Source organism: Myxocyprinus asiaticus, chromosome 32 (assembly GCF_019703515.2).
Source record: "Myxocyprinus asiaticus isolate MX2 ecotype Aquarium Trade chromosome 32, UBuf_Myxa_2, whole genome shotgun sequence".
NCBI classification, from domain to species: domain Eukaryota; kingdom Metazoa; phylum Chordata; class Actinopteri; order Cypriniformes; family Catostomidae; genus Myxocyprinus; species Myxocyprinus asiaticus.
In genome coordinates, this window is record NC_059375.1 from 8,918,962 (window position 1) to 9,063,140 (window position 144,179).

Sequence of the window (144,179 nt, forward strand, 5' to 3'; positions counted from 1 at the left end):
AGGTGTTGCCACATACAGAGAAAAAGAAATCATACAGCTGGCACTTTAATGTGTCCCTTTTGCAAAATCCTGAATTCCAACAAATGTTAAAGGCTGAAATCAGTGTTTATATGGAGACTAACTGGTCCTCAGTATCCTCTGTGGGCATGGCTTGGGAGGCACTTAAGGCGGTTCTTAGGGGTCGGATCATACATTATGCCTCATTCACCAAAAAATCCAAAGCACGAGAACTCGTGGAGTTGGAAGGGAATATTAAAAGTGCAGAAGCAGAGCTCAAGCGCCGAATGTCGTCTGATGGCCTCAGAGAATTGACCCGCTTGAAATACAGATATAATACTATTTTGTCACGAAAGGTGGAGTTTTGGCTATTCAGGGCAAGACAGTCATACTTTGAATCAGGGGATAAAACAGGGAAGCTTTTGGCTAGATATACAAAGTAGAGAGAGTCTTTTTCTACCATTCCCTCAGTGAAATCTGCTGGTGGTGAAACATTTACCTCAGCCATTGATATTAATAATGCTTTTAAAGTATTCTATCTTGATCTCTATAGTTCCACATCTTAGTCTACTGATGAAGATATTAGAAACTTAATATCTTCATCAGTGGAACTGAGCAAAAAAATTATCTTGATTCTTAGATAACCATGGAGGAGCTTGGCGAGGAAATTAAGGCCTTGCCTACAGGCAAGTCTCTGGGGACAGTCGGCTTTGCCGCTGAATTTTGTAGATCTTATGCTACAGAACTGGCTCCACTTTTGTTAGAAGTTTATACATAATCATTAAAGAATGGAAAGCTTCCGCCAACCATGACACAAGCCCGGATCAGTCTGATTCTTAAAAAGGACAAAGATCCAAGCGAATATAAGAGTTACCGTCCAATTTCCCTGATCCAATTAGACATTAAAATATTGTCAAAAATGATCAGACTCTGGTCACTGGCATCTCACTTGATGCCGAAAAGGCGTTTGATATGGTAGAATGGGATTATCTTTTTAAGATTTTGGAAATATACAGGTTCGGGAGTATATTTATTTGATGGATTAAGTTACTTTATATACACCCGGTAGCGGTGGTACAAACAAATGGATTAATTTCAGATTATTTTACTCTGGATAGGGGCACCTGGCAGGGTTGCCCTCTTTCCCCATTATTGTTCTGTCTTGCCCTGGAACCATTAGCAGCTGCGATAAGAAAGGAAGATGATTTTCCAGGGGTGCTGGCAAGAGGTATGGCACATAAGCTTTTGCTTTACACAGATTATATTTTATTATTCGTCTCCGACCCCACTAGATCTATGCCTTGCCTCCACAGAATTATGAATTCCTTTTCTAATTTCTCAGGATACAGAGTCAATTGGTCTAAATCCGAAGCTTTGGCTCTGACAGCTTACTGGCCAGTAACAGCTTTTCAGCTGGGTGTCTTCCAGTGGCCCAAACAGGGCATTTAGTATTTGGGCATTTTATTTCCAGCAAATTTGTGTGATTTAGTTTGAGTTCATTTTGACCCCTTAATAAAAACGATTTCGAGCGATGTGGGCAGATCTATGATTGGGAAGGTTAATGTTATTAAAATGAATTGTATTCCAAAATTCAACTACCTGCTACAATCTCTCCCTGTAGACGTCCCCCTCTCTTATTTCAAGAAAATTGTTAGCATAGTGAAGTCCTTCATTTGGAATGGTAAACGTCCCAGATTACATTTCAATAAATTACACAGGCTGATTGACAAAGGTGGGCTAGGCCTACCCAAGATTTTGCTATATTATTATGCATTCGGTCTCAGATATTTGGCTCACTGGTCACTTCCACCTGAGAGAGCCCCTCCCTGGTTTTGTATTGAACAGGAAGTTCTTGCCTCTATTTCGCCATTGCAAAGCCTTTCTATTAAACTAACCGGAGAAGTTAAGTTACACCCCGTTTTCTCGCATTTACACTTGGTATGGACAAAAGTGTCCAGAGTGTTTAATTGGACATTTATTTAAATGTTGCCTCGAGCATATGGCTGAACCCAAAATTATATTAATAAGTCCCCTTTCTGCTGGTCGGAGTGGATTGTGAGGGAGGTTAATACGCTCGGTGACCTATATAAGAGTAGAGTGTTGAGATCCTTTGAAAATATGGTTCAACATTTTAAGATTCCCAGATCTCAGTTCCTTAGGTATTTACAGCTGCGCCACCTGCTCTGTACTATTTTTGGGAGTAGCATACACCCCCCTAAAGCGGCAGATACTCTGGGAGTGGTGACTACTGCTTTTGGAAAATGTCATGAGGCATCAGTGTATTACTCCCTGTTAATTCAGAGTCTGGGGGACGGAGCTTCAACTTCTCTCAAGAGATTATGGGAGAAAGATTTAAACTTGATATTGGAGGAGAGAATGTGGGCTAGGATTCTAAAAAATGTCAAGTCTACATCTAGAGATGCAAGGGTGCGCCTGATGCAATTTAAGATTTTACATCGATTCTATTGGACCCCCTCTAGAGTGTATAGGCTTGGTCTTAAAGACACACCCACCTGCTGGTGATGCCAATCAGAAGATGGGGACACAACCCATGTTTTTTGGTGGTGTGTTAAGATCCAAGAATTTTGGTTGAGGGTTCAGAGCTTTATGTGTGGGTGGGGTGGTGGCATTCGAGGCGGTAATATATAGAAGGCTGGAAAAATGGGATTTGTTTAACAGGAAGTGGGGTAGATATCTGGCTTTTTTTGGAGGGTTCTTGGGGAGGGGTAGTGGAGAGGGATTTGTAGTTTTAAATGTATACAGTTGCAATCTAAATTATTCAACCCCCCTGACCAGCAATACATTCTGGTGATGTGAATTAAAACACATCAACTAAAACCTCAGTAAACAAAGTAAGTTTTTTAATACACATTTGAGTGATTTTGAAAACAAAGAGTTCACTTTACCCAAATGTTAAAATAAAAAATCACTCATTCTCTCCACAAATGTCATGTCAAAAATATTCAACCCCCAGTCAATCATTTGTGGAGCATCCTTTATCCTTAATAACAGCAAATAAATGTTTCAGGTAAGTGTTCTCAGGCTTCGGACACCTCTCTATTAGAATTTTTACACATTTCTCATGAGCAAAAGCTTCCAGCTCATTGACATTCTTTGGTTTCTGTGCTGCCACTGCTTCCTTGAAATTCCAGCAAAGGTTTGCAATGGGATTTTAATGATGGACTGAAAGGGCCATTTAAGGACATTCCACGACCTATCCCTGAACCAGATTTTGGAAAACTTGGATGTATCCTTGGTGTTATTGTCTTGCTGGAAAGTCCAGTGATCACCGAGCTTCAATTTACACACTGAAGGCATCACATTTTTCATGCCAAAATGGCCTGATACCTGAAAGAATCCATGGTGTCAGTCACATAGTCAGGATAGTCGTTTTCTGCAGCCGCAAAACACCCCCATAACAGGACTGACCCACCTCCATGCTTGACTGTGGGGATGATGTCGTTCTTGTCATCACCTTGTCATCTTACTCCAGATGTACTGCTGACCCATGGGTCTAAAACTCATTTTCAGTTTAGTGTCATATGTCTATAAAATCTTCTTCCAGGACTCCACAGGTCTTTCCTAATTATTTCTTGAATATTCAAGTCAACATTTCCCTTGGTGAATTTTTGCTTTCTTCCACACCCCAAGAAGGTTGCTGTTGTACCATATTTAAAAAAAATTATGAATGGTGCTGCCAACTTTGTCTATTGGAAATTGAATTGCCTTGGAAATGTACTTTTAGCCATGACCTTTCTTGTGTAATGAAATAACAGCTTATTTTTAATTGCATTTTTGGCATAAAATACATTTTTGCTTACAACGCTAAATTTACATTTTAAAACTTAAATAAGTGCCATTGCAGATTGATGACTTAATTTTGTTTTAAAACAATTACTTGTGTAGCCTTACATATTTAAGAAACAGCTACATGCAATAGGGGTTGAATAATTATGACATGGCTGTATTTCTAAAAAAATCCTGCTATTTAGAAATATTAGGTTATATATTCACACTATGACTTTGAATGTGTCACTCAACTGATATAGATGTAAAGTTTAAAAATTATGGGTCATCAGAAAAGCTTACCTTTGTAACTCCTTACTGTCTTGGGGGGGTTGAATAATTTCGATTGCAACTGTATGTGCATTCTTATTGTTTTTTGAAAGTATACTTTTTTGTAATTTTTTTTTTTTTTTTTTAAGTTCTAATTATCTATGACCATTGTAGTGCAGGTTTGTGGTGGGGGGAGGGGCTTAATGTATATAATTTCATTCTGTATTTTATGTTATGTTTATTTATTTTGTGAATGGAATCAATCAAAATTGTTAATAACAAAAAGAAATAGGTCCATCTTTAGAGGAACGTGCTCCCTGCATATATTTCAGTTGTTTAGCCCATTCATATAACTTTCCTATCTGACAAGAATCATAAAACGTTCTTATCTGCATTTTAATAACAATATTTTCACTGCCAAATGTACCAAAAACAGGGCGAGGTCTTGCAAAGGTCACCTGGACACATGCCTGTAAGCACGAAGAAGTCCTCGGGACCTCATCATGGTCAGTGGTCAGTTCACGCTTTTTCCATAGGGGGTCCTGGACTGGTGCTAAGCTTCCTCTTGCAGTATTGGCCAAGTATAGGTCTCTGCAAAACAATAATGGGTGTTTTCGAACCGGGATGGGTGTTTCTAAACTATACAGTGAAAATACTTAATCTCAATGTGGTAATCAGTGGGCGTTTCCAAACTAGGATGGGCGTTTCTAAACTATCCAATGAAATTAGGGAATCTCAGATGGTTTGAAAACGCCCACTGATTGGGAAAAAAAAACCTTTTTTGTTCTGCAGAGACATACAGTTAAGTCTCCTATAGGGCTGCGCATCTTTGGAGGCCCCTGCCCCAGTCAATAATCTAGCCCTATAACACATATAATATTCACAATTAACATATTTTTTTAAGGTTTCACATTTCATGATTTTATATATATATATATATATATATATATATTATCCTTTACCAGTAATCACAAACGACTGTGATTGGTGGATCCTGGCCAGCGTTGCCAAAAATAACTGCGAGCGACTACATGACATGACGTGCTGCCTTAGTTGCGGTTTGAAGCTTCGAACAGTAACTTACAACTGAATAAAGATCCCGCGAAACTTTAATTGCCATTTAATTGAAGACACGCACTGAATGGTTAAAACTGCAGAATCATTATTGAAACCCACCGTACGTCAACTAAGCCCCGCCTCTTACCAGGATGAACCGTTTGAATGATTCGATTCGCTAAAATGAATCGGATCAGCAGGGGTCGCTGTAGCTGCTCCTGTCCTCCAGCAATATTGCCATCTGACTCTGGCCTGGTTACACGCTGAAGCTCAATGATGGCGGATAGTGCGAGTGAGAGCGACACGGACGGAGCCACACATCAGTGCTCCTTATCCTCCTCCTCCTCCTCCTCCTCCATCCTCATCTCTCCCTTCCGTCTGGAGGAGTTGACGAACCGCCTGGCCTCCTTACAACAGGAGAACAAGGTCTTAAAGATCGAGCTCGAGACGTTTAAACTGAAGTGTAAAGCGCTACAGGAGGAGAATAGAGACTTGCGCAAAGCCAGTGTCACCATAGTGAGTCATTCATTAACTGTTTCACTATTAAATACTAAATTTGCAAATGTATATGGAAGTTAACACTGATAAAAATGAGATAGTGGTCATTTAGGTGCAGTTCACTATGTTATGGAACACAATTTGGCTGTTGTGATTCATTTAGCTTATTGAGTGCTAACGTGCTAATGATAATGTCTTTACTGTCCCCTATTTCCCGTTATGTCTGTTGTTTTGTTTTTCAGTTTAATTCACTATAGGTGCACGTATTAGTCCCCTTTCAGTAAATATGTTAAAGCTACTGTTGTGTTTTGAGTCTAGGAAACTGTCAGTTAAATGTTCCTAGTAACAGTTTATTTATGATAGTAAACTTTCTCTGGACATATCAGCCTCATTTTGAGGGAAAAAACTGTGATATTTCGTTTATATGAACCTCTTATTTAACTTCACTTGTAGCTGACAGAAGTTATATAAAGGATACGATTCATGAATCGATTCATCCAATTGAAATCCCATAATATAATACATAATATAGCCATGTAGCTGTGGTTTATTGCACATTAGTCATATGGCCTCTTAGCAGTGTTGGCCATAATATATAAGTCAGTTTAGATTTAATCATTATATGAAGTTTATTCATAAAATAATGCAGCCATACTTTTGGACATATGGTGCATGTGGAGTCTTTCCTCATCTTGCAGTTCCCATTCTCTCTGGCATACGGTCTGCAGATTCTCTGTTTAGAATCGCTTCATATTTAGAAATTATATACCTTCACTTCCTTATATGTCATGCATGTAGGTTTTAGAGTGTATTGTGAACTAGAGCCCGACTGATATGTGATTTTTGAGACCGATACCGATTTTAGAGGGGGGAAATTCACTGATTACCGATATGGTGGCCGATATAGTTCATTTTTGAGCTTGAATGAAAACAGACCTTTTCTGTCTGGCACTGATATGACTATAAAAAGGTACTCAGAAGGCTGCTTTCTTAAATATTTTTATCAAAGAATATTTGACATTATACATTGTCAACAAATTCTAGAAATGAACACTGAGAAAATAAAGAATAAATAAAAATACAATAAATAACTAAAACATCAGTACTGTATGTTTAGCATCAGTCAATTGCTGACCATTTCTATAAAGAATTCAAATAAAAATAAAATACATAGCTAAATAAACATCAGTAGTACTGTTTCGTGTCAGACAAATGCTGACTATTTTAATACTACCAGTCAATTAGGGGCAGGTTGTAAAACAAGAAGCACAGCTTCTCTGCATTTACACCTGCCAGGGAGCTCCTCTTTTCCTCATAAATGTTTCCTATCGTGCTAAGAATCCTCTCACTGGGGACAGAGGAGGGTGGAGGAGTCAGGAACCGCATGGCCAATAGACACAGCTTCAGATAGCGGCCACTGTTCTGCTTCCACCATTGCAGAGGGTCACCTGATGATAATAAAAATAAGATTACTTTTCTGGATATAAAACATTGATGTTTATTCTAGAAAAAAAGCTCAAAGTGTTTTTACAAACCTGTTTTCCAATCCAAAGCAGACCTCCAGGTGGCTGTGCCTGTTGGCTCCACAGCATTTCATCATATAGGCTGTCAAACAGACTCTGAGACTGCTCCTCCCCTGTGGTATTCTCTTCCCTGCTGGTGGCTGCAGTGCTGCTGCTTGCTTCGGTGCTGCTGCTTACTTTTTCTGCCTCTTCCTGGAGCCAGGTTTTGGCCATGCTTATTGTTGTGCCTGACAGAGGGCTCTGCTTGTAGCGAGGATCCAATATGCAGGCCAAAACCACTTCTCTTCTTTCCTCCATGGCTGCAAATCTCCTCTTCAGGCTCTCCAGCATTGTCTTTCTGAGGGTTTGGATTCCCCTTCTAGAGTGATCTATTCTATTGGAGTCAAAGTGTCAATGACTTTGCCCACTATGTCCCATTCATCACCAGTTGGGCATGTAAAATGCCCGTACTCCGCAGAGTAAAGTGTGAGCACTCGTTTCTGCTCCTGCATTCTTTTGAGCATGTTTAATGTCGAATTCCATCTTGTTGGGGTGGCCTGAAGGATGGCATGACCAGGGAGGCCAACTTCCTCCTGGATTGTTTTAAGTATCTGCTTGGCAGAGATAGAGTGACCAAAGTGAGTGGCACACGTCTTCAGCTTGGCAGTGACATCCAGAATAGCCCTCTGTGATGCAAGGCCATCCTGTATTACCAGTTGGAGCATGTGGGTGCTACAGCTGAGGCCTGGCATGTCCACTATCTTCATCACTTTTACCATGTTGGCACCGCTGTGACGTAGTACCAGCAGTACGCGGTTGCTGTCGATGGCCCACTCCTCCAGCATCTCTAAAAACAGGCTGCCTACATATTCACCAGTGTGGGATCCTGACATCGCCTTTACATAAAGGACGATTTGCACTCTTTTCCACTCTTTGTTGATAAAATGAGCGGTCAAGCTCATCAGCGCCTCGGTGGTCCCTGACCATCAGTCTGTTGTGAATGCAATGTCTCCATTTTCAACAGAGAAGCTGTTTGATTTTTTTACACCACTTTGCCATGCACTTCAAGCAGCTTCTCTGTACGGTAAAACTTCTCTGATTTTAAGGTGTACCTGGGCTCTGCAACAGCTATAAGCTTCTTAAAATCAACACATGAAACAATGGAGTATGGTTGTATATCTGTGACAATCATCTCCATCACCAACTTGTCCAGATTCTTAGCTCTTGGATCTGAAGGGCCCCTTTAGTTAAGTTGTCAAACATCTGTGGCAGTCTGTCCTGCACTGTTGCTGCTGGTGGTAGGGGTCTTCTTTGTGCCTCTCGCTGTTCCTCAACCTCTGTATAGAGATCTTTGTGGCTCACTTTCAGGTGAGACCACAAATTGGTGGTATTCTTTTAACTGGATGTGCTAGATCCCTGGCTTATCTTTGCTTTGAAGGTAATGCAGACAGCTACAGGTGAAATTGGTTTGTCTGGATAAATTATAACCAAGAGCAAACCTTTGATTTATCCTTCTTCATGCTTTCAGAGACTAGTGTGCAGACAGACAAGTTCTACACCAATCAGCCACAACATTAAAACCACCTGCCTAATATTGGTTAGGTCTCCCTCGTGCCACCAAAACAGCGCCAACCCGCATCTCAGAATAGCATTCTGAGATTATATTCTTCTCACCACAATTGCACAGAGCGGTTATGAGTTACCGTAGACTTTGTCAGTTCGAACCAGTCTGGCCATTCTCTGTTAACCTCTCTCATCAACAAAGCATTTCCATCCGCAGAACTGCCCCTCACTGGATATTTTTTTGTTTTTGGCACCATTCAGAGTAAATTCTAGAGACTGTTGCGTGTGAAAATCCCAGGAGATCAGCAGTTACAGAAATACTCAAACCAGCCCATCTGGCACCAACAATCATGCCACGGTCCAAATCACTGAGATCACATTTTTTCCCCATTCTGAAGGTTGATGTGAACATTAACTGAAGCTCCTGACCCATATCTGCATGATTTTATGCACTGCACTGCTGCCATACGATTGGCTGATTAGATAATCGCATGGATGATTGTTGGTGGCAGATGGGCTGGTTTGAGTATTTCTGTATCTGCTGATCTCCTGGGATTTTCACACGCAACAGTCTCTAGAATTTACTCTGAATGGTGCCAAAACCAAAAAAAAACATCCAGTGAGGGGCAGTTCTGCAGTTGGAAACGCCTTGTTGATGAGAGGTCAACAGAGAATGGCCAGACTGGTTCGAACTGACAAAGTCTATGGTAACTCAGATAACCGCTCTGTATAATTGTGGTGAGAAGAATAGCATCTCCGAATGCTATTCTGAGATAAGGGTTGGCGCTGTTTTGGCGGTACGAGGGGGACCTAGACAATATTAGGCAGGTGATTTTAATGTTGTAGCTGATCGGTGTATGGTACAATACAACATCAGCCTCAGGCCTCTCTTTAGGTTGTTGCATTTGAATCAAAAAACAAACTGTATGCTTCTATTTTGCCCCTCTGCATTAATTAGTCAGAGAGGCCACTTTCTTACATGCTTGTAATTAGTTGAGAAGTTGGTCATCTAAGGGCAACCCTGAATCTTTGTAATGGATGCACCTAGTCTGCGATTAGTTGTGTAAAGTGTGCACCAACACAAGTTATGGCAGAAAACATGAAACTGTGGCTATGTCTACATTAATCTGGATAAATGAGAAAACAACATTTTCTTTTTCGAAATGCTCTGGGTCCACACTGCCGTTTTCAAATGTTTTCCAAAAGTTACTCGTCCACACTGAAACATCTGATAATGCTTATCTTTCTGCACATGCAAGAAAAAAACAATATAAGAAGCATAGCCATTTCCACATTCGGTCTGAAACACAGTTGTCCTTGTGTTCCGCCGCCAGACAGCAATTCCGAGTAAACTTCCCATCGTCTTTGAAGGAATGCAGTGTTAAGGCTGTACAAAGTAAAATTTATCTTTAACAACGCTATAAAAGTGCACAACAACAGCACTACAAAATGGACCGCCGTTTTGATTGTTTGGGCTTGAATTGATCACATGACTTGGTCGCATGAAAACAAATACGTCATCATTTTTTAATATCACCGTTTTTGCAGTCCACACTACAATGCAAAGAAAACGTTTAAAAATGTATGTTTGGGAGAGCTTTTTCAAAAGCACAGTTTTCGTTGGATAAAAATAATGTCTAAGTGTGGATGGAAGGCCAAAAAGTAGCTAAATTATTGTGTTTTCAAACGAAAATGTATCAGTGTGGATGTGGCCTGTGAGTCTTTAAATGTGCGCAATGTGACAACATTCTGTCAAGTAGTGTGTGCTTGGCCTAACTTTTTTTTTTCTATCTTTTCAGCAAGCAAGGGCAGAACAAGAAGAGGAGTTCATCAGTAACACCCTGTTCAAGAAGATTCAGGCCCTGCAGAAAGAGAAAGTAACACTAGCAGTCCACTATGAGAAGGAAGAGGAATTCCTCACCAATGAACTCTCACGAAAACTTATGCAAGTAAGTACTTGGCCGTCTTTTTGTATGGGTCTTGGATTTGTTCTCTATTGTACTCTGGTACGGATGGCCACTGACATTTGTTGCTTTTCCATCATAAGGCGTACCGGATCTCGTTGCGTAACCGTGCAGTTCCGTATCGATCTGGGCTCGTTGACACAGTTCGGTTATATTTTTCCTCTGTGGTGGGATACACAGTGTTTTGTCCTGAGTACGGGTAGTTAAATGTGCTAACTGTTTGTAATCGTACCGTACCAAACCTTGCTCAAATGAAAATACGACTGGAAACTTTACTCACCGTTGCCACTTTTTGTTTACATTTCATTATTGCAATGTTCAAGAACACCCATTCCACAGCAAATGTGGGAGTGTTCTAAGGCTTTGAAGAAGATGGTTCCCACCTTTGTGTGCAGTGCTCAGTCACTGAGGGGGAGTGTAGGAAATGTTGTTCAGGGTCTGCTCTATCAACTGCCGTGACCATCCTCTCTGGGATCGTTAAAAAATAAACCCAGTGATCTGGCACACAACCAAATCCACTTGCCAGTTTTTGGATGCCACCTCATCGCTTGGCACATAACCCTCTCTGACCCCACCTACCCTGGACCAAGCTTCCTCAAAAAGCACGTTCCAGTTCCTCCATGCTCTTGAGCTTCATCCAACTTTAAGACAGTGATTCAAGCTTTTTTAGGGAACTGTTCTAGCTGTGCAGTTTTTAAGGAAGTTCTTCTGGCTTAGGGTGTCAGTGGTTTTCTGTATATTCTCAACTTCTTGAGGAACATAAGATGCAGTGGAAGAGAAGGGAGTATGTGATTTGAACAGTATCGCAGATGGAAAAATGTTGACTCATAGGTTGCTTTTTTGTTAGAAATGCTGTCGAAGTAAGCACTTAGATTCAACAAGTACTCTACAGTACTAGGTTTGGGAATCAAGAACTAGTTCTTATAGATAAAATTACTAGTGGTCAACCAATATGCGTTTTTTTTTAATGGCCGATGCCAACATCCAGAGAGCAGGGTGGCCGATAGGCCTTTATATTGCAGATATATCACACAATTTAATGTAGTAAGGGTTTTCCTGGGTCAAAAATGGTCTTCGGTAATGGCTGACGTAGGCCTGTCGTAATTATTAAATAACCGTCTGGTCGCGGTTATTTGATCTAACCTCGGTTATTTGAGACAACTGCGATTTTTGGGCATTCAAATTCCAATCACATTTTAATTCCCAAATAAGGGAATTTTTAAGTGAAGATGAACGGCGCATTTGTTTGTCTTTTAGTCATGTCACTGAGCCGCACCGCGGAGGTCAACAAGCTCCTGTCCTGAAGAGCGCGTGAAGCACTCTGATGCGCACACAGTCAGCAGAGGCTCACGCCAAACTCCCGTGGAAATATAAATGAACAAGTATAAACTTTGATTGATTGTGAACGCAAAGCGCTCCGGTTTCACTTTAAACGAACGTGAAATGGCAAATGTTCCTTGTTCATACACGCTGTGTTTTTGACACGCAGTGTCAAAGAGGAGGAAATGCACACTTACTCTATTTCTGTGGAGTGATAAAATTATGAAACGAAATCTCAAAGGTTTTGCTTCATGACAAATAAGGGCTCGTGGGTTTAATCAGAGCATTAAAATAATGTGTGAAAGTGAAGAAATTAGGAAAGAAATATTTTACTGTTGCATAATATAATATAAATATAATAAAATATATATATACAATTTATATTCATTTAAAAAATGATAAAATGAGTAAAAAAAAAAAAAAAAAAAAAAAGTTTAAATGTAAAATTGACCAAAACTAAAGTTGACCAAAAAGAGACATATTTTTTTTTTTTTTTTTTTTTAAGTATTTAGACATATTTTGAAATTTAAAACATTATTTTTCAAATGTAAAACATTATTTTTCATAAGTTTTTAAAGCCTTAAAAGGAGATCATAGTTTATTCCTATTTTATTTTTTGATTTATATATTTGAAGTTAAATATGTAAAAATGACTTCTTAAGGTGTATGAAGCACACATTCAGAAAATAAGTACACCTTAAAAAAAAAAAGACAATTTATATGACAATTAATTGTCACGGCCCTAAACAGACTATTAATAGTCATAATCGCAATTATTTGTTTGACAATTAATCATTAGCCAAATGTCATAATCGTGACAGCCCTAGACTGATGTAAACGGTCATCCACGTGCTCGAAGTTTATTACGTAATTGCATTTAATTCATATATAACATAACTACTTAATTGCATTTCATATTTACATCAGATATAAATAGTTATTTTCCACCATCTAAGTAAATGGAACCTTTTGAATACAGCGCAGATTTTTTTACTTTAAGGTGCAATGTGAAATCAAACAAAAATGTATTTAATAATCATCTTATATAATTATTTATTTTTAGAAAGACTAGCTACATTGACCTAACCATGGAGATGAGGAGCCCTCCATGTTCTTACCTATGCTTATGGCGTTGCACTGTAAATATAAGGGCAAGTACATAGAGGGGTTTAAAGTCTGGACCTCCAAGACTTATTGAAAAATTATGGACAAAGTTTTTCTTCTGTCTTTAATATGTTCTGTTTGAAGGATGTTTGAAATTAGGAAATAAACTGGCCTTGTTTGCCTTCAGATATTCCTAAAGATCAGGCTGCTTGGATTATTAGGAGGCTAATGAAAGGAAAACAAGGAAACAAACATTTTCACTAGCACAGTCCTAACTCAGTAAAGTGTTCTACTCATAAGGAAAGTCAGAATATTATAACTTGTTGAATTTATTTATAAAAATGTGTTTTGCTGAAAAATATTTAGCTTATAAAAAGTAGTAGCCTAAACACTTATAAACTAACTACAACTGCCACTGTTGTAATAAAAAAAAGTCTTAACAGATTAGCATATTTTATTTGAAACTGTAAAATTTGTCAAAATACCACAGTTAGCCTACTGTTACTGCTATAAAATCATGATATTTTTTTTAGTAAGGGTGTATTTGGAAAAACCTCGAGCAGAGCGGATCCCTTGCGCAAGTAAGCGAGTCACTCTACACTCGCACGAAAACCAGGTTTCAGTCGCGCTGCATAAATGCGCGTTTCAGATTAGAAGTGTATTTGTTTTTTTCTTTTGTTTTTTTTTTCATATAAAATCTTTTTGTTTAAACATTGGCCACTAACACTTACTTAGTTTTCTCATTTTAAACCATGACTTGAACTACACATAAAGAACCAATATTGGCATTATATTCATGCTGTTTAGCCAGAGGGGAACTGGCCCCCACAGTGAGCCTGGATTCCCCCAAGGTTATTTTTCTCCATTAACTCCATAAATATTTCTCCAAATGAATGAATATCATTAATTTTGTTTCGGCGGCCGCTCAAGCTAAATTTATTGCTGCCGAAACAAAACTGTCAATGCAGGAAAACCCTGAGTAAATAACGTATACATAAAATTGCTAAAATGTTTACTTTTATTTAGCACTATATTTATTCAGAATTAAAAAAATAAATAAAATGTAATTTAAAATATATATAAAAAAAAAAAATTTAAAAAAAAATTAAAGATGTTTTAAATGGTGGATAGCACTTTCTTCTGGTTTCAGTTTAGTCATGGAATTTTAGTCATTTGTTTGCACAAAGAAATTAATGTATTAGGAAGAAGGAAATAACAATAGTAGTCCAGCAACCATAGATGGCATGCGCATTAGCAATCAAATTTTACTTCTAGCGCACGTCAAGTGCTTTTACTTTGAAGTTGCTCTCTCGTGCTTGTGCGGATCCAATGTGCAGCAATCTCCTCACAGCTTTCAGTTAACACTGCCCGGATCGCCTGCATGGAGTGTCAAGGACTGACCATCATGCAACATTCTTGAGTCAGGGGAACACAGTTTTGATCCAGAGTGATAGAATGTGCACTTCAGAGAAAGATTTATGAGCGCTCCACATGAAGAAATGCTGAATTTGCTCAAGTTTTGTAAGGTTTGTGAATTAAATCTCTTTGAATGATAAAACTGCATACTCCAGTTCAAACAAAGGCTGGGCATAGAAATGCATTTCCTCTTTGACTTCAAACTTTTCAAACATGTTTTTTTAAGGTCTGGTCTGGTTTGTGTGCAGCTATGTTGTGTTCTGTTGTTACTATCGCTGTGGCGGAGCTTTTACTATTGTGTGGCTGTATATTCTGTTTTTCTTGTGCACTCTCATGAACGCACACAGGACCGCTATGGTTGGTGAAGACTTTTACAAAATAATCAATTAGATTTCAGTTTCTCCCCATACCTAATCGTATGCCTTCAGAACAAGGCATGAGTCACATTCAATAATTTATTAGACTTCTAAATTATACTTTTGCATCCTTTTTGAAGTGTGAAGTGGTGGTCACCATAAACTGCCACTGTATGACATCACTGAGCACAACTTTTTTTATTTTTTTATTTCTCCCTTTGTCATATGGGATTAGAACAACAAGGGTGAGCAAACAATGACTGAATTTTTATTTTGGGGTGAACTATCCCTTCAAGTGGAATCAAAACCAGAAAAGTTTAATTTCTTCCATAATACAAAATATGAAGCATGAGCAGCTTTGCTATGGCATAGGCCATTTCCAGGGGTTGTAAATATGTGGGTTTTTTTTTTTTAGTTACAACACGAGAAAGCCGAACTGGAGCAGCACTTGGAACAGGAGCAGGAGTTTCAAGTGAACAAACTGATGAAGAAGATCAAGAAGCTGGAGAATGACACAATCTCCAAACAGCTCACATTAGAACAGGTAATTTTTAAAAACAACAGTAACAACTCTTGTTCAATGAGTTCCATTCAACAGATTCAGATTTGCTTTTACTTAAACAATTGTGTTCTTTTAGCTCAGTCGTGAAAAGATCGACTTGGAAAACACTTTAGAGCAAGAACAAGAAGCTCTAGTGAATCGGCTATGGAAGCGCATGGACAAACTGGAGGCGGAAAAAAGGCCAGTGCTGTTCTGTTCTCAGTAGCTGCTTCGTTGGGTAACACAGAAATATAAACACTGCCTTGTAACCAAGAAAGTTTTTGGATCTGACCACTTTGAATATTTAAAGTGCCCTAAAACATCTACTGAAAACCTGCTAATGTCAGCGTTTAATAGATCTGTAATGTCTGTATATTCTCTTGCCAGACGTAAGGCCCTGATATACTTCTGGAGAAGATCTTCTTCGTTGAGGGGTAAAAAGAAGTTCTAAATAGTTGAGCAACTGTATATTATTTGCGAACATTTGGACACCCACCACACCGCTGTGGGAGGTGTATAGAGGAGCATTTAAATATTAGGATGCTACATGTAAAACCTTAAAAATGTGTTATCAATGACTTTATGCCTCATTCTATAAGTATAATTCACATGAGGTCAGTAAAAGAAGCTGTTTTAACCACTCGCTGATGTTTTGAACTGATATGCAGTAGAAAATGTTTAATTTGTATTGTTTAGACTCTAAATTCATGACGCTTCTGTGCTAATGCGGCCATAATATGCACCGATTACACTCTGTAATTTATGATGACACTAATACTACTGCAAATTTGGGTGTATAAAAGTTATTGTTCAGAATACAGACAAAAGATGGTGGCATAACTTTAAGCAGATGTGTGAATGGCTTTTGCTGCAAATGGCACATGAGTGAATTGGCACTCGAGTATTTGAGTAGATTTGATTACATTTGTAGACTAATTAAACAAAAAAAGTTGCATGATATGGCCTTCGCGCCTGTGTGTTTGTGTTAAATACTGACTGAAAAACAAATTATTAGGTGGAGCTTCAGGTCACACCTACCAATGACATGGACCAATGTCAGTAAGAAGGTGTTTAGCAGCCGGTTAGATGTTTTCCTAAAAGTTTCCCCAGGCGAGCTGCTTGAACCACGAAACGAACGCAAAAACACCTTCTTATTGGTCAGATTTAGTTTTAAATGATGTCAAGCCCGTTCGTTCTTCAATTTCGAATGAAGTATATTGGGGCCTTTAAACTAATAGTTCACCTAAAAATGTCCGTATGACTTTCTTCTGAGGAACACATATTTTTAGATGTTAGAAAGTCATAGGGGCTTGGAACATGATGACAATTTTGGTTTTTAGGTGAACTATCCCTTTAATTTAGTGGTTGCAGAAACTGAATGTTTATAATGACATGCATTTTTTCCCATTCATCTTTAAAAATGTTAATCCAAAGGATCTTTACGAATCTGTTTTGTTCCTCCCCAGCAGAATTCTACAGGAGAAGCTTGACCAGCCTGTCTCTGCCCCACCATCCCCCAGGGACATCTCCATGGAGATCGAATCACCTGAGAACATGATGCGACACATTAGATTCCTCAAGAGTGAGGTGGAGAAACTGAAGAAAAACCTGCGCACCGCAGAGCTACAGCGTGAGTGGCTGTGCTACACTAGATTAGTTCTTTGTTGAAAAATCAACATTGATCCCATGTTCTCAAAACACATTTCTGGTCTTATTGTGCTTGATTCATCAGCACATGTTATTCCAAAGGAAATAAATGTCTTTAGAATCTTTCATGAAAATGTAGTAACTTGATCTGTCTCTGAAACTACTTTCCTTTTCATTTTAAATCACTTCATCAATGTAGCCAATTGACAAATAGCTGTTTAGGCATTGTTTAAGGCTACAGTTGTAGGTATTTCTTACATTTTGTCAAATCTTGCTGTATTTTAATGCTGTTTAACATAAATGCAATAACTATTAAGACCGTAATGGGAAATAATGATAGATTTGAAAAAGAGTTACAATTGATATATGTAGAGATTCTCTTGAGGGTGAACTTGACCTCCCTCCACGTCTGTCAAAAGAGCTGCTTCAAAAGTGGGTGGTGTTGGTGTTTCAGGAGGGGAATAGTCATCCATAGTTAACTCCAAACTCTCATTCAGGTCTGACTTTATTTCAGTATTTCACAATCCAATCAATCCCCATTGGAAAAGTCAAGCCCCATTAGACATTCTTTTCTCATTGAATATTCTGTTTTGCACAAGAATGTGTCGTATTATGGAATAAAGAGGCTTGCGAATACCATTTAATAACTTGAAGATGCAGGTGTACTGTAAAACTATCTACCGCATACAAACCAGGAATCCCGTTTTCACTCATTGTAGCCAGTTGAATTTTTTTGTTTTTGTTTGATTGTTTCCATGGCAGTTAGAGGGCAGTATGTAAAGAAACAACAATGACTTCATCACTCAGATAAAATCCCAGGAAGACTCAATGCAGAGGCTTTAACATCTGAAAGGTTTTGTTGATTCAACACATTGATTGCTATAACAGCAGCACATAAAAGGACTTAACCTTAAGCATTAAAGAGATTACATTTCTTGCAGAAGGTTGTGTGTGTGTTTTCTGTCAACATTTTCCATACCAGCACATTTGGTTAGCGTTAGGGTAAGTGCAGTACAATTCGACTGTTTGCTTCATTTGCGCTTGCGGGGCATAGCGATTAATTGGAGCACCCCCCCTTAGATCCGGCCCTGGTATAACCTCTGTCTTAATGGCAGAGCTTGCTCCACTTGCCCCTATATTTTTGTGGGAGCAAGCGGGTATGGGAAGAAACTAGGGCTGCAACAACTAATCGATAATTATCGATAATGAAAATCATCGACAACGAATTTCATTATCGATTAGTTGGATATATTCAGCCAGCACATAGAAGCTCCGCCAGTGATGTCACTTTACAGCCCAGTGAAAATGTGTTGCATGATGAAACTCGTTTGAAAAATGGAGACAAATTGAAGTGGAAAAGATGTCCAGCGCACAAGAGCTCTTTGTAAACACTTCAAAGAAGATTATAGTAAGCATTTTCTATGTTTAATAATGTATAAAAGTTATGAATTCAAAATCAGGCACGTATTTCTGGGTATTTCGCAAAACTGTTTGTTTTTACCACATGCGAGCGTGTGCATCCGCATTAATCAAACCGATCGCAATGGAGATTGTGTGTCGTTTTTTTGAAGTGTTTTAGATCATTTCTCATCATGTAACTGAATGTAATACAATGAGCACCAGGATGAGACTTTTCAGCACGAGTGAATCTGCACTGCGTTTGCAGATGATTGTACTATGTTAAACTGTATACGCTGATCAGCCACAACATTAAAACCACCTGCCTAATATTGTGTAGGTCCCCCTCGTGCCACCAAAACAGCGCCAACCCACATCCAAAAACAAAAAATATCTGGTGAGGGGCAGTTCTGCGGACGGAAACACCTTGTTGATGAGAGAGTTCAACAGAGAATGGCCAGACAGGTTCGAACTGACAGAAAGGCTATGGTAACTCAGGTGGTTTTAATTTTGTGGCTGATTGGTGTATAACTGAATATAATTATTAATAATGCTAAGTGTCCTAATTTGATAGTGCCAAATGTAATGTCTGATTTCACCAGTAAATGTATACTATAGCAAATATTATTTTACTGGATACGCATGCACTACCCTTAAAAATTTATTTTTGAAAAGAATACTTTAGAAATAATAGTAATCAGTGACAATATTAATTTAAAATACTTGATGTAATCAGTGACAAACATATGTATCTAACATAATTATGTATTTTTCAGCTGGGCAGAATTATTAATATTTCTATTCTGGTGTAACCATTGGCCCCTGCTGGGCTGATTTTTGTTTTTGTCCCACTCCATCCCTGATGGATCATTTTACTCTTTAATAAACAGTACTTTAAGTTTTACAAGTTAAGGAAAGGAACTATTTTGCATATGTCCTGAAAGTAATAATAATACAAATCTAACATTACTATTCAGGCTTTGTTCAAAGTTTTGTGAGAGTATAGAATCGTTCAGTACAGTAAACCAAACCAAATCCTTACACCCTTTATCCTTTCTGTTTATTAAAAAATAACATTTTAGGGGCCTAGGTAGCTCAGCGAGTATTGCCGCTGACTACCACCCCTGGAGTCGCAAGTTCGAATCCAGGGCATGCCGAGTGTCTCCAGCCAGGTCTCCTAAGCAGCCAAATTGGCCAGGTTGCTAGGGAGGGTAGAGTCACATGGAGTAACCTCCTCGTGGTCGCGATTAGGGGTTCTTGCTCTCAGTGGGGCGCGTGGTAAGTTGTACGTGGATCGCGGAGAGTAGCGTGAGCCTCTGTGCTGTGAGTCTCCGCGGTGTCATGCACAGCGAGCCACGTGATAAGATGCGTGGATTGACAGTCTCAGAAGCGGAGGCAACTGAGACTTGTCCTCTGCCATCCGGATTGAGGTGAGTAACCACGCCACCACGTGGACCTACTAAGTAGTGGGAATTGGGCATTCCAAATTGGGAGAAAAGGGGATAAAAAAAAAATAAATACAAAAAACATTTTAATAAAATACAGGACATATCATTATTTCTCAGATGAATCTAAGAAATAATCAAAGATTAATCAATTGTCAAATTAATCATTAGTTGCAGCCCTAGAAGAAACGTATAGGAACAAGATAGTCCTGTAGTACAGAGAAGAACCGCAAGAACTGAGGGTGTCATTTGGGACAGTGCCTATAATGTAAATAGCAGATATTAATTCACACAAGCAGGCATGTTCAAACAACTCCTCGCATAATGACTGAAATAATTTCACAGTCATGAGTTCGTGTGATCTTCACTGTGATCTTCACTCCAACCTTCTCCCAGATCTTTGTAATGTGTTTTTCTTATTTCCAAAAAACTAAAACGCCGATATTTACAGTACCTTGGAAATATGAACCGGCAGTCTGTTCAAGACTGATATACATTAACCAAACATTCATGTGTGTTGTGTTTGTCACATGCATTTAGTCATACTGTCCTTAAAGGGGTCATGGAGTGCGATGATTTTATTTATTTTTTTTAAATTGTATTATCTTCCCTGAGGTCCAATGATAGTTTTTTTGCACCAAAAGAGTCACAACTAAGTAATATTTGATCATTTTCAACCCTGTTTTTGGCCCTTTGTCTGAAATGCTCTGTTTTGGCCTAAGCGCCTCCTTAAAACTTCAATGTAAACGCCCAATGTTATGATTGGCTAACATCATGCAGCCCCTCAAATTCAGCATACTCAATCGGAAGAGAATGAACAAGCCCCTCAACATTATAAAACATATTTGCAGGGTTTGGACATAACCCAACACATTGCATCCAGATATATTAAACCGTTCATCTCAAGCACAACTGTTATCACTCGGCACCATAAACTATCAAACTGTCATGACATTTGAAATATTCATAAATGAAACGGTTTGCTTACATTTTGGATCATGTCCAAGTGTTTTTAACTGTCCCATTCTTCAATAACAGTTCATTTGCAAAGCTTTTAATTCGTATTATCACAAGCAATCCACACTGACATGAGCTGAAAAAAAATAAAATAAATAAACACACACATCATAGTCCAAAGCACAGTGAAATGACACACACGCATACTGTAGGTGCACTAAGGTGCACATTGCCGGAAACACATTGAAACGGTCAAAGACGTCCATCTAGTCTATGTTTACATACACCAACAATTAAAAATAGCGCAGATGGGCGAAAGAATGTGTCCATTACGTGTTTGTGCTCAAAACAACAAGAGGCAGCAGCTGAATAAAAGAGAATTGCTTCTCCCTTTTAGAGTTGTAACTTAACACTGCATCTTTTAAAAGCGGCGAGATACATGGCAGTGGTCAAAGAGTCTGTGTAGTTTATTTTCATATACAAAATAATTCAAAATAGTCCAGATTTGTCCCCTTTGGTGTTCAGGATTATTTAGCCACACAAGGCCTGCTCTCTTGACTTGAACTGCACACCAGTGGGCGGGGCCAAGGTGATAACGCATGTTGTGGGATGTATAAATACAAATGTGCAACAGACAGATTTCAAAACGAGACATTTTAGCAGGGTGGCAACTATAAATGCTCTTTTTATACTGGGGAGGAAGTTTTGAGTTCTGAAATTTACAGTTAACACTTATATGTCTAAATATCAAGGAAAATTTGACTCCATTTCATGACCCCTTTAATTGGTCGACTAATGACCATGCAAGTGAGCCAATGTACTGTTACCAAATGATTTAACCATAAAGGTAACTGTGCTCATTAAGATTATTGTGTGTCTACAGATACAGAGAATAGGGCTCAGTACATAGAAGAAGAGCGGCATATGCGTGAGGAGAACATCCGGCTGCAGAGGAAGCTTCAGAGGGAAGTAGAGCGCAGAGAGGCCCTGTGCCGGCAGCTGTCTGAGAGTGAGTCCAGCCTGGAGATGGATGACGAGAGGTACACACAAACCTGAATGGCACATGCTACCATCACATGAAACACCTACTGCTCCATTTCATCATTTCCCCAGACTAGGGGTGAATCATGCTGGCCGACTAGTTATGCAACAATCGTATGACTAGTTTATCTAAAGAATTTTCATTTTGTTTTTTTTTCTTTTGTATTTTTACATGTTGTTTTTAGCATGCTGACAACATGCTGTGCTGTCCCTGTTCCATAGTTTGCACTGTAAAACCCTCTCGTCTTTTAATTCATCCACTTTAAAGCACCGGCACAACAGTTTTTTTTTTTTTTTTTAAGCCCACCACAAATGTTGAGTCAAGTTAAAAATAGTAAAAATAGTCTCAAGACCCCTGTATTCTGTTTTATTACATTACGCCTTCAATCAGGGTCGGGTGAACCTGAAACCTAATTATACAGGATTTCTTTAAGGTCGATTTAGTTGGTTTATCATTCAGACAACCCACCAACTAGTAGATTCTGAAAATATGTAGTTTTGCACATCTTTTCACCATATAAACAATATGTAGCTGCACCAGTGTTTTTTCTACATAATTTTTTTTTTTTTTCTGCAGGGTTGCACAAACCCTTTTTACAAAGCTGAATTTTTAATTGAGCTGTCAAAATTAATGCATTAACGCATGCGATTTAATTTAAAATGTTTAATGCGGTAATTTTTCTTGAACACAATTATCACATTTACCAGTTTTACATTAGATTCTGACATTTTATTCCACACCATGTGGGTTCTAAACGATCTGTCCGGGGACAGTATTACACTGACGTACACATCAAAAACAAACACACAGTGATTCTGCGTCAGTTATCAAGTGATGGGGAAAGGACCTCTGTCAGTTGTACAAAACAAACCCAGATGGGACTTGTGAAAGAAATAAAGTACTTTGCAGCCTCTGTTGTGCAAAATTTAATTACCACAAAAGAATGTCAAGTCTTGACTCTCACCAAAACACCAATACAGATGAAGTATATTATCATTAAGTGGGCAGTGCCAACGCTAAAAGCAAAAAAAGATGTGTGCTGCACTTTTCATTAGGAGTTTAAACCACCACTTGACAATTGCTGTAGCAAAGTGGCCACAGTCTTCTGGCCTAATAATATTACGGAGGTTTAGAGTTTGAGATTTAATACGCATTGCAATGAATACGCAACCTATGGGGAGACTAGTTCTTTCAATTTGTCAACCTCTCGCTTAGACTTTGGAAAACGTTTAATGTTACTTGAATTGGTGCTATTTTAGTGCATTTCTATCTTTATACTGTGAAAGGCTTTGTTTGGAAAATGTTAGTAAGAATTATTGTTACATATTGTTTTTGTTTTCTTTCCTAAGAAGAAAATAAATGCATTTTGTCGGGAAAAGTATATATAGAGTCAAATTTCAGTACTTTCAAAATCTGAGGTAAACACTACATTTACAGTTTGTCAACTCTACAACAGTCAAGCAAGTCTTTCAATCCAAAATACTTACAAACCAACGACTTGTTTCCGACAGGAAAGAATGTGCTATCCGTGTTTTTTCTTAGCTACAACTTTCACAGTTGTATTGAAAAATACTTTTACAGTTAACTGTTATAAATGTTAGGGTAAGGGTGTTGATTAGGGATGGGCACGAGTACTCGGACGTGGCAGCAATGATCGATCATGAAAACAATGATCGATGGAGATCATGCATGATGTGACTTTTCACTTAATTTGAAATTCAGTGACAATTACCTGACAACTAAACAAGTGTTTTAAAGGGGGAGTTTATTTTTAATTTTGAGATTGTTGTGACGTTGAGGGGTACATTGATTTTCAGAGATGTCTCTGTGTAATTAACCGTGTTTTGAACACCTGTCTCCGCAAAACATTTGCTAAACACATTTTATTATCCTTTAATGTAAGAACTTTGACTCGTTAATGGATATTATAAAAAAAAGTGAATGTATGTCACTGACTGTAAACCTCCTTGCCCTGGTTGAAGAAATATTTGTGTGACGTAACACACCTGCATCTCGACGAAATGGGAGTTGAAAATTTCCGCACGAGTTTCCAAGTTAGAAGTCTGACATAAAGTGTCATTCCGTTGCACTTTCCCCAGTTGAAAGGTAGAAATTCCGACTCTCAGAGTTGAATGGAACGCTTCATGAATCAACATGGCAACAACAATACGGAGCACCGCGGCTTTCCCCACAGGAGCGAACGCTTGGGGAGACGCACGCACGCCCACACACCCCCCCCACACCAGGCGTGTGGCAGTGGACTCAACACGCTGTGAGTGTTTCAAACAGCTAGACAGAGCGCAGCTAAATGGAACAGAATGCAGCGTCTTCAAAACTGAACTTCAACTTAACATGTATATTAAAGATGCGATGGTTATGGCATCTCCTGTTAAGCCAACCGCGATTTGAAAATGGACTGTTCAGACAGTCACTAAAAAACTGGTGCGTGCTTACTTGGGCAGTGAATCTTCACATAATGACAAAATACGATGCATTATATTTTGATTATGCAATCTTTTGTACATTTTGTAACAGATTATTTTATAACGGCCTATAATAATGAATAGACGATACACTGGAACAACAAGATGTAATGCAGCAGCCAAAGACGTTTGTCAGACATGTTAATATATATACAGTTATGTGCATGTCATTGCCCCTCGAGTACTCGATGAGTACTTAGTCCGACTACTCGAGTAGACAAAATGTCCAAAATGCCCATCCCTAGTGTTGATGTGTAGATGTGAATAGTCTTGTAATTGATGTTGGTGCAGGGCAGGTGTTTTCTCTTTCCCTCATCAGTTTTGACCAGAATGTCGGGGCTATCTAGCCTTTTGACATGGTTGAATTGCTCTATAGCGCTTTAAGTGTGGTTTCACATATAGTACGTTTTAAGTGAACCAAACCCAGTTCGGTTAAAGTGAACCAGAAAGGGAACCAGCCGCAAATGACCTCAGTGCTTTTGGTGTTCACAATGTGTAAGTGGACTTAAGAGGACCCAGTTTCTTTTTTGGTCCTCTTCACATTATTGTGGTCTCAGACCCCTTGTTGTTCACACTACAGCTCAGACCCCATTGCAGCAAGGGCTGTCACGATTATGAAATTTGGCTGACAATAATTTTTCATAAATAATTGCGACTATTATAAGCAATTGTCATACAAATTGTCATACTACTTAAGGTTCACATATGCTTATTACATATGCCTACACCTTTAGTAATTTATTGATGTTTAACTTGAAATCATATAATAAAAGAGGGCTAAATGATTACTTTTAAGGCTTTAAAGAATATTGAATTTTTCATTAAATTATTGCACAGGGATAGAATTACAAAAATTAATATTTTATGTTACATAATTTATGTACAAGCCCTTATTTCGCATGAAGGAATATGTTTCTTTATTTACAGTTGAAGTCATAAGTTTACATACACTTAGGTTTAAGTCATTAAAATAAAAAATTTTAACCACTCCATAGACTTCATATTAGCAAACTATAGTTCTGGCAAGTCGTTTAGGACATCTACTTTGTGCATGACATGAGTAATATTTCCAACAATTGTTTACAGACAGATTGTTTCACTTTTAATTGACTATATCACAATTCCAGTGGGTCAGAAGTTTACATACACTGTTAACTGTTCCTTTAAGCAGCTTGGAAATTTCCAGAAAATGATGTCAAGCCTATCTTAGCTTCTGATAGGCTAATTGGAGGTGTACCTGTGGATGTATTTTAAGGTCTACCTTCAAACTCGGTGCCTATTTGCTTGACATCATGGGAAAATCAAAAGAAATCAGCCAAGACCTCAGAGAAAAAAAAAATCTGGACCTCCACAAGTCTGGTTCATCCTGGGAGCAATTTCCAAATGCCTGAAGGTACCACGTTCATCTGTACAAACAATAGTACTCAAGTATAAACGCCATAGGACCAAGCAGCCATCATACTGCTCAGCAAGGAGACGCATTCTGTCTCCTAGAGATAAACGTAGTTTGGCGCGAAAAGTGCAAATCAATCCCAGAATAACAGCAAAGGACCTTGTGAAGATTCTGGAGGAAACAGGTAGACAAGTATCTATATACACAGTAAAACGAGTCCTATATCAAAATAACCTGAAATGCTGCTCAGCAAGGAAGAAGCCACTGCTCCAAAACCGCCATTAAAAAAGCCAGACTACAGTTTGCAGGTGCACATGGGGACCAAGATCTTACCTTTTGGAGAAATGTCCTCTGGTCTGATGAAAAAAAATTGAGCTGTTTGGCTATAATGACCATCCTTATGTTTGAAAGAAAAAGGGTGAGGCTTGCAAACCGAAGAACACCATCCCAACCGTGAAGCATTGGGGTGGCAGCATCATGTTGTGGTGGTGCGTTGCTGCAGGAGGGACTGGTGCACTTCACAAAATAGATTGCATCATGAGGAAGGAAAATGATGTGGATATATTGAAGCAACATCTCAAGACATCAGCCAGGAAGTTAAAAGCTCAGTCAGGCAAATGGGTCTTCCAAATGGATAATGACCCCAAGCATACCTCAAGTTGTGGCAAAATGGCTTAAGAACAACAAAGTCAAGGTATTGGAGTGGCCATCACAAAGCCCTGACCTCAATCCGATAGAACGTTTGTGGGCAGAACTGAAAAAGTGTGTGCGAGCAAGGAGGCCTACAAACCTGACTCGGTTAACCCAGTTCTGTCTGGAGGAATGGGCCAAAATTCCAGCAATTTGTTGTGAGAAGTTTGTGGAAGGCTACCCAAAACATTTGACCCAAGATAAACAATTTAAAGGCAATGCTCCAAATACTAACAAAGTGTATGTAAACTTCTGACCCACTGGGAATGTGATGAAAGAAATAAAAGCTGAAATAAATCATTCTCTCTTCTATTATTCTGACATTTAACATTCTTAAAATAGTGATCCTAACTGACCTAAGACAGGGAATGTTTTCTATGATTAAATGTCAGGAATTGTGAAAAACTGAGTTTAAATGTATTTGGCTAAGGTGTATGTAAACTTCTGACTTTAACTGTATCATCTCGAGAGTAATGGAGCAAGCAAGCGTCTCCTCCTGCGTGTCATTTACATTGTGTGTATGAGCCAAGATCATTTGCAATTGTGCAAATAAAATTAAAGTGAAACTATAAAAATCCTCACTTGTATTTTCGTGGGAGTTTGGCACGAACCTCCGTAGATGGTAGGTCCATCAGAGCACTTTAAAGTGGTTCATTTTAATGTACTGCTCTGCTCTGAATGCTGCCTGTCCATTCATTTCAGGTGCTCAAATAATACAACAATAACTAAATATAAGACATGACAACACTTCATGGTAATCATGGTATATCTATATTCACTTTAAATTCACATGTGGACAGTAAATTATGACTGGAATCTGAAGTATGTAATGCAGCTATGTATGGCAAGCCACAAGATACTTATGTCATAAAATGCAAAGCGGACTGGTACCTCTTCGCTTTCAAATCACTCAAATCAATCAAACCACAAAAGGACCCACAAATGAACCATACTCGGACCACCTCCTGAGGTGATCTGAGTACGGTTCACTTTTGGGTTCTTTTAGGGGGGCCTGAGACCACTTGGGTTGTTCACATATACAGGTGCATCTCAATAAATTAGAATGTCGTGGAAAAGTTCATTTATTTCAGTAATTCAACTCAAATTGTGAAACTCGTGTATTAAATAAATTCAATGCACACAGACTGAAGTAGTTTAAGTCTTTGGTTCTTTTAATTGTGATGATTTTGGCTCACATTTAACAAAAACCCACCAATTCACTATCTCAAAAAATTAGAATATGGTGACATGCCAATCAGCTAATCAACTCAAAATACCTGCAAAGGTTTCCTGAGCCTTCAAAATGGTCTCTCAGTTTGGTTCACTAGGCTGCACAATCATGGGGAAGACTGCTGATCTGACAGTTGTGCAGAAGACAATCATTGACACCCTTCACAAGGAGGGTAAGCCACAAACATTCATTGCCAAAGAAGCTGGCTGTTCACAGAGTGCTGTATCCAAGCATGTTAACAGAAAGTTGAGTGGAAGGAAAAAGTGTGGAAGAAAAAGATGCACAACCAACCGAGAGAACCGCAGCCTTATGAGGATTGTCAAGCAAAATCGATTTAAGAATTTGGGTGAACTTCACAAGGAATGGACTGAGGCTGGGGTCAAGGCATCAAGAGCCACCACACACAGACGTGTCAAGGAATTTGGCTACAGTTGTTGTATTCCTCTTGTTAAGCCACTCCTGAACCACAGACAACGTCAGAGGCGTCTTACCTGGGCTAAGGAGAAGAAGAACTGGACTGTTGCCCAGTGGTCCAAAGTCCTTTTTTCAGATGAGAGCAAGTTTTGTATTTCATTTGGTCCTAGAGTCTGGAGGAAGGGTGGAGAAGCTCATAACCCAAGTTGCTTGAAGTCCAGTGTTAAGTTTCCACAGTCTGTGATGATTTGGGGTGCAATGTCATCTGCTGGTGTTGGTCCATTGTGTTTTTTGAAAACCAAAGTCACTGCACCCGTTTACCAAGAAATTTTGGAGCACTTCATGCTTCCTTCTGCTGACCAGCTTTTTAAAGATGCTGATTTCATTTTCCAGCAGGATTTGGCACCTGCCCACACTGCCAAAAGCACCAAAAGTTGGTTAAATGACCATGGTGTTGGTGTGCTTGACTGGCCAGCAAACTCACCAGACCTGAACCCCATAGAGAATCTATGGGGTATTGTCAAGAGGAAAATGAGAAACAAGAGACCAAAAAATGCAGATGAGCTGAAGGCCACTGTGAAAGAAACCTGGGCTTCCATACCACCTCAGCAGTGCCACAAACTGATCACCTCCATGCCACGCCGAATTGAGGCAGTAATTAAAGCAAAAGGAGCCCCTACCAAGTATTGAGTACATATACAGTAAATTAACATACTTTCCAGAAGGCCAACAATTCACTAAAAATGTTTTTTTTTATTGGTCTTATGATGTATTCTAATTTTTTGAGATAGTGAATTGGTGGGTTTTTGTTAAATGTGAGCCAAAATCATCACAATTAAAAGAACCAAAGACTTAAACTACTTCAGTCTGTGTGCATTGAATTTATTTAATACACGAGTTTCACAATTTGAGTTGAATTACTGAAATAAATGAACTTTTCCACGACATTCTAATTTATTGAGACGCACCTGTACACATTATACCGCTCTGAGAGCACTTGGAGTGCTCAAACGAACTAGGTGTGAGAACGCCTATCGAGTGAAGCCCAATTTAATTGCGCTAGTGAGCCACTATGCGCTATTCTGTCCCCGGAGCTCGCATTTCGAGGGAAGCCCATTTGGCGCTCGTGCAACTGATAGAGAAGGGCACAACTTCACACTGCAATCACTCCACGCACATCCATGTCCCACATGAGAAGCATATATTTAGTGCTTATCAAACAAGATGAAAATGAAAGTTGCTACATCGACGGAAATGCGTACAGAGGTGGCTGGCATTAGAGTGTCAGTGTCAAAATAAAGGGACATCTTAACCTCCTGAGACCCGAGCATGAATTCTGTGTGCATTTTTCCATTTCATTTTTGTATTTTTAACTAGTAGCACCTAATGAACAAGCAAAAAAAAAATTGTGTGTATGTATGTATGTATGTGTGTGTGTGTGTGTGTATGTATATATATATATATATATATATATATATATATATATATATATATATATATATAAAATATTGTTTATTTTTTTTCTCTTGAGCAAATAGTTTTCCTAAAAATGTATGTCCTCATATATGGACAGTGTGACTAAGTGAAATTAAGAAATGCCTCCACATGCTGTGAGTCTCCATGGTGTCATGCACAGCAAGCCACGTGATAAAATGCGCGGATTGACTGTCTCAGAAACCGAGGCAACTGAGACTTGTCCTCCGCCACCCGGATTGAGGTGAGTAACCGTGCCACCACGAGGACCTACTAAGTAGTGGGAAGTGGGCATTCCAAATTGAAAAAAAAAAAAAAAAAATACCAAGCTATAGAAAGATTTTTTTCATCAATTAGTTTGAGTCCAGAAGTGTTCATGTTTTGAGACATTATAGATATTACAGCTGATTTTCTAGAAAAATGAATACAGAATTCTGATTAAAAGTGATGGCCAGCATCATCAAATCACTGCCAGTTAGGGCTGCCCCCGACCAAAGATTTTCCTAGTCGAGTAGTAGTCGTTAGTTTAAGCCGTAAGTTTTGAATGTGTCGGAAAAACCAGCAAGGAGACTGTCTAAACATTTTGTTAATTTATAAAGAAAAATGCACATGAAGTTAAACATGCAGTAAGCGAGGTACTAATTTAGCTTCCCCACGAACACTTGGATAATCCTAATAGCGCATATTTATCTAGGTTATCTAACGTTAGAGCGAGCGGCCATGCTAAGTGGCTAACGTTAGGCTACTTACATGTTTCAAATGATAAGCCATGTTTGAGGTTGATGAACGATAGGCGAACGTTTGCCTGCAGAGTTTGCATGTCACCTTCTTGGGTCATCCTTTACCCTCTCGAAATGATCCCACACTTTGGGTTTCCTACCCGACATAATTACTGCATGAGCCAGCCATGTAAATGATCATGTCTGTCCGTCACTGACTGCGTGACTTTGCCACTTCCTGTGGAGTTTTTTTTTTTTTTTTTCTGCAACCAACCGACCAATCAAAACTTGGTCGACCAAGACTCTTCTCATCGACTAACGTTTGGTCGACTATTAGGAGGCAGCCCTACTGCCAATCATGTTAAAATAGAATTTTATTATAAAATTCATTATCTATGTACTGATTATCATTGTCTTCTGTCTGCCAAACATATTGAGTGGTCTAAACATCATCTGCAGCCTGAAACTGAACATTTGGTCAGATATTAGAAGTGAATGCACTTAGCTGCATAGGAAAGCTATAGGATCCAGATCGATGGATTGTTACACCCCTAGTTGCCTGACCAGTTCAGTCCATGATTCAGACTGATCACTATAGTCTTCTTTTCAGTCTGTTTCACCAATCTGGTCGACTGATACATAAAGGAACCGCATCAATCAAACGATTTACAGTACAGTACATTGCCCTTTCTTTTTGCATGCAGTCAGTTACATAGGACAACACAATAGAAAGTTAAAATTCTGAGAAAAGTTGTTGCTCAATCAGAGGTCCTAAACTTATCAGATCCTCTCAGCCATTTTGTTCCAGTATGCCAGCAGACATTTATGTGGTTATTACTGTACATAGGTCAGTGTGTGCAGTGTACTGTGTTGATTCTCAATGTCCTATCTTTAACTCACCTGTTTTTGTGCAGGTATTTTAATGAGATGTCTGCTCAAGGCCTGCGTTCACGAACCGTATCCAGTCCCATACCCTACAGCCCATCACCGAGCTCCAGCAGACCCATCTCACCAGGTACACACGCTTTCAGTGCATTACCGCAATCACTCTCCAACAATCTGGATGTAAACACATTTGCATGTAAACACTGGGTTAACAATCTGATTTGCATATTGATGAGTTCAGTAATATTGATTGGATGAATACAGTTTACGATGAGCACGCAAACTGTTTTAATAACTGCTAATCCATAGGTGAACATGTTGGCATGCAAGTCAGTTCTGGGTTTTTTAAGTTAACTAAAACATACAAAATCAAATAATACTGTCTCTCTACATAACGTGTTTAGCATCACCATTCAACTTTTTGAATGGTGAAACTACATACAGCGCGTGAAATTATCTGCAACTGCACAAAACTACAAATCGCATGAAAATGTAATGAGTTAAGCATGGTTTAGTTTATTATTGGTTGTTTGTTGCTCAACAACTCACTGTAACGTTATATCACTGCATCATTTCACACTGCATGTCTTTGGCACCACAGTTTCCTGCTTACCCTTCTCTGGAGGTTATAATCCAAGGTTAAAAGAGGTGCTAACCCATTTTTCAAATTTCAGTTGTGAACATTGCGTTACCCAGGGTTAAAAATGGCCTTTGCCCATGGATTTTAAAGACATGTACCCAGGGTTAAGCGTAGTGTGAAAAAGCACTATTGATCCTCCTCTTCTACTTTTATTAACAAATTTTTTAGTAAATCAAATTGTTAACTTGGCAACATCAAAAGGCTTAATTACTTTAAAGAACAGTGCATTGGATAATAACTTTTCACCTTTGGGTTTTCTGTTTACAGTTTCTCATTATGACTTTTTCCAATAGTTTGAGTACAAGTATGAGTACTAGTAAAAAGGCATGTGAATAGTGAGGAATGTAAAGATTCTGGATCGCATCGGGAAAATTGCATGTTCGGGAACTGTTAACACAAACCAAAAGTCATGAAAATCATATGGTTCTGGTATGCAAGTTGGTATGGAATAACTTTAAGAATTACACTAATTCCTTTTGTAGAAATTAAATGAGTGCATTTGCTAAAGTCTTTCTCACTGTGATGTGTGCTTCTGCAGGGTTGTCATATGCCAGTCACACAGTGGGCTTCACCCCGCCCACCACACTGACCCGAGCGGGCATGTCCTACTACAACACGCCCGGCCTGCACGTCCATGTAGGAGCTTCACATGGAATCACAGTGAGTTCTTCCTGGTCTGCTGCATCATGCCTGTCTGCAATCCCCCCACCCCCACTTACCCTGAGATTTATTATAGACTCAACCTGTGCTCTAGTTTCTGTGTCTTTTGAATGCACAGCAAAGTTATGCAGAAGGATTTTCTGCAGAATCATCTTAAACTTTAAGTTCTTTGAACATCCTGAATTTTTAAAAGCCGTGTCCTGACCGGATAAGCAAATATTTAACTAAAGGTGACACTGATATCAAATAGAATCTGCACCTGCAAAAGTTTGACTTTAAATGTCCATTGTTAACAAAGTTCTACACATTCCACCCCTTACTTGTTTTTTTGTGTATTTTGGCTCATTTGATGTTTTTTCAGCTGACAGTAGTTTTTTAATGGCAAATGGTGATATCTAGAAATCAGAGTGGCCAGGGGCTGATATAATACCGATACATAACCTATAGCCTACATAATACAATATAATTGAAGCATATGAGATGTACGTGATATTTAACATAACATTTTACAGAATGCACCTAAAATGTAAAAAAAAAAATCCACAAGGCTGTTTTTGTTATTTTGGAACAAGATGAACTACCACTACTGTTAATCGACCAAGTGTCTATGATTTTCAGTTCCACTGGGATTTCGCTGCACTTTTTCTTGATTCTTGCGGTCCAAAATGACTGAGTTTGCTGCAGCTTTGCTTAAAAATGGCAAAGCCATTTCGTTTGCTTGTATTATATTGCAGTATACTTATTTAATTTGTGTCAATGAGGGTATAAGTGAAATTGCCTGTAATTATTTTACAACAAAATTACAATATAATACATTTAAGATGTGAAACCCATGATATGGCTAAAATGAGTTCAATAGACCATAAATTATTTTTATATTAAAATGATATGCCTCAGACAATGCAAGTAAACTTTGGTAATGTTAAAGTAGTATACCTACCATAAAACAGTAAATTAAAAATATGCTTGTTTGAGATGAGCAAGTTCTGCTGAGAACAATCACTGGTGATCACCAGCAGTGGCATGCTGGTTAGAAATCTGTCCAACTTGCTGTGATGCCATGGCAAAAATACTCTCGCGAGAGCAAGGTGGCCTCAGTGTTTAGAGCCAGATGGCACAGTTGCTTCTCCCAGCTGTGCAAACTGCAAGCACGATGGGAAATGACTTGCTGATGACAACTGTGATGTTCTCTTTTAAAATGTTAATTATTTTATTTATTTTTTTAAAATCTATTATGTTTGTGTATAAATTATTTTTGAATATTCCCAACACTTTACCAGTGAGATCTCTGTATGGGATATGTGATTATCATATTTTTTAAATATCTAAAATATGTGTCTTAAACTAAAAATGGATGGAAAAGTCACGGCTTTGGGGGAAACTAAATAACAGGTAACAGGGTCACTTGTTCATCATATTAATTTTCATTTCCATGCAACACAATTTAAATTACATCCACTTCATCAGCAATAAAGCACATAAACGGAAATCACACAATATCTGCATTTGAATTCATAGGTGGCTCATCCACTACGAGAAGTGAGAACTATCCGACTTAAAAGCACTTATTTCACTCCTCTCCAGACTGCAGCCACCTGCTCTCGTCTTCTTTCAATGGCGAGGCCTTTGGCATTTTAAAACTAGCCTAATTTTAGGCCTGTCGCAATTATATCACCTGATAACAATCATATGATATAACAGTGATCATCTGAGAGAACTGTGATTGAGCACTTCTATTTCTAATAACATTTTACTATCCATATGAGGGATTTTTAAGCGAATATAGAAATGCCAATCATCAACATGTTCCATGAATGTTGGGTCTTATTTTCTGGTGTAACAATGTATTATGTGAGCACTCCAAATGAACTGAGGCAGTCACCAACCCGCTCCTCGGACCATTCAGAGCAGCTCCTGAAGACCAAGTGAAGATTAAACGCTAGCTGTGATGAACACGCACCATTTATTGTGATGTTTGATGGGTCATTTTATTGATGATTACATGGACGGAAAACAGTGTTGCAAATGATGAAATATTGAGTTTTGACTTTATTTGGTTTGTTGTTTTTTTGGGGTTCGTGATGTATCGAAATTCTATATATTGTCCCATCCCTTCTAAATGGCAAGAGTGATAAATCTCCTGTATTTCCAGAAAAGAATAACATAATATGCTGATTACATGTACACAGGTATATTGTAATAGCTGTGAAGCATGTAAAGTCTTTTTCAGAATAAAGGCGTAACCAGAATATGAACCTTAATCAGAAAGGAATGTGCATGTAAACATGGTCAATTTCAATCTTCACCTGTTTGAAACACTAGATGTGGGACATCTTATAACAGTCTGTAGATGGTATTTATATGTCCTCTCTTTCTCCCACAGAGACCCTCCCCAAGAAGAAGCAATAGTCCGGACAAATTCAAGCGTCCTACACCCCCACCTTCCCCCAACACACATGCTGGTGTGCAGCCACCACCTCCCCTTCCACCCCCTGTGCATCCAGCATTATCCCAAGCAGCTCCGTCGCAACAACAACGGCCGCAGTAGTCCTCGCAGCCACTGATCAATGAGCCATCAGAGAGGACTCAAAAAAGAGCTGATTTAACAACCCCCCCCCCGACATCCGACACCCCAAAAGCCAAAGGCTTAACATCTGCATCGACTCGCTCTGAGATTGCAAAGGCTTCACTATTAATCTGTGTTGTGTTCATAAAGTTTTGTGTTTGGATGCATTGATTGCGTTCATTTAAAATGGTGATTGGGGTGATGGCGTACACAGCGTAGAGGGTTGCTTTTGAGGCAGGAGAAGGGAGTAACCGTTCCTCTTTAGGATATAGCATTGTTTTGACATGAAAAAGAGACTTAAAAGGCTGTTTCATTCAAATAAAAATTCTGTCATTATTTACTCACTCTGTCATTGCAAATCTGTATGACATAGTGGTTGTTCACAGCAAACACTTTTTTGCATCTATCTACCCCATTTAAAAAAATAATAATAATTCTATGTAAATATGCTCTAGAGCAGTGGTTCCCAACCCTGGTTCTGGGGTACCCCCCACCACACTCTTATTTGACACCCAATTCTGAACCTCTACTTATGAACTGATGAATCAGGTGTGTTAGATAAGGAAGACATCCAAAATGTGCAGTGTTCGGGGTACTCCAGGACCAGGGTTGGGGACCACAGAAAAAAAGGTCAAAGATGTCAGGGTAGAGCAGTGGCTCACACTGGAGTGCCATGTTTAAGACACCATATCTGGTTATAAGAACAAGACATCTGCATTCTGTTCCATTCGTGTCCAGATTTTTTTTTTTTTTTTTTTTGCAGAAGAATGTGTACAGTCTGAACAGCCCCTAACTTTCTTCCCTGGAACACAAAAAATGAAATTTTGAAGAATGTTGATGCTGATGCGTTCTTATACAATGAAACTGACAGGTTACTGAGGCTGTCAGTCCCTAACATTCTGCCTAAGATCTCCTTTTGTGCTCTATGGAGGAAAAAAAAAAATCATACAGGTCTTGAACAACAGGAGAGTGAGTAAATAATGACAACATTTTCATTTTTGAGAACTATAGCTTTAAAATTTCAGCAACTTCATATTGCATTGACATCAGTGTGTCAAGCGTACAATCTATGTCCAAAACTCTAGTACATTTGCTGGGATCATATATTTTCCATACATATGGACACTTTAAAAGTGTCAACCAGAGTGGACCAGTAGGACATTCCAGAAAGCTGCAGGAGGGCTTCAGTGTTCTAGATGGGATTGTGGTCAAAGCAGCTAATAGCCTTTTATAGATAAGAAGCAACTCTGGAGTTGGCAGAAGTTTGCCTGATGACGCTCTGACATTCTCGGTTAAATAATTGATAAGCAAGTGTCTCCGAAAGCAAAAAGGAATCTTTCTAATCAGACAGCCTGCTTATACAGCAATATGCATTTCAAAGTTACCTGTTACCTTGCCTTGCAAATTGTATTCAGAAAGCAAGACAGCAAAATATATTAACATGCACAGAATTTCTGGTGAAAATACTTTGCATTAACGGATGAATTTAATAAAGAAATGTCTGGGCATTATTTCACCCCAAAATAAAAAAAAAAAATTATATTTTGCATAAATAAAAATAAAAAAAGCCTATTTGTAGGACCATTAGGATTTTTGCACTATGACATTATTTTTGTGATGACTATGCCCATATACCCCCCAAAATTCTGTCTGGTCAAATGCTTTTTATATATATATATATATATATATATATATATATATATATATATATATATATATATATAATCTCCATACAATTAATTCAGTACAGGAAATGTACTATACAATTTGAAATATAAAATATTTTTTCTGCATTATAGTAGGATATGGAGCATAGGGGGATGCTTTTCTTTAAGTAAAATATAGTTAATTTTTTTTTTTTTTTTTTTTTTTTTTTGACCCAGACTTTGCTTGACAAGTGTTGTAAGATTCAGGTGAGAACATCAGCTCACTTTAAGGTAAAATGACTTTGTCTTTTGCGGCTGCTGCATATGTACTGCATTGCTGGTATCTGCCAGACTTCAATCCTCCTAATTGCTCCTAAAGTGGCCTTTTTTTAATTTCAGCAAAACACTTTAAATGTTAAATGAAATTGTGTGGATTACAAAGAGACTGATGTATGCAGAGGGTGTATTTTTATTTTATTTTTCTAATGAAGTATTACATTGTTTTGGCTAAACAGTGTTTAGTAAGTACCATTTGTGATTTTTTTTTTATTTTTTTTTTCGTGAAGTGAGTTGGAGCATGTGTAAATAGTCTCACTTTATCTCCCTGTGCGAATAGGCTCCAAGTTAACAAATAAATATGAGTTGATGCAGCTAAACATGTCGAACAAGGGAACATGAGGAAGTACTTACTCTATATTATGATAATTAATTGATTGCAGATTTACTGGAGATCAGAGCAAACCAGAAATTCATTTACAGGGACCCAGGCTGTTCCAATGTGGTGAAGACAGTTTCTTTGGGGTGGGTTAGCTGTTGCCAGATGGATGCTGTAAGTGTACATATTGCCCTTTGTGGTCATAACAACCCCGTCCTTAAACATCACTGTGCTTGTTGCACTGTGCAGCATGACATCAGGGGTTGTCATATTAACTTCAGGTTGTTTCTGTAAAGGCTTATGTGACTGTTTGTTTCTATCGTTTCTTTACTATGTATTTTTGAAAGCACAATTTTCTAGAGTGTTCTTCTGAGAACCTAGAATGTTTAATGTTTCATTTTGGTTTACCTTTGCTTTTGTTACTGTAAATATTAATTTCATTGTATAGAAAAAAATTAATACTATGTTTTACCATTATATACACTCACTGAGCACTTTATTAGGAACACTATGGTCCTAATAAAGTGCCCGACATGGTCTTCTGTTGTTGTAGCCCATCCACCTCAAGGCTTGACCTGTTGTGCATTGTGAGATGTTATTCTGCTCACTACAATCTGAGTTAGCCTTTCTGTCAGCTCTCCGTTGACCTCTCTCATCAACAAGATGTTTCTGTCCGCTGAACTGCCACTCACTGGATGTTTATGTTTTTGGCACCATTCTGAAGAAATTCTAGAGACTGTTGTACATGAAAATCCCAGGAGATCAGCAGTTACAGAAATACTTAAACCAGCCTGTCTGGCACCAACAGTCCTGCCACAGTCAAAAATCACTGAGATCACATTTTTCCCCCATTCCGATGGTTGAAATGAACAACTGAAGCTTCTGACTCATATCTGCATGATTTTATGCACTGCTGACACACGATTTGCTGATTAGATAATAGCATGAATAGGTATAAAGGTGTTCCTAATAAAGTGCGCAGTGAGTGTTTGTCACAGCAGATTTCAGCTTTACCAGAGCATGTCCTGTTTTCTGTATACCTTTTTTTATAGACTGTTGACAAATGAATGTAATGTTTGCTCATTTTACTGCTATCATTAACGGATGGAACACCTTTGAGCCTTAACTCACTGTGGTATTGCTAAATGTAACAATTGTCTAGTTTATATCCCAACATCAGATTATTAAAGGCTTTATACAGGGTTCAATTACTGTGATTTGTTTGTCACAATACAGATATTAATGCTGGGCTGTTATAAAGCAGGTGTGTTGCATCATTGTAAAGTAAGATAAACATACTGCATTATGTAATTGTATGGTTATTAAAACTAATGGAGAGCTGAAAACCTCAAATCAATGGGGGGAATTATGATGACCCTACACCAGGGGTGTCCAAACTTTTTCAACTTTGGTCCAGATGTAAAAAGAAATAAGGTGTTGCAGGCTGCATGGTTGTAGTAATAATAATAATAATAAAAAATTAGATGCCGCTATTGCATCTTTATATTGTATGCTTAATACGTAAGTTTTAATCACATTTTGTGTTTATAAAGGATATTTCTCTTACCAAGAATGCTTGTAATAGAACAGGAATGCAGGGTCAGAAATTAAGGGGGGGCTCGGAGAAAAAATGCCCCCAAAAGTGACAAATGCACTGAAGTTCAAGATGTGTGGGCAAACAATGCCTTGGTTTATGCTTTTATTTATTAATTTATACCATCTGAAATATTGTTCTTAAAATTCTACTTTAAGAGTAGCATCACATATAGTATGTTTTGAATAAAATAATATTTTGAATATTTAGAATGAAATATATATATTTATAGGGCAATTATTTGCCCCTTTATGGAAATGTTAATTCCTGGCAATGCTAAAATGTAACAAATATTATCCTGGGTAAGAACTTGTGTGATAAATCTAAGCTCGTGGGCAATGGAGGAGTCAGGAGACAGCGAACAGTTGAGGTGCGTCTTTATTGCACGCACACACATAAATAAAAATAAGCTCTCAGTAGCCGACTCAAATATAAATGCAGTCTTTTAATATGGTGCTGCCAGTCATGCACACACCACTTTCCTTCGACCACTCTCTCTCCCCCTCTGACGTGCCTTATCAGGTCTCCCTCCGCCATCGCTATAATGAGAGGTGTTAATTACAATCCAGGTGAGGAGACTTACCACTTTCCTTCTCCTGCAGACACATGACTACATCCCCCAAGCCACATAACCCCACCGCCAATTCAGGCCAGGGCAACATCCGGCCTGCCCACTCTCTGGATTCTCTGGATATTGGAGTTAAAGGGATCTCGAAAGTCCAGCGTTGAGTAAAATTGAGTCGCGCCCAACCGATCGAGTAACTTGTCAATTCATGGCATTGGATAAGCGTCAAATTTGGACTCCGCTTTCACTTTCCGGTAGTCAACACAGAACCGGATCGAGCCGTCGCTCTTCGGTACCGGAACTACAAGGTTGGCCCAATCGCTGTGCGACTCTTGTATTACACCCATTTCAAGCATTGCCTCTAATTCTTCCTGAACAATCTTTTTCTTGTGTTCAGGAAGACAATAGGGGTGGCTACGAACCACCACCCCCGGGGTGGTCTCAATATGGTGCTCTACAAGGTTTGTGCGACCAGGAAGGGCTGAAAACACGTCCGCAAATTCTGCTTGTAACCGGGCAATGTCTGTAAGCTGCGATGGTGAGAGGTGGTCTTGGGTGTCACCTCTGGCCCGAGCTCTGACCTCTCTGGAACTACCATCACCAAGGCTACCAGCACCGCCTCCCTCCATGGTTTGAGGAGGTTGAGGTGGTAGATTTGATGTGCCCCTCCCCATCCATTCGCCTAACCTCGTAATTGAGATCTCCAACTAGTCGTGTGATCTCAAAGGGCCCTTGCCACTTGGTGAGTAATTTGGAGCTCGAAGTGGGCAGCAATACGAGCACTTTATCTCCCTGTGTGCATTCGCGTAGTCGAGTGCCCCTGTCGTACAGTCGGCGTTGACGTTCTTGCGCTTGGAACAAATTCTCCTGTGTTACCTGCCCCAAAGTGTGGAGTTTTGCTCTAAGGTCAAGAACGTATTGAATTTGGTTTTTGCTATTCGAAGGCCCTTCCTCCCAGGCTTCCCATATGACATCGAGCATGCCGCGCTGCTGACGTCCATACAGTAGCTCGAATGGGGAAAACCCTGTGGAGGCTTGCGGGACCTCTCATACTGCAAACAACCGGGGTTTGAGCCACTTATCCCAATTTTTAGCGTCTTTGTGTAACATACGAATCGTTTTTCAAGGTCTTATTAAATCATTTGACCAACCCGTTGGTTTGCGGGTGATAAACACTGGTGTGAATCGATTTAATGCCTAATAATTCGTACAGTTCGCGTTGTATACATGACATGAATGTTGTGCCTTGGTCAGTGAGGATTTCCTTTGGAATCCCCACTCAGGAGATAATTTTGAAGAGTGCCTCCGTAACACTACGTGCTGAGATGTTGCGTAGAGGCACTGTTTCCGGATATCGCGTTGCATAGTCCACCAGAACTAATACAAAGCGATGGCCACGTGCAGTCTGCTCTAATGGCTTGACGAGGTCCATGCCAGTTCTCTCAAAGGGGACCTTGATCAATGGCAGAGAGCGCAATGGTGCTTTTGGGGTGGCCGGTGGATTCACCAACTGACATTCACGGCACGCCACACACCATTTGTGTACATCGCCGTGAATGCCCGGCCAAAAGAAATGGGCCATTATACGGTTCAAAGTCTTTTCGTGACCTTAGAGGCCAGCCATTGGGTTATAGTTAGCTGCCTGGAAGAGTGTTTCCCCACGGCTCTTTGGTACTAATAGCTGAGTTGTATTTTCTTTGGTCTGAGTGTCCTGTGTCACTCGATACAACTGCTCTTTAATAATAGAAACGTATGGATTTGTGAGTGCAACATTAAGCTGGAGCTATTGACCATCAATTACTTTCACCTGGTCAAATGCATGCTTGAGGGACTCATCACACAACTGCTCCAGGGGGAAATCCCTGGAAAGCCCCTGAGTACGGGAATTCCCTTGTCTGCGTCATCATGATGCGGGGCAGACGTCGACGGCCCTGGCACCACCTCTCCAGCCATAGCGTCGCACGTCACACAGCGCGACACTACTTTGCAGGACCCATCCACACACATTACCCTCAATACATTTTTAAAACCAGGCCAATTGGTTCCCAGAATTAGTTGATGGGTGAGGCGGGAATTAACCGTGGCTTCGACTCTATGCCTTTTTCCCCTGAATTGTATCTCAGTGGTAACCACCGGATACTTATGAATGTCACCATGCACACACCTCAACTTCACCTGTTTATTCTTACCCAATGCCCCGCCTTGCACCAAGCATTGGTGGATAGAGGTTTGGGAACAACACGAATCCACCAAAGCTTGATGTGTATCCCCTTTTACTCTTACCGGTATCCGATATGCCCCTGCCCGATCGGGCAGCCTGCGGAGCGTTGGGGATCCGGATCAGTGTCCCCACCTCTATCACCGGACATCAATCCTGGCAGTGCTTGGCTTCCCCACAGCTCCAACAAACCGGCCCAGGCTTTCCTTCCACACACATGGGAGCAGTCTCGCCAACCTGGGGGGGAGAGCGGAGGGAGACGGGGGAGTAGGAGGGACATACAAGGGGAGGAGTCCCCTGGACCGGGGATGGGGTTTGGGTGGGGCTCCTCCCCACTTCCTGTGAACCGGAACTGTGCGAGACTGTGGGGAATGGGAGGGGGGGAGTGTGAGACACAGGGGGTGGAGAGAGAGAAGAGGGAGAAGAAAAAATCACTGCTTCGCTGCCTCCTGGAAACGCCGCCATATAGTCCTCTGCCAGCTGGACGGCCTCTTCCAGCGATGCCGGGCGGTGGCACTGGACCCACTTGGACATTCCTTGAGGAAGCTGGGAGACGAACTGCTCCAGTACCACCAGATCGACAACGTCCATGGCACCGCACGTTCCCTCCGCCAGCAACCAACTTTTTTGGGAAAAAGCGAACGGGCGGCCGTGCTTCCCAAAGCTCAGGTGATCTAAAGAGCTGACGACTCTGCTCAGGGCTATGACCAACCCGTTGCTGGATGGCCTACTTCAGATGGTGGTAGTTAAGGAGGCTGGCGGCGGAAAGTTGTTGTGCCACTAGCCTCACCTCCACGGAGAGTAAGGGCAATAAGCAGGCCGTCCACTGGTCGGGAGGCCACTTCCACACCTCTGCAGTCTTCTCAAATATATCGAAGAAGGCCTCCGGGTCATTATACGACCCCATCTTCATCAGGGCCACGGGTGGGGTGGGCTCCGGGGAGGTCACAGCGCCAGCCCCCTCTCTGGCATTCAGGCTCTGGAGCACCTGCCGGTCCTCCGCTTGTGCCTGGAGCAGGACTTGGAAATGCTGTTCCTGCTCCAGGCGTACCTCCATTAGGAATTTATGCTGATTTTGTTGGATGCTGGCGAGGGTCTTGAAAACTTCGCCCAGAGGTGAGGACTCCATAACGGTGTTCTCCTCCAAAGCCGGGTTTCGGCACCACTGTGATAAATCAGTCAGGAGGCAGTGAACAGTTGAGATGTGTCTTTATTGCACACACACACAAACAAAAATAGGTTCTCAGTAGCCGAATCAAATATAAATGCAGTCTCTTAATATGGTGCTGTCAGACACGCACACATCACTTCCTTCGGCCACCCTCTCTCCCCCTCTGATGCTCTGGCGTGCCTTATCAGGTTTCCCTCTGCCATCACTATAATGAGAGACAGGTGTTAGAGTAATTACAACCCAGGTGACGAGCCTTACCACTTTACCTTTCCCGCAGATAGACACATGACCATGCCCCCCATGCCACAACTTGTTACTTTCAATGCCCTTGGATTTTGCATTTTTATTGTTTGTCATCCATTCAGTGTCACTGCAAAGCACAAGCAGTTTTGACTGTGACACATAACAATAATCAAAATATATGTTACATTTTAGCACCTGCAGGATTTAATCTGAGGATATGCACAGAAATCTGCCTAGAGGTCTGCACAGGCCTTAAAATGAAACCCGATCCGAATCGAGACTGTGTGACCCTACCCGGCCCGAAATATACCGTCAGATTTTAAGACCGAAATCGCTTACTATCTAATTTCTTCTCCTAGTGTCTTCTCCTAGTATAGTTGTATTTTATGTAAGCATATAGACAACATTCTTAACAGTACTGAAACAGAAAACAGACACAGTTTTAACAAGACACGGCAGCCCCTTAGTACACTAGAGCAGAAGGGGGGACAGCATTGCCTTACAGTTTATTTGCTGAAACTTCACCTGGTGCAGAACAATCTGGAATAATATGAAACAATGCAGCCTGAACTTGTTCAGCTTGTTGAATCTTTGTGACAACTGCGCTGTCAAGCACGTCCCCATGCGAACTGCGCTAAAAAAAACAATCTAGATGCAGCACAAATAATGAAACAGAGGGCAGGTGTTTCAACATGCGTTTTTGAAAATGTGAAGTTCTTTTTAACTTGACATGGTGTTTAAAATGTGCCGGTCATGCGCAAGACACTGAAGAAAAAGCGAGACGCAGTGCAAATGTCAAAGATATTCGTCCAGCAAGTGTTTTAAACAATGGGAAAACAGAATAGACGTGTGCAAAAACACATTCGGTGTGAACGGCCCCTAACTCATCCGTTAACGCGTGTCCGTGAATGAGAGCGCGAAACAAGATCAGTAAGCCTGTTTATTCTTTCATTAATTACAAACCTGAACCCGACTCGAAACCTGTGGGGTTCTTGGGTCCCTTCGGGCCCGGGTCGGGTTGCAGACCTCTAAATCTTCCTAATAAACCTTATATCTAAGAGGTCCGGGGGGCATGCTCCCCCGTGAGATCTTTGTTGTTGTTGTTGTTATGCAAAAAACAACACCAAAGCGTTCAATTATGATGACTTTGAAATAAGCATTTATTTATTTTCTCGAATATGAGTAGCATTCATGTAACTATTGGCTAAAGCATTTCTTCCAGTAACCATTCAGACAGACGCGTTTTCGCGCTAAAAAAGCAAAATGCACCACAACGAATAGAGCAGAACGCAGGTGTCTCGAGACATGTTTTTATCAGTTGAAGAAGTTCTTTTTAACTTGACACAGCGTCTAAAAATGCAGCGCTCCCGTGAGAGATGCTAAAAACACAGTGAAACGTGACGCATTTGTCAAAAGACATCCATCTAGCGAATGTTTACATGGAAAACGATTGAAAAACAGCGCGAGCGGACGCAAAAACACGTTTCAATGAAACATCAAAAGGAACCAATAGGCCTATAATACATATATATAAATGTAAATATATATATATTAATAAACTTCCCGTCGCTGCAGAAGACATTAGGAGAGTGTGCTCAGCTCGCGCGTCTCTTTGCATGCTCAATAAACTCTGTGCGGCCACTCGCGCTGCACAACGGCAGCTCTAGTATGATGCGTGGTATCGGGACATTTTATCGAGGACGAGTACATGAGCAAAGTATCTAAACCGATACCAGTCCTAACAAACGCATCATTCTTTTTGTGTGCCGCTTTATCTGTTGAAATCTGGAGGATTCCAAACTCCTGAACTCTTCCAATTGATGAAGCTTGTGGCATTTGAAGAAAACACACTAGTGGAGACACGTGCTGTGAAATGTGGCTGTATGTGATAGCGACACCCAGTGTTCAGAATACAAGTTTCATATTATTTCTCAATTGCAGGCCAAATTATGTTCTAAATCCAAATCTTTCGCGCGCCGCATCAGAGCATTTGGTGGCCGCAGATGGCCCGCGGGCCGTAGTTTGGACACCCCTGCCCTACACTGTCTTTTTAGCCATTAATAGCAGGTTTATTTATTGTATGAAGCTAAAGCGCTTATAAGTCGTTTTGGATCAAAGTGTCTACTAAATGGCTTGAATGTAAGAGAAAACTTTCTGGCAGCTATTGGTCTTGTGATTTCTTATCTTTCCAACAATCAAGGTGTTGTCCATTTTGCTTTCTCCTCTGTGTACAAGATCTTGGTGTGCTCCTGTGAGAAATGTATTCAGAAGTATCCCTCCCTTTGGCTGAATCTCTAGAGTTTGCATTGTGATATAGATGATTCAAATGTGAAGTACATTTTAATTACATTTCAGTTTGATCATGTAACAGATAGTAAAGAGCTGGAAGTTGCACTAGGATAGCTTGGTTATTGTAGGAACACAATTTATGCTCATTAGAGGCTCCGTAATAATGATTAAAATGTACTTTTCTATTGCAGGGCTTGTTTTCCAGGGGCATTTATTTTCTAACCATATAAAGATATAGTGTCTTTTATATCAAATACTTCATTATTAAAGAGATTCCTAATCAGAATAATTAGGCTGTTACCAATAAATATAAAGTGCTCAATAGGGTTTCAGGCCTGTGACTGAAATTGAAGTTATTTGCTGAAATTCTTGGTTCCAGTGTGTCTCTTGACTGATCATCGAAGCTACTGGATGGCTTCAGAAGACTTGGAATATAGCACACCAGTCGTATGGACTACTTTAATTAGACTAAAATGGTGCTTTCTGTCAGTTTTAGAGCTTGAAAGCTCTCAGTTCCCTTTCACTTTCATATGGAAAACAGCCAGAACATTCTGCAAAATATTGTACTTACTAATTTATGGATTTGGAACCATGGACTATCACAAGCCTTTTTTAACTTTAAATTATGTGCAGGTAATGAGTTATAGATATTTATAATTAATTTTTTACTAGTTAAATGCTAATTTTTGATATCAGTAATTTGTTTTTTTCTAGTAAAAATGATAATTCTTGATATAAGAAATGACGGAAATACCCGTTCACCAAAAGAGAAATTTCAACTATGAAGCTGTAATTTTTTTATATCTATAATTGCATTTTCACTAGTAAGATTTCACAATGATCAGTCATTCACTCTGGTTCAAATGCAGTTGCAGACATCTACACCGATGAGCCAAAACATTATGACCACTCACAGGTGAAGCGAATATTGTTGATCATCTCCAAACAAGGCCACATGTCAAGGTCTGGGTAGATTAGATGGTAAGCGAACAATCAGTTCTCGTAGTCAACGTGTTGAATGCAGGAGAAATGGGCAGGAGTAAAGACCAGAGTGACTTTGACAAGGGCCAAATTGTTATGGCCAGATGACTGGGTCAGAGCATCTCTGAAACGGCAAGGCTTTGTGGGGTGCTCTCGGTCAGCAGTGGTGAGAACCTACCAACAGTGGTCTGAGGAGGGACAAACCGCAAACCGGCAACAGGGTGTTGGGCACCCAAAGCTCATCAATGTGCGAGGGCAACGAAGGCTATCCCGCCTGGTCCGAACCAACAGAAGGTCTACTGTGGCACAAGTCACAGAAAATTTTAATGGTGGTTATGGTAGAAATGTGTATCATACCCTGCTGTGTATAGGGCTGCGTAGCCACAGACCGGTCAGAGTGCCCATGATGACCCCTGTCCACCATCAAAAACACCAACAATGGGCATGCGAGTGTCGGAGCTGGACCTTTGAGCAGTGGAAGATGGTCCCCTGGTCTGATGAGTCCCGTTTTCTTTTACATCACGTGGACGGCCGAGTACGTGTGCACTGTCTATGTCTAAGTGATAGCACCAGGATGCACTATGGGAAGACGACAAGCCGGTGGAGGGAGTGTGATGCTCTGGCCATTCGTGTGGACGTCAATTTGACACGTGCCACCTACCTAAACATCGTTGCACACCAGGTACACCCCTTCATGGCAATCGTATTCCCTGATGGCAGTGGCCTCTTTCAGCAGGATAATATGCCCTGCCACACTGCACACATTGTTCAGGAATGGTTTGAGGAACATGATGAAGAGTCAAGGTGTTGCCCTGGCCTCCAATTTCCCCAGATCTCAATCCGATTGAGCATCTGCGGAATGTACTGGACCAACAAGTCCGATCCACGGCGACTCCACCTCGCAACTGACAGGACTTGAAGGATCTGCTGCTAATGTCTTGGTGCAAGATACCACAGGACACCTTCAGGGGTCTTGTAGAGTCCATGCCTCGGCGGGTCGGCACTGTTTTGGCGGCTTGTGGAGGACCAACAGCATATTAGGCAGGTGGTCATTATGTTTTGGCTCGTCAGTGAATCTCAGTTGTAACTTAGATGACCGCTCTGTACAATTGTGATGAGAAGAATAGCACCTCAGAATGCTATTCTGAGATGCGGGTTGGCGCTGTTTTGGCGGCACGAGGGGGACCTACACAATATTAGGCAGGTGGTTTTAATGTTGTGGCTTATCGGTGTATTTACTGCAGATATTGTTGACTTTTTTATGACAAATTGCTTGTTATGTTCCTCATTTGTCAGTCACAAAGCGTCTGCTAAATGACTAAATGTAAATGTCATATCCTGCACATGATTAAAAGTCAGTTCTGCTTGCCATAGAGTATGGAGGGTAGAAAATGGTAATGTAAACCTAAATAATGTCTGTTTGGGTGCACTAAACCATATGTCAAAGATTGTGGACTTCAGGGGGAAAATAATATGCTACAATTTGTGTAGAATGTTTTCCGTAAAGATGTGAAAGCGGAAGAAAGATGAAACTGCGCCCCACATCAACACATTTCGCTGCTGTATCAACCGGTTTGGACTGGAACTTCAGGAGCTCGCACACGCATACAGAGAATGCACGTGGCATGTGTTTACAACATAATTAACATGAATATAATTTAGACCGAAGGCAATTCAGATAAAGCGAATGCCATAAACGAAGTCCAAAGACATGTCAGTCTGTTTAGTTTACATACAGCAGACATACATCAACCTATTTTCAACATCGCTACTGGTGGCATATAACACAATATACAGACATAAACGGTAAACGCTAAAATCAATTTAAAATAAGACTACACTCTGTATTATCCAAGTTTATCTTAGCCACAATTCAACCATATGATAAGACGAATGCGAACTTTCGCAGACATGCCACCTTAAAAGAGACATTTTTGACAGATTTATATATATATATATATATATATACCAGTGGCGAAAGGTCGTCGTTTATGTGTTAATGCCACATAAGTGATGTCGGATTGACATTGTAATAAGGCTGTGTTTATTGTCCCTGAATAAGAAAGGAAGCTACAGCATCGAAATATGAAGCTTGGCCAGCAAGAACAGCTTCAAACCGGTTTCAACGCCTGGCAACAAAAGCTGGCGCTCGTGCAGGGACAGAGAAGCACAGTGATGAAGAGCACACCGGGATGTTTCACTCCAACACATCCAATATCATTCATATAGATCACAGTGTTTGTGTCATATTTACACATAATGTTAGGACGTTTACAATCATAACGCCGCGTTGTCCGAATATTAAGAACTGAATTTACCACGGAAATCTACTTCATTTTCCGGTTGGTGAGGTAAGAGAATTACTTTCATATGATATGTTTTAGTAGCATATTCTGGAATATAGTGGAATATTTATCTTCACAGACAGATGTTTAGTTGTAAATTAAACACGCGCCTCGGTATTCTTCGAAACCTTTTGTGATTTCTGTCTTTTTATTTAATTGATAAGATTTACACCAGCTCGAAATATTAGATTAGAGAGTTGTGTGAAATGAAAGAACAAGATATTATTAAAATGAAACGGTAACAAGTTAATCAGTGGGGTTCTGGAGCGCGCGCGGTTGCTGCGGTGCGCTCTCCGCTTGCGCGCGTCCGTGCGCGCCTCCGCTCACATCTGTCTGCTGTTACTTTATGCACAGATGTGGTTACGCGCATTCTGCACACCCTGCCGTGTATTGTAGGTGTTGTTCCCAAACTTTCAGAGTTATAGGGAAATGATTAACTTGCTTAGTGATTATGGGAGTGAATCATGTTTTTTTTTAACTGTCTGTAACTCAAACAAATGAGGACAGGTTCTCATTTTATTGCATGTTGTAACAAAATAAAGCGTTTAAATAAAGAGTTCATGTGGTTCCAAACTCATATTACGTTCTTTCTTCCATGAAACACTGAGGCTGTCAATCAGCTAAAAAGACACCCTAAAAGTATCATAAAAGTAGTCCATTGTGCAAAATATCTGTGTTTGTGATATTTATCATACAGGTGTCCAGTAGTACAGGTTTGGAACGACATGAGGGTGAGCATCACAAATGATGACCGAATTTTCATTTTGCATGAACTAAAATGTGTTTTTCATTACAGGGACTCGGTGCCAGAATGAGCACTGGGAACACAAAGAAAGCCCCAGACGGTGGATGGGGTTGGACCATTGTGATTGCCTCTTTCATGGGCCAGCTCCTGGCCTACGGCTCGCCCCAGTCTGTGGGTGTGCTTTACCCTGAATGGCTCAACACCTTCCAGGACAGCAAAGGCATGACAGCATGGGTTGGCTCTCTTGTGTCTGGAGTTGGACTCATTGCCAGTAAGCTATCACCACTGATATGACTTTACTGTGCTTACATACAGTATATCCTCTCCATTGCAAAAGTTTTGTCCATAGATTAGTATTTTAAACCCAGATAATAGATCTAATGCAATATCATTCACTGGTCATATAATGGACCCTCATACAGACACAATCCTTTTCATTTCAAGTTATATTCACTACATTAAGTTTTTATTTTTATTTTAATCTCTCAAGGCTTCAGTGTTTCTGATCGATGTCTTACCCTTCTATTTGTTTTAACAATTTTCTGTGTATACTATTTTGTGAGTTGCTTTGGTCAACGATGTGTCAAAAAATATAATACAATATAATAGAAAAATACATTGCTATGAAAATACACTGCCTGGCCAAAAAAAAAAAAAAAAAAAGTTGCCATTTGGATTTACTGTAAATAAGCAGATACTTAAGAGCCTATGATTGGATCATTATTGCAGTGATTAATATGTTTCAGCTGGCAACAATCCTTTTAACCCTAACTGATGCAGTGTGTAGCTTCTCATTTCTTAAACAACCATGTCAGAAGACGTATCCCGTGGTCGTGGAAAAGATGTTACTGTGTTTAAGAAGGGGCAAATTATTGGCCTGCATCAAGCAAAGAAAACAACAGGAGATGAAAGATGAAATCACTGGAATTGGGTTAAGAACTGTCCAATGCATTATTAAAACCTGGAAGGATAGTGGTGAACCATCGGCTTCGTGGAAGAAATGTGGTCGGAAATAAATCTTGAACGATCGTGATCGGTGATCACTAAAATGCTTGATGAAGTCACATCATAGAAAATTAACAGTAGAACTCATGGCTATGTTCAGTAGTGAAGTAAGAGTATTTCCACATGCACAATGCGATGAGAACTTACAAGACTGGGACTAAAAAGCTGTGTGGCCACAAGAAAGCCACTTGTTAGTGAGGCTAATCGGGAAAAACTACTTCAGTTTGCTCGGGAGCATAAAGATTGGACTGTGGAGTAATGGAAAAAAGTCACGTGGTCTGATGAGTCCAGATTTACCCTATTCTAAAGCGATGGGCATGTCGGGGTAAGAAGGGCAGCGCATGAAGAGATGCACCCATCATGCATAGTGCCCACTGTTCAAGCATCTGGAGGCAGTGTTATGATCTGGGGTTGCTTCAATTAGTCAGGTCTAGGCTCAGCAACGTTATGCAGCAATAGTCAGCTGACTACCTGAATGTACTGAATGACCCGGTTATCCCATCAATGGATTTTTTCTTAGCTGATGGCACAGGCATATTCCAGGATGACAATGCCAAGATTCATCTGGCTCAAATTGTGAAAGAGTGGTTCAGGTAGCATGAGGAATCATTTTCACACATGAATTAGCCACCACAGAGTCCTGACATTAACCCCATTGAAAGTCTTTGGGATGTGCTGGAGAAGACTTGACGGAGTGGTTCAACTCTCCCATCATCAAAACAAGATCTCGGCCAAACATTTATGCAACTCTGGACGGAAATATATGTTGTGACGCTGCATAAGGTTGTCGAAACAATGCCACGATGAATGTGCAACCGTAATCAAAGCTAAAGGCGGTCCAATTAAATATTAGAGTATGCAACTTTTTTTTTGGCCAGGCAGTGTACTTATCAACTCCATATATTAATAATTCTAATAAATAAACCATAATCAAAATATAACAATGAACTAAACTAAATAACAAAAAATAAACTACAAAGCTTTGAGATTGAGGAAATCTGCATCCCTCAATTTGCCACTGGGAAACATTATCAAGTCTAGTGAATCTAGACTGAAGTTTACACTTGCTCTAAATGCCTTTTTATAATCATACTGTAAGACTTGGCCTAGTTGTTTTCCATGATGAAACTACAGTAGTTTACCATTATGAAAGAGTGTGTCAAATCAATTTTGGACAATGATTTTCTGTTTGTGCCAGTGGGTCACAGTTGTTGTTGATGTCATGTGCTTTTCCCTTTCATAAGTTAATCAAAATTCCTCGGCCTACAGCAAATCATTTAAAGCAAATATTGCTTGTATTTATTTGTTGGCTCATTGCACTATAGAAGAGTTTTCCATTCTTACGATGTTGTCTCTAACAATATAATGCTTTCCTCCGTGTGGCACAGGTCCCATCTGCAGTGCCTGTGTTGTGAACTTTGGGGCCAGACCTGTGACCATCTTCAGCGGGGTTATGGTCTCTGGTGGGCTTATGCTTAGTGCTTTTGCACCCAATGTTCAGTTTCTCATATTCTCCTATGGGATAGTTGTTGGTGAGTATTCTATGTTTCAGAGTTTCCTTGTTTATTTGGGTCATATGCCATCAATGTCTGAAATAGTGGTCGACCAAAATGGGATTTTCAATGGCTAATATTTTCTGATTTACTGTATAATAGACATAAAACTATTTAATCATTGCAAATGAGACTGAAATGAAATGAGCACTTTTTTTTTTTTTTGACAATATTTACTCAACATTAAATAAAACACATGAAAACAGAAAATGTGCACTTTATTGGCAGATAATCTCAAAATGGTCAAATATCAGCCGATTAATCAGCCTGGGCCATATAGCAGTCAATCACTAGCCTTAATATTCTTTAAAAAATAAAACAAAATAAAAAGAATTACAAATGATGGAAGTTTTCCTTATTTCCTTGCACTTGTACCACACAGGACTAGGCTGTGGACTTGTATATGCTGCTACTGTAACCATCACCTGTCAGTATTTCGACAAGAGACGTGGTCTTGCTCTTGGCATTGTTACAACAGGTAGAAAATACAGTATTTTAATACACACAATTCACTTATAATTATGTAAACCAGTGATTCTCAACTGGTTTTGCTTCAGGATCCAGACTTTACATTGGACGTCAAGTGGTGACCCAACACAGCACCAAAATTGTTTATCAGACTAAAAGTAAAATGCCCTAAAAATTTTTTTTTATATTATCTGCCGAATTTGGCTAACTTCTACCAAGTAACAGTTAACTTTGTGCCAAAATACTGCTTTTTGTTTGATTGTATGCAGAACAGTTGACCTCAACAACATCAAATGTGGGAAGTGTTTTCTTCTCTCTATTTATTTTGCCATCATTATGCACAATTATACGTTTAGTTGGGTTTTATTATTTGCATTTAATGTTGTTTTTTTCCCGCTGTGCATGATCAGAAAATATAAATTTTTGGGTTGCAACTCGGGCTGTCATTCGTAATTTTCTTTAAATCTAATTAATTGGACGATGTGCCAATCAGTTAATTGAATTAATCACATTTATCAATTTTCACTGATAAAGGCCCCCTTGATGGTAAGAGAATTGCTTATTACAGAATTTGTGTATCAATGGCAGGGGTGGGCGATATAACCAAAACTGTATATCACGGTATAAGTAATTTTATAACACAGTAACAGTATATATCACGATATATTTTTTCTTTCTTTCTTGAAAATCAACAAAAAAGGGTTTATAAATGATAAAACCATGTGTTAGGGGTGGGGTATATAGCGATAATCCTTTTTGTCAATTGCAATATATATGACAATATAGCATACACATTTTGATGGGGGAAAAACTTGATTAATAAATAAATAAATAATACAAAATAATTAGGGCTGTCGATTTAACACGTTAATTCTGTGCGATTAATTATATAAAAAAATAACCTGTTAAAAAAATTAACGCAATAAATGCCCCCAGACCATAATAAAGGAGATTCCTGAGCAATTTAAGCAAGAAGTACCACCTGTTTTCTCTAGGGGGCAGTAAGCGAAACTTCAGCTGTTTAGGCAACGCATAAGCCACTGTTGCCAGATTGGGCGGGTTCTAGCCCAATTGGGCTACTTTCAATAGATTTGTGCGGGATAAATGTGCTTGGGTGGGTGGTCAAAATTTGGGAATTTTTGAAAATGATTGAAAATCAGCTGTTACGTCCACGATGACAGCTGTCTTGGAACTTTGTTCTATGTATAAGCAAATTCACCTTACTTAAATGACTACAAAGATTTACAGTTTTCTTGGAATTTGGAATGAGCCATTACAGCGAAAAACATTAGGACAGATTATATATAACCTTTAATTCAAAAATAGGCCTATTGAATGGCAAAAACATAGCACAATGGCATACTTACATTATTTGGCTTCTTGTAATCCCAGGGCAGCATATTTGTTCCTTTTCTTTGCATGTGTGTTTGTTTATATTTGTGAATAAAGAAAAAAGGGTAAATGGGAAGGTTTTTGGAAACTTTATCTTTGCGTCACTTAATTGTGTTGTCAAGATTGTAAAGGCAATGCTGTAGCATTATGGTTAATGTGCATTTCATTTTCATATACACTATTTGGGCATTTTTTTTAATGCATTCGGATGGGTTTTGAGCAGTCATTGGGCTGGAAATTGTCAAACGAATCTGGCAACACTGCGCACAGCTTATACAGAGAATGGACCAACCCTTCAGCAGACAGCACAATATGAGCAGTAGCGGTTTTAACCACCACGCAAACCACGCAATTGCATGGGGCCCTGGACATCGGGGGCCCCCCGCCCTGTTAGGAAAGCTCCAATAACCACTAGAGGAGTAACATTTTCTGGGTACACGCGTGAATACGCTGTTGTCAGTGCTCTCAGAGCGGTTCACATAAGAGGTCCGCCGTGCTCGGGTCAGTTTTTCAAGTAGGACCTTGGGTTCGGGTTTTTAATTTATGAAAAAATATGCAGGCCTTCCGAACTTGTTTTGTCCACACACTCTCACTCACAGATATGTGCGAACGGATGAGGGGCTGTTCACACCGAACGCATTTTTGCATGCGTCTGCTCCATTGTTTTCCTATGTAAATGTGCTGGACGAACGTCCTTGACTCCTGCACCGCATCTCACTGTTTCTTCAGTGTCTCACGCAGGACCGGCACATTTTTAGACACTGTGTCAATCTAAAAAGAACTTGAGTTGAGGGGCCGCCATGCCTTGTTTACTGTTACAATACTGCTACGAATGTTGCCTACGATGCTTACAAAAAATACAGCCTTCTGCAACATGGTGAACAATACACTGCAGCATTAGAATATAAGGTGAAATTAAAGTAAATAAGACAGATTTACAGTATATTACTATTGTATACAACAAATCCTCAAAATAATAATAATAATACTGTATCATATTATAATGACAATCTGGACATTAATAAATAATTGTTGGGTTATAATAATAATAAATAACAACTGAATTCTGAAATGTTATTGAGTGAAGCAGTAGGTTTTGCATACCCTGTACATTAAAAAAGAAGAAAAAAAGTTTTGTCAAATTAATGTAGGTAAATATTGCTTTTTTTTATCACTGTATTGTGGAAAAACTGGAAAACATGTATTCATTATCTTTAACTAGATTTCTATTTCATTAAACGTTTTGAATTTACTTGGCAACGATGGCTGATAGGATGAATTTAAAATGATGATTTAAAATAAATGTTATGCAATTGTTTAAGTAAAAATGTTCGAAATGGGGCCACAGGTTGGTCAGTTGCTTGGGGCCTCAGAAATCGTAAACCCGCCCCTGAATATGAGGACACGTTCTTGCGTTCAAAATACAGCTTGATGGAGCGCAAATCCAAACTTAGGGATCTCAAGTGTTTTTCTAAGTATTAAACTACATTTAACTTGACACAGCGACCTAAAAATAGTATGTTTATGACACTCCAAAAGCATCTGTCTGACACAGGTGTACATTGACGGTCCTTAGATAAGCCCTTATAATAAATCCAGACTGACTGACAAATTCAATTGCAAAATGGATTGCTGTGAACTGTAGGCCAATGACTGGCTTACAGTATATTCAGTAATATGCAAATAAACAATATATTGTCTTATCAATGTATTATTGTAATATATATATTTGTAATTATTTAAATATAACTAATTATAATTATTTCATCAGTATATATTGAATTATTGTTATTTGAGTAGCTTTCTCAGCAAATATTTTATATGTGATTAATTTGATTAACTTTATTAATTAATCGGTACACCATGCAATTAATTCAATTAAAAACAATTATTGATTGACAGCCCTAAATATAATATTTGATCTGTTTTATCTACTCTACGTCTTTTTTTGATCCAAGCAAAAAATGAGGCTTCTTTCTAGTTTAATAGAAGTGTTTGCTTTGATTCTGAAGCAAACCCCTCCATTACGTATTTGTTTTGGATTTAGCTTTCCGATGGATATTGGAAATGTTGTTGGGAACTATATAGCCTACCTGATAGAAATCCACTACTGACAAATGTGTTTTTTAATAATTCCTTTGGTAATTTACTCTTGATCGCTTCTCTCCGTGTTTGCGGATGTACAGTTGCCAGTAGGAAAGCTTGATGGAGTCAGCAACAGTAATTGACAGCAGTGAGGCTTATAGAAGAGGGTCAGTTTCACACCATGGAGAATGCAGCCATGTATTAACAAGTTCGTCCCCATTTCCTTTCGGAATGTAAAGTGATTACAACCTGAGGTTACCATCCACCCCCCATTGCATGTGCGTCAGAAAGAGCACTTTCATCCAACTCCGCCGGCTGTTTTTTTTTTTTCTTCAACCTGTTATTTTTCATATATTAATGGCACAAAATTAACAAATTAAATCAACAGGCACACCAGTTGAGAACCACTGATCTAAACAAATAACAGCAACACACACAAAAAAAAGGAAATTCACTGTTGCACATTTTCCAGGTACAAGTATTGGAGGTTTTCTTTACGCCACTGCACAGAACGAGTTCATTGCACTCTTTGGACTTGACGGCTGCCTTTTGCTTATTGGTTGTTTTGCACTAAACATCATCCCATGTGCTGGACTCATGAGACCGTTGCATCTTCCTGCCTACTACCTCAAACAGAGAGCAGCACTGGCCGAAAAGGCAGAGGACAAGGTTCTGGAAAAGGCCCCTGTTGTGGAGGACCCCATCAAGAAAAATCAGTCTGTCACCAACGTGCTGATCACAGGAGAAACAAAAACGGCTCCAGCTTACGAGAAGAGCCTCCATGTAGTGTTGATGCAGCTCTTGAAGAAAAAACAGAAAGTGTATTCTGAATACTTGCACTCGACAGGAGAACTGCTGCAAAACAGGGTCTTCTCAGCCATGTGCATATCTTTGTTTCTCTACTGCCTGGGAGCGTATACACCGCTTCTCTTCCTGGAGGATCTGGCCCAAGGCGAGGGTCTGATTGATGGTATCAGCACCATCCCTCTGGTCTCAATCATGTCCATTGCGGCTGGAGTGGGGAAGCTTCTGCTGGGCATCATGATGGACATCCGCTGGATGAACAGCATCTTTCTCTACGCCTTCACTCTGCTGGGAACCGGGGTGGCTCTTCTCATGATCCCCATTACCAAGAACTATGCTGGACTACAGGTCATCTCAGCAGTGCTGGGATTTTTTTCCGGGAACTGGTCCGTCATACCATACATGACCACTAAGGTTATAGGAATGGATCGTCTGACAGAGGCATATGGGATATTGATGTTCTTCTGTGGATTTAGTATAATGCTTGGACCACCAGTCGCAGGTAAGGTTTTATAAATTGTCCTCATAATATCATGTCAATCCATGAAATTTTGGTTCAGATGCTAGGCATGCTTTTAAAATGAACTTAATTCACAAATAAATTAGTACATACCAAGGTTGGGTAAAATGTATCATCTCAAGAGTATGTCTTGTGGCAAAAATACAGAATTTCAAAAATTGGCTCCTATATAATTCATGAGTTGGAATTTGATTTGAATTGGCTACCCCCAAAAGGCTGGATGAATTGGAATTTGATTTGGAATGACAGGAAAAGGCAGGGGCATGTCCAAATGGGTGGTCTGGGGTGGCCCTTGCCACCCCTAGAATTTGGTTGGCCACCCCAGGTGCCACCCCAAACTCGAAACTATGATTTTTCAGTTCCCAAAATAAACGTGGGCCTTCAGTAAAACCAGATAGAACCTTGTTGACTTTAATCGGAGCGGAAAACAGTGTCAAGAAATTACAGCAAGCAGCAAATGACAACAAGCACTATGATCATCTGTCCCGTCACTAGTGCATGAAGTGAACAGTCCCATTCTCTCTTCTATCCCTTTTCTGCCCTGTCAACTTTACAAAAACTATAATGCTGTAATCTTCTGCATATTTCATCATCTTATTCTGGCTAAGAACCCTTCATTCAGATATGACGTTAAAACAATCACACTTCAATTTATTACGTAATGCTTTGGGGTGTGTATAACATCAGCGTGCATCATAAGTAGTTTGTCAAACATGCGGGAATATCTTGTTTACTTACAACAATCTGTCTCAAACAAAGTTTTTAACTATCTTAAAGAGAAACTATGCCACAAACCTTGTAAACTTTGGCAGGTTCTTTGTCAGAATGTTTGGGAATTAACTAAATTAATTGGCCTATTAATTTTTTTATTTGCAGAAATTTGCTTCTTCATATAGACTATATTTATTTGCTTTCATAATGTAATGCAGTCAGTCATAATTCATCTAGCCTAGTATGTCTCTTAAGAAAATAATCAAAATTGCTTTTTTGTTTTTTGGAAATCAGGAAAACAGTTTTAATATCAAATTAAGTAAATTAAGTAAAAAAAATTTTTTAAAGCAACGTTTAATTAATCAAATCAGTACAAATATATTTAGGGATATTGAGTACACAAAACTGAAACCCATGCACATTCTTTATGTAAGCCTATGATAAGATTAATAAATATCTTCAATATCTTCTTTATTGTTTCAAAATAAAACAGTAGCCTACTTGATAGTAGTATGTCACACCACAGTAGCTTCATCTCTTCAAAATCTACAAAAATGCACAGAACTACCGTGTGTTCAGTGTTACCAAAGTCTTTCTAGCAAGTCAGGCCACTGGCAGCCATATTTATAATGCTCCCGGGAAGCTATTTCTAGTCATGACAGTGCAGCTCCTATCTATTTGAATGGGGAAATACCGAAATCTCCAAAACGGTTTGTCAAAATTACGATCAAAGAGCATATTACAAATCAGCAATTTTCCCGGCTTGTATAGATAATGCACATGCGCGTTCTCAAAATGACTGACAAGCGGTGTCTGTATCTAAAAGGTAATTGGCTCTTTTACCTGTAAGGTGGGACTTCCTTTCTACATCCATTGACCATTGAGCGCTTAGAGCTCCTTGGTTGGGCATTCCAATTTCTCATATTAATAGAAGTGGCCCATCTTCGCTAAATAGTCTCTGATGTTACGTGATGCGTTGTTCTTAAAGAGACAGTTACAATATTAGCAGGGTCTATAACATTTATGCAGACACTACATACACCACACAAAAATTATACTGAATTTGTTTTTTTTTGTTTTTTTTTTATTTTTTAAATACATGCTATTTGGAGTCTTCTCTGTTTTGCAGTATTAACATTTAATAACAATCAAATATTTAACTAAATAACATTAGACTATTGAAATTCCTGAAAATTTACATATCTTCTTCTTCTGCTTCTTCTTATTATTATTATCATTATTATTATTATCAGGGACATTGAGTTACACTTCATGCCACCCTTGAATGAGTCTATGCCCTTCATGGGCCATCCCAGTAAAATAAAGTCTGGAAACGCCACAGGGAAGAGGAATTTACTGAATGGCAATTAAAAGAAATTCTACACAGTCACACAACAGAGGGATTTCATTAGTCCAACACAAGGTATGCTAACCTTTACAAAACAAATAAATCCATCATTAATTTTGACTATACTGTATATAGACTAAGTATTAAATAATTAATGTTAACTAATACATTTTTATTGTAGTTTTTGTATCAACTGATTAGAAATGTTTCTTTAAACTATGTTCAATACTGTCAAAGCAATTAATAACAAATATCAAAACAGATTTTAACTTAAAGAATCACAAATGTCCACACATTGTCCAGATATTTAGTCCATAAATTCAGATTACCTTTAAAAAAAAAAAACATATTGACATCCATGGCTTGAAGACTTTGGGGTTCAATTATAGAGCACTCTGGGAAGTGTTCTTCCACCTTGGTCCATGAAATGAAAGTTATTATAATTGTTTTATTATAATGTAAATTGTATAAATTAAACACTGGTATTTCATACATTGATTATTAATGTCATCTAATGTCTTTGGAAATACCCCATATGTTGTATGATAACATTTTTATGGGTTATACTGTAAAATGAAATTAATTTTTTAACAGTGTTGTGTGTAATCTGATTACAAAGTAATTAGTTATATCAGAAAAGTCTTTGGATTATTGGGATTAATACAATCCTAGAAATACTTGTATCATTTGGGGTAAGCCCCATCCTATGGATACTTGCTTGAATGGTCGGATTTTGCCGGCAAGCAATGACGGCAGGGGAGCGGAGCTTACTCCTGCCCAGGACAGGACCTAAATTGGTGGTAATGGGGTGGAGGGAGGTGAAAACAATGTAAGTATGCCAACAATGAGAAACAGCTGAGCGGGCTTCTAAAGCGGAAGCTGTATTTTGATTGGATGAAATGCCTGTTTGAATGAATCCTGGAGATCTTCCTGCTAGAACTACATTTACGCTTACATATACTGTAATCTAATAAAAAAAAATTATAATAGTGTAATGCATTACATTTTAAATTCTTGTACTGAAATTACAGTTACTGGCTTTCAATTTAGTTAAATCTTTTAAGTATATAACTTGAGTTACACATATTTCTAAAATTATTTATTTATTTAGAATACATTTAACACAAACATTTTTTTTATATGTATGTCTGTTTCTGTGAAAGCTGAAGGGACAGTGATCATGAACAAGAGGAAATATAGACAATATTTTGAATTTGTTGGGTGAAAAAACAAAATATTTAAAAATTGTTTAGAAAGTAACTTGAACTATAAAAAAAATCTTGTTGTTTTAACTTGAAAATGTAAGTGTTCGTGCTGCCTCAAAACTTTTAGTTGTGTCAACTTAAGGGAATGTTATTTAAACAAAACATACATTTAAACTTGTTAAATGAGCTTAATGTATTTTTAAGTATGCTTGACTTTCTTAGTTCATTCAACTTAATTTTACTTCAGTTCAAATTGAGTATAGAAGTAGTTAGAGGTATCCCATTGTCAGAGGTAAAATATTAAACTGCTGTTTGATGATAAATTGCCAGTAGATGATCATAGACCAACGTATGATCCCCCTATCAAAGAGACAAGCATGGCCCTCAACATTTTACATGCAAATCACAATGATGGAGACAATCATCAAACACATCGAGTAAAAAGATGAGCTTTGAATTATTGCCGCATGACAAATAACTGAAAGTGACAACAAACACAACAAACAATAAAAAAGCAACAAACAGTAAAAAAAAAAGACAGTAACACTTCAATTTGCATAATTTATTCATGCCACAGTGTATTTTGGGAATCTGAATACATGAGTGTGAAGTGATTAGTTCTCTTTACTTATATATTTTTATTTCAGCTGAATAGTTTTTCTAAGTTCAATAATTTGGATAATTGAGTTATCTCAACAAGATCAATCCAGGGGGGCCTGGGTAGCTCAGTGGTAAAAGATGCTGGCTACCACCCCTGGAGTTTGCTAGTTCAAATCCCAGGGCATGCATGAGTGACTCCAGCCTTGGCCTGGTTGCTAGGGAGGGTATAGTCACATGGGGTAACCTCCTCATGGTCGCTATAATGTGGTTCGTTCTTGATGGGGCACATGGTGAGTTGAGCATGGATGGCATGAAGCCTCTACACATGCTATGTCTCCATGGCAACATGCTCAACAAGCCATGCGATAAGATGCGCAGGTTGATGGTCTCAGATGCAGAGGCAGCTGGGATTCATCCTCCGCCACCCAGATTGAGGTGAATCACTACACAACCACAAGGACTTAAAAGCACATTGGGAATTGGGCATTCCAAATTGGGCAAAAAAGGGGGAAAATCACCCCCCCCCAGATCAATCCAGGGCAGTTATTCTAACTTTATTGAAGGTATGATAACTAAAAGGCAAAATAATTTTAATGAAATTTGTAATGTGATTACTTCTGATTACAATTTTAAGTCATTTGTAGTGGATTACTATTTTTGAGTAATTTACTCCACACTGATTATTAAAAACTTCACTTACAGCAGTTGAAATGAATTTTTCTTTGAATTTCATTCCATTTTACTTCTACCTCTATTTCAAATTACAATTACAATTCTGCATCCTGTTTTCTACCTTAATTCAAATTCACGATTGAACTGGAATTTAAAAGACATTCTCAATTTAATTTTGAATGACGCACAACCTTTATACAGAATGAAGATCCTGCAAGTTCATCTGTCTTTGAATAGGTAAATACTGCACAATGAGATATGTAATCCTTTTTTTTTCACTGCAGGATGGATTTATGACTGGATGCACTCTTATGACCTGGCTTTCTACTTCAGTGGAAGCTTTGTTCTGCTGGGAGGAGCTTGTCTTTTCCTGTCCGCCTTGTCTTGCTGGAACAAGAACCAGGAAGAAACCAACACACCAAGCGAAGAATACACTGATGAATGTGATGCAGTGGCTACTGTGGCCTGAATACAAGACTAACTGCTTTTTTATGCTGACAGATTATTGTGTCACACTCTGTAATTACATAAAAAGCAGATGTTCGCCTATATTATTATTTGTATTATGGGCTTTTTGCCTTGATTCAGACAGGATAGTAAAAAGGTGACAAGAAATGATGAGGGGTATTGAGAAATGACCCAAGCACCACCATGCAACACGCCAGAGCATGTGCAGTGCACTACTCTCTGACGGACACGTAAGTGTACTTTTACAGAGCATGTTACACTGAAAAATACTAGCAAATAACATAAGAATTATCCACGGCCTCTGCATACAAACATAGCTAGATTTCTTTTACAGATTTGCTTTATGTTTACTGTAAAGACACTCTTGTTTTCTCTTAAATAATATGTGGAAAGTGTATTCCATTGATAAATAGTGTGGTTAAATCTTCAGTACTACGTGTCACCAATTTAAGGCCATGTCTTCACAAACAAATTTTCGTTTGACAACATCTTGATTTTGCATCTTGATTTTACACCTCTTATCCACAATGGAACAGCATTTTTTTCCAGCAAAAACAAACACCCTGTCTACACCATGTGCATCCATTGACGCAATGCAACGGCTTGAGGCTGTCTACACTGGACGCATCGACACGAACATTCTAAACCGTTCATTTGTGTTGTTGGCAGTAGTAGTGGCAGTTCAAAATGGAATGGGACACCCATTTACTGTCGGCACACCGCGACACGCCGCAATGGATGTTTCCAGTGAAGACAGCATCATTGATTATAATGGGTTCCTTTGCTTTTGACCACACTCACGTCCGGTGTAGACAGGGTGTAACTGTTAGACTTTCGAAAAAGCATTCCGTAACCGTATACTTTGGATAACAATTACAAATGAAAATGGATTTGTGCGGATGTGGCCTCAGAAAAGCAATCATTTCAAACATCTCAAGTTTGAGAAATGGTTGTTTTACATTTTTGTAAAGATGTGCAACACTACACTACACTACACTACACTACACTGCAAACAAATGTAATCTTTTTTTATTGTTTAATAATTTCACAACCTGAAAAGCATTTTGCAGTATTTGGGCAGGTGATATGTCTGATGTTGTTGATATATTTATCTTTTGTTTTTGAAAATGCTGTACCTGATGGGTAAAATAGTTTTACTTGTTCGTACGGGTCAGGCAAGTACAGTAGTAGACTTATTATGCTTTTGTTAAGTTGGACACATTGTATGTTTTTGCCTTGTTATGAAAGAAATCAGTTACAGGGCAAAGTGTAAAGTGAAAGATTTGAGAAAGTTGGGTTTTCTTCGTGACAGACAGTAGTCAGTAAATTTAAAACAACATGCGATTAAAGCAATATGTATTTGTGAAAAATTCTTTATTATTATTTGTAAACTGTTTGAAATACCAGCTTATTGACCGTTTTTTACACACTTTGTGTAAGATTGTGTATGTTTGTATTTGTACTGCTTTCTGTTTTTTTTTTCCTAGTTAAATGAACCGTGACAAGACATTTTTACTTGAAATACGTTTTTAAGATATTCATATTCTACAGCATAGGAAGGATTTGAAAGGTGGGGTGGGACTAGGGTTGCCACCTGTCCTGTAAAATACGGGATCGTCCCGTATTTAAAGATAAAATTATGCGTCACGTATCAAATCAATACAGGATGCGGTTTGTCCCATATTTAAGGTGGTCATATGGCGTCATGGTGAAATCGTTCCAGATCGCTATTTAACATTGATATAACTTGGAAAATGTGCCTATGGTGGGTAAAGGACCATCCGAAAAGTCCACAAATGGTGCTAAAACGGTGGAATTCTTTCAATATAAATGTTCAGTAAGATCAAACAATGTATGAATACAATCACTGAGTCATAAAGACAAGTACAGGAGAAGGAAGAAAAAAATACATATAAACCAACCAAAATGTATACATAAATAAGATAAAGCAGACAAATAATCGGAAAGATAAAAATAAATATATTTTTAACGTATAAAAGATGTATTTTGTTTTATAAGTCAGGGGTCAGGAAAGTCCTCTTAACACATTTATTGCTAAAAATGTGGAGGATGTGGTTAGCCCCCCCTCCCTCATTTAAGTGTCCCTTATTTTAAATCTTCAAAAGTGGCAACCCTAGGTGGGACACATGAAGCCATGGGTCTTGTGGAATTTAAAACAAAGGAAGTGTAACTATAATTGTTGCTACATCCCTAATTACATGTAAAAACACATCCATCAATACAAACATTTTGGTTATGGCACCTTTAGGTCTAGTTGACCACTGAACCTGTCATGTCACCTGTAATTTACGTTTTAATATTTTGTTGTTTTCATTTTTTATGTGCTTTTGATTATTAAAGTACTGACAAAGTATTGACAAAAAACTGATTATTTGATTATTTATTTCATAACCTTTATTTTTTCAACAAAAATCTCGCCATGACCTTCAATGCAAACAAATCCAGACCTATTCAACAATCATGATGTGAGGTGGCCATGTGGTCTCCATGGATACAGTAACCATGGTGAGTGCAATCAGAGGTTTATTTATGCAGCCACCAGTGTTTGTTCACCTGTTTTAAAGTAATTCTCCATATACTATATTATACTACACTGTACTATATTATACTATACTTCACAATACTATACTTGTTTGCTGTTACTATGTTCTTTTAAACAGAAAAAACTGCATTGACATCTCTTTTTTTTAAGTACTACTCTATTTGCTGACTACTATTGACCTGTTTCAGTGACATCACTTTTTCCTTGCAGCAGCTATATTCTGAATGATCGTATCTAAGAGTTGAGTACACAGAATACCACCACAAAGTCAGGATTATTATTATTATTTTTTAACTGTTTAAGTTTCTTTTTCATTATTTCACAGAACATCATATACTCTGATATTGGAAAATAATATAAATACAAAAGGGGACATTTAACACAAGGAAGGCATTTGCAGCCAGTCAGAATCAATTCCAAAGGAATATAACATTGTCATTTTTGGTAATACACAATTATAGAAGACAATTTTTTTGTTATCACAACCCATCTCACTTATATACCTAGATATAGTGTAACACAAGTCCATCTTTGCATAAAAGTGACCATTTTCAGTTGCAGACATGCAGTCATTCATTCCATTATGTAAACCTGTTTCAGTTTCTGCGTCCACTGAATTATGGTTGGTGGTTTTGTCTCCTTCCAGTTCACTGTTATAATTTTCTTGGTAATCATTAAAAGTATCTGCCGTATATACCTTTGGTCTGCACCATACATCTCTTTGGGTATAGCTCCTAACAAAAATAACAATGGGTCCAGGGGGACATCTATTTCTAAAATGTTCTTTTTTCAAATTTTTATATTATATACAGGTGCATCTCAATAAATTAGAATGTCATGGAAAAGTTCATTTATTTCAGTAATTCAACTCAAATTGTGAAACTCATGTATTAAATAAATTCAGCGCACACAGACTGAAGTAGTTTAAGTCTTTGGTTCTTTTAATTGTGATGATTTTGGCTCACATTTAACAAAAACCCACCAATTCACTATCTCAAAAAATTAGAATACATCATAAGACCAATAAAAAAAACATTTTTAGTGAATTGTTGGCCTTCTGGAAAGTATGTTCATTTACTGTATATGTACTCAATACTTGGTAGGGGCTCCTTTTGCTTTAATTACTGCCTCAATTCGGCGTGGCATGGAGGTGATCAGTTTGTGGCACTGCTGAGGTGGTATGGAAGCCCAGGTTTCTTTGACAGTGGCCTTCAGCTCATCTGCATTTTTTGGTCTCTTGTTTCTCATTATCCTCTTGACAATACCCCATAGATTCTCTATGGGGTTCAGGTCTGGTGAGTTTGCTGGCCAGTCAAGCACACCAACACCATGGTCATTTAACCAACTTTTGGTGCTTTTGGCAGTGTGGGCAGGTGCCAAATCCTGCTGGAAAATGAAATCAGCATCTTTAAAAAGCTGGTCAGCAGAAGGAAGCATAAAGTGCTCCAAAATTTCTTGGTAAATGGATGCAGTGACTTTGGTTTTTAAAAAACACAATGGACCAACACCAGCAGATGACATTGCACCCCAAATCATCACAGACTGTGGAAACTTAACACTGGACTTCAAGCAACTTGGGCTTTGAGCTTCTCCACCCTTCCTCCAGACTCTAGGACCTTGGTTTCCAAATGAAATACAAAACTTGCTCTCATCTGAAAAGAGGACTTTGGACCACTGGGCAACAGTCCAGTTCTTCTTCTCCTTAGCCCAGGTAAGACGCCTCTGACGTTGTCTGTGGTTCAGGAGTGGCTTAACAAGAGGAATACGACAACTGTAGCCAAATTCCTTGACACGTCTGTGTGTCTGTCCATTCCTTGTGAAGTTCACCCAAATTCTTGAATCGATTTTGCTTGACAATTCTCATAAGGCTGTGGTTCTCTCGGTTGGTTGTGCATCTTTTTCTTCCACACTTTTTCCTTCCACTCAACTTTCTGTTAACATGCTTGAATACAGCACTCTGTGAACAGCCAGCTTCTTTGGCAATGAATGTTTGTGGCTTACCCTCCTTGTGAAGGGTGTCAATGATTGTCGTCTGGACAACTGTCAGATCAGCAGTCTTCCCCATGATTGTGTAGCCTAGTGAACCAAACTGAGAGACCATTTTGAAGGCTCAGGAAACCTTTGCAGGTGTTTTGAGTTGATTAGCTGATTGGCATGTCACCATATTCAAATTTTTTGAGATAGTGAATTGGTGGGTTTTTGTTAAATGTGAGCCAAAATCATCACAATTAAAAGAACCAAAGACTTAAACTACTTCAGTCTGTGTGCATTGAATTTATTTAATACACGAGTTTCACAATTTGAGTTGAATTACTGAAATAAATGAACTTTTCCACGACATTCTAATTTATTGAGATGCACCTGTATATATATACTGTATATATAGGATGTCTTCCCTGTAACGCACAGCATTGAGATTGCCTGCAATGACAACAAGCTCAGTCTGATGATGCTGTGACACACTGCCCCAGACCATGACGGACACTACACCTCCAAATCGATCCCACTCCAGAGTACAGGCCTCGGTGTACACTCATTCCTTCGATGACAAACACGAGTCCGACCATCACCCCTAGTGAGACAAAACCACGACTCGTCAGTGAATAGCACTTTTTGCCAGTCCTGTCTAGTCCAGCGAAGGTGGGTTTGTGCCTATAGGCGAAGTTGTTGCCAGTGATGTCTGGTAAGGACCTGCCTTACAACAGGCCAACAAGCCCTCAGTCCAGCCTCTCTCAGCCTATTGCGGACAGTCTGAGCACTGATGGAGGGATTTTGTGTTCCTGGTGTAACTCGGGCAGTTGTTGTTGCCATCCTGTACCTGTCCTGTAGGTGTGATATTCGGATGTACCGATCCTGTGCAGGTATTGTTACACGTGGTCTGCCACTGCGTGGACAATCAGCTGTCCTTCCTGTCTCCCTGTAGCGCTGTCTTAGGCGTCTCAGAGTATGGACATTGCAATTTATTGCCCTGGCCACATCTGCAGTCCTCATGCCTCCATGCAGCATGCACGTTCAGGCCGATGAGCAGGGACCCTGGGCATCTTTCTTTTGGTGTTTTTCAGAGTCAGTAGAAAGGTCTCTTTAGTGTTATAAGTTTTTATAACTGTGACCTTAATTGCCTACCGTCTGTAAGCTGTTAGTGTCTTAACGACCATTCCACAGGTGCATGTTCATTAATTGTTTATGGTTCATTGAACAAGCATGGAAAACTTTGTTTAAACCCTTTACAATAAAGATCTGCAAAGTTATTTGGATTTTTACAAAATTATCTTTAAAATACAGTGTCCTGAAAAAGGGATGTTTCTTTTTTTGCTGAGTTTATATATTTGAATACATCATTCAAACATTCACAGTATAAGTTGGCTAATGATGTCAACAAAAGCTAATTAGAGTCAGGAGATGGCAAACCTGGCATCCAATTAATGAAACAAGATTGGAGGTGTGGGTTAGAGCTACTTTGACTTATAAAAAGCACTCAAACATTTTGAGTTTGCTATTCACAAGAAGCATCTGCTGACGTGGACCATGCCTCGCAAAAAGGAGATCTCAGAAGACCTACAATCAAGAACTGTTGCTTTGCATATAGCTGAAAAGGGTTATAAAATTATCTCGAAGAGCTTATATATTCATCTGTCCCCAGTTAGACAAATTGTTTATGAATGGAGACAATTTAGTACTGTGGCTACTCTCCCTACAAGTGACCATCAAGATGACTCATAGGGTAAAAAAGAACCCTAGAGTGACAGCTAAAGACTTGAAGGAATCATTGTAACTGGTTAACATCTCTGTACATGAGTCTACTATATGGAAAACATTAAACAGGCATGGTGTCCATGGCAGGACACCAAGAAGGAAGCCGCTGCTTTTCAACCAAAAAAGTTCAGCCATGCAACTTTATGTGGCGCAAGCTGATAGGTTCTTTGACTTGTTATCTGTTAATCAATCGGCTCACTCACATGTGACATGTTAAGCCAATCGGCTCGCATGGCGTAAACTGATTGGTTCTCTGACTTGTTATTGGGTAGCCAATCATCTTGCGTCTTTCTCCTTGTGTTTATTTAAATGGCTCAATTTTGCAGTTAAGCTGGTTTCTCTGCAGCGCACCATGAGTTTTTCTCTGAAAGATAAATCTCACTCTGTTCTCTTTTGGGGGAACAATTGTCATATGCATTTAGCTGGTGGCTGTTTGTTTAATGATTTTTGCAGCAAGCTATTTTAATTGTTGGAAGCAAGATTTTTCCAATTCTATACCATTTCACTGTAAACTCTAGTGTTTATCATTTATGATGACACCACAAGCTCTTTCATGTTTAAGCAGCGAGCCCTTGTTTTTTAAATTCATTATTTTGAAACAAGATTTATGATCTAAATCCTTTTGATTTCACCGCTAGCTCTTAACTAACATATCATTTTAAAGCATCATTTCTGGTAAGTTTACTAAAGATTCATTAGCGACCTCGATTACACTACAATCGGGACTACAGTACACTACAAGTTCTTGCAGTTTTACAGCAGCTTTCCTTTTAATTCAGGATTGCCTTAACCTCCTTTGCCAAGTCTTTTAATCTACATGATTTTGCAGCAAACTTTATGATCTAGACCTAAATCATTTCTTGTAGCTCTTGTTTTAATTCATGTTCTCAGCAAAATCACCATAAGATCTGTGGTTTAAATTGCAGTGATGTTGTTCTAATTTTTGACTGCAGAAAGCTTGTTTTAATATTTCTCTGCAGCTCTCTTAACCTCCTGAGACCCCCGTGTGACTGCTGTATGCATTTTCCATTTCCCTTTTTGATTCGTAACTAGTAGCACCTAATAAACTAAAAAATTCGTTTTCATAAAAAATTATGTCCACATATATGGACAGCAAGACTACATTGTGAAATTTTAAATAACACTAAGCTATAGAAAGTACGTTTTTTCCATCAAATTGTTTATGTTTCCAGGATTGTTGGTTATTCATGTTTTTGAGACATTACAGACATTATATTTTCTGTAAAGGTGAATAAATAATTCTTATTCAAAGTAATGTGCAGCATCATCTAATCACTGCCAACCATGTTAAAAATGTAGCATTATACAATTCTGAATCTACTATGTACTGATTATCATTGTCCCATGTCTGCCAAACATGTTGAGTGGTCCAAACTTCAGCTGCAGCCTAAAACTGAACTTTTGGTCGGATTTTACGATTGAATGCACTTAGCTGCATAGAAAGCTATAGGATGCTCCCTTGCTCCCTATTTAGTGAATGACTTAACCTCCAGTGTGCTGTCTGTCTTCACTGGTCTCAGAACAGTTTGAAATGCTCCTTATTTTCATCCTAAATCCATATAAAGCCTCTGAAAGCAAAATTTTTTAGATTTCGGATTAACCCATTTATTCTCAATGTGAAAATGCATAGTAGCTATAGAGTATAGGAATGCATTAACTAATGTTAATGAATAGAATCGTATTGCACAGAGATAATAAAATATAACAAAATGTATATTAAAACGAAGCAAAATGTCTCCATATATGTGGACATATGTTTATCAGGGCACTGATGCATGAAAAATTATTTTTTTTTAATGTGGCATATCACTAGAGACTAGAGACTCTCCTCTTTACACCCATACAGGTTTCAATTAAACAGTATAAAGAGATTTCTTACTCGAGGCACTTTTGTTGGTGCTGCGTCCGTAGGAGCGCTTCAAGGAATTTGCTGGCATGTTGTTGTATCACGTGACTCGGTGCGGCAGAACTTAACCCTTTAAATGACAGTCTAGAGTTTTGTGAACAGTATTCAGTCGGTTTTTATTAATTTAAATGATGCGTTGCATATAGTGATTTCAAAATACAATGTCCACGCATGTGGACGCGGGGTCGCACAAGGTTAAATCATGATTTTGCAGCCACCTCTTGTGTCAGTCATTTAATTTAGGACTAATTAAGGAGCATGATTTGATTTTATATGATCTAGCAGCAAACATTTGTGCTAGTGTCTTTCTACTTGATTTCGTAACAAGCTTGCTTTTATTTGTAATTTCTGTGCAAGCTCCATTTTAATTCATGCCTGCACAGTTTTGTGCTGCGTGGATGGGCTTAATTCATTTTCATAACCCCTTTAGGCCGGGTAAATGCATTAATTCATATGATTCAAATGATATTTGCTCAGGTGGTGCTGGGGCTTTTTCTGTCAGCTTGTACGGTACGGCTTGTACGGTGATGGCCATGCGATGTGTCCCACGGTGCCATGCTCATCTCGGGACTCGAGTCTGAAGCCAGTGCTGAAGTGGTCTCATATGCATCAACCCGAGCGGGGTGGCCACCGCTGAGGATGCCATATGCCCCAGGAGCCTCTGAAAGAGTTTCAGTGGAACCACTGTTTTCTGTTTGAACGCCTTCAAACAGGTCAGCACCGACTGTGTGTGCTCGTTCGTGAGGTGCGCTGTCAATGAGATTGAGTCCAACTCCAAATCGAGAAAAGAGATGCTCTGAACCGGAAGGAGCTTGCTCTTTTCCCAGTTGACCTGAAGCCCTAATCGGCTGAGGTGCGAGAGCACCAAGTCCCTGTGTGCACACAACATGTCCTGAGAGTGAGCTAGGATTAGCCAATCATCGAGATAGTTGAGAATGCGAATGCCCACTTCCCTTAATGGGGCAAGAGCTGCCTCTGCGACCTTGGTGAAGGCGCGAGGGGACAAGGACAGGCCGAAAGGGAGGACCTTGTACTGATACGCCTGACCCTCGAATGCAAACCGCAGGAAGGGTCTGTGTCGAGGTAGAATCGAGACGTGAAAGTACGCATCCTTCAGGTCTACTGCTGCGAACCAATCTTGATGCTGGACGCTCACCAGAATGTGTTTTTGCGTCAACATCTTGAACGGGAGTCTGTGTAAAGCCCGATTCAGTACTCACAGGTCCAAGATTGGCCACAACCCACTGCCTTTTTTCGGTACGATGAAGTAGGGGCTGTAAAACCCCTTCTCATCTCGGCCGGAGGGACAGGTGCTATCGCACCCTTCTGTAGGAGAGTGGCAATCTCCATGCGCAAGGTAGCAGCGTTTTCATCCTTCACCAAGGTGAAGTGGATACCGCTGAACCTGGGTGGACGCCTGGTGAACTGAATTGTGTAGCCGAGTCAGACGGTCCGGACCAGCCGTCGCGACAGATTGGAAAGCGCAAGCCATGCATCCAAGTTCCACATGAGGGGGACCAAAGGGACAACGTCGTCGGACGTACCGATAGGTGGGGCCTCGCGGCGGGGCAGAGCTCGAGGTGCCACACCATGTCCTGGCCGTGCTGAGTCTAGGGACATCGAAACACTTACCTGGCTCCTTGTGACCACCCCCTGAACAGCCTGGGATGGGGGAGGAAGAGGCCTGTCCTGTAGAGACTGTCACATTGGGGGCAGATGCGTGCCACAGCTGGGCGCACAGGGGTGGGGAGACCGCTGCTGGAGTGGGGCACGGCTGCTTTGAGCGGCACCACGAGCCCAGAAACCAATCATCGAGCTGCGAGGGTTCAGGGGAGAGCGGAGGGTTCCACTCCAGCCCGACGCTCGCGGCTGCCCGGGAAAGAATGTCCGTCATCTCTGCATCAGCTTGTGACTGGGCAATCATCCCCGAAGGGGGGAGCCCAGCTGAGGCTTCTGTGTCCGACTGGACAAGCCCGCTCTCCGATGCTGTGCTCGAGAGCTCATCAGCTTCGCGGGCTCCGAATAAAAGGTTGAACTCGCTGTGAGACGAGCCGGCGGACTCATCCGGAAGCCCGATCGGGGCAGAATGGGAGGTCCGTGGGGGGATACCCTGTGTAGGCGGTCCCATTGGGGTCCCCAAATCGCCCCCAGTGCTAGCTGCGCTGGCCTCAAACCCATAGGTAGAAGGTCCGAGGCGGGAGCTGCTCGGACCTTCTGCAACTGCAACGTTGCCATGGTCATGTTCTCGCAGTGAGAAAGGCATCTTTAAAAAGACGCGTCTTTAAAAAGACGTTCCGTGTGTGCCACTCTTTTAGAGAAACATACTCTTTCAGGAAAATATACTCTCTTTTTTCTGCCGAAGTGCCCAGGGGCGTTCTCTGCAGTGCACCAGTGCAGAGGAGGGAGAAGCCGCTGAAATGCATCATCAGATCCTGCAGAGGTGAATGAACAGTCGTGAGAATTCAGCTCAGTGAGCATGACCATTCAGCTCCGAAGAGAAAATCTGAATGAGTGGCTGCATACCAGCTCCTTTTATACCCGTATGTCCGGGGGAGTGGCATGCAAATACCACTCGCCAATTTTCATTCAAAATTATCAAAGACCAGAGGTGCCTCGGGCTCCCAAGAGTAACCCCTAGTGTCACTACATCTACACAACCTCGAATGAGTGACAGATAGGGAAATTTAGTTAATTAGCGTTGCACCATTTGGCCTGCGGCCTAGGCACACCTAGCTAGCATACACTCGGTGCACATGGCTCTTCGGAGCAGCAGTATTTGTATTTATGTGTTATGCGTTTGTGGCTTTGTTGGAGTATTGTTTATGTCTGTGTGCAGCTGCATGTAACACATGCTCGATGTAGTATGTCTTGCGTTTTGTCTCACTGTGCAGCAGCAGCAGCATGTCCACATGCTAACTCCGTATGTATGTGTTTTTCTAGCAGTAGCAAGTCTTCGTACTTGCTCTGCAGCAGCAACGTAGCAGATCAAGTCCACCAAGACCAATATCCTATCAATATTTCATACCCACATTCACATGCTAAATCTTTCCAAGAATTGGCATGACTGAACTAAGGTTGAATTGTTTGGGAAGAACATACAGCACTATGTATGGTGTAAAAAGGGCACCACATACCAACATGAAAACATCCCAATGGTGAAGTACGGTGGAGGGAGCTTCATGTTTTGGGGCTACTTCGGGGCCTGGACTGCTTGCTGTCATTGAGTGAGAAATGAATTCCCAAGTTTATCAAGATATCCTACAGGATGTCAGGGTAGCTGTCCACCAGCTGAAGCTCTGTAGAAGTTGGGTGATGCAGCAGGACAATGACCCTAAACACTGAAATAAATCTACTACAGAATGGCTTCAAAAAAAGAAAATCCACCTTTTGGAGTGGCCCAGTCAGAGCCCATACCTTCACTTTTCTTATTTTAAGAAAGTGTAGTCCATCCTGTGACACAGTCTGGATGGAATTTTGTGGCAGTTAATTTCCAGTGAAGTCCATCGTAAGACCAAGGTTCAGGCAGTGGCCAGTGAAGTGCCCCATGTTTATGGTTCACTGCAAAAAAATTCCTTAATTAGTATTTTTGTCTTGTTTTCTAGTAAAAATATCTAAACATTCTTAAAACAAGACTGGCATCAGTTCATCCTCTGTGAAGTCCATTGTAGTAGACTGAAGTGATGTCTGGCTGGCACAGGCTGCAGTTAGTCATCATCACTCACTGACACATAGCAGTGGGATTTGGACATCAGGCAGGACCTGATCTGGTAGACTCTGGTAACCTCAGGATATGCATCCTTAGGTTGAGACAGGGAAAAAAATAGAATAATATCAGCAACAAACTGAATTTTAAAATTATGAAATTTAACAGGTAGTCAATGTACCAATGATTAAATGGGGCTAATATGATTGTATTTCTTAGTTGTAGTAAGCACTCTAGCTGCTGCATTTTGAATCAATTGAAATTATTTTACTGAACCTGTAGGACATCCTCCCAGTAGTGTATTACAATAATCTAGTCTTGAGGTCATGAATGCATGAATTAGTTTTTCGGCATCAGAAACAGGAGAGCATGTGTCGTAACTTAGCAATATTTCTGAGGTGGAAGAATCCTGTTCTACAAACATTGGAATGTGATTTCCAAAGGACAGTAAATCCATAGAGAGTCAAATTATATTTTAATTTTTTTATAGATATATTTTAACATTTACGTTTTTGGTCAAATAATTTGTACCTCTGTCTTGTCAGAATTGAGTAGGAAATTTCTAGCCATCCAATATTTTATATCATTGATACACTCTGCTAACTTGGAGAATTGGGAAATTTCACTGGGTTTCAAAGAAATATACTAATCCCACAGTTACTGATTATGTCTCCCAGGTGAAGCATTTATAAGAAGAAAAGTGGAGGCCCTAAAACTGATCCCTGGCCCTCCATACATAACTTTAGCTTGATCTTACAATTCCTTGTTTACACAGACAAATTGGTGCTGGTCAGATAAATAGGACATACACCAAGCTAATGCCTATCTACAAATTCCAACATAATTTTTAAGCCTATCCAAGATAATGTTGTGCTCTATGGTGTCGAAGGCAGCACTAAGATCTAAAAGCACTAGAAGAGAGATGAAGCTGCACGCGTATTTAAGCCCTTCAGGTAGTTCAGTCTTTGTCAAGTCTTGATTGTGCGTGACCCCATCCTCTTCACTTGCCAAGTTAAGTGTTACTTGTTCTTTGTGCACATTTTGTTACTGTGATTGTTTTACTTTATACTGTTCTTTTATTTTTTATTAAAATACTTCCACAATTGGGTACTCCAACAATGTCAGTCTTCCTTATCCTTCCTGTGCCAGACAAATATGATGGGGCCTAAATACTGACTGAAATTCTTCATATATACCATTTCTCTGTAAAAATTAACATAGTTTGGAAGAAACTACCTTTTCTAGTATTTTCAACATAAATGGGAGGTTTGAGATCAGTCTATAATTAGCCAACTCTCCAGGATCAAGCTGTGGTTTCTTTATAAGGGGCTAGGGCGCGTGCTCATGCGACGACCGGCAGTGGGTTTTTTGGCGTCCTACGAGTTATGTTTTTAGTGAGTTTGTGCGTGTTTTATGCTTGATTGCCTATAATCATCATGAACAAGTGTTTTTAGACATTTTATTATTGATCTGCAGTGATGGAGCTTTTAATTATCGCTGCCTTGTGAACTTTGATCAACTTAACTCTCGTCTGCAGTGGGGTCACACTTCATTCTCCGAGGATACAATACTAGAAACCTCCTGCTGAAGTGGAATACACAGAATCGAATCACCGGGCTAAAGCTAGATCTTCAGTGTCCCAACTGCATTCGAAGGGACTACAATAATACTCTGATCTGTGATCATTCGAGTAGAGTTAAGAAAAGGAAGCGGGGGAAAAGAGGAGGTGTCAGACTGTGACTAAGGAAACAGCAACTCACCCATATTCCCCTGCCCTCCCTGGTTATAGGAAATGTCCAGTCCTTACGGAATAAACTTGATGAGCTACAAGGAAACGTTTGCTTCCTCCAGGACTATAAAGACAGTTGCGTCATGGAATTCATAGAGTCTTGGCTTACTGAGCAGGACTCGGATAGCGATCTGTCTATAGATGGATTTGGTACTCCATTTTGCTTGATCGGAAAGCAGAGGCAACAGGAAAATCTTGTGGACTCTGTAGAAAGCTACAAGTATCTTGGGACAGTTATAGACTCCAAATTGTCCTTTGAGAAGAATTGTGAGGCAGTATGTAAAAAGGGACATCAGTGTCTATTTTGTTTCAGAAAACTGTCCTGATTTCACATTGATAAAACCATGATGACCCTCTTTTATCGGGCTTTTATTGAATCAATCTTGTCCTTTTCCCTTGTGTCATGGTTTGGTAACCTGTCTCTGAAAAACAAAAATTCTCTGAACCAAACTGTCAAGTGGGCTGGTAAGCTTATAGGTGAGTCTCAACTCAACCTATCAGTTCTTTACGCCACACAGCTGCAGCGTAAGGCAAGCTCTATTTTTAAAGACTGTTCCCATCCTTTACATAGCGAATTCCAGCTCCTTTGCTCCTGCTGTCGATTTGTGGCCCCTAGGTGGAGAACAAAACGATGCAGGAATACTTTTGTATCTGCAGCCATTGCACTATTAAACAAAACTAGTATGTGATGATGCACTTCGCCATGCATGGCACTTTAAGCTTTTGAGGGGGTCCCTATATTTTAATACTATTTTGATACTTTAAAACAAGTATAATTATAGTATGTTTTGATGTCTTATGAATTTGTATTGCTGTGATGTCTTGTCTTAACCTTGGATTGCTGAATCTCATGTCTGCACAACAAATTTACCCTCAGGTACCAATGAAGAAACCTTGACCTTGACCTTGATAACAGCCAGCTTAAAGTTTCACGGGACATGCCCTTCAGGATAAAAAAGAACTAAAGAATAGTTCTACCTGATTGATAGCGTGGCACAGATTGAGTGACATAAGCTATGTACAACATACAGGAGATGAGGTAATGATCAGATATGCCATCGCTCTGCATCAGAATTGCTACTTATATGTAAAAGGGGTAAAAAACCAAACTATTTGTTCCCTTGTCGGATTCCAATAGAATGGCCCCTTTTGAAGGTCTCTGTGTTGTTCTGTCTTTTCTGAGCACTGAGGTAAAGCAATTATTATTAATTTACACTTTACAAATTGATTCCGTTATTCATTTTATCTGACTCCAATTTTATATTAATCTGACTCCAATTTAAATTGACCTCTAATTTAGATTACAGTTCTAATTAACTTCTGATGATTATTTTAATTTGATCTTTTAAGTTATTGATTACTCTGAATCATCTTTATTTTCATTTGTCCTTTTGATCAATACTTGAATGTCGCTTAGAGTCTCACGCTGGCCGTTATTTCAATTACGAGGATCACACATCACAAGCGAGCCAGTTCTGTTCATAGTCAGAGGATGTAGGGTAATCTCAATGTCATCTGATTTGGCTTCTCTCATAATCAGATGATACCATCGCTTAGACACATACACACAACTTGCTATGACGGACGATAAGCAGTGACTGAAGTCTTACATGGATTCTCCTATCATTAAGCTTCAGTAATGGTCATACTTGCGATAACAAACAGTATCTTAACACAATCTACTGGTCACAAATGATTTTGGAAGAATTCAGAATAAATTAAATAATAACAATTTATTTGCCAGGTAGGATATAAAAACATTGTTACAAGAATTCAATCAAACCTAATTTCACACATGATCAGAATAAACAAACATATAAGTCAGAGAAACATACTTGGCAAATAGAACTACATACAGCGACAGTATGGGAGATCTGAATAGTGACTGCCCAAGCTTCTTGCCAAATTTCCTTAAATACCCAGACAGAATAAACATTGTGTACCAAATGGTATTATCTTTTGAACAATGAGAATTTGGGGGTGAATGGGTTAATGCAGTATTTGGCAAAGACCTTATAACTTTGTCACCATTAGTTTTATCAACATGGTAAAGAGACCATTATACCAGTCGCACAGAGACCTCTTAAACACACACACATATACATACATATATATACACACATACATATACATACATATACACATACAGTTGTGCTTAAACGTTTGCATACCCTTGGAGAATTGGTAATATATGTACCATTTTTAAAGAAAACATAAGTGAGCAGGCAAAACACATTTCTTTTATTTCTTATGGGATTCATATTCAACTGTAGGTTATAACAGAATGGCACAATCATAAAACAAAACATGGCAACAAAGAAAAAAATGAAATGACCCCTGATCAAAAGTCTTCATACCCTTAGTTCTTAATACTGTGCATTGCCCCCTTTAGCATCAATGACAGCGTGCAGTCTTTTGTAATAGTTGTCTATGAGACCCCAAATTCTTGCAGGTGGTATAGCTGCCTATTCGTCTTGGCAAAATGCCTCCTGGTCATGCAAAGTCTTTGGTCATCTTGCATGAACCGCACATTTGAGAACTCCCCAGAGTGGCTCGATGATATTAAGGTCAGGAGACTGTGATGGCCACTCCACTCCACAACCTTCAACTTTTTCTGCTGTAACCACTGGAGGGCCAACTTGGCCTTGTGCTTAGGGTCATTGTCATGCTGGAAAGTCCAAGTGCATCCCATGCGCGGCTTTCATGCAGAAAAATGCAAATTGTCTGCCAGTATTTTCTGATAACATGCTCACACACCCCCAAAACATCAGTGAGCCACCACCATGCTTCACAGTGGGGATGGTATTCTTTTCACTATAGGCCTTGTTGACCCCTCTCCAAACATAGCGCTTATGGTTGTGACCATAAAGCTCTATTTTGTTCTTGTCACTCCAAATTACAGTGTGCCAGAAGCTGTGAGGCATGTCAAAGTGTTGTCATTTGTAGCACTGGCACAGTAAAAGCTTCTTTCTGGCAACTCGACCATTTAGCTCATTTTTGGTCAAGTATCGTTGTAGGGCTTTACTGGTTGTTTAGATCAGGGTTACTATCAGAAATAATTAATAATTATTTCTGTAGTTATTAATCAATATTTAAATTAATTAATTGGATCTAACTCATTAAAACCTCATATGGGACTCCAGTAAATGTAGTGTGCTACGTTTAGGAGCAAGTTTGGTTATTAGCAATAATTAATAATTATCAAATATAATTATTAATTATTAAAATCAATAGAACATTGATGAGAATCAATGTTAGCTTTTTTTAATCCTTTAAATCAACAGTTATCAAAGATAATCGTTAATTGTTAACGTCGATGAAACATTAAAATTAACACTAGCTTATTGATCATTCACATTCAATCAAAGATAATTATCAGTTATCAAAAATCAATAGAATATTAATAAGGATTAACATTGACGGGGCACCACCCTGAAATCAGGGACTAATAACCGAATATTAAAACAGTCTCAATATTAGATTGTTTTCTTAGGAAAATCGACATCCGAAGAATATCGATTTTCGGGAAAAAACAATGAATGAAGGTTTGAATCCGAGCACTGACATCCCGTCAGCACGACACAGGCGTATGCAAAACAAACCAAAACACTTCTCTTTGTAATATAAACAAAGTTTATTTATGCAGTAATATCAATTAATAATTAATACAATGCAGTCAATAAACTTCCGACTTACAACTACAAACTAAACAGTGATATGATTAGATATGGAAATAAAAATAATCCTATAACACATAAGGTGTGTGTGTGACAGTGTGTGTGTGTGTGTCAGTGTGGTTAGTGAGAGAGAGAGAGAGAGAGAGAGAGAGATTATTAAGTGACAGCCCGAAAGCTGATTTCGCGATAGCTGGAGATGAAGCAGCCGTGTTCATCACTCAGAGACGCGGTTTTACGAGCGGGGCTCGTAAAAGTCCCTTGTTATTTGACTCTTTCATGGATGAACTCAGTTGCTGTCTCACCCGCGATGGCGAAAATGCACAACAGTCCAATTTGGTTGGACTACAATACAGCAAAACAAATTCGTGATAATTAATACCCTGAGTATTAATAATTAGTGGACATGGCGGTCCGTAAACTGTACAAGCAAAAACCTTGAAACACAAGAATAACACGCTATAATATTCTATCTCTGCCCAGACGTAAACCTCTTACTTGAATCGCATGAGGACCCATGTAGAATGCGTTTTCCTCTGTCCTTTAACTTTGACCCGGTTCCTTGAGGCTCGGGTGATGACGGGGGCCGTTTCCTCACGCTGTTGGCGGCCGGTACGGCTGTTGATTCTCAGAGGGCGGTACGGCTGTTGATTCTCGGCGGGCTGGCGGAGAACTCAGAAATGTCGACTTGATTGAAGATGGAAGAGAAATCTTTAATCTCTTCACTTCTGTAGGCCAACGGATGAAGATGCGAATTGCTCGGCGGTCTCCTTCGGATCCGTTAGAGTGTTTGGTTGAACACAGAGTAATCTCAACTCGTCCAGCGAGATGGAGATTGTATGGCTACAGTTTCAAGTCGGACATTACTTCCTTATGCCACGAGGTTACACCGGAGAGCAGCAAAAAGCTACGTCCGTATTCGGTGAACGAAGTAGCCGGAAGCAACTTTGGAAGCATTTTCAGAATTATTTGAAGTCCGGATGATGTCATGTTCGAGGGACGTTCTGTTGTGTGCCTCATCCAATAGGAGTTGAGTGCTCGATCCTTTAGTGGGCAAGGCTTCATGGATCTGTAGTCTGTTTAGGACTCCCTTTGTTTGATTTTGGCGCGATTTTATCAGTAAGATTTATGACTTAGAAGGAGGGGGCTTGAGGAATGTTTTTTATGACTGTTAGGCCTGCCTTTGTCTTCTATCTGAATACATGAGGCCCAACATCGTCATATTGTGCTTCTTGAAACAACCACACCGTCTTTTTCCAGAGCAACCTGTATTTCTCCTGAGGTTACCTGAGGGGTTTTCTTTGTATCCCAAACAATTCTTCTGGCAGTTGTAGCTGAAATCTTTCTTGGTCTACCTTACCTTGGCTTGGTATCAAGAGATCCCTGAATTTTCCACTTCTTAATAAGTGACTGAACAGTACTGACTGGCATTTTCAAGGCTTTGGATATCTTTTTATATCCTTTTCCATCTTTATAAAGTTCCATTACCTTGTTACACAGATCTTTTGACAGTCTTTTCTGCTCCCCATGGCTCAGTATCTAGCCTGCTCAGTGCATCCATGTGAGAGTTAACAAACTCATTGACTATTTATACACAGACTCTAACTGCAATTTAAAAAGCCACAGGTGTGGGAAATTAACCTTTAATTGCCATTTAAACCTGTGTGTGTCACCTTGTGTGTCAGTAACAAGGCCAAACATTCAAGGGTATGTAAACTTTTGATCAGGGCCATTTGGGTGATTTCTGTTATCATTATGATTTAAAAAGGAGCCAAACAACTATGTGATGATAAATAAAAGACAGTTTTTTTTTTGCATGATCAGTCATATTTTCAAAATCGATGCCAAAATTTCACAATTTCTGCCAGGGTATGCAAACTTTTGAGCACAACTGTAAACACATATATGAATATATATACATACATATACATACATACATACATACATACATACACACACACACATATACATACTTAGTGCAAATCTAAATACAAATCGGTTATGTACAGTTAAAGGGAATGTAATGGCAGAAGAGGTAGGATGTGTTGGATAAAATAAAAAGACTAAGCTGTGTATTGCACATTAATTATTGCTCAAAGGGGCAGTTTTAATAGGTGTAGACATCCTGGTGCCAGCCTTACAGATTCCTCCACTTGGCCCCCGGGGACAATTCCAGAAGAGTCCCTGTGGGGTCATTGTGTCTTAACTTTTTTTTTTTTTTATCTCAGTCACTGAAGTGTATCGATGAACTGGAAAGGATTTGTGCAGTCTTTTTGGCCAGGTTTGTCTCTGCCTGTGCTTGGGTGAGGTTTTATTCCGTGTGCAAGATGATTCTTTGTGCCAAGTCCATTGTGTCTGCCACAGCTTGTGCGCTGTGCTTGTAGCCAGTGGTATCCTCCCTAGGATGTTGATCTGACCCATAGAAAAGTCCTCTGTTATCTCCAAGCAAAAGGAGTGATTGGCAGGACAGGTCAGTCCTCCATAAGTGAAGGAATTCATCTCGCTGATGACCCACCACTGAGTATGTGACACATGGACTGCGTCAAAATGACCATGCAATGACTGAACATTTCTGAGTTTAGTTTCATTATGAGAAAAAGGTTGTAAGGTGTTACATGTACAAACAACATAGTTATGAGTTTCATGACAACATGTGTGACTGGTAAACAAAGTCTCAGTAACCTTCAAGGTCATGTATCCAGTAAGGTGATCCCATTTTATTATCTGAAATTTTCACTATCATGCCAATCGGGCGTGCAGAAGTGGATTTTGGAAAAGCTTGATCTGGATGGATTAAAGGAACATTGGCACAGAATCCAAGGCAATCAGAACATTCATCACCAGTATACATCATTAATATATAGTTATAATAATAATTTTATGATTGTAGAATCACAGTTACATATATAATAATCACAGTGCTAATTCAAAATTATCCAATGTGTGTGATTTGCTGGCTAAGTCACAATCGATGATACATGTCTATTTTCAAAATGTGTAGTGGATCGATAGAAGTGTCTGCACTTTATATCATCCACTTCTTATTACTTTTGCATTGTTATTAGTGATGTGTTGAAAACCAGGGGCCCTCTGGTTTGCAACCATGCCAACAACAATCAATTGGTTTGATTTATATGTAGGTGGAAATGTTGAAATTTTGCTTGCAATTAGTAATTAAATCATCAATGTGTGACTGTAGCCATGCACATGTCCCAAGTACATTACAGTGTTTCAAATAAGTTACAATGTTTTGTATAGGCAGATAGAATATTGGATTTGTAAAAAAAAAAAAAAAAATACAGTTTATTGGTTAGCTGAACCATTGAACAGTTTGCATTGAGACATGTGACCTCATACATGCCACCTTGGAGCGAACGTTCTTTGTTTTACAAAGACGCGCACCATTACCATCTCTTCTTCTGAAAATTTAGTTTCAGAGGTTGGGTTAAATTGCATGTCATTTGTTAAGTCTGACTGCTGCTGCTTTAACTCGGCTCGTGCCTGTAGCACTCTGAGCCTTTCTTGTAATTGGCCCAGCACAATCTGTTGTGTTGCAAGCATGAGAGGCCCCAGGTCTGCTGGGGAGACATTTGGATAAATCGGGAGCTTCATGATTTTTCCGGTCATGAGCTCATATGGGCTGATGCCTGTGGCTTTAGATGGGGTTGCACGTTAATGTTGTGCAATTTGTTTAGCTAGGTTTTCTTTGATGGTGAGGTTCATGCATTCCACCATACCTGAGCTTTGTGATCTGTAGGGAATGTGACATTTTTTTTTAATGTTAATCTTTTTACAAGTTTTTCATAATTTGCCCAGTGAAATGGGTTCCCTGATCAGACACGATTTGGACAGGCGCACCCCAAAGCAGGATGATTTGGTTGGCCATCACCCGTGCCACAGTGTTTGCAGTGTTATTGTGGGTGGGAATTGCTTCCACCCACTTTGAGAATTTATCAATGATCACCAAGCAATAACGATATCCCCCTTTGGCACTGGGGAGTGGACCAATGAAATCCAACTGTAAGGATTCTTCAAGGCCAGTAAGGTTGTTCAGTTGGCAGTGTCATTACAAATATACATGGCCATGCTTGACCATTATAATATAATGCATATTATAATGTGATTATAATACAATTATATTAAAAATAGTATAAATTAAAATAATTTTATTACTGGTCTCTGGAGGTTTTCTAGAATGAGATATTTGTCATCTCGCTGCTCTTTTGAGAATACATGCCTTTTGATTTGGCCCTGTATCGGATGCAAGATCATGTGCATTGTATGCACAGGTCAGGCTGAAAGCCTTTGGACATGCTGCTGTAAACACCCAATAACTGCAGGGACATATTTACATGAGTCAAATTTCTGCTCAAGCTGCAGAGCTTTTGCAATTACAATATGAAACTGAATGCAATTTTCTCATTTTCTTGAGTTAAGATGTCACTAGGTGTATTCTCATGCAAATCTATTTGAATATAAAGAGGGGGCTGGGCAGAGTCAGAGGTGATGCAAGGCACAAAGGGTATTCTTGAATTTTAAAGGCTTAATGAAGTTCAATCTTTTTAAAGTTACTGAAGGTTAATGCTAACTGTGTAAAACTACTGAGAGTTTGGTAATTGTGTAAAATTACTGGTAGTCACATGGAATTTTGTACTCAGTATGGTTTAACTGCAACTATATGGTAAATAGCACAGTGTGCCATATCAAAGACAAACATCTCCAACACAGTAACACATTTAGCTTGAAACTGATGAATACACAATGAATACATGATGAAGCGTGATTACAGTTATTTCAAATTTACACAAGATGAAAAGTCTAGAATGCCAGAAGCATTTACAATCTCTAACCTAAGTGTTTCTTGTAACACTTACATCAGAAACAGTCAAGTGTTTTCAGAAATACACTGCATTAGCCTATGTGTACATGCAGTATCACAAACAACTAACATCACGTGTTCTATGATAACAGTGTTTAGCACAGGTGCAAATGTACATAGTACTCTTTACTGATTTATAAACTAGTGACATTTCTTTTGTTACTATTTTTTTTCCCCATCACATCACCCTGTTTTTCCCAGCCTTGCTTTTCATATGCAAACACATCAATGCTACTTTTGAGTTGTTTACAGTTGCTACATGCTCATTCTTTTGAAATGTTGCGAGTTCGTTGCAGCAAAGTAAATAAACAATAGCGACGGTGTTCATTGATTTTAGAATTAAAGTTCCAATTGCAATCCTCCCTTGAATACCAGAATAAAATTTTGGATGACGTTATCTCCAGTTTAAGTTTGATCTCTTGTCGCTTGGGCGAACAAAGGGATCATTAATTTGCAGAGCAAGAGATTTCGTTCCTCGTATACTGCCGCTACCACTTTCCTGATACACATGTGGTTTGGCTAATATATTTAGCTCCACCGGATTTTTACTAACAGTGGGTATTCCGACCCATTCTATATACGTGTCAAAATGGGGAGCCTCTGTGCTTTCCCTCAACACTTCTAATAGGCAAAAAAATTGACTAACCACAGCAGCTGGAGACAGAGAAGTAGAAGCTCAAACTTCATGTCCTGTGTGGAATGGAACTGAATGTCATGCTGAAAAGACATCACTCGCTCGCTGGAGATCACCACTTTGTAAAAGGGGTAAAAAACCAAACTATTTGTTCCCTTGTTGGATTCCAGTAGAATGCCTCTTTTGAAGGTCTCTGCGTTGTTCTGGCTTTTCTGAGCGCTAAAGTAAAGCAATTATTATTCATTTACTCTTTACAAATTGATTCCGTTATTCATTTTATCTGACTCCAATTTTATATTAATCTGACTCAAATTTAAGTTGATCTCTAATTTAGATTACAGCTCTAATTAACTTCTGATCATTCTTATAATTTGATCTTTTTTTTTTTTTTTGATAAACATTTTTTTGATTTTTCAAAGCAAACAAATCATATATACAATAAATCAACATTAACTCCCTCTACTACCCCTCCCCAGTCAAGAACCCCACCCGACCCCAAACGAACATCCCAGTGGTCTTACCTAAGTACACACTTATACAGAGAATAAAATAATAGTAACAATAACGAATAAACAAAACAAAACAAAAATATATATATAATAAAATACACACACACACACACACACATATAAATACATATATATATACATATACACATACACATACACATACATATACATATATTCCATCACACATTCCCCTTCATTCACCCATCACTACTCTATAACACCCATACACATACATATGTATATACGCATACACACATACACATTCTCATACACATATATACATACACATATAATAAACATACAACTCTAAACTATATTCCTCTCTCCACAGACCTACTCCGAGAGCCCCCCAAAAACATAAAATATTTACCCCATTTCCCATTAAAAGAATCCCGTAACCCCAGCCTTCTACATATTACCTCCTCGAAGGCTGCCACCCTTCCCATCTCCTCGCACCACTCCCGAATTGAGGGTGCTCCCACCGACTTCCAGCCCCTTTAAACAATCTGCCTGCCTATCTTCACACTGGTGAGGACTCAATCTTTTATGTATTTATTGCCTACATTAATGACCACCCCAACACCCAAGACAAAGTGTCTGGGGCAAAACTAAATATGAATGCCCAACACGTCACATTCAAATCTCTGTACCTTCAACCAAAATTCCTGAATCTCAGCGCACCACCAAAAAACATGGGCCATGTCTCCATCCTCCGATTGGCAATGCCAGCAGGTGGGTGTGTCTTTAAGACCAAGCCTATACAGTCTAGAGGGGGTCCAATAGAATCTATGTAGAATCTTGAATTGTATAAGTTGCACCCTTGTGTCTTTAGATGCAGTCTTGAAATTTTTTAGAATCCCAGCCCACACTCCATTCTCCAATACCAAATTAAAATCTTTCTCCCATAATCTCTTGATAGAGGATAAAGCTCTGTCCCCCAGACCCTGAGTAATACACTGATGCCTCATGACCTTTTCCAAAAGCAGTAACCACCACTCCCAGAGTATCTGCCACACTAGGGGGGTGCGTGCCACTCCCAAAAACAGTGCAGAGTAGGTGGCGCAGCTGTAAATACTTATAAAATTGAGATCTGGGAATTCCAAAATTTTGAACCAAATTTTCAAAAGGTCTCAATACTCCACTCTCATATAGGTCATATAGTGTATTAACCCCCCTCACAATCCAATCTGACCAACAGAAAGGGGACTTATTAATGCATAGTTTAGAGTTCTGCCATATGCTCAAGGCTACGTTTAAATAAATATCCGAATTAAACACTCTGGACACTTTTGTCCATATCGAGTGTAAATGCAAAGTAACGGGGTGTGACTTCACTTCTCCGATGAATTTGATCGAAAGGCTATGCAGAGGTGAGATAGGGGCAAGATCTTCCTTTTCAATACAAAACCAGGGAGGGGCTCTCTCAGGTGGAAGCGACCAATGAGCCAAATGTTTGAGACCGAATGCATAATAATAAAACAAAATCTTGGGTAGGCCTAACCCACCTTTGTCAATCGGCCTATGTAATTTATTGAAATTTAACCATGCATGCTTACCATTCCAAATGAAGGACTTCGGTATGCTATCAAATTGCTTGAAATAAGAGAGAGGGACATCTATAGGGAGAGACTATAACAAGTAGTTGAATTTTGGAATACAATTCATTTTAATTACATTAACATTCCCAATCATCGATAAGTGTAATGTAGCCCACCTATCCACATCATTCCAAAATCTTTTTATTAAGGGATCAAAATTAACTCTGACTAAATCAGACAAATTTGCTGGGAATAAAATTCCCAAATACTTAATGCCCTGTTTGGGCCACTGAAAGGCGCCCGGCTGGAAGGCTGTTACTGGACAGTACGCTGTCAAAGCCAAAGCTTCGGATTTAGACCAATTGACTTTGTATCCTGAGAACTTGAAAAAGGAATTAATAATTCTGTGGAGGGAAGGCATAGATCTAGTGGGGTCGGAGACGAATAATAAAATATCATCTGCATAAAGCAGAAGCTTATGCGCCACACCTCCCGCCGTCACCCCTGGAAAATCATCCTCCTTTCATATCGTGGCTGCTAATGGTCCAGGGCAAGACAGAACAATAATGGGGAAAGAGGGCAACCCTGCCGAGTGCCCCTATTCAGAGTAAAATAATCTGAAATTAATCCATTTGTCTGAAATTAATCCATTTGTTTACTACGGGGTGTTTATAAAGTAACTTAATCCAACCAATAAATGTACTCCCGAACCCATACATTTCCAAAATCTTAAAAAGATAATCCCATTCTACCATATAAAAGGCCTTTTCGGCATCAAGTGAGATTGCAGTGACCGGAGACTGATCATTCGCTACTGACCACATGATATTGATGAGACGCCTGATGTTATCAGAAGAGCTGTGGCCCCGAATAAACCCCACCTGATCTATATGTATAAGAGATGTCATACTTAATCAGTTAGCCAAAATTTTTGACAACATTTTTACATCTAGTTGGATCAGGGAGATTGTACGGTAACTTTTACACTCGCTTGGATCTTTGTCCTTTTTAAGAATCAGACTGATCCGGGCTTGTGTCATGGTTGGAGGAAGCTTTCCATTCTTTAATGATTCAATATAAACTTCTTACAAAAGTGGAGCCAGTTCTGTAGCATAGGATCTAAAAAATTCTGCGGCAAAACCATCTGGCCCCAGAGCCTTGCCAGTAGGTAGGGACTTAATTACCTCGTCAAGCTCCTCCAAGGTTATCTCAGAATCAAGAGCATTTTTTTGCTCAGTCTTCAGTTTAGGAAGACCTAATGGTTCCACAAAGTTTCTAATATCTTCATCAGTAGACGAAGACGTGGAACTATAAAGATCAAGATAGAATTCTTTAAAGGCATTATTAATATCAATGGCTGAGGTAAAAATTTCACCACCAGCAGATTTCACTGAGGGAATGGTAGAAAAAGACTCTCTCTGCTTTATATATCTAGCCAAAAGCTTCCCTGTTTTGTCCCCCGACTCAAAGTATGACTGTCTTGCCCTGAATAACCAAAACTCCACTTTCTGCAACAAAATAGTATTATATCTGTATTTAAATCGGGTCAATTCTCTGAGGCCATCAGATGACATATGGCGCTTCAGCTCTGCCTCTGCACTTTTAATATTTCCTTCCAACTCCATGAGTTCTCGTGCTTTGGATTTTTTGATGAATGAGGCATTCTGCATGATCCGACCCCTAAGAACCGCCTTAAGTGCCTCCCAAGCCATGCCTACAGAGGATATCGAGGACCAGTTGGTCTCCATATAAACACTGATTTCAGTCTTTAACATTTGTTGGAAATCAGGATTTGGCAAAAGGGACACATTAAGGCGCCAACTATATGATTTCTTTTTCTCTATATGTGACAACACCTCTAAACTCACCAGGGTGTGATCCGAGACTAAGATATTTTCAATTGAGCAATCAACAACAGATGAAATGAGGGATTTGGATATCAAAAACAAATCTATTCTAGAATAAATCTTATGGACTGATGAAAAAAATTTATAGTCTCTACCAGATGGGTTCAAAAGTCTCCAAATATCCGTAAGACCAAGATTTTTACACATCCTGTGAAGCATCAATGTTGCTCTAGGGGGTTTACACACTTTTGCTTCACTGTGATCGAGGACTGAGTCCATCAAAAGATTAAAGTCTCCTCCCAATATTATATCATGAGGGGTGCCAGAGGTTTGCAGCATCCCTTCAAGATCTATAAAAAAGCCCTGATCCTCAGCGTTAGGTGCATAAATATTAGTCAAAATTAACATTTGCCCTTGAATTTCAGCTAAAACAATAATGACTCTCCCTAATTTATCTTTAGTCTGTTTGAGACATTTGAATTGTAGATGTTTATTAATCAATATAATGACTCCCTTGCTCTTACTTGAGCCAGCACTAAAAAAAACATGTCCACCCCATATCTTCCCAAATTTTTCAGCTTCCTGCGGATAGATATGTTCCTTGAAGAAACACTATATCATATTTCTTATGTTTAAGAAAAGTAATAACCTTCCTTCTTTTTATGGGGTGTCCCAACCCATTTACATTCCATGTGGAGAGAGATAGTACACTCATTAAAATTTGACATTTTGATATAATAGAAAAAATGAATTGTGTGTCAAAAACAAAGTTATACAGATCACATTCCCCATTAGTGAAACAATCAAACCCCAAACTTCCCCCTGAACAAAACAAACAGAAAAAAGAAAAACGTGCACATTAACCCAGCGCATGAAAACGGCAACCAAAACTCAAAAGGTCCATGAACGCCCACGAGCCCCCACGACAACTTTGCCATCGGATTGCTCAATTTTGCCTCACAAATTACATAACAGAAAATACTTTGTAAAATAAACCCCAGCCAATAGGAAGAATGAACACAAAGAATATGTAGATTCATTCACAGAATTGTCTCAAAGGTGTGATCTTCCACAAAACAAATTCCAGCTGATATAAAACCATTCAGATTCCTCGGACAGACAGACGAATGTTCAGTGAGCCGGCTGTTATGAGTTCAGCAAATGATGTAATCATTCCAATGTCCTGTAAAAATACTCAACAAAACAAACTCCATCCAGCAGGAGAAATAAGCACGAAGAACAAACAGATTAATCCACAGCTGTTCCAAAGAAGTGTTATTCAATAGAACAAGCTCCAGCCGCTAGGCGGAACCAATACAAAAAGAAACAAAACCGGCAACCCAGTTCCCCGGATGGTCGAGTCAATTCAGTCGGAGGGCGCATAAAAGTATATACCATGACTTACACAATCCGTCAACTTTATAAAAGACATCCTTTATGTGAGCATGAAGATATTTTGCGGTCATCCGTAGTGTCCACTCTCAAACTGGCCGGGACTTCAATGCAAAATTTCTTTAAGGAAAAGTGTTATTCACAAAACAAACTCCAGCCACTCAGCAGAGCCAACGCAAAAAGCAAAAAGGAACCAAAATGATGCCCAGCTTCCTCAAAAGCCAGAGTAAGTACAGCGAGTCGACCCACTCACATGAGAAACACCTAATGGTTTACTCACCCATTGATTCAATAAAAGACACTGCCTGATTGGGACATGTAAATATTTTGCGACCGTCCTTTGTTTCTATCCTCAGTTTGGCCGGAAACATCAGAGCAAAAGTGATCTTTCGCTGATGTAAGAGTTTCTTACATTCCTTGAACCGATCGCGTTTCTCTCGTCAAACTCGCAAAGTCCGGGAACAAGAAAATATTATGGTTCTTCCAAGAAAGCTTCCATCTGCTCCTCGCCTGGCGCAACACAAGATATTTATCAGATGATCTCAGAAATCTGGCCAGTATCGATCGGGGCCTGTCTCCCTCAGCAAATCTGTGAGCTGGGACTCTGTGAGTTCGCTTGATTTCCAGCTTGTGGCCTGTTATATCAAGCAGACTCGGGAAAAGCTCGTCTAGGAATTTCACCATATCTCTGCCCTCCTGTTGCTCATGAATTCCAACAAATCGAGTGTTATTCCTGCGGATTCTATTCTCAAGATCTTCAAGCTTTTCAAGGAGATGTTCCAAATCAACTTTGGTCGTGGGCGGATTAGCGATTAATTCCCTCTCTGAGGATTCCAGACAATCGATTCGTCTCTCAACATCAGTCACTCTTGTAACTAACTGCAGGAAGGGTACTACATGAGGGAGGAGGATGTCTTCCCTGTAATGCACAGCGTTGAGATTGCCTGCAATGACAACAAGCTCAGCCGATGATGCTGTGACACACTGCCCCAGACCATGACGGACCCTCTACTTCCAAATCAATCCCTCTCCAGAGTACAGGCCTCAGTGTAACCAGCACATCACCGAAATGTTGGACAACGAACGCTGGATCACCTCTCCCGCCGCGCCATCCAAATCGAGTCCCCGGTCTGTAGGCCTGTCGGGGCTTTCATCCTGAACACGTAAGTGTCTTTTAATGTCTCCAGAGCCCGAGGATTTTGACTTCTTTGCCATGTTTTGCCTCAAAGAGCAAATGTGTAACTGGGTGTATCAAATTTCACCAGATTATAACATGAAAATAATTACAAATTTAGCAAAGTGCACAGAGCTCGTCATTCACACGTCTGCTTCTTGCATGGCGTCATGTGATCTTTTTAAGTTATTGATTACTCTGAATCATCTTAATTTTAATTTGTTCTTTCGATCAAAACTTGAATGTCGCTTAGAGTCTCACACCGGCCGTTATTTCAATTACGAGGATCTCACGTCACAAGCGAGCCAGTTCAGTTCATAGTCAGAGGTTGTAGGGTAATCTCAATATCATCTGATTTGGCTTCTCTCATAATCAGATGATACCATCGCTTAGACACATACACACAACTTGCTATGACGGACGATAAGCAGTGACTGAAGTCTTACATGGATTCTCCTATCATTAAGCTTCAGTAATGGTCTTATCATGGTCTCATTCTTGCGGTAACAAACAGTATCTTAACATAATCTACCGGTCACAAATGATTTTGGAAGAATTCAGAATAATTTAAATAATTTATTTGCCAGGTAGGATATAAAAACATTGTTACAAGAATTCAATCAAACCTAATTTCACATATGATCAGAATAAACAAACATTATATCAGTCAGAGAAACATACATGGCAAATAGAACTACATACAGCGACAGTATGGGAGATCTGAATACTGACTCCCCAAGCTTCTTGCCAAATTTCCTTAAATACCCAGACAGAATAAACATTGTGTACCAAATGGTATTATCCTTTGAACAATGAGAATTTGGGGGTGAATGGGTTCTTGACTTCCTGGGGTTCAACCTTGTTATCATACAGGAGATCATTTAAATTGTAGGTCAATGAGGGGGATAGACCTCCAGAATTATAAGACCATATAACTTTGTCACCATTAGTTTTATCAACATGGGAAAGAGACCATTATACCAGTCGCACAGAGACCTCTTAAATTATATCAAACACATTCAGTTGCATTCTTTGTTTTCATGGTATTTGTTATATTTTTAAATATAAATCTGTCTTTGTATTGGTCCTGAGCTGTTGAAGGGGAGAAGGGGGAGAGAGAAGAGGGGGCATCAAGGTGATTTGCAATTTATCACACTGTGGTGATATTCAGGAGAAAATTTCAGCTTTGTAAAACAATGCAAAAGTGATTTGCAATTTTTCACACGTGGTGATATTCAGGTGTAGATTTCATCTTTTGTGAGAGAGTTCTATGACGTTTACCGGAAATGGTGCCTTTTGGGTGTAGACATCCTGGTGCCAGCCTTACATATATTATCAGCATCAACTCCATATGACAGAATTAAGTCTAGCTTATTATTATGGCAATGAGTTGATCCTGTCACATTTTGTCTGATTTCAGCAGAATTGAGAATATCGATACATGCTAATCCTAGTGTATCATTTTCATTATCTATGTGAATGTTGAAGTCACCAACAATTAAATCTATATCCACAGTATCTACTAGATTGGAGAGAGAATCAGCAAATTCACTATGGAAATCAGAAAATGGCCCAGGTGGTCTACTATAGCAATAGCAAAAGCAAAAGAGGATAGAGATTTTTTATTCATATCAGACTATATTACATTAAGAACTATCACTTTAAAATAATTAAACTTGTATCCTGACCTTTGAGTAACACCAAGATCATCACTGACTGCACCGCCAAGGACTCCTCTGTCAAGCTCCTGAAGTTTGCAGACGACACTACTGTCATCGGCCTCATCCAAGATGACAATGAGTCTGTATACAGAAGGGAGGTTGAACGGCTGGCTCACTGGTGTTGTCAAAACAACCTGGAGCTGAACATGCTCAAAATAGTGGAGATGATAGTGGACTTTAGGAGGAACACCCCAACATTGACCCCGCACACCATTCTAAACAGCACTGTGGCAGCAGTGGAGTCACATAGGTTCCTGGGCACTACCATCTCACAGGACCTGAAGTGGGAGACCCACATTGACTCCATTGTGAAAAAGGCCAAGCAGTAGTTGTACTACTTTTGCCAGCTGAGGAAGTTCAACCTGCCACAGATGCTGCTGATACAGTTCTACTCAGCAGTCATTGCATCTGTCTTCTGCACTTCAATAACTGTCTGGTTTGGTTCAGCAACAAAATCGGACATCAGAAGACTACAAAGGAAAGTTCAGACTGCTGAGAGGATTATTGGTTGCCCCCTGCCCTCCCTTCAATAACTGTACACTTCCAGAGTGAGGAAAAGGGCTGGAAAAATCACTCTGGACCCCACTTTCATAGCCCACTACCTTTTTGAACAGTTGCCTTCTGGATGGCGCTACAGAGCACTGAGCACCAGAACCGTCAGGCACAGGAACAGTTTTTTCCCTCAGGCTATCCATCTCATGAACAGTTAAAACTGCCACATTGAAAAATAATTATGTGCAATACACAGCTCAGTCTATTTATATTTATCCAACATACCCTACCTCATCTGCCATACATTCCCTTGCACTGTATATAACAGTTTTGTATTTGTACATACATATATATATATATATTTAGCAGCAACAGGAACAGGAATTGCAACAGCCCTTCCAGAAATATGATTTAGGCCCAATCATAGTACAGAGATGGCACTTATCAGATTTAGAAATGACTTGCTTTTATCATCTGACCATGGCTGCATCTCTCTTCTAGTGCTTTTAGATCTAGTGCTGCCTTTGACACCATAGATCATGACATTCTCTTGGATAGGCTTGAAAATTATGCTGTAATTTGTGGACAGGTATTAGCATGGTTTAGGTCCTATTTATCCAACCGCTACCACTTTGTTTGTGTAAACGAGGAGTTGTCAGATCAAGCAGAAGTATGGAGTGCCGCAGAGGTCAGTTTTAAGTTATCTGCTTCTCTGCTTGTATATGCTTCTCCTGGGAGACATTATCAGGAACCATGTAATTAGTTTTCAGTGTTATGCTGACGATACTCAGCTTTATATTTCCTCCAGACCTGAAGAAAATTTCCCAAATTTGCACCTTCTCCAAGCAGTGTATCAATGATATCAAAGTCGAGATGGCTAGAAATTTCCTTCAACTCAATTCTGACAAAACAGAGGTATTAATTATTGAACCAAAAACCTCTAAAAATAAGATGCTAGATGACATCTCGATGGGTGTACTGTTAAATTGTCTTCTACAGTTAACCCTTTGGCACATGCAATCAAACCGGTGTGATTACACTAGGTTGGGCTCAGAGGCGTATGATCAAACCAGTGTGATCTGCATTTGTGCTGCTGTTTACCAGCAAAAGAGGGGTTGAAGCAATTGTCACAGTGCTCAAATAGTCTTTTCAACATCACAATATCTTTATTTATATGTTACAAACATTCAAACAATCACTAAATAAGTTTAAAGCCACTATCATCATAGCGGACTGTTTTGATGTAGCGATGTGGTCATGTTTTCTGACATCAAACAAAGAATATACAAACTAGTCAGAGCCTTCTCCCATTCCCAACATCACAATATCTTTATTTATATGTTACAAACATTTAAACAATCACTAAATAAGTTTAAAGCCATTATCATCATAGCGCACTGTTTTGATGCAGCGATGCGGTCATGTTTTCTGACATAAAACAAAGAACATACAAACTAGTCAGAGCCTTCTCCCATTCCATCCGTCACTCATTTTAACCAATTCTGGTGCTGGGAAAGTGGAATTCTAATTTTCCTCAGAAGAACATCGCGACTCTGATGAGAAATATCGACTTGATACAGCAGAGGATATACTTTCTGATGAGTAAGTCATTTTTTCATCTATTCATTGTTTATGTACTGTGTGATAACAGGGTACAATGGGGCAAAAGGCTCTGCAGGGTAAATTGCTCCTTTGATTTTATTTTCTCCTAAATAGCATAATTTTTATTCCATACTATATATTTTTCCAGTCACAGTGGAGGTTTATTTGTTTATAGAATACGTGAGAGGTAATTTAATGTCAATTATGATTGAAATTAACAAGAAATGGCACACCTTTTTCTAAAGTCTTCTTTTGAACAAGCATTACCTTAATTTTTTACTCTAAATGCATCTTGCTGTCTCAAACGTATTTGCAATATTTGACATATTATGCCACACACTGTAACTATTTCCCAAATATTTACACTATTTCATGAAAAACATTTTTTTTTATATTGTTAGTAATAGTTATAAACTCCACAAAAAAAGAAACGTCCCTTTTTCAGGACACTGCGTTTTAAAGATAATTTTGTAAAAATCCAAATAACTTTACATATCTTTATTGTAAAGGGTTTAAACAATGTTTTCCATGCTTGTTCAATGAACCATAAACAATTAATGAACATGCACCTGTGGAACGGTCATTAAGACACTAACAGCTTACAGATGGTAGGCAATTAAGGTCACAGTTATAAAAACTTAGGACACTAAAGAGACCTTTCTACTGACTCTGAAAAACACCAAAAGAAAGATGTCCAGGGTCCCTGCTCATCTGCGTGAACGTGCCTTAGGCATGCTGCATGGGGGCATGAGGACTGCAGATGTGGCCAGGGCAATAAATTGCAATGTCCGTACTGTGAGATGCCTAAGACAGTGCTACAGGGAGACAGGAAGGACAGCTGATCATCCTCGCAGTGGCAGACCACGTGTAACAACACCTGCACAGGATCCGTACATCCGAATATCACACCTGCGGGACAGGTACAGGATGGCAAAAACAACTGCCCGAGTTACACCAGGAACACACAATCCCTCCATCAGTGCTCAGACTGTCCGCAATAGGCTGAGAGAGGCTGGACAGAGGGGTTGTAGGCCTGTTGTAAGGCAGGTCTTTACCAGACATCACCGGCAACAACGTCACCTATGGGCACAAACCCACCTCCGCTGGACCAGACAGGACTGGCAAAAAATGCTCTTCACTGACGAGTCACGGTTTTGTCTCACCAGGGGTGATGTTCGGACTCATGTTTATTGTCGAAGGAATCTGTGTTACACCGAGGCCTGTACTCTGGAGATGGATCGATTTGGAAGTAGAGGGTCCGTCATGGTCTGGGGCAGTGTGTCACAGCATCATCGGACTGAGCTTGTTGTCATTGCAGGCAATCTCAACGCTGTGCATTACAGGGAAGACATCCTCCTCCCTCATGTAGTACTCTTCCTGCAGTTTCATCCTGGCATGACCCTCCAGCATGACAATGCCACCTTCCAGCATGACAGTGCCACCAGCCATACTGCTTGTTCTGTGCATGATTTCCTGCAAGGCAGGAATGTCAGTGTTCTGCCATGGCCGGCAAAGAGCCCGGATCTCAATCCCATTGAGCACGTCTGGGACCTGTTGGATCAGAGGGTGAGGGCTAGGGCCATTCCCCCCAGAAATGTCCGAGAACTTGCAAGTGCCTTGCTGGAAGAGTGGGGTAACATCTCACAGCAAGAACTGGCAAATCTGGTGCAGTCCATGAGAAGGAGATGCACTGAGGAACTAAATGCAGCTGGTGGCCACACCAGATACTGACTGTTACTTTTGATTTTGACCCCCCTTTTGTTCAGGGACACATTATTCCATTTCTGTTAGTCACATGTCTGTGAAACTTGTTCAGTTTATGTCTTAGTTGTTGAATCTTTTTTATGTTCATACAAATATTTACACATGTTAAGTTTGCTGGAAATAAAAGCAGTTGAAAGTGAGAGGACATTTCTTTTTTTGCTGAGTTTATAAATTATATTGTGAACTATGTTGTCAATAAAATACTAAAAAAGAGAAAACATTCTTTCTTTTGTCTTCTCACACTGGCATTCCATATTGATAGCCCCATAAGGGGATGGGCCATTATCACCCTAGGTGTGAAATCGTCTTGGTTACTGATGTAACCTCTGTTCCCTGATGGAGAGAATGAGACGTTGTGTCGATGTAGTGACACTAGGGGTTCGATCTTGAAAGCCTCAATCACCTTTGCTTAAAATAGAAAAGGCCAATGAAAATTGGCGAGTGGAATTTGCATGCCACTCTCCGCCCCGGACATACGGGTATAAAAAGAGATGGCATGCATCACTCATTCAGATTTACGCTGAGGAGACGATAGAGAGTCCCGGCCATGTCAGCAGCCGGATCAGCACCGTGGCATGAGGGACACAATGTCTCGTTCCCTCCATTAGGGAACTGAGATTACATCAGTAACCAAGATGTTCCCTGTCTGTCACTCACTCGATGTTGTGTCGATGTAGTGACACTAGGGGTTCCTATAGGAAACACCGCAGGTGCTGAACCGTGTCACGAGGTACGGAAGAATGGACACGGGCAAGCTGCTGCATACCTCGCAGAGAGCGCTCAAGTCGTGACCTTCCAGCAAGTTAGGTAAGGTGTCTCCCTAGTCCCGTTAAGGGGGGTGGAGGCACTTACCCAAGGAGGCTACAGGCGATGTCTTAACTGATTGCTGTTACGCAATGTCCCGCTGAGCACTTTTCTAGAATAGCGCTGGGAAGTGCTCTTCCCTTTCCAGGAAGGAGAGCACTACGGAGACCACATCCTGCCGAAGGGAGTTAGCATGTTGAGAATACCTCACATGGACTTACCAACGGGGAAGTTCACATATGAAATGATACCAAAGGAGGACCCTATCTATAGAGAGTGTACGCAGCACAGTGGCCGATGCAGAGAAAGCTCTGATGAGGGGAAACACAGGGTTCACCTAAGGGTAATCGAACAGTGGAAACTCATCATACGGGATTACCATGGGGGAATCACCACGCACGGAGCACTGAGCCCAAGCAAACTGGCTCACCTGAAAAGGGGAATACCATGAGTACTGGGCCTGGTGGCATCACTCCTCTGCCGAGTTCGTCACATGAACAGTGCTAAAGAATTAAAGAGGTGTCCAGAGTTCGCCGGAACGGGGAACTGTTGTGGACAAAAAGTGCACATCATCACCTTTGAAAAAGGGGAAAGGCACAATGCAAGCGGTACACCCAACCGGCCGCCCGGTCAACCTGCTGTTACCGCGCAACACTCGGGTCGAAACTGGGTCTATGCGTAGGTTATAAAACCTCGCAAAGGTATTGGGTGTAGCCCAACCCGCAGCTCTGCATATGTCTGCAAGAGAGGCCCCCCTTGTCAGTGCCCAGGAGGAAGCAACACCTCTAGTGGAGTGCGCCCAGACTCCCAAGGGGCACAGCAAGTCCTGAGACTGGTATGCGAGGAAAATGGCAACCACAATCCAATGGACTAATCTCTGCTTGGAGACAACTTTTCCCTTCTGCTGTCCTCCAAAACAGACAAAGAGCTGAGTGCGAACTGGACACAGCAATGACAAGGCCGGGTCTTCCTCCTCTGAAGGGAGAGCTTGCAGGTTCACCACCTAGTCCTGAAAAGGAGTGGTGGGAACTTTGGGCATGTAACCAGGCCGGGGTCTCAAGATCATGTGAGAGAGTGCCAGCTCGAACTCCAGGCATTCGCTGGTAACAGAGAGTGCCTGCAGATCCCCCACCCTTTTGATGGAAGTGAGCGCCACCAGGAGGGCCGTCTTTAGGGACAGAGTGCTGAGCTCGGCCTGCTCCAGGGGCTCAAAGGGGGCTCTCTGTAGGGCAGGTAGGACCACAGAGAGATCCCAAGAGGGGATCAGGCAAGTTCTAGGAGGATTCAACCTCCTCTCGCCTTCGAGGAAACTGTTGATCAGGTCATGCTGTCGTGAGGGTCTCCCATCCAGTGTATCGTGGTGAGCTGCTATAGCAGCTACATACACTTTCAGGGTAGAGGGAGACAGCCATCTCTCCAGCCCTTCCTGAAGGAAAGACAGCACAGACCCGACGGTGCATCTCTGTGGGTCTTCCCCACGGGAAGAACACCAGTTAGCAAAAAGACACCACTTCAAGGCATACAGCAGCCTCGTAGAGGGGGCCCTGGCCTGAGTGAACATGTCTACCACCACTGGCGGAAGACCTGCTAGGTCTATAAATTTATAAAACACAATTCTACAGTAGTATGAGACTTAAAAAACAAATAAAACAGTAAGACAAAACACACATTAGACAACATTAAAAGCCAGAGAGAGAAAAAAAAAAGTTTTTAGCAAAGATTTAAAAACCGACAATGTCAGAGTAAATCTTGTGTATTAGCAAACCTTGCCCTGTCCTTCTCTCCTCTCCTTCTGTCTTTTCCCTACTTATTCCTTGTAAAGTCAGAGACTGAACCTGGTGACAAACCATCAATCCTGAGTAACATTGCACCAATAAGAACTGGGTTGAATATCAAGTCATTAATTAAACTGTTATGTGTGTTTTACCTCATCTATTCCCACTCCAATAGTCCTTCTTGCTTCCACCAATGCAAGATCATGGCATCCTACCCCTCCACGGCTCAAATCAAATCATAGGAAAAGGTGTCAGGTAACCATTGTTTTTCCAGCGCACCACCTAAAATCGCCTGTGGTAACAGTCCACCTGTGCCACATGATAGGTGTATGGTGTCAATCCTGATAATTTGAAAAAAAAAAAAAAAAAAAGAGTAAATACATTTCTTGCTCTTTGATTTGAAAGGATTTTGTTTCAAAAGGAAAAAATATTTAAATTGTAGAATAAGGTGTTGAAAAAAAAACTTTTCTTTTGTTTGTTGTTTTGAAAAAAACAAAACAAAAAACACAATAAAACACCTCATTTGTTACTCACACCCATTGAAACCCACACTGAATCACCACTGCATTTCACTAGCTGTCCTACTACACACTTAGCTGTCCCACTACACCTAGATCCTTAAACCCAGTACAGATCAGTGTCCGCTCTTTCTTGCTTTAGCCTTTCAGCACAGCTTGCCAATATGTCTCAGTCAACCAACCCTGCTGCTCACTGGGAAGACTTGGAGGCATGGTTTAGTGGCCTAACGGCCCATCTGCTACCCAAAGCTGCAGATGGCCTATGGCACCAAAGTCAAAAGGTGCTAGATTTCAACATACAAGAACTCATGACACATGATCCAACCCAAAGCTACAATTACAAGGGGCTGTCCAAAATCACTGACTCCCTCACCCACAACCTCGTAGCCCAGCTGAAGCTGAGTGACCAGAACATCTGGAACAGAATTTTGCCAGTCTCGAATGAGAAGTGGACAACCTAAAGCTACAGACCATAGAGTTACAGAAAGAAATGGTGCAAACTCAAGACCACATTGCCCAACTAGAAATGGAGGCCCGAGACTGACTCAAGGAATCTGATGAAACGGAGCATGAATCTGAAGAAATGGAGAAGGAATCAAAGGAAGAAATAGAGAAACTCCAAGAAGCCCTGGTCGAACTCCAAGCAGCTGCTGAATAGCAAGAACAGCTAGCAAAAGCTGCCCAAGAGGATGCAGAAGAGAGACTCCAATGCACAGATTTGCTACTAGAGAAAGCCACATCTGAATTTACTGACTGGAACTGCAGAATCAGGGCATTGGAAGGCCACCTGGAGGTGTCAAGAACTGAGATCGATGCCCTGACCCAACAACTAGACCAAACTAAATACGAGCTTGACATGGTCAGAGGAGAACTAAAACACTGTTATGAGCTAAGGATGTGGGCCTGAGAAATATTTTACCATGCCTCTCTAAGTAGTTGGTAGTCATACTTTGTTTGGGCAGACTGCCTGTCCAGGATACTTTGAGCCTCAGGACTGGACATTATTCTCAATAGGTACAGTCTGTCTCTGGTGGCCGCATGAGGCCTCATCTGTTGATGGTCTCACCTCCTGCTAGCAAGGCAGAATCCCAAAGCCAAGAGCTACAAAATGAGGACAGCGTTGGTGCCCCACCACACAAAACTTCACCAGCCTCCTCCCATGGATCTCCCACTACTGCCGAAAGATGGAGACCCATCCGAAAAAGCGCTGGTAATGTCCATGGAACCACATCTTTTGGAAATCCCAAAAGGGAAAACCACATGGACATCCAACTGGGTGTCTAAGGACGATCGGTCAACACAGCCAGGGACAAGAAGTAATCAATGATGGAATACACCTCGTCACTGTGCAGACAGGCCAAGAACCGAGCCTGCATGAGGTCATAATAATCCGCCAACAGAAGACACAAAAGAACTACTAAGGCTACTAAAGGAATATTTTAAACAGAAGATGCAAAAGAACTACTAAGGCTACTAAAGGAATATTTTAAACAGAATCCACCCAAGAAGTATGGGAAGGATAAGTCAGATTTCTTATGATTAAAAGTGGAAAAGACAACAAATGCACACCTAATACAACCTCCTGCTGCCCACAATGATACTCAGCCATCCATTGGCCAACCTTTGAGAGTCACCATCAAAGAACAAATTTCACTTTCAGACAAACCAGAGATCCAACCTGGGTGCCTAACACTAGAGACAGCAAGCAACCCAAGCCTAAAGGATCTGCCCCAATCAAGTACTAATGAGAACCCTGAGGTACCAGAGAGTGCCATCTTGGTCATCTGCCTCCCCACTGACCAACAAGCCCAAATTCCAACTCCCTGCCAGTCACCACTCAGGTCACGGTTCCCCAACTCCTAGGGGACCTGATCGAAAAGGGAGTCGCCAAGAAATTCTACCTCTCCATCACTCTGGAACACCAAGTGAGTAGCCCTGGTAGACACCGGAGCCGACATAACCCTAATGTCATCCCAGCTCTTCGTGAAGGTACAAGAAAGTGGCAAAAGAACTCTTCAACTCCATAGATGTACACTGAATGTGCAGGTATATTCCCAAACTGGAATCCAACTGGAATGGGTGGCACCAATACACTGTTGGTTCCATAAGCCTAATGCATCCAAAGTACATCTCACCATTGGAGACGTTCCCTCTTTTCATCGGGAAGGATTTATTGGACCATTCTGAGCCCTTGATAGACTTCAAACAACTAAAAATATGGGCCCAAGTTCAAGAACCTCTACCTCTCCATCCCATAACCCTCCAGAGGTGCAGTGTCAAGTCGCAGATGTCGAAAATGGCCCACCGGTCAAGGATAAAGACACAGCTTCATTATTGGACTAAGCCCCACTACTGTGTACCCTACAGCCAATGATAGAACCAGATTCCTACTGCCCTCAAATAATAACAGAAATACAACTGAATGGCAAGACAGTGACCAATACGGTACTGGCCCTATGGGCAACTCAGCCATCAGCTCCAGACACTTCAACACCCTAATTCAAGGCACACCAGAACTGCCTTACATTACCAAGTACACTCGATTCCCTCTGAATCCTCGCCTGCCAACCATGGAGACGGCCAAAGGAGACTGTGCTCTGCACTTAAACTGGAAGGAGAGATGTCGGACACATTACTTCTTTGTGGTCCCAGACCTACACCATGATGCCTACATTGGAGCAGACATCCTGGTCAGACTCAATGCTTGCGCTGGACACAATGAATGAGGTTCTGTGGGCCCCATTGACTCACCAACCCTCAAACTCACCGGTTGACTTTAAGAACCTCAAATCAGGCCAAACCATCCCTGAGGCCTGTGCTAAGATCAGTGAACAGAAAGCCACCATACCAGCCTACACAAAAGGTGTCAGTGTTCGACTTAACATTCAGCGTGGCCAAACACTCAACCACATGCTTGGTTTCTTCCAACCTTCCTTGGAATGCATGGAACTTGGCCTTGTAGGGAACCAGTAAGGCCGAGAGGTCTTTGGAGCACTTATTCGGTAGCTCCGTGGCTGTTGGTTTGTGATTGCTGCGCAATGCCCCCTAGATGATTTTTGCCGATGCGCAGTGCATCTCCGCGTCGACTGGTTGGTCCCCCAAAGATGACCAGAGGTGTCCCCGAGCGGTTGTGCCCCACGGTGGCCGTGCTACAAGCGGTCAAAAGCTGACCGTTTTTCTTGCAGTTCTGCAGCCAAACGCTGGGTGGCGCCACCAAGTCCCACTGCAGGCTTATTGCAATGGGCTCCCTCTCCATTCAAATAAACCACAGGTGGGCTCTTTTTTGGGGAAGGTGGGGGCTGACCACGAAAACCCTATAAGTCCAAATACCCACTATATTGCATCACTTCCTCCTCGGGGTGCCAAGGACTACCCCCACATCCCACGGAGCCACTAAACAGCCCCTTACCAGCTATTTTGGGGAAGAGCCCACGGAAGTGAGCCACTGATTGACCGACTGCAGGGGCGTGTCCGGGAGGGGGCGGGGCTGACCATGAACACACTATTTGTCCATCTTCCCACTATATAACAGGACTTTGACCCTGGGGGTCCACGGACCCCGGTGGTGTGTCCGGGAGGGGGCGGGGCTGACCATGAACACACTATTTATCCACCTTCCCACTATATTACAAGACATTGTACCTGGGGGACCATGGACACCTGGAGTATATCCGGTAGGGGACAGGGCTGACCACAAAACAACTATTTGTCCATTTACCCACTAAACTGAACAACTTCCTCACTGTTGGTCCGAGGACCCTCGGTGTGTGTCTGGGAGGCAGTGGGTCTGTCCAAGGACAAATTATTTGTCCACTTTGACCACATTAAAATATTTATGACTTGTAAGCGGGTGCAATAGCAATTAAGTTCGCTGATGATACGACGGTGGTAGGTCTGATCACTGACAATGATGAAACGGCGTACAGAGAGGAGGTGCACACTCTGACATGCTGGTGTCAGGAGCACAACCTCTCCCTCAATGTCAGTAAGACCGAGGAGCTTGTGGTGGACTTCAGGAGAAAAGACAGAGAACCCAGCCCCATCGGCATCAATGGATACAGTGTATTTCTATTGTATACAGTCTTCTTATTTTGTGTATACGGCATATTGTATATTATTAGGTGTATATTGTATATTGTTTAACAATGTGTAAACTGTGTTATGTGTAAATCAGATGTTTATTGTAATTGTCATACTGCTATGTTGCTTTGAACTGCACCCAAGACTTTCAACCACTGTTGTACTTGTGTATATGGTTGAGTGACAATAAAGGGATTTGATTTGATTTGACTTTATTGTCATTGTGCACAGTACAAGTACAAAGCCAATAAAATGCTATTAGCATCCAGCCAGAAATGCAAATAGTAATATATTATTAAAAAAATAGATGCAGGTATAGTGCAGTTGCAAATGAGGTAGATACAAAATGTAACATATCTATGCAATTTATAACTCATAAATGTATATAATATACTTTAAAAATGACTGTCCACAAACCATGTATTTGCATCCATTAAATAAGCTGCAGATGGTACCTTATATATGAATTTATTAGCATTCAAATTAAATATTATTAATCAAAATTAATGTATGGCACTCAGGGCACTCCTATAAATGCATGCATGTAACTTACAACTCTTAAAAAAATTTAATTAGCTTAAAAAAAGATTGTCCATGAACCATGTATTTGCCACCATTAAAATAAATTGTACGTGGGCACTTCCTGCATGACTTAGCAAAAAGAAAGGAAGTGCCCACATGCAATTAATTTGAAGTGCAGCAAATAGGTAGTCTGTGGACAATCATGTTTACAGATTTTCTTGCTATTTGCATGTAATATTATGAATCAAACACCCTGTATAACACTTAACATACTCAATGGAACTCACTTATGCAAATTACAACTCATAATAATGTATATTTTGCATTAAAATGATTGTCCATGAACCATGTATTTGGCATCCATTAAATAAGCTGCAGATGGGACCTTCCTTTTGGACTTAAAATCTTTTGAGGAAAAATTGCCACACTTATTATTAATGACTTTATTATCATTTATATGAAATTTTATCAATAAAACATCATTAATGACACTCCTATAAATGCATGTATATAACTTACAACTCTTAAAAAAGTGTAATTAACTTAAATGAAATAGTTGCATAAGTGGGTTCCTTTGTGTATGTTGAGTGCTACGTATACTTGATGTTTGATTGATAATATTGCATGCAAATAGCAAGAAAGGTCATACAAATGACTGTCCACGAACCATGTATTTACCACCATTAAAATAAATTGTACGTGGGCACTTCCTGCATGACTAAGCAAAAAGACAGGAAGTGCCCACGTGCAATTTATTTTAATGGTGGCAAATACATGGTTTGTGGACAGTCATTTGTATGATTTTTCTTGCTATTTGCATGCAATATTATCAATCAAATATCAAATATATCACTCAACATACTCAATGGAACCCATTTATGCAACTTACAACTCATAATAATGTATAATTTGCATTAAAATGATTGTCCACGAACCATGTATTTGCCACCATTAAAATAAATTGTACATGTGCACTTTCTGCATGACTAAGCAAAAAGACAGGAAGTGCCCACATCAATTTATTTTAATGGTGGCAAATACATGGTTCATGGACAGTCATTTGTATGATTTTTCTTGCTATTTGCATGCAATATTATCAATCAAATATCAAATATATCACTTAAAATACTCAATGGAACCCATTTATGCAACTTACAACTCATAATAATGTATAATTTGCATTAAAATTATTGTCCATGAACCATGTACTTGGCATCCATTAAATAAGCTACAGTGCAAAATAAATGTGTAAATGCACAAAGTAAATGTGGTGCAAACAACTAGGGGCTTCGAATGCTCACTCATTGAGCCCCTGTGAACAACATATTTAAATTGAATTTCGATCAGTGCAGGGCAAGTACTTAAAAAAAAAATCAGGAAAAATATTCTAAAGAAATTAACTTAAGTGCCAATTTAGCACTTATCCAACTCATTCAGACTTCAAACTTTGCACACTGTCTAGAGGACCCCTGAGAAGATATAGATTTCAAATTGGAGTCATTTGGAGGTTTCGGAGTGGTGTACATAAACAGAATATAGAAATGAATGGTATACATTGTATGTGGACGTGGCATCACGTCAGTTGGTCCTACAGACCCTAAATTTCACACAGTGACATGTCCAGTGACCCTCAACAATTATTAATAGTATTAATATGTCCAATTTTCATAAAATATTAGTGTCCACAGACCATGTATTGGTGGCCATTACATACATTGCAGCTGGGACTTCCTGCATGAAAGAGTGAAAACACCTTTAAATGTGGTGCAGAGGCTTTAACACTTAGCAAGCACCCAGGGCCTCCAAATTCTAGGAAGTGAGTTGGGGTCCCCTAATAGGATCTAAATTTTCAAGGTCCTACGACCTTTTGACCCCTCTTTTCTAGACGTCCCACTTGCCATGTAAACCAATGTAATTTTCATACTTGGTTTTTGGACACCATCCCAAAAGAGGCAAATTTTGTGTCAAAAGAGGTCAAAGGGTCACATAACTCTGGACACTGACTGAGGACACCCCCACGAGACACATATGTCGATTTTGGAACAGTTGGAGCTTTCTGAGCACTGTCCACCAAACCAGTATAAAAATGAATGGAATACATTGCAAGTGGGATGTGCCCCCATATTGCACCCAGAGGTCCCAGAGACCCCAAATTTGACAGGGTGGCACCCCAAGGGGCCCTCGATAAGATACTAGGAGGGCAAACTATTCTGGTGACTTTTAGGTTGATAGTCAAAAAATGCATTTAAAGGGCACTCGGCAGGCACAGCGGGCACCCACCTTGTGCTAAGAGGCAAATTCGGGTTAAAAAGAGCAAAAAAATGCCAAGTGCCACGAAGGTCTGTAAAAGCACTCAGGATAACCTTCTGGGATGCCCAGGTGCTGCCCAGTACCAATCATAGTGATGTATGGCATCAGGGGGCACACTGGGGCCAAAGGCATGTAAAAGCACTTTTTACTGAGTAAGGGGCCAAATACTGGGTCTGTGGACAAGAGGAAGTCCACCGAGGAAGACTACTAGGTAAGTGGGCACAATACTGTGTCTGTGGACATGAGGAAGACTACGGCGGATGAATACTGGGTAAGTGGGCACTATATAGGATTCGTGGACATGAAGAAGAGTTTGGGGAGACTATAGGGTAAGGGGACAAAATACTAGCCCTGTGGATGCTCAATATGACAACTATGTCCCCATGGACGATACGTGGTAAGTGGCCTACAGGTGTCCATACAGAGATTTTGGGCCCTGACTCGATCTTACCAATGGTAAGGCGAAAAAATCCAATTCGTCATATAGCTACTAGGCAAATGGGATCCAAAATCACGATTCGATCCATCGCACCATGTATGCGCCCAATGGCACTGCATTTGAATGGGCGTTTGTCCAAAAACCATGTACATGCCCTTACCTTAAAAGTGACGCCCCTCATCGAGGTCACCTCCCATGCAAAATATGTACTGTTCAACAACTGTTCAGCTACAGACATCTAGGTCCCCAAAGCAAGTTGCCTGGGATGGTTAAGCAGCCAAGCTTTCCATGACTTTGACCTCACCATACCTGTCATGTGACCCATCACTAAACAAAAGAACTAGGAGAAAGATCGCACTCCCCTCGGGGAGTCTCCTGTTGAGACTGAAGCTCCTTTCAGGTTGTTGATTTGAGATAATTAATGGTTGTGCCAAATGGCTGGTCAGGAGATTAGCCGTTCTGCTAAACAGAAAAACAGCTTGATTTAAAACAAAAGGGCCATTGGTCAAGGAGGCCCTGCACCCCACGGGACAGTGACACAGGGCAGACTCAGTATGACATTCAGAACTTTTGACTCTCTATGCATGTGGGACCAAAAGATAATTGCTTAGCCTGACTATATCATCTACAATAACAGATATTCAAGCATCACCACGCTCTAAGTTATAACCATTATAACTTTTAATTTGGTATCTTATTAGGAAGCTCTCAGTCTAGGAGGTTCCCCTCCTTCTCGAAGTTAACTCAAGACAGCGAGATCTGAAGCTGTGAAATTCCCAAGACTGGGTTTACTAACATTTTACCCTCTTAAACACATGGAACTAACATTGTTCTTGTCTTTCTCATATGTATATCTACCTTAGACAATGTCAGACTACCTCATGTAATGTTATCCTTGCTTTAACCATATGATTTATTCTTTTTACTCTTTTAATCGCTTATCACGAATGTTATTACCAATACAATTATTATTATTACCCTCATGTTTCATATCTATGAAATCCATAGTTAATTTCCAGAATGTTGATGTTGGGTATAATCCTATAATTTGCATTGGATTGTTGCTATCAAAGTTTAGGGCTGAAATACTTTAGTCAGAACAGGAAACTAAGGAGAAGCATATAAAAAGATAATGATATGCTAGGGAAAAGCTGTATATGCCCCATGGTCAAGTTAATTTCTGACTGGTCAGAAATCTTCTGGGTTGTGCCCAGTCAGAAAGGTTAAAACCTCATGACACTGAAGGAACCATTGAGTCAATGCTGAAAACAGAGTCCCCGCCTACTTAGAATCTATGCTGAACACAAAGTCTACGCTGAGTCTATATTTTCTTGTGAGCTGTTCGCATTATCATCCAGTCTTTGTTTTCCGCAAAGTCTTTCGCAATAGTAGTTTACTTCGCCGCAACTGCCTTTGGCCCTTGGAAGCACCGCAGCAACCTGCATATGTATGAAACACAACTCATTCATCTCTTGACTCGTCATTCCCGATTGGCTTCTCTGACCCCTTATGTCATCTTTGGCTCGACTCCCAGACCTCCGACACAACGAAACACAACTCATCAACTGACCAAGTAACCAAGTACATTATTTCCATGTCTCCCTAAACTGGTGTATTAGATAAAAATCGATAACGCTATTGCGGGCTAATATGAAGGTGAAACGGATAGATTGATGGTTCATTCTGTCATGGTTTGTTAAATTTCATACATTGCCATAACTCAATATTCTGCATTTCCAGTATCCCAAATCTTGTTTTCTTTACCGTTCACTTTGTGTGTGTGTGTGTGTGCGTGTGCTAGATTAGTTTATGTATTATGTGTACAATAGTGTAATAAAGTCTCGTTTGTATTCAAAGAGAAGTGTCTTGTACTTCATGCTCATAAAGTTAATGTCTTAAACTGTTTGATCCTGTTACTTGCTTATAAACAGGGTTTATGCTAAATTTAGGATATTATTTCGTTGGCCACGAGGTGATATTCCTCCCAGAATTGATAAAGATGCAAGTTCAACATATCGGTGGATGAATACATTGATTGGGTGTTAAATATTAATTCTGTTAGATCATGTTACGTTGATTGGGTGTTAAATATCAATTCTGTTTTCTTTAGAGATTAGATCATTATTCCCCTTTTAACCAATAATGAGCTAAAATTCTTACAATGTTGTAGCAAAGGCTCTGGTCTACAAAATTCAGCACTCAAAGGTCTTGGGAAAAAATATTTAGTATGTGTTTTATGGCCCTATTTCAGTGTCGTAATTTATTTTATTTTTTTTACTAAAGTTTAAAGTTGATTTTCTCAAAAATACAAATGAGTACATACATGTTGCTCACATATTATTGTAGCACAATTTGTGCTGAATACAGTGTAATGAGACATTTGCAAATAATATGGTGTAAATAACTGAAATAAGTACAAATGTCAGGGCATGTCAAAACATCTCCAGGATCCAAAAAAACACCTCAGACTCAGGAGGGTTTCAACATTGCCCTTCAACATCTACTTAATTTACTCAAATCATACACGACATGTATTACACATAGATAACTAACATTGGTATTATATTCATGCTGTATAGCCAGAGGGGAACTGGCTCCACCAGCTGTGCCTGCTTTCTCCAAAGGTTTTTTTTCTCCATTAACTAACATCTTATGGAGTTTTAGGTTCCTTGCCACAGTCACCTTTGGCTTGCTCATTGGGGAACTAAAGACAAATAATTTTTAAGGCATGATTTTCAATCACGTTTTTAATTTAAACCGCTCAATAAGGACTTTAAGACATTAAAGACATAACAGCATAATTTTCGGTAAAGTTGCTTTGAAAAGATGTGCATCGTGAAAAGCGCAATACAAATAAAAATGAATTTACTTCAAGCTTGGATCAAACTTTAAACAAGAGTCTTTGACCGACAGTCCCTAATATGTTTAACTGAGGCCAATGCTAGCAGCAGCACAGACTTCAGTGAGAGCAAGCATGTGCTTACCACATCTAACGGCTGAAACAGGGGACCCTTAAGCGCTCCTAATACCAGAGCTAAGTCCAAGATTTTACTGGGACAGTAGCGGGATGAAAGACCCTCATTGCAATCACTAGCATGCTGCAAACAACAGTGAAAATGTGCCAGAGACCGTCCTGTTACAGGGAAAACTTTTGCACTCTTGTTCTCGGCTCACAACAGCAAGAAGTGTATCCCTGACAAATTCAGCCAGGGGTGTCAACCTCCAGACACCGAGCCGGCCATAGAACTGCCTATTTCATGGGCAGAGATCTTGGTTTCCAGAGCGCCAAATTCACAGTGCGAACCAACAGCATGAAGGTGCCAGCATCAAGGACCTGAACTCTTGCTGAACAGGGAGAGCACCAAGTCATAACAAACTGCTTGTGCAGCTCTGGATAGAATGCCACCAATGGTGAAACTCTGTGGCATCTGCACTCGAGGCGTGAGAAAGAAAAAACTGCTGTGTCCTGTTTTATCCCCCACGGGGGGAGATTACGGTAAGCACCTCATCTAAGCATGACATTTCTCACTATGGGAAGCCCCAACGACAAAGTATCCCTCATATCATCTCCAACACCAAGCGTGTTCGATCACAGCGTGCCAGAGTAGGCTGAAAATTGTCACGGCCGTACTGAAGACGAGACTCCGCATGAGATGGAGAAGAGGAGTGATGGAAGGCCTAAGACAGCGACAAATCATTTTCAGACTCTTCATGGTCTATACCCTGTCCTTGCTTACCTCACTCCTGCGGTCCCTCAGGAGCTGCAGAGGTCAGATATCAGAGGAAAGGGGACAGGCATCAGCTCTCTGAAGAAAGGAGGATTAGAGCGAAGTGTTTTAAGTTGCATGAGCTCAAACTCAGCGAGCGCTGCTTCAGTGTGGGCTCAGTCTAGGCAAACAAATAGAGCTTAATAGAACACTTGCGAATGCCAATTTTAACAAGACTTTAAATTTCTTAAGCTAGAAAGAAACACACACAATACAACAACACAATACACCATAATGCAAAGGAAATTCGTATTGTCGGAAACACAACAGGAAGATGAAAAATAATCCACTTGCTGTTCAGGTGTGCAGATCAGAATGATGGAACGATGAGTTGGGCTTGCAGAGCATGAGATGTAGCCCTGAAGGAGAAAAATTCTGATGAAATGGTTCTGTGCTCCCATATATATGCCTGCGATGACGCACACACAAAAGATTGGCGTGTTTTTATACAAGCTTCAAAAATCGGCACTCCTGGGAGGAGTTACCATAGCATCAGCCACTGATGCAGCGTCAAGAGACCAACTTGAAAGGGAACTCCTGTGATGCATTGCATATCCACTGTTGGACATTGTTAGTCGACAAATTAAACTAGTGAGAGAGTGAAAAGTGTGTTTTAATAGTGTTTATTTTCCACAGGGCCAAGTGCCCATAGTTGAACAAACATTACAGACAATACCTTATAACATTTTATTCTGAAATGTTAAATAAAATATTTTTTAGGGCTGTTATTTGTTCATAAGTCAAATCAAATCAAATCAAATCACTTTATTGTCACACAGCCATATACACGAGTGCAATGGTGTGTGAAATTCTTGGGTGCAGTTCCGATCAACATAGCAGTTGTGACAGTGATGAGACATATAACAATTTACAATAAACATCAAATTAACACAACGCAATTTAAACATCTGTTATACATAATTAAACTCGACTTAAAACATCATTTTAACACAACACAATTTAAACATCTGTTATACATAATTACACTCAACTTAAAACATCAAATTAACACAACACAATTTAAACATCTGTTATACATAATTACACAACTTAAAACATCAAATTAACACAACACAATTTAAACATCTGTTATACACAATTACACTCAACAATATACAAATAATAACATACACTGTACAGTATACAATATGCTGTTTTTGTTTTTTTTGTTTTTTTTTTGTTTTGTTTTTACTATATAGATACTATATAGATACACATTATTCAATAAAAATTAAAATATATATGAAAAAAGTATATATATAGAATGTACAGTATTGTACTGTATTGACATTCAGGCTGTCGGTTGATAGTCAGTTGTTAAGAGAGACATAATATAATGACAGTAATATAATTTATGACAGTCCGGTGTGAGATAAAAGAGTAATAAAGTGCAGGGCTGATGTATTTTGATCGTGGGAGATCAAGAGTTCAGAAGTCTGATTGCTTGGGGGAAGAAGCTATCATGGAGTCGGCTGGTGCGGGTCCTGATGCTGCGATACCGCCTACCTGATGGTAGCAGTGAGAACAGCCCATGGCTCGGGTGGCTGGAGTCTCTGATGATCCTCCGAGCTTTTTTCACACACCGCCTTGTATATATTTCCTGGAGGGAGGGAAGCTCACCTCCGATGATGTGTTTGGCAGTTCGCACCACCCTTTGCAGTGCTTTGCGGTTGTGGGCAGTGCTATTGCCGTACCAGGCGGAGATACAGCCAGTCAGGATGCTCTCCACAGTGCAGGTGTAGAACTGTGTGAGGATGTGGCGGTTCATTCCAAACTTCCTCAGCCGTCTCAGGAAGAAAAGGCGCTGATGAGCCTTCTTCACAACGACTTCAGTGTGGACGGACCATGTGAGTTCCTCAGTGATGTGGACACCCAGGAACTTGAAGCTGCTGACTCTCTCCACTGGTGCTCCATTGATGGTGATTGGACTGTGATCTCTGTCTTTTCTCCTGAAGTCCACCACAAGCTCCTTTGTCTTACTGACGTTGAGGGAGAGGTTGTGCTCCTGACACCAGTGTGTCAGAGTGTGCACCTCCTCTCTGTAGGCTGTTTCATCATTGTCAGTGATCAGACCTACCACCGTCGTGTCATCAGCAAACTTAATGATGGCATTGGAGTTATGTGTTGCCACACAGTCATGTGTGTACAGGGAATACAGTAGTGGGCTGAGAACACAGCCCTGCGGGGCTCCAGTGTTGAGGGTCAGTGATGAGGAGATGTTGCTGCCTATTCTAACCACCTGGCATCTGCTTGACAGGAAGTCCAGGATCCAGCTGCACAGCGAGCTGTTTAAGCCCAGAGCCCGGAGTTTCTCATCTAGCTTGGAGGGCACTATGGTGTTGAATGCTGAGCTGTAGTCTACAAACAGCATTCTCACATAAGTGTTCTTTTTTTCCAGGTGGGAGAGAGCAGTGTGTATTGTAGATGCAATGGCATCATCAGTGGAGCGGTTGTTGCGGTAAGCAAACTGCAGCGGGTCAAGATTGAGTGGTAATACAGAGCAGATGTAATCTCTGATTAGTCTCTCAAAACATTTGCTGATGATGGGGGTCAGAGCAACAGGACGCCAGTCATTTAAACAAGTTATGTTCGATTGTTTTGGAACAGGCACAATGGTGGATGTTTTAAAGCATGTGGGGACTACAGACAAAGAGAGGGAAAGGTTGAAAATGTCCGTAAAAACACCAGCCAGCTGGTTCGCGCACGCTCTGATGACGCGGCCCGGAATGCCGTCTGGACCCGCGGCTTTGCGGATATTCACCCGTCGGAAGGATCGGGTTACATCCGCTACAGAGACGGAGAGTGAACTAACCTCTGTAGCTTCGGCCGTGAGAGCTCTCTCCGCGAGGGCGGTGTTATTTCCCTCGAAACGAGCATAAAAAGTATTTAGCTCATCCGGTAGAGAGGCAGCGGTGTTCATGGCGGAGTTTTTATTCCCTTTAAAGTCCGTGATGATGTTAATTCCCTGCCACATGCTTCTAGAGTTGGTGGTGTTAAACTGTCCTTCAATCTTACTCCTGTACTGGCGTTTTGCTGTTTTGATAGTTTTTCGGAGGGTATAACTGGCTTGTTTATGCTCCTCCGCGTTCCCGGAATTAAAAGCGGAGGTCCGCACATTAAGTGCCGCGCGAACATCGCTGTTGATCCACGGCTTCTGATTCGGATAGATTCGCACAGTTCTGGTCGGAATCACTTCCTCTACACACGTTCTGATGAAACACATTACGCTATCAGCGTAAAGCTCGATGTCGTCATCAGAGGCGGACCGGAACATCTCCCAGTCCGTGCGATCAAAACAGTCTTGTAGCGTGGAGTCTGATTGGTCCGACCAGCACTGGATCGTTCTGAGGGTGGGTGCTTCCTGTTTCAGTTTCTGCCTGTAAGCGGGCAGAAGCAGAATGGAAGAGTGGTCCGATTTGCCAAATGGTGGGCGGGGGAGGGATTTGTAGCCATCCCGGAACGGAGAGTAGCAATGGTCCAAAACCCGGTCCCCTCGTGTGTTGAAACTAATGTGCTGGTGGTATTTTGGTGCGACTGATTTTAAACTGGCTTTATTAAAGTCCCCGGTCACAATGAACGCGGCCTCAGGGTGCGCGGTTTCCTGCTCACTTATACTCCCATACAGTTCCTTGAGTGCCCGGTCTGTGTCGGCTTGTGGGGGAATGTACACAGCAGTGATAATGACCGCTGTGAATTCCCTCGGTAGCCAGAATGGTCGACACAGAAGCATAAGAAATTCCAGATCAGGAGAACAGAAAGACTTGATGGAATGTACGTTCCTCTGATCACACCAGGATTTGTTGATCATAAAACATACACCACCTCCTCTAGTTTTACCTGAGAGGTCTTTCGCTCTGTCCGCTCGGAGCATGGAGAACCCTGCGGGTTCAATGGCTGAGTCTGGAATCTCCGCAGACATCCAAGTTTCCGTAAGGCAGATAACGCAGCAGTCCCTCGTCTCTCGTTGGAAAGAGATCCGCGCTTTCAGCTCGCAGAGCTTGTTATCCAGAGACTGAACATTTGCCAGTAGAATAGTGGGTAGCGGGGGTCGATTTGCGCGGCGTCTTACTCTGATGAGAACGCCGGCTCTGTTTCCCCTTTTCCTCCTGCGTTTCCGCGGCCGTGCTGCCCAGACAAAGGGCTCCGCTTGCGTGTTTGTAAACAGCGGGTCGGCATTGAGGAATGTGAAGTCCGGTTTACGGTGTGAGATCGCTGAGCCAATGTCCAAAAGTGTTTGTCTGTCGTAGACAATAAGGCAGACAACATCCAAGACAAAAAACATAAGAATTGTAAACAAAACAAACAAACCATTGCTATGTTGTGTCGGAGCTCGCAACGCAGCAGCCATACTCGGCACCATCTTGAGTCTCAAACCGTCAGTACAGATGTATTTAGTTTCATGCTATTTATTAGTAGCTTGTAATAAATAATATTTTTCAGCCTGTTGGAAATGGCATAACAGATGACTAATAGGAAATCCACCTGGTTACTGTGTTTGGCATAATTTCCACATAGGAAGAGTGAGGGATCCTAAGGACTGAGAGGGTTTTATTTCTTTCAACCCTGAAACACTTCCTCTATGAACGATACACAATCTCAAATACCTGGCATTTGAATCTCACAGATCTATGTAAAGAAAATAGCAAATAACTACATCTTTAAATTTCCGAAGAAAATGTGAGTGGTGCTCGCTCGAGCCAAAGTCACAGTCACAATACTAGGATTCCAGGGCATTGATATGCAGGTTTGCTGAGTGTTTTTTTTTTTGTTATTCAGTTGCTATGGTGTTCTTGGTGGGTGCCTACTGGCCCAGTCAAAAGAGCCTACCCCTCTATGATATTCTGTTCTTTAGATATGGCTCCAGACCCTCCATTGTAAATCAATGGGATTTTTTCCCCCTTTTTTATCATCCACCAGGCAAAAAATCTTAAATATTTCACTCAATTATAAGACGCAGTGACTTCTGCACAGGGAATCAAGTGAATCAGTGTATCATTTATTTGATTGGTCCCATTTAACAAGTTCATTGACATGAACATTAAGAACGCACCAATTCACTACAATAAATTTGATTTCCCAACGCTTTTATGAGAGGATAAGTATGGTTTAGGTAAGCGCTTTTACTGTATTTAATTACTCTTTGTATTGCAACACACGCAATACAATGTGACAAATGTAGTGCTTTGTGATGCTACATCACTACTCTTTGAAATAAGTAGTTGTTACTGGAAAAGCTAAGTTGTTGTGAAAATAGCAGAGCTACTGAAAAATGTAGTTATGTCAGTAGCGTTGCTACTAATATTACCATTTTTTTGCGGCTAGATTTTTTAAATTTTCTAATTTAACAGTATTTTTGATAAGCCAGAAGAGGATGGACTTAGCTATTTTTTGTTGAACATCTTCACTTATTTCATGTCAGGAAGGGGCTTTGCAGGAATTTCTCCCTTTTGAATGTTGAAAATTTGTGTGTTTCTTTAAAGCCATTTAAACTTCAGACAACTTATGACCCTCTATACTGTTCCTATACATGTTTTTATACTCTTTTATACTTTTATATGTTAAGATATTCACTTTCTTCCAAGGAGGGTGCTCGGGTCTTCTTGTTAAGATTTGAAAGATATACCGGTGTACTGAATTGTCTTTGATCGTCAGCACTTTTTGTTGACATGATTTTGGAACTTTAATCTTTGAATATCTTCACTCATGTTAGAAAGACATGTATGAATATTGAAAAATTCACAAAGTCTTCTGACTTGCAGTCAGTGTTTGGCTTAGTGATCTATTGCTCTGTTTGACTGCACTAATGTTTTTAATTTACCTGTGTGGTAAACCTGCTAATATTCGATTACATCAAAAATGCCCATTTTGGATGGAGACACCGGTAAAAAAAGCACCACACTTCGCCGGTACCTACAAAAACAATATAGAAATTGAAAACATTGTGACCCCAAATATTTAAGTTTATATATAAACGCTGGATAATATTTCACGAAGGTGTTATGAGAAGATAACTATGAAGATAAACTTAATTTGTGGATTGGAGCCTTCCAACTTGTTTAAAAAAATAAAAAAAATAAAAAAAATTCCAGTTCTGATTGTAACAAAGAGGGAGGTCACAGGAGCAGGATATAAACGCAGCTTAAAGTATTTAATAAAATAAACAAAAGTATAGATTAACGGGGCAAACACAGGAACAAAAGAAACATCCACGATGGGAAAAACACAGGAACAGTGAAACCATGAACGATGTGAGCAGGTCAAGAACAGTAGGTCAAAACACATAACAACTGACAAAGGTAAAACAGACATCAGGGCAATATATACACAAGGATAACGAGGTAAATGAAACACAAGTGAGAAACAATGGGGAACAGCTGGAAGTGATCAGAACAGGGTATTATGGGAAGTGTAGTACGGGGGGGAACAGATGACAGAGGCAAAACATAGGGCAGACAACAGTGAATCGTAACACTGAAATTACCCACGTGCTGTGATATCCTCAATACTTCATTGTACACTCTTAGTGCTTACACGAGTTAGGGAAGATATTCAAGTCTCTAAAATCATTTGTTTACTGGTGCTGGACATTAAACGTTTACCAGTGGGAAAACAATTGAGAAGAGGACCGCATTATTGCCACCTCAAATGTATGTTACTGTAGGGCTTTACTGGTTGTTTAGATCAGTGTTACTATCAGAAATAATTAATAATTATTTCTTTAGTTATTAATTAATATTTAAATTAATTTATTGAATCTAACTCATTAAAACCTCATATGGGGCTCCAGTAAATGTAGTGTGCTACGTTTAGGAGCAAGTTTGGTTACTAGCAATAATTAATAATTATCAAAGATAATTATTAATTAATAAAATCAATAGAACATTGATGAGAATCAATGTTAGCTTTTTTTTAATCCTTTAAATCAACAATTATCAAAGATAATCTTTAATTGTTAACATCAATGAAACATTAATTAAAATTAACACTATCTTATTGATCATTCAAATTCAACAATCATCAAAGATAATTATCAATTATCAAAAATCAACAGAATATTAATAAGGATTAACACTGACGGGGCACCACCCTGGAATCAGGGACTAATAACCAGATAGTAAAACAGTCTCAATATTAGATTGTTTTCTTAGGAAAATCGAGAAGAATATCAATTTTCGGGAAAAAAAAACAACGAATGAAGGCTTGAATCCGAGCACTGACATCCCGTCAGCATGACACAGGTGTATGCAAAACAAACCAAAACACTTCTCTTTGTAATATAAACAAAGTTTATTTATGCAGTAATATCAATTAATAATTAATACAATGCAGTCAATAAACTTCCGACTTACAACTACAAACTAAACATTGATATGATTAGATATGGAAACTAAAATAATCCTATAACACATAAGGTGTGTGTGGGACAGTGTGTGTGTGTGTGTGTAAGGAGGGACGCACACAAAATGGCGGATGTGACTCTCGTGGAGAGTATGTCACGCAAGACTTCCGGCCAGGGAATATGACCGCGAATGGGGGCAGAGAGAAACCAGTCAATGGCGTCTACCATTTACCGCGTGTATCCGCTTGTACGATAGCTTAGGGACAAAGCTGGGCTTTAGCATTAAGCTATCTACGAGCCAAAAATGTGTGCCAGAATGTTTGTGAGGGGTCGCGCGTGTGTGTGTGTGTGTGTGTGGTTAGTACGAGAGAGAGAGAATAAAGTGACGCGATCGTGGGAGAGAAAGCAGTTGTTAGTTTATCGCTCAGAGACAAGGTGGACGACTCGTAAATGTCCCGCGTTCTTTGACTCTTTAATGGATAACTCAGTTTGCCGGTTTCACCCGCGATGGCGAAAATGCACAACAGTCCAATTTGGTTGGACCACAATACAGCAAAACAAATTTGTGATAATTAATACCCTGAGTATTAATAATGAGCGGACATGGCGGTCCGTAAACTGTACAAGCAAAAACCTTGAAACATAAGAATAACACACTATAATATTCTATCTCTGCCCAGACATAAACCTCTTACTTGAATGGCATGAGGACACAGGTAGAATGTGTTTTCCTCCGTCCTTTAACTCTGACCTGGTTCCTTGAGGCTCGGGTGATGACGGGAGGCTGTTTCCTCACTCTGTTGGCGGGCACGGCTGTTGATTCGCGGCGGGCTGGCGGACAACTTCAGAAATGTCGACTTGATTGAAGATGGAAGAGAAATCTTTAATCTCTTCACTTCTGCAGGCAAACGGAAGAAGATGCGGATTGCTCGGCGGTCTCCTTTGGATCCATTAGATTGTTCAGTTGAACACAGAGTAATCTCAACTCGTCCAGCGAGATGGAGATTGTATGGCCACAGTTTCAAGTCGGACGTTACTTCCTTGTGCCACGAGGTTGCACCTGAGAGCAGCGATGAGCTACGTCTATGCAGGGCGAACAAAGTTGCTGGAAGCAAATCCCGGAAGCATTTCAGAGGCATTTCTACTCCTGATGATGTCACGGTTGAGGGACGTTCTGTTGTGTGCCTCATCCAATAGGAGTTGAGAGTTTGATCCTTTAGTGAGCAAGGCTTCATGGGATTTGTAGTCTGTTTTGGACTCCCTTTGTTTGATTTTGGCACGATTTTATCAGTATAATTTACGACTTGGAATGTGGGGGCTTGAGTTAGGTTTTTACGACTGTGTTAGGCCTGCCTTTGTCTTCTATCTGAATACATGAGGCCCAACATTACCATCAACAATGACACATTTTAGCAGACGCAACCCTAAATGATACAACTATATATTTCTTCTTAAAGATGTGGGAAAACTTTATAGATGCAAATGCTACTTTGGATAAAGACACTGTAAAAGATGCTACGGAATCTGGCCTATGTATTTGTTAAACTTTAGTCACTCAAAGTAATGGTTGAATATTTCTAATCAAATATTACTTTTATCTGTTTCTCAGGTTCAACACTTGCCATGGGATTCCCCTACATTATAAATGTGCTGTAAGCGGTTTTATTTTGTATAGATTTAGTTCTGCTGTATGTTGTTAGCTCACTTCATTAACCATGTTCAAAGAATATATAAAACTGTTAAACAGGCTTTTGAAATTATTACTTTTCTGTTTATTGTCATTTTACACATTCATAGCATATTCATATTAAAAAAATCAAGAAGGCTCTCTTTATTCCACTTATTCATAGTCTCAGAGCTCTGGTAGACTTGCTGAGGACCTCAAGATGGCGCCGAGTATGGCTGCTGCGTTGCGAGCTCCGACACAACATAGCAATGTTTTGTTTGTTTTGTTTACAATTCTTATGTTTTTTGTCTTGGATGTTGTCTGCCTTATTGTCTATGACAGACAAACACTTTTGGACATTGGTTCAGCGATCTCACACCGAAAACCGGACTTCACATTCCTCAATGCCGACCCGCTGTTTACAAACACGCAAGCAGAGCCCTTTGTCTGGGCAGCACGGCCGCGGAAACGCAGGAGGAAAAGGGGAAACAGAGCCGGCGTTCTCATCAGAGTAAGATGCCGCGCAAATCGACCCCTGCTACCCAGTATTCTACTGGCAAATGTTCAGTCTCTGGATAACAAGCTCTGCGAGCTGAAAGCGCGGATCTCTTTCCAATGAGAGACGAGGGACTGCTGCATTATCTGCCTAACAGAAACTTGGATGTCTGCCGAGATTCCAGACTCAGCCATTGAACCCGCGGGGTTCTCCATGCACCGAGCGGACAGAGCGAAAGACCTCTCAGGTAAAACTAGAGGAGGTGGTGTATGTTTTATGATCAACAAATCCTGGTGTGATCAGAGGAACGTACATGCTAAGTCTTTCTGTTCTCCTGATCTGGAATTTCTTATGCTTCTGTGTCGACCATTCTGGCTACCGAGGGAATTCACAGCGGTCATTATCACTGCTGTTTACATTCCCCCACAAGCCGACACAGACCAGGCACTCAAGGAACTGTATGGGATTATAAGTGAGCAGGAAACCGCGCACCCTGAGGCCACGTTCATTGTGACCGGGGACTTTAATAAAGCCAGTTTAAAATCAGTCGCACCAAAATATCACCAGCACATTAGTTTCAACACACGAGGGGACTGGGTTTTGGATCATTGCTACTCTCCGTTCCGGGATGGCTACAAATCCCTCCCCCGCCCACCATTTGGAAAATCGGACCACTCTTCCATTCTGTTTCTGCCCGCTTACAGGCAGAAATTGAAACAGGAAGCACCCACCCTCAGAACGATCCAGTGCTGGTCGGACCAATCAGACTCTACGCTACAAGACTGTTTTGATCACACGGACTGGGAGATGTTCCGGTCCGCCTCTGATGACGACATTGAGCTTTACGCTGATAGCGTAATGTGTTTCATCAGAACGTGCGTAGAGGAAGTGATTCCGACCAGAACTGTACGAATCTATCCGAATCAGAAGCCATGGATCAATAGCGATGTTCGCGCGGCACTTAATGTGCGGACCTCCGCTTTTAATTCCGGGAACGCGGAGGAGCATAAACAAGCCAGTTATGCCCTCCGAAAAACTATCAAAACAGCAAAACGCCAGTACAGGAGCAAGATTGAAGGACAGTTTAACACCACCAACTCTAGAAGCATGTGGCAGGGAATTAACATCATCACGGACTTTAAAGGGAATAAAAACTCCGCCATGAACACCGCTGCCTCTCTACCGGATGAGCTAAATACTTTTTATGCTCGTTTCGAGGGAAATAACACCGCCCTCGCGGAGAGAGCTCTCACGGCTGAAGCTACAGAGGTTAGTTCACTCTCCATCTCTGTAGCGGATGTAACCCGATCCTTCCGATGGGTGAATATCCGCAAAGCCGCGGGCCCAGACGGCATTCCGGGCCGCGTCATCAGAGCGTGCGCGAACCAGCTGGCTGGTGTTTTTACGGACATTTTCAACCTTTCCCTCTCTTTGTCTGTAGTCCCCACATGCTTTAAAACATCCACCATTGTGCCTGTACCAAAACAATCAAAAATAACTTGTTTAAATGACTGGCGTCCTGTTGCTCTGACCCCCATCATCAGCAAATGTTTTGAGAGACTAATCAGAGATTACATCTGCTCTGTCTTGCCACTCAATCTTGACCCGCTGCAGTTTGCTTACCGCAACAACCGCTCCACTGATGATGCCATTGCATCTACAATACACACTGCTCTCTCCCACCTGGAAAAAAAGAACACTTATGTGAGAATGTTGTTTGTAGACTACAGCTCAGCATTCAACACCATAGTGCCCTCCAAGCTAGATGAGAAATTCCGGGCTCTGGGCTTAAACAGCTCGCTGTGCAGCTGGATCCTGGACTTCCTGTCAAGCAGACGCCAGGTGGTTAGAATAGGCAGCAACATCTCCTCATCACTGATCCTCAACACTGGAGCCCCACAGGGCTGTGTTCTCAGCCCACTACTGTATTCCTTGTACACACATGACTGTGTGGCAACACATAGCTCCAATGCCATCATTAAGTTTGCTGATGACACGACGGTGGTAGGTCTGATCACTGACAGTGATGAAACAGCCTACAGAGAGGAGGTGCACACTCTGACACACTGGTGTCAGGAGCACAACCTCTCCCTCAACGTCAGTAAGACAAAGGAGCTTGTGGTGGACTTCAGAAGAAAAGACAGAGAACACAGTCCCATCACCATCAATGGAGCACCAGTGGAGAGAGTCAGCAGCTTCAAGTTCCTGGGTGTCCACATCACTGAGGAACTCACATGGTCCATCCACACTGAAGTCGTTGTGAAGAAGGCTCATCAGCGCCTCTTCTTCCTGAGACGGCTGAGGAAGTTTGGAATGAACCGCCACATCCTCACACAGTTCTACACCTGCACTGTGGAGAGCATCCTGACTGGCTATATCTCCGCCTGGTACGGCAATAGCACCGCCCACAACTGCAAAGCACTGCAAAGGGTGGTGCGAACTGCCAAACACATCATCGGAGGTGAGCTTCCCTCCCTCCAGGAAATATATACAAGGCGGTGTGTGAAAAAAGCTCGGAGGATCATCAGAGACTCCAGCCACCCGAGCCATGGGCTGTTCTCACTGCTACCATCAGGTAGGCGGTATCGCAGCATCAGGACCCGCACCAGCCGACTCCATGATAGCTTCTTCACCCAAGCAATCAGACTTTTGAACTTTTGATCTCCCACGATCAAAATACATCAGCCCTGCACTTTATTACTCTTTTATCTCACACCGGACTGTCATAAATTATATTATTATTATTATATTATGTCTCTCTTAACAACTGACTATCAACCGACAGCCTGAATGTCAATACAGTACAATACTGTACATTCTATATATATATATATATATATATATATATATATATATATATATATATATATATACTTTTTTATATATTTTTATTTTGTATTTTTATTGAATAATGTGTATCTATAGTGCGTATTGTATACTGTACAGTGTATGTTATTATTTGTATATTGTTGAGTGTAATTATGTGTATAACAGATGTTTAAATTGTGTTGTGTTAATTTGATGTTATTGTAAATTGGTACATGTCTCATCACTGTCACGACTGCTATGTTGATCGGAACTGCACCCAAGAATTTCACACACATTGCACTTGTGTATATGGCTGTGTGACAATAAAGTGATTTGATTTGATACCTGCTGTATTTACAATAGAGTGTTTACCCTGGACTTTAGAAATGAGACCCAGACAAGCTTTGTATTACCTTGAAAGTAACATTGTCCACTTGGAAATAAATTTAATAAATGAGACACGGTCAAACACTTAATAATTATGTATTCAATAAATAAGAGCCTCCACACAAGATATGAAAGCAAACTAGTATGCTGATGATAACTGTCCCGAGTCCTGACTGCTTTATAAGGTACAGCATGCTAGTGTTGTAAGTTCAAGATTTAATTTATTCCCATACAGCATGCTAGTGTTGTAAGTTCAAGATTTAATTTATTGCCATACGGCATGCTAGTGTTGTAAGTTCAAGATTTAATTTATTGCCATACAACATTTACACAGATGAACATGAGCAACAAATAGTAAAGGACCAAGACGGCAACAGAAGAACACTTACAAACGGGAGAAACATCCATGTAAACATTAGCATGCCATTAGACTGTACTGTAGATGTCTGTATTACTCCAGTAAATGGGAGATATCTCCTTACAGTTTCTAGATTTATCTTAAAAGACATGATCAGAATACACCCAGCTGAAGTTTTGTTTTCTTTTTTCTGTTCAGCCTGGCTACCCTAGTGAAAAAATAATATGCTTAAGCACACTTTACTCTTGGGTGCTTCAGTATACTAAAGTGTATTGCTGGCAGATTATAAATTGGTATACTTAAAGTCTGCTAAATTGGAACAACAAATTTTGTACTTAATGCACTTTAGTTTGCCGAAAGCAATGCTGTGGTGCAACTAAAGATGTAAGTATACTTGGTTGTGCTAAAATTTAACTATTTTAAGTATACTTTAGTACACTTTAAATATCTACTATTTAATTTTTGAAATAAACAGAATTGACTCAATGTGAACTTATAATGTATTTTTGTGACATTACAATTGCAACTCCATTACACTGTAAGAGTGCTGGACATACATTTATGTTATACTGATATTACTGTATATTACTGGCCCATACCACAACTGAATTTCAGCTAGCATTATTATACTGTACTTACTTCAGTTCATAGCTTTACAGAATGGGTACTATAGGGGAAAAAAATTGGGGAATCAAGCATAATGACTCATAAAGCACTATCAATCAATAATGATAACACTTAATAATATCTTTCATTTTCTTACACTGGATCACACCTATCTCAAAGCAACACTAATCTCACCCAGGGTAACTAAAAAATAACCCCTTTTCATAACATAAAACGACATATTTAACATTAAGCTGAACTTGAAACATAACTATAACCCCAATTACTTTTAAATGTTAGTTAATAAAACCCCTAACAGTCCCCAAAACCTACACAGACCTACCTCATTAATTAAGCAAACACAACAGCCAACAGCAAGTCCCCAAGCAGAAACATCAACAGACGTTACAGTATATTCCTGGAAAATAACTATAATTCTATGTAGTTTTAACACCTGACATTTTATTAAAATATGCAAATGTGCCATTTTGCTCTTTGCACTAAGAAAAGTGAAGAAAAAAAAAAAATGCATACGTCTGATTGGTCCATCTTATCACTGATCTTCAAAGGCCCCTGGCTTACCTCTTCAACCCTTACCTCTTCAAGTCACATAATATTGAATGCAACATGCTGCTTTAAAAATGGTATAAAACACAGGGCATACTGTACTTGGTAATGTTGTTGAATGCAAACACAAACAACAAAATACTGTCTGATTGAGACTGATTTAATAGGAACCCATACACAAGATCCCAGATGAAACAATTCAGTGTTCCAGTAGTATTATCATCAATGGCTTAACAGACAGCATTTCATTTTGTAAAAAAAAAAAAAAGAATGTTTGAGCAGCGATTTGTGTGAACTGAAAATAATGGCAAGAACATAGTCTCTCTCTGTGTAAGCAGTTTGAAATCTTTTTAGTTTGATTGCATCAACATTCGAACTGTGTAAGGGGACAGTTTTTGACTAATATTTTTTTAGATAAATAACTATAATCACCGTGATTTTGACAATCTTGGAAGCTTGTCTGGTATAAATTGTGTGTACAACATACTTTGCATACTGACACTTTGCATAATTTTGTTGTGATGGTGTCACAACCAGCCAGTTTGTGGCCCCCCACTTCAAAACTGGTTCTGGCAAGGTGACTGGTGCACATGTAAATTTAGTATGACTCTTGTGTCTTAAGGAATGTGCATAGTGCAATTAAAAAAGTACTAAAAATAATGTTTTAATTATAATTTTTAAATTAATAGGTTCCCAGCATTAGTAATGTCTTGGTTACTGATGTAACCTCTGTTCCCTGAGGCAGACCGCCTGCATCGCTCGACAGCTTGTTTGGACAGAACGAGCGTGCTGGGGGATGGGAGGTCCGCGGGGGCTGAGCCGGTGGAAGCGCTCCCATGTCCCTATCCAGATCGCCCGCGGTGCTTGCCGACCCGGCCGGCTGAGCGTCAGCCCAGGACGGACTGGGTTGGGGAGCAGCCGCGGTGGCTCCTTGCTTCATGAAGAAGGAAGTGAGCCGCGACCACAACGTTCTCATGGGCATGTTCTCGCAATGAGAACATAATGCTTCCACGAAAGCCGCCTCGGCATGCTGGCGCCCCAGACACTCGAGGCAGATTTCATGGGTATCCAGAGGAGAGAGATAACGGTCACATCCAGTAGCGCAAATGCGGAAGGACATCTTTAAAAAGACGGCAAGCGTTTGCGCGAGCTCTTTTAGAAGGAAATATACTCTTTCTCATATACTCTTTTAACACCTGCAGACTCAGGATGCCGAAGCTCCCAGGGGAATCTCAGCACTCAACCGTGTGAGGGTGACCGCTGATATGCGGCGTAAGAATCCAGCAACGTAGCAAAGAGTGAGAGGATGAACACACATGCATTCAGCTCCGAAGAAAAAATCTGAATGAGTAATGCACGCCATCTCCTTTTATACCCGTATGTCCGGGGCGGAGAGTGGCATGCAAATTCCACTCGCCAATTTTCATTAGCCTTTTCTATTTTATGCAAAGGTGATTGGGGCTCTCAAGATCGAACCCCTAGTGTCACTGCATCGACACAACGTCGAGTGAGTGACCGACAGGGAACCTCTTGTTATAAGACATCTGAGTTAAAAGACAGACAAATAGATTGTTCTCAGTTAATATGATAACAGTGTGTTGAAATGCAAATTAATATATGCACTCTTAAAAGTTCTCAGAACAGACATGGTGTAACTTAAAATATACAGTATATATATTAGGAAAATGTTAGTCATATTACTAGTAATTTTTTGTGCTTGAAGAACATTTTTATGATTATTGCTTTTAACACTGTTCAAACAAGTTGTAGAATCATAAAACAAGTTGAAGATGGAAACAAGCTCCAAACCAGTGACCTTTCTTAAAGTACGTTATATTTTAACTTAATGTAAACCTCCGCTAATTGCATTTGTAAAAGCTATACTACTTTACCACTTCATTTGTAGTGATCAAAGTTTCTCTGTGTGCATTTGACGAAAACATAAAATAAGTGCAATTACTTGGTATTTTCAATTAGTACATAGATATGTTAATGTATTTGTAGTATACTTATCATGAAATAAATGCATTTTAAATACAATTTAGTATATTTATTTTTCACTAGGGTAACTACGTATGCCTTCTTTCCAACTAAGTGCTGTGATCATTGGTGTAGAATTGGGGTTCCCCCTCCATTGTATGAGTTGGTATGGCCCAACTAGTGTCAGGCAATCCCCCTCAAGCATAGATGCCAGTGTCACGTGGTACCTGTTACTTTTCTCAGCGCTGGCCAGGATGGGCCAATCATAGTTGTTTATAATTACTGGATGAGGATTTTTAAAAATGCTTTTATAGGTAATGCTGAGGCAGATTTCCATTCACAGGTATGAATCCTTGCAATAATCAGTTTTTATTAAAAATAACTCTCTGGTGTAAAATGTCTCCAAAGGGATATAAAACATTCTGAGATTTAAAGGTGCAATCAGTAATTCTAATCCAATACACTTTTTTGTCAAATTCTGCAAATATCTGCTCACAGTCTACTAGCTGTCCATTCTGTGGGTGGGCTGAAAAAAAATCTTTCGGGATTTTGAGACCGATACCGATACCAATTTTTGAGGGGGGAAATTCACCGATTACCAATATGGTGGCTGTTATAGTTAATTTTTGAACTGGAATGAAAACAGACCTTTTCTATGTGGATTGTGCACCGATTTTGCACCGATATGACTATGCAATGGTACTCAGTATGCTGCTTTCTTAAACAAATATTTATCAAAGAAACACAGGTGCTTTCCCAGATTCGCTTTTGGGGGCAAACTGTACCAGTTTCTCATCCTTCATTTCACTTGCATTGGCACCACTTATGCTCACGAAATGCATGAATGCAGCTCTGGCCCCTTTGAGGCTTCAGGGCTCTGACCAAACTGTGATATAAAGCCAAATACAATAATAAATTATGTCGTATCTAGGGTCTATTTAGTGTACTCTTGATTTTCTATCAAGTAGAGGTTATTTGCTAGTTAAATAATTAGCCTATTCTAACTTACATGTATTCTGCAGCTAAGAAAACAAAAAGAACCACATGTAGGCTGTTCTGCTTATTTGCTCACTTGCGATGTATAACTAAATTATTTCTGAATCTTAGTTCAAAAGGCTGATTAACTTGTTTAACCTTTTCGCACGTACGATCAAACCAGTGTGATTACACTACGCTGGGCTCAGAGGAGTACGACCAAACCGGTGCGATCTGCATTCACGCTGCTGTTTACCAGCAAAAGAGGGACTCAAGCAGTTGTCATAATGAACCAGCTGCTCAAATAGTCTTTTAAACATCACAATATCTTTATTTCTATATGTTACAAACATTCAAACAATCACTCAATAAAATTGTAAAGCCATTACCTTCTGAGCTGACTGTTTTGATGCAGCGATATGGCCATATTTTATGTTATACAAAGAATATACAAACAAGTCAGTCCACTCGAGCCTTCTCCCATTCTTTCCATCACACATTCTAACCACTTCTGGTGCTGGAAAAGTGGAAGAGCTTGGTTTTAAGAACCTTCTATGTTTCTATGATAAACTCATAATCCCGTGCTGCATTGCAATGTAAACAGGATGGCGGGTGCATGGCCGGCAAGCGCATTCGCGATCGCATCTTATCTATCATAATCAATCATTATAAACATCTAAAAACCACATTATATGTTTGATAATATATAACCTGACCTTCAGTGCACCTGCTGTGATATAATCTGTCCTCCAGTGGATCTGCTGTGAAGTGTATGGTAAGATTATTTTAATTACAGTGTGCATTAAAGAACTAACACTAGGGGACATTTCAGTACAGGAGAAACTTGCGTGCGAAAAGGTTAAACTCTCTCTACAGACAATTCCTAAACAATTCCTACAGACCCCAGATAAAGGACAGAGCTTAAAATTAACAGTGCTACATTTTATTATAGCACCAACAATTTTTGGATGAATGGACCAAATTGTTTTCTTTAACAAATCCTACAGACTCCAGAGAAGGGACCAATCTTAAAATTAACAGTGTTACATTTTCCAGCTCAGCAATCTTTGGATTAACAGACCAAATTATTTTAACTATTCCAACAGACTCCAGAGAAAGGACCAAGCTTAAAATTAACAATGCTATGCTGTAAATTGTGGCTACTCTACAAATAGTTACCTGTCTGCATACTTATAAGCATTCTGTGTTATGAATGTTTTGTAAGACAGCTGTTAATTTTCACTCACCAAATTAGGATCTTTTAAACAAATACAGTACATTGTGTACATGGACACAATCTCTTTATCTTCAACTGAAACAACTGTAGAATCTCCAAGTCTCTTCTGTTCACTTGATGAGTTACATGAATTTATTAAAGGTGGTAGTGTAACAGTTGTTCTGGACCGATGTTGATCTCTCAACCTTCTAAATGCTTAAAGGTATAGTTTACCCAAAAATAAAAATTCTCTCATCATTTACTCACACTCATGCCATCCCAGATGTGTATGACTTTCTTTCTTCATCAGAACACAAACAAATATCTTTGTTTGTGTTCTGGGATGGCATGAGGGTGGGTAAATGATGTGAGAATTTTCATTTTTGGGTGAACTATCCCTTTAACTCAAGGTAAAGTATGTGTGACCAGACATTTATACCTGGTAACAAATGTGCTAACTACACATACAGGAGATCTTGCAGGACCTGCTGAGAAGAACACAGCAGGTGGTTTCCTCAGGAAGCTTTAAGAAGATCTCAGCAAATGGGGTCCCACAGAAACCTCCTATGAATAACAAGTCAAGTCATCTTTATTTTTATATTGTTTTTAACAATACTCATAGTTTTACAAAAGGTTTACTGAAAATTATGCTGTAATGTCTTACAGTTTCATTGAAAAGTGTAATTAAAAATCCTGCTTAAACAAATCGACTCCCCGTGAACAAGACAAAGGTGACTGTGGCAAGGAACCCAAAACTAAAAAGAAGTTAATAATTAGTTAATGGAAAAAAAAACTTGGGAGAAACCAGGCTCAGGTGGGGAGCCAGTTCCCCTCTGGCTATACAGCATGAATATAATTCCAATATTAGACATGTCTAATACAAGTCATGTATTAATTGAGTAAACCAAGTAGATTTTTGGTGGGAAATATTTCAAAACTAAAGGATATTTATTGAACTGTAAGATTAATGATTAAGTGTCTTTGAAATCCATCCTGAATTGACTGCAAAAGCGCATGTAGTTACAGTGTCCTCTGTTAATTGGCTGATAAAAGGCTTTAGTTGGTAATTTATTGTCTTTGCATTACATTTTAAGAGAAGTGATGCAAGCAGTGATCAGGTAAGTGTTACTCACTGTTCAATTTGATTGCAGTTGATAGCAGTTTATTTGCTGTGTAGTCAATCCTAAAACCAAGATGATGCAAGCATTGGGGTCTATGTGTATGCAAATACTAAACAACAAGCCACCTATAAACTCACTGCTGTGATGGCAAGTATTACACAATTGTTCAGTGACTCCTAACTTCGCCTGAATGTACAGAAGAAGAATTTTTATGTTTTTTACCAAGAGACAAACTGTTGATTCTGAACCAAATGTCTGTCTTGGGAGAAAAGTTGAAAGTGGTTTCCCATTTCAAGTACATTGGTATTACTGTGGATTCTAACATTACAGTAAATTCAAAATGCATGTTTAGAAAGTAATAAACATAGTTAAGTTAAATCTAATTCTGTTATATTAGAAACTGTTTGACTGAAAAGGCAGCATCAGTATATGTTAATGCCATGATCATTAAGAGTTTAAAAAATGTTTTATGTAAAATCGTTTTATGTATAGTTAAATCCCCCATAAATAATACATGATTCAGTGAAGAGATGAAACGGGTCTTGAATGACCTGAATCTTTGTGATCTTGATTTGGAGTCATGTGAGGTGTCAGTACACTGGAAAGACAAGTTGCTGCACATTATCGAAAAGTATGAGTCAATTTTCTCAAGCGACAAAATGGCATGTTGAGAGGCCAGAGGTGTTGTCCATTGTCTTAACCTCACTGATGACAGACCATTTCATTTTCCATACAGGCGGATACCACCAAGTCAATATGCTAAACTGAGGATGGCTCTGAATGAGATGGAGTAGAAAGGAATCATCCGCAAGTCACATAGTGACTATGCATCTCCATTTGCATTGGTTTGGAAGAAGAATGTCGATCAAAGGATCTGCACAGACTTTAGGTGTTTAAATGCGAGAACTGTCAGAGACGCCTACCCCTTTCCACACCAATCCGATGTGTTAGCTGCATTAGGTGGCAACACATTTTTTTCAACCATGGACCTTACCTCGGACTATTACAATGTCCCCCTGTGTGAAGAACACACAAAGTACACCACCTTCTCTTTTCCATTTGGACTACATGAGTATAATAGGCTTCCTCAGGGTCTCTTTAATAGTCCAGCCACTTTTATAAGAATGATGATGTCGATCTTTGGAGAATTTCAGTAGTGTTCTATGTTACCTTAATGATTTGATTGTGTTTGCTCCTGCGTCAGTAGCCCTTTAACATCTTGAAATGATTCTCATGCTTGTTATCTCGGAGTCTGAAGTTGGCCCCAAAGAAGTGCTATTTCCTGAAATGATCGGAGAAATTCCTTGGCCACGTCATCTGTGAAGAAGGGATAAAAACTGATCCTGATAAAGTCGATGCCATCAACTATGTCCAAGTCTCTGATTTAATGGAGTCTGATGGAAAAACACCATGTCAGAAAAAAATCAGATCCTTCCTTGGAATGGTTCTGTACTATCAACATTTTATCAAAGAATGTTCAGCTACAGCTAAGCCACTATTCAAGATGACATCAGGCTCAGTCAAAAAAGGACGCAAACCAAAAAAATAAAGTTAGTTACCTCAAGCTTTCTCCTGCCGACTGGACACCTGACTGTCAAAAAGCTCTTGACACCCTGAAACTAGACCCAATCAAGACTGTAACATTGGCTCATCCAGCCTTTGATCAGCCTTTTATTTAGGCTGTAGATGCATCCTTCAATGGAGTGGGGGCTGTATTGCGTCAAGTCCTGCCAGGTGAAGAGATCGCCAGACCTGTAGCCTTTGCAAGCAGAACTCTGTCTCGCCCACAAATGAACTACCCAGCTCATAGACTAGAGTTCTTTGATTTAAAGGGGGCTATCTGTGATAAGTTCAGCCATTGGCTGAAGGGACAGCACTTTACAGCATGGACCAACAACAATCCTCTAACATACAGTGCATTCAGAAAGTATTCAGACCCCTTAATTTTTTTTTCACATTTTCTTATGTTGCAGCCTTATGCTAAAATGCTTTTACACACCATACCCCATTATGACAATGCAAAAACCAGATTTTTAATAACTTTGTAAATTTATTAAAAAGAAAAAACTGAAATATCACATTAACATAAGTATTCAGACCCTTAACCTTACTTAGTTGAAGCACTTAGTTTGCAGTGATTACAAACTCGTCTTTTTGGGAATGATGTGACAAGCTTTGCGCATCTGGACTTGGGGATTTTCTGCCATTCTTCTCTGCAGATCCACTCAAGTTCTGTCAGGTTGGATGGGGACCGTCTGTGGACAGCCATTTTCAGGTCTCTCCAGAGATGTTCGATTGGATTCAAGACCAGTCTCTAGCTAGGCCACTCAGGACATTCACAGAGTTGTCCCTAAGCCACTCTTGCATTGTCTTGGCTGTGTGCTTAGTGTCATTGTCCTGTTGGAAGGTGAACCTTAGGCCCAGTCTGAGGTCCTGAATGCTCAGGACCAGGTTTTCATTAAGGATATTTCTGTATTTTGCTGTGTTCAGCTTTCCTTCAACCCTGACCAGTCCCCCAGTCCCTGCCGCTGACAAACACCCCCACAGCATGATGCTACCACCACCATGCTTCACCGTTGGGATGTTATTGTGCAGGTGATGAGTGGTGTCTGGTTTCCTCCAGACATGACACTTGGAATTGAGGCCAAACAGTCCAATCTTCATTTCATCATACCAGAGAATCTTGTTTCTCAAAGTCTGTGAGTCCTTTAGGTGCTTTTTTTGCAAATTCCAAGCGGGCCTTCATTTGTCTTGCACTGAGGAGAGGCTTCTGTCTGGCCACTCTGCCATAAAGCCCAGATCAGTGGAGTGTTGCAGTGATGGTTGTCCTTCTGCAAGTTTCTCCCATCTCCACACATGATCTCTGAGGTTCAACCAGAGTAACCATCGGGTTCTTGGTCACCTCTCTTACCAAGGCCCTTCTCCCCCGATTGCTCAGTTTGACCAGGTGGCCAGCTCTAGGAAGAGTCCTGGTTGTTCCAAACTTCTTCCATTTAAGAATTATGGAGGCCACTGTGCTCTTGGGAAACTTCAATGCAGCCAGAAAGTTTTTGTAGCCTTCCTCAGATCTGTATCTCAACACAATCCTGTCTCTGAGCTCTGCATGCAGTTCCTTTGACCTCATGGCTTGATTTTTGCTCTGATATGCATTTTTAGCTGTGAGCCTTTCCAAATCATGTCAAATCAACTGAACTCCAAAGTGTAAAAACATCTAAAAAATTATCCAGATAGATGGGATGCACCTGAGCTAAATTTCAAGTGACATAGAAAAGAGTCTGAATACTTATGTCAATGTGATATTTCAGTTTTTCCTTTTTAATAAATTTGCAAAGTTATCACAAATCTGTTTTGTGCTTTATCGCTATGGGGTATTGGCTGTAGATTTATGTGAATAAAAAATAATTGAAAGCATTTTAGCATAAGGCTGAAACATAAAATGTTTAAAAAATGAGGGGTTCTGAATACTTTCTGAATGCACTGTTTATTCTGACAAAACCAAGGCTTGATGCGTGTGAGCAGCAATGGGTGGCCAAATTGGCATCTTACAACTTTGATCTAAAGTATGTCCCTGGGACAATTTTTTTGTTTTGTTACGGATGCCTTAAGCCATGAGCCATTTGTTCAGTCTTGCATAGGACATCGCCTTGTCACTTAGCCATACTCCATACCTCTTGATGGACATCAGCAGTGTAGTAGATGATTTGGTTCAAGATGCTTTCAAATGTACAAATAATCATCAGATGGTACTGGGAGCTGACAAAGATTCTTGTGATCCAATCAGTGATGGAGTCCTGCCTTCAGGTTCAATTATGATCCAGGAAATCTCTTCAGTGTTAGAGGCACACTCTAATGGTGGCTTGAGTGAGATCATGTGAACAGAACCAGCCTTTCAACAACTCCAACAGTTTGAGCCTCCTTTGCAACATAGTAGCCTTGTAAACCAGCAAGGGCAGGATAGCACTCTCTTTCGAGTTCTTTACTACCTTGAGAGATGTCGGAAACCATCTAAGAAGAACAAGCAAGTGAATTCTCCAGTGTGCGTAAACTACTGAAATACAGCGACAAACTGGTTATCTGTGATGTTTGCTGTTTAAGGTGAAAAGAGATCCAAAGCTGAACAAGAAACTGTTCCTGTTTGTTGTACCTACCTCTTTAAAAGCACTAGTTCTCCACGGAATACATAATGCAGCAGGTCATCAAGGACAGAGCAGAACACTGTCACTAGCAAGACAACGATTCTTCTGGATAGGAATGAAAAGAGATACTGATGATTATGTGAAGAGTTGTCATCGATGTGTGGTCAGAAAAACTCCAGAATCCAATGCCTGTGCTCCATTGGAGAGTATCTGAACCTCAGAGCTGTTGGAATTAGTCTGCATCGACGTCTGGTTGGCAGAGGTCAGAGAAGATGAGTCTGTGAACGTGCTGGTCATGACTGATCATTTTTCGAAAATGGCTCATGCATTCCCATGCAAGAATTAGTTAGCCAAACAAGTGGTGAAAAGACTCTGGAATTACTTCTTTTTAGTTTTATGGATTCCTCAAAAGAATTCATTCTGACCAGGGGGCTAATTTCAAGAGTAAGCTAATCAAGGAACTATTAACCATGGCAGGTGTCAACAAGTCGCACACAACACACTATCACCCCATGGGCAATGGCATCACTGAGAGGTTCATTAAGACACTCGGAAGCATGATCAGGACTTTGCCTCCTAAAGCAAAATCAAAATGGCCTCAGATGCTACAGTTACTTACCTTCTGTTACAACTGCACAGAACATGAGACAATGGGTTTCGCAACATTCTACCTTATGTTTGGTAGAGTACCTTGTCTTCCAATCGACATCCTGTTTCAAAATGTTCTCTTGAATGATGATATTGTGGATCATAATGAGTTTGTGTCAAAGTTGAGGAATGACCTGCATGAAGCAGCACATATCGCACAGACACACATTCTGTAGGAACAGAACCGACATGGCAGACTCTACAACAGGAAGGTGAAGGGCTCTCCACTGATTGTTAGTGACAGAGTAATGGTTGCAAACAGAGGTGAAAGAGGTAAAAACAAAAATCGCTGACAAATGGGAGTCATCTCCATATGAAGTCATAGCTGTGAATCCTGAGATCAATGTTTACAAGATCAGAGAAATCAATTCAGACAAAGTGAGGGTTGTTCATAGAAATCTGTTGTTACCTGTGAACTTCCTGCAAGTTGATGAATTTCAGGAACAAGATCAGACAGATGATGAAATGATTGATGAAGCTGTTGTTTGAGAAAATGAATTTGACTGTGATGACAGAACTGCAAACTGTATATTGACTAATCCTGATAACTTTGTTGAGGAGGACTGCCTAACAAACCACACAGACTTGCCTGATGTGTCAGATTGTGTGTCTGGGATAGTGGACTCCACAAGTGTTGTTGCTTAAAACCTAAACAAAGAAAGTGATGTCCATCTGACAAGTGATGTTGACCTATAGGATGCTGAGTTCCTAGAAGTCAAACTAACACAGGGACATGAGGCCTGTAGTGTGCACACAACCACAATGTGTTGACTCTGGAGTTACTCGAACTAGACATGGCAGAGACATCAATCCTCCTAAAAGACTCATTTATGAAATTAATGAACAACACATAGACAATTCAGACTCTACATTGAGTTCTTTTATTTATTAAGTTAAAAGTGTTTTCACATAAATAGTCAGAATCAGATTTGTTACAATCAAAAACACACAGATATGGAGTTAGTGCATAATACAATTTATGAGGTGTAGCAATGATCTCATTAGTCTACTCTACGATTAGGGATAGGCACCTCCCTTATTTTTTAGTACTCCTGATGGGAGAATTCATTGATTGATTGACAGTTATCCATACGCCATGTGAACATTTTTTTCTTGTTTATTCATTAAGATCTAAAAGTGTGAGTTCCATACCTAATTTCTTTTTTCATTTCTTCGTTCTTCAATGTTTTTTTTTTTCTATTTATGGTATGTCCCCAATTTAGCAGGATTTAAGTGGGGTGTATGTAACGGCATAGAAATTAAGAGTTTAAAAAATGTTTTATGTATGATTAAATCCTGCATAAATGGGTTTGTGTTTCCTATTGACTGCGGAGTTGCCGCTTTAGCCAGGGTACTATGGAAAATCTGTTGCAGAGTCATGGAGAACTGCTGTGGGTAAGTTGGGTGTATTTCAGCTCTGTGTACATACAGCTCTTCAGCCATGTTTTCTGATATACTATTTTATTCTCTAAGTTCATTTACTGGTCTCAAGTCCATCCTAAGACCGATGTGCAGGCAGTGGGCAGTGTAGTATTCCATATTGTCAGGCTGGAGTTGGCAGCAGTTGAGCCTCTGTGAAGTCCATCGTAGTAGACTGAGGTGAAGCACACAGTGATCATTGAAGCACCCCTGTTGTCTGGCCAGCACAGACTGCAGTTAATAGTCATCAGATGTGGAAGTGGAACATCGGGCTGGACTGAAGCTGGATCTGGATAACCCAACCAATATATAGGTTTAATAATAATAATGGTAAAACTTTACAATACAGGTGCATTAATAAGCATTAATTCATGCTTAACTAATGCACAGATAATACTGAGTTAATTTATGACTCATGATTAACTAAGCCATTCATTAATGATTGCCACATCAGCAACTAATAAAGAGTCTGTCTGATTAATATTTTAAGTCATATATGAATTGCTATTAATTAAATGTGTCATCGTGGATTAATTCCCTAACAACTTATTATATGAACTAATAGAGTTAATTAATGTGTTAATTACCACAATGAGCCAAAGCCATGTATTTGAAATTCCACCCAATACGGGTGCACTAATATGCATTAATACATGCTTAATTACTGCATTATTACAGCAAATTGTGTTAATTACAACAATTACTTAATGATGAGTTAATAGTCATGTGCCTCAACAAGTAAAGTCATAACATAATGATATCTTTGCAAAACATTAGTTAATTATTCATTAAAACAAATGCTGATACAGCCAAAGTACTGCCTAAAAAGTCATGACTTGAGAACTAATTTATCATTAATGACCATTTTTGGACTTTATAAAAGCTGTTTATTTAACATCGTTTTCTGAAAACATTGCCTCACTAAAGAAAAAAAAAGAAAAAACAAAAAGAAAAAAAACAGGGGGAAGCAGAGATTAAAAAAAAGAGATATACAAAACATCATATATATATATATATATATATATATATATATACACACACACACACACACACACACACACACTACCAGTCAAAACTTTTGAAACACTTGATTGAAATGTTTCTCATGATCTCAAAAATCTTTGGATCTGAAAGCGTATGCTTAAATGTTTGAAATTAGTTTTGTAGACAAAAATATAATTGTGCCACCATATTAATTTATTTAATTATAAACTAAAAAGTAATAAAAAAGCATAAAAAAAAAAAATAAAAAAAAACTTTTTTTGAAATTGATGACTTGGACCAAATAATAAAGAAAAGCAGCCAATAAGTGCCCAACATAGACAGGAACTCCTTCAATACTGTTTAAAAAGCATCCCAGGGTGATACCTCAAGAAGTTGGTTGAGAAAATGTCAAGAGTACATGTCTGCAAATTCTAGGCAAAGACTACTTTGAAGATGCTAAAATATAACATAGTTTTTTGTTTAGTCACAACATAATTCCTATAGTTCCATGTATGTTATTCCATAGTTTTGATGACTTTACTATTATTCTAAAATGTGAAAAAAAAGATAATAAAGAATGAGTAAGTGTTTCAAAACTTTTGACCAGTAGTGTATGTATGTATATATATATATATATATATATATATGTATGCATATGTGATATTTTGTATATCTCTTCTTTTATCTCTGCATCCTTCTGTTTTTTGTTTTTTTCTTTAAGTGAGGCAATGTTTTTGAAAACCGATGTTAAATAAACAGCTTTTATAAAGTCCAATGATGGTCATTAATGATAAATTAGTTCTCAATCATGACAATAATTAAGCATGTATTAATGCATTAGTTCACCCATATTGGGTGGAAGTTCAAATACATGGCTTCAGCTCATTGTGGTAATTAACACATTAATTAACACTATTAGTCATATAATATGTTGTTAGGGAATTAATCCACGATGACACATTTAATTAATAGCAATTCATATATGACTTAATATATTAATCAGACAGACTCTATTAGTTGCTATTAGTTGCTGATGTGGCAATCATTAATGAATGGCTTAGTTAATCATGAGTCATACATTAACTCAATATTATCTGTGCATTATTTAAGCATGAATTAATGCATATTAATACACCCGTATTGTAGTGTTAGCATAATAATAATAATAATAAGTTTATTTTATATATCGTCTTTCTACAAACTCAAGGTCGCTTTACAAGTAGCAAGCAAAATATACCAAAAAAACAAACAAACAAACAAACCAACAAACAAACAAACAAAAAAAAAAAAAACAGAAGAGCAGATCAATTAAGAGTCAGAATGACATAGGGCAAAGAGATAGGTTTTGAGGTGGGTTTTGAAATCATGTATGTGTTGAGGTCATAGAGTTCCATAATGTTGGAGCAGTAGTGCTAAAAGCCCTGTCAGCCTGTAATGTTAGCTTATAATGTGGGATGAGTAGTAAACCAGAGTCAGAAGACCTGAGTGAGCGAGATGGTGTGCAGGAATGAATAAGATCTGTGATGTAAGGAGGGGAAAGACCATGTCGAGCTTTAAATGTTGTGAGGAGTAATTTATACTGAATGTGGTAAGAGACAGGTAGCCAGCGCAGTCTATGTAAAATAGGGGTGATGTGAGATGATTTCTTGGAATGAGTGAGAACCCGAGCTGCAGAATTCTGAATGTATTGCAGTTTATTGATTGTTTTAATGGGGAGACCAGAAAAGAGGGAGTTACAGTAGTCGAGTCGCGAAGTAATGAAAACGTGAACAAGAGTCTCTGTATCTTTAATATTGAGAATGGGGCGTAGTCTGGCAATATTGCGGAGGTGAAAGAAAGCAGCTTTTGTGAGAGAAGAGATGTGAGGGAGGAAGAATCAAAAATAATGCTGAGGATTCTGAATGTAGAAGGTCTGACCAGGACACCATTAATATCAACAGACTGATTAGAGTGGCGAGATGTAAGATTTGTGGAACCAACTAAAAGTACATCAGTTTTTTCGGTTAAATTTGAGAAAATTATTGGTCATCCAGGTATTGATGTCATTGATACATGCAGATAAGGAGCTTGTGGGTAAGGGGGCAGCGGGTTTTGAACTGATTTAAAGCTGTGTGTCTTCAGTATAACAGTGAAAGTTGAGTCCGTGCCAGTGGATGATGTGACCCAGGGCAAGAATATAAGTGATGAAGAGCAATGCATCAAGAACAGAACCTTGAGGGACGCCTTGAGAAATAGGAGCTGTAGTAGATTTTGACTGATGAATAGAGATATAGTGTTGATGGTCAGAGAGATAAGAATTGAACCAGGATAGTACAGTATCAGAAATGCCAATAGCAGAGAGGCAAGAAATTAGTATGCTGTGTGAGATAGAGTGAAATGCAGAACTGAGATCTAAGAGAACAAGACTAATGAGGGCACCAGAGTCTGCGGCCATTAGAAGATCATTAATGACTCTAATGAGTGCAGTCTCTGTGCTATGGAGTGGATGGAAACCAAATTGAAAACAATCAAAGAGATTGTGTGAGGCCAGATAGGATTGTAGCTGAGAAGCAAACATTTTTTCCATCAATATGGACAGAAAAGGGAGATTTGAAATAGGATGGTAATTTTTAAGGTCAAAAGGGTCTAGGCTGCAGGACTAATGAGCTTGGTGATAGAGTAAAGACCCACAAAACCGGGGGCTAATCTACGAGCTGAAAACTTGAGAGGTAAGTCTTTTCTAGAAAGCCAAACTTTCTGGCCCACAAGGTAATGAACTGACAGGAATCAGCTTGTGTTGTGGACATGATCCACAAAAGTGACTGCCATCTCCCAAGCAGAGGTCAATTTGGAAAGGGGAATAAAGTAGACTGCCTTTGAAAAATGGTCCACCACCGTCAGCACAACCAAATTCCTCTTTGAGGGGGTAAAGCCACAAACAAAACTGAGGCAAATATGAGACCAGGGATGGGAGGGGACTTGTTTAATGTACAGACCGGCCACCAGCATATCTGCATATAGGGGTGCACTGATCGATCGCCCACTGATCGAAATCGTCCGATCTTTCTCTTATATCTGTGATCGGTGATCGGCTGATCTTTTTTGCAGCATGCAGGGAATCACACATACACTGCTGAGTGTAACAAAATAAAGAGCGCAACTTACAAATATTGAAATACACAATTAAGTTAGTTTTCGCCCATAAAAGCTAAGGGAAAACTTTGTTGAAACACCAGCAATGGACACCTATGAAAAATTCTCCAAAAGATAATTCCAAGATGGTGTCAAAAGCACCACAACATGTCACTTACAAAACCAATCGACAAATCATACCATTAAATAATTATTTGCAATAAAACTTCACATGAACATTAGCAATAAACACCAATGACATATATAATCAACCATGCAAAAAAAAAATGTTAAATGAAAATTATTAGGTTTGCATACTTCACAGGCCTAGCACTAATAGCACTTACCTGAAAAAAAGAGAAAAATAAACAACATAATTAACTGTAAATGTCATAGAAGTGGTGTATCCGATGAAGGGGACAAGGAACTTTCAGGCAAATGACAAATTAAAACATAATATCTAAAATGTAAAAACAATATAGAGTCAAAACATATCAGTTATTTAATAAAGGAGAGGTATAGAAGATGCCTTTAAATTGGGTTTCTTGACTATTTGAATCTTTATCAATACTGAAAATTCAAGGGACTTGTTTGTCACCATCTTTGATAATGACCCAGGCATACCGCTCTGTTCTTTGACTGTAATTCAGTATTGTTGTTAGGCAATAGCCCACCACTAGGTGTCATAAGGCACAAAGCAACAGATGATACTTCCCCTTTAAAAGTGCACTCAATAATATTTTCCTAATTAAAAAAGTTGAACTCCTAAAGACATGAATTGTAATTTTGCAATATATGTAAGAAATCATGACCACTCACATTAAAATGAAGACTCCAGTCATATCAGTATTCTTATAAAATCTGTTTTAATCTACATGGAGGGGGTTTGCACATGAGGGCTGCCATTTTAGAATAACATGACCAGCCAAATACTACTCGTTTAATCTCAGTAACCATCCTGTTATTTGACACTTTTACTCATTGATTAAAGTAATCATGGCTAACTGTGAATACTACATTTCTACAATGTCATCTGAAACTGAAAACTATTTATTTTAAATTATGCTGCATCCAAGCCGCTTGGTGACAGTGTAAGTCCAAGATGACACTAAAACAAAAGTTACTGAGAGCACCTTTAACAGAGAACAGAAAATTTAGACATATGAATTAAATCAAGAATATCTTTGTGATTTAATGTGCGATAGGAGCGACGAGCAGAACACGAGATAATGGAGATAATCAGATCACGTACACTGAAGAACTTATGCATAAACAACATGCATGAATACTGAATCTAATTCCACAATGCAGAAATATATTCGGGCATGCAAACACTGTTGTGAACAGATGAGCAATGTGAACCTGAATGCAGCTCATCTGCGTGACATGGCCGCCAAACTGGAAAAACACACAATCTTTCTCACAGCTAACATGAAGATTGGCGCATACAGAGTACTCTTGAAAATGAAACATTGCCACTTGAAATGCAATACTGATCCAGTATTAAGAATATGATGAACAGAGAATTGAGAACATTGATAGCAGAAAAAAACTAAAAGCCTAACAATCACCAGCTAGAAATGACAACTGTTCCCCCAAGAGAAGGCAGAGGACTTGTAAATGTTGAGTAAGTAAACCAAGTGATGTATAATCGAAATATAATGCGACTGTTTGCTTGAAAAGAAAAGGCATAGGCTAACGTGAATCATGATTTTTCGCTCACGAGTAACAAGCGATGAACAACAGCTGCAGAGCTTATAAAGCAGATGCTGAATTTTGATTGGATGAGATGCCTGAATTGAATGAAAGGTGTAATGCTACGCTATGCTTCCATATCTAAAATGACAATGCAGTGGTTAGTCTGTGCAGCCAATATCACTAAATTAAATGAAAATTAAACTTCAAATCGAACGGCCGCATTGTCTCTGTTTAATGTGTGCATAGAGTAGCATGAACTAAGATACTGTACACTGTCATATATATTTTTTTACGTTTAGAAATGTCTATATTAATGTATAAAACCTTTCGAGCGAGATATATAAGAACATGCATCTGTGTCTCACTCGCTCCTCAAGCAGGCAGCACGCAGTGTGTGAGATGAGGGAGGGGTGAAGTTTCTGATCAACAAGAGCAATTTCTTTCAAAGTCAAAGCACACACAAGTAACCTGCAAAGAACAAATATGAACTGTTGTGTAGGGCTTTATAGGGCTGGGATATCATTGTAATGATTTTGCTGCTGATTTAAAATTAAGCAATATTGTAAATATTATAATAAATTATATATATATATATATATATATATATATATATATATATATATATATATATATATATATATATATATATTTTTTTTTTTTTTTTTTTTTTTTTTTTTTGATTTTTTTTTTTTGATTACTTGATTTCCAGAAGAGTGCATCATTAGACTAATTTCACGATCCTTCAGGGCTGCACAATTAAAAAATCTAAATAACATCAAAATCGTGATATGTTCATACTGTATGTGATCATTAAACCACAAAAAGCTGAGATTAGGCTATGTAAAATTAATAGCCATGGTTTGTGTGCACTTCAGAGTAAATGGGTGATGCACTCTTAGTGTTCACGAGCCAGGCTCATGGATACGCTCTGAGTGGCTAAGAATATTTGTATATTTATGATGGTTTTGTGTCGTACTTTCGTTTAGTCATCTAATATGTCAAATCTAACACAACAGCTGAAATTTCTTTTAAACATTGGGATTGGTCTATTGTATATGCAGTGTTGGGGAAGCTACTTTGAAACTGTAGTTTGACAAGCTACAAGCTATTCATAATTTTAAGTAGTTATCAGATGCAATTAAAAAAACATTTTTATACTATACTTCACACTTTTCAGTCCTGCTGTGAA

General features: G+C 39.8%; 2 protein-coding genes across 3 annotated transcripts; both read left to right on the forward strand.

Moving 5' to 3' along the window:
* Positions 1-5,360: 5,360 nt before the first annotated feature.
* On the forward strand, positions 5,361-38,802 carry LOC127423369 (coiled-coil domain-containing protein 6). The gene is made up of 9 exons (XM_051667618.1): positions 5,361-5,625; positions 10,472-10,621; positions 15,248-15,376; positions 15,471-15,574; positions 16,843-17,003; positions 21,704-21,860; positions 31,180-31,280; positions 32,329-32,450; positions 34,834-38,802. Exons 1-9 carry the CDS (start codon positions 5,383-5,385, stop codon positions 34,996-34,998), a joined length of 1,332 nt encoding a protein of 443 aa, XP_051523578.1. The 5' UTR covers positions 5,361-5,382; the 3' UTR covers positions 34,999-38,802.
* Positions 38,803-48,513: 9,711 nt separating this feature from the next.
* Positions 48,514-64,673, forward strand: slc16a9b (solute carrier family 16 member 9b). 2 transcript variants are annotated; one of them, XR_007894309.1, is made up of 7 exons: positions 48,514-48,729; positions 49,520-49,739; positions 51,862-52,005; positions 52,409-52,504; positions 56,444-57,277; positions 59,260-59,429; positions 62,116-62,251. XR_007894309.1 is itself a non-coding variant. In XM_051667615.1 (6 exons), the coding sequence occupies exons 2-6, from the start codon at positions 49,535-49,537 to the stop codon at positions 62,298-62,300; spliced, it is 1,464 nt and encodes a 487-aa protein (XP_051523575.1). In that variant the 5' UTR covers positions 48,514-48,729; positions 49,520-49,534; the 3' UTR covers positions 62,301-64,673. The 2 variants fall into 2 exon arrangements, 1 of the variants encoding a protein (XP_051523575.1); XM_051667615.1 differs by lacking the exon at positions 59,260-59,429 and having other exon boundaries at positions 62,116-64,673.
* The last annotated feature ends 79,506 nt before the right edge of the window (positions 64,674-144,179 follow it).

Excerpts from the sequence above, each read along its gene's own strand:
- LOC127423369 (XM_051667618.1), top strand. The coding sequence starts at position 5,383 with ATGATGGCGGATAGTGCGAGTGAGAGCGACACGGACGGAGCCACACAT. Across the intron at positions 15,377-15,470 it reads AACAGCTCACATTAGAACAG|CTCAGTCGTGAAAAGATCGA; the intron begins GTAATTTTTAAA and ends GTGTTCTTTTAG. Across the intron at positions 32,451-34,833 it reads GAGCTTCACATGGAATCACA|AGACCCTCCCCAAGAAGAAG; the intron begins GTGAGTTCTTCC and ends TTTCTCCCACAG.
- slc16a9b (XM_051667615.1), top strand. The coding sequence starts at position 49,535 with ATGAGCACTGGGAACACAAAGAAAGCCCCAGACGGTGGATGGGGTTGG. Across the intron at positions 49,740-51,861 it reads TGGAGTTGGACTCATTGCCA|GTCCCATCTGCAGTGCCTGT; the intron begins GTAAGCTATCAC and ends CGTGTGGCACAG. Across the intron at positions 52,505-56,443 it reads TCTTGGCATTGTTACAACAG|GTACAAGTATTGGAGGTTTT; the intron begins GTAGAAAATACA and ends CACATTTTCCAG.